A 120,290-nucleotide genomic window follows, 5' to 3' on the forward strand; every position below is an offset into this window, starting at 1 on the left:
TCAAAGAGGAGCTTATCACACAGTTTATTTAAAGAATTGTCCAAAAACAAGTGGCCTTTAGGCGACTGCCATTTTAAAATAGAAATCGAATAAGCAGTACATTCAAAACACTGTATTTCTGATTATAGCGGTATTCAGATTCTTTGGCTGAGCAAAAGCAGCAATGTAACAACAGGCTGACATTTTACTGGTTATTAAATCAATGTTTTGGTAAATAACATTAATGATGGCTCTGTTCAACCCCCTTTTGGCCAAGACACACCAACACCATTACATATATCTAATCACGTAGGTTACGTTAAATTTCAAATCCACTATGTTTACACTTTGGTGAGATTTCACCAGTAGTTCCCAATATGTTTTTGCTTGTTATCAATATAAATTTTTTCATATTAGTTGATTACAATGCTTCCTTATATCTACAGTGGTAATACAGAACATTAACCCATAACAGCATTAGCCTTTATATATGTCTGTCAGGATTTGCTCCAATGCTGGACTTCATGTGACTGTCGGGCCTTGTTTTTGCAATTTCACGGGCTTTGAATTTTCATTTCATTTTGTTGGATTTGTTATTTCATTGAGTTTGAGGGTTTGGATCTTTGGATTTATAGTTCAGTTTGGATTTGTCTGTTCCTGTTCTTCTCTGAAGTTACTTTCCTTATGTGTCGATCTGTTTCTTTACTTCCTGTCTTGTCTGGTTTCCCTCCTGTGTGGTTGTCTGCCCAACCCTCATGTGTTCTACCTGTGTTTAATTATCTTCCCCAACATTGAGCATTACGTGTCTGCGAAGCTCTTCAGTCGTCTTTGTCGGTTTGTATATTTGTTTCCTGTTCAGCTCAGGGGCTCCTTGTCGTTGTTCCCTGGAGTTTCTTTACCTTTCAGTTTATTACACATTCCGGTTATTTGCCCTCTGAGTTTGGATGATTGTTCTTTGGGTTTCCATCTCCCCCCACCCTGCTATGAAACACTAAAAGTAAGTACATTTAATGACATTTCTTCACTGCTATTATCTGGCTCCATTACTACAAACCCCACAGTTGTTGTTCTGGTGCTTTTGCTTAACTAAAGGATCTGAGCACGTTGTGCACCACTGAACAGCTCTGATTAAACCACACCCACACAGTCCTGATAATGTGAAGGTTTTTTTAAGGTTAAATTTAAATTAAAATGTACAGGAATGTAGTTTAACCAACTTAAAAGATGATTGCTGTGTATTAAGTCCGAAACATTTAATCCTTAGAGAAATATGCAATAACTTGTGGACTTGAGCAGAAATTAAAGCGGTTTTCAATTGAAAAGGTTCTGTCAAACGTATTAATTATTAGATATTGTGGATGATACATATATTTTAATGTTGCATGAATAGCATTTGAACCTTACGACAAATTATTAGGGCCATATTGAAGAAAACTTTTTAATTTAACTTGAGAAAACCTCAAGAGTATGAGAATACACTCATGTTTTAATGAGAAAAATAATAATTTACGAGGATGAAATCTTCACTCAATAAGAAACTCAGGGCAAGGATATAGTCATAATTTAACTAGGAAAATGTTATTATAGTCATAATCTCCCCATTAAGTGGCATTAGTACTCCAGAAAATACTATTGTATAACTGTAGTGAAGTTTAAAATCCCAATTCCATTTGAAATCTATTGGATAGAGAATAATATAATTTCATTAACATAATTTTATTGCAAAAATGTTTTCCAGGTAAAATTGCAAATATCCCAAATGTGCCTATATTTGAGATGACAGTAAATCAGATTTTGTTGTTGTTTCATGACTGCATCACAAACTGCATGTTGATGGATGTAATTCTGATTTAACCGCGCAGACTGATTCAGTATTCAGAGCTGTTGCTGGCACCTACGTGTGAAACACTTGATCGAGTGGCATCAATTTGATGAACACGACTCACCTTCGTTCCGCCCCATCTATCCACACTGAAGTGCACCAATACAGCTCAAACAATCAAACCTGTGCTCATTCAGCTCATTCACTGCATCAGTGTGTAAATCATCCGAACACGACAAAACACGAGTGAGTCCTGAAAATTGAAGAAAAACATGTAATCTGAGGTATTTGAAGAAACATGAAATGAACAGCAGCAGGTAAATGACTTCAGTGTTGACATCTAGTGAACGTTTAATTTGATAAGCAGGGATTTTGACCGAGATAAGAGGCATCAAACGCATCACTGAGGCTTATTTAACCATATGAAAGCAGGGACCTCTCTCATCCTCATGTGTCGCTCCGCTGATTGGATTTGAGGGATTGGAAAATGATTGGGCAGGAGAAATGACAGAGTGTTTAATTTCTCCACTGTCTGCTTTGAGGCTGGTCTTTGTAGGCTGGCACTCATGCTGGCATTAGAGCGCCCTGGCTGCCCACGGTGCGGCTGCAGTCAGCTCTACAAACATGTAAAAGCAGACAGTGTGACGGGGAGGGCCATGAGCACTGAATGCTGATCATCTCATTTACAGTCGGGCCACACACCAGCCATGCTGACACATTTCATCACCTGTACTATTGCCTAACTTCTCCTCTACAACCCCCCACTTGAGAAAACGTGTGTGCTCGTCTCATTGCACGATACTTGTTTCAAATTCTGATATAAAAAAAAACACAAACTTCTTGCAAAGGTATTGGGAGAGACGTTTTTCTGAGCAGGATGTCCCCATTGTGACAAGCTTTATGTGCACACCATGATGTCTTTGGGAGAAGTGTTCTCCTGCCAAGTATTGCACTTTGAACATAATACTGTATATGTTGCACTGCAAAAATATTAGCATCAGTATTGTAAAATTTGGTTTAAAAAGTGGGTACTGCATGCATCATAACGCTGGACTCACACGTGCGTTGGGAGTTGTCAACCATAATGCGGCTCATTGACTGAACGCGGTGACGTCATAAGTTGCCGAACTGCATTCTGGTTCAGTTGCATCACGTTGCTCAGTGATACATTTTTCAAATTGGGTTTAAACACATATTCAAGCAGCAGCCAATCAAATCACACAGTGCGGAGGAGGCAGCTGGTGCGTGTTCATCTGATTGTGGGTATTATTTCTTCACGTACTTCGCTTTAGCATTGTGTTGATAGCTAGCATGGCACATTAGCACAGAAACCGGCTAAGTTGTGTGTCCCAAGCATGAAACGTGTGATTGTTGTCATTATGGCGATTCCTGCCAAAATGTCGGACACACAGTCGGGCGTTAACACAACGCACACTTGTGAGTCCAGCGTCAGAGAGGGTTTCAACGGCATTAAATTAAAAGAAAATTTATTTTGTATTTTGTGTTTATTCCCTTTGGTTTACAGTACTGTATATCTTTTGGAAATGATTATCCCCAATTAGAAGTATAACATGTGACATGCAACCATCAGTTCTACAACTACAACTTTCAAATGGAAAATTTTTCTACCAGTTGCAACAAAGACAATAACTTCAGTGACATTATTTCATTTTGCACTTCATGTCAAAATTGAAAGCATTGCAGTCTCTGCCAGGCTCTGTTTTTCTCTTCACCTCAGTTTACTGTCTTTTTCCCCCAACAAATGATAAACAACAAAGGCAAAAATGAATGACAAAAAAAATATATAAACGGCATTTAAAGATTTAAGACACCAAAAGGCAGTCCAAGGCAGAGCTGCTGTGAGACTCACAGACTTGGCAGTTTTCGCAAAGAAACAGCAGAGCGCTTGGATCACACTGAAGCTGAGAGACGGATAGATGCGGGAGACAGATTAATGGTGAGACTGGAAGAGAGAGACATAGGATGTGCAAGAGAGCGTCAAAGGAAATGTTTGATGTAGTCTGTGAGGAATCTCCATCGGCCGCTCTCTCTCTTTTGCCCCTCTCTCTTTGTGGGACCAAAGCTTCACCAGCGGGCCACTTGGCTTGTGTAGTCCTCAGTAGTGGTCGGAATGTCCCCATCAGTCCCTTCCTCAAAACCTCCTCCCGCTCTCTCGCCCCTGTCTCCGCCTCCTCTGTACTTGGGTTGCCACGGCCTGCCCTGCTCCCTTTGCTCCCTCAGCCAACGCCTCTCCTCGCGCCGCTTCAAGCGCACCTCCTGGTGCTCCCTCTGGCGGGTGAATTGGAATCGCTGCAGGAACAAGTCCTTTGCGTACTCGTACAACTGCACGTCCAAGAAGTTGAGCTCCTCGATGTGTCCGCGCACGGGCTCGCTCAGGTCCACGTTGGCGGCTCGCGTGCTGTTGATCTGCGTGAACGCGGAGATGAAACGCAGGCTGAACGTCCGCTCAAACAGGTACTGCGTCTTGCGCTGAAACTCCGTCAGGCCGTAGAATGCCATGTTCTTCAGGTTGCTCATGGCACTGCTCAACAGGATGTGGTTCCGCTGGCTCTCGTTCATCGAGGACAGGTTGTAGCAGCCCACCAGGCTCAGGTCAGCCAGCATGCGGACCTGCCGGTTATTGGCCAGGTTGGACGGGCAGTTCATGAAGTCCGTCAGGGTGACACCGGACCAGTCATCGCCGCTGTAGCAGGTGGGCAGCTCATCCTGGGTGGGGGAGCGTCCATCACACATATGGAGGGCGGTCTTCCATGTGGCGCCACGCTGAACATGCTTCCACTCGCTCAGGTAGCGGGAGACTGGGTCGCGCAGCATGGTGATGTAGTAGAAGTTCCTGCAGCCAAAACAAACAGTTAGAGAGCTGTGAGCACATCATCATCATCATCATCATCACCACAGAGGGCTGCCCCACAATATACTGACAGATGGTGACTTTTGTCTGTGCATGAAACTTCAAGGTTGAACGCTAACTGGCAAACTAAAACTCTGCCTAATGACATTGTTAGGGGTTTCTACATATTACCCTTGCATCAGAGCAACTATTTAAAAAAAATATTGGGCTACTACAGTTTCCATTCTGCAGATGTCCCACCTGCCATCGTTAAGAATAAATTGGAATTTAGCTACGGTAATAACCATTGGACATAGTGAGAGTGAATAAAACTGACGCAACTGAATCCCAAACATGTCACTGCTGCAAAATAATGAGGAAGTACTTTTTGTACCTCGAATATGCGCGACCTTTAACTGGGTAATATACCCATCCTTTGTCAGCAGAGCATTTTTACATTGAAAAAAAAAACCGGTAAACGAGCACTATTATTTCTTTAAAACGTGCTTCTCCAGTGAATATGCCAACGGGAGAAGATGATAATCCAGGCTGGCTATTTCACATCCATTCTAGTCCACCTTTGCAAATGAAACATTTTGATGGATAAAAAATGATAAATTTAGCCATTCTATGTGTTTTTGAGTAACGTGAGATTTGTACTACAAAGCAGGATTTAAGGTTGTTGAGGTGACTTCAGGTTTAATTCAGGTTTGTCAGTGCGATGAAGCTGATTCACTTCTTACCTGGGTAAATCACAATGGGAATTTATGCCGAACCGCTATAACCTGATTTGGAGCAGATTAAGTTTGTGGGTTACGTGACGTCAGATAATGAAATGATATCCTGGGTATGATGAACTTGCTTCGTAGTACAGGCCACTGGTCTCTTACTGGCGGACATGTTGTTTATTTTTACTTAATATGCAGCAAGGGCAATAGGAACCGCAAGACACCCGCAAATCGGACTGTTGGTACATGGTGTCAGACATTAACTCAACACTGAATACAATGTGGAAGCTTAACTTTGATAAATCAGTTTTCTGCAGAGGAGTCTGATAAAGCCCTTTGGCCTAGACATCCAGGAAAGCCGACAGCCCTGACAATAAAATGAAATATAATACATTTTTAAAATCATCAAACCGCATGGGTAGGAATAGTGGATGATTGATGACATTTTGTTGGAGAGTGAAACTATCTGTCCTTGATGCCAAGGTTGAAGACCTTCAAGGACATCTCCTCTGCTGAGACACATCTTCATATGTCAAAGCGCATTCTGATGGAAAACAAAGAATCAGACAGGTGTTGGCCAGGTAAGCCTCTTCGAAGATGAAGTCCTGTGAGTGCCGTGTGAATATTTAATGGCACAAACCCCTCTCTGGAGGACGGTCTGGGCAGATAAAGTGGAATGTGGCGCTGAGCTTTCACAGCGACACCAAGGCTGCTCTCAATGCTGCTTCAGTTGATTCCACACAGAAAGCCTTGAATAGGACTCACCCAGAAGTGGAATATAAAAAAGACGCCTGTGTTTATACTTGCTTGTCCTTCAGTTGGAGCCATTGTGGATGATGTTGCAGTCAGTAGAATATTTTGACCAAACCTTATTCAGGCTGTTGATAGCGGTAAATTTACTTTTTGGTCTGTTTCCTATCTTCTTTTAACGATAACTTGATTAATCATCTAAATGTTCTTTATAATAAAAACTAGATTATATTATGGTATCTTTAGATATCAAGGATAGGAGATAATTTTTAGACCTAAAAAAGCTATTTAAACAACTACTTGATGAAGAGAAATACAATTATTTTGATCTCTTATTAATCATTTTTGCCAGTTTCTAAGCAAAACCTTTAAGATTCTCTGTCTCAAGCATTTTCAATATGAGGATTTGCTGCTTTTGTCTATATCCATATCTGCACATCCATATGTAAGGGTTTGGGATTTGGAGTCTAAATAACATGGATAAAGTGTATCAATCCCCAGCTGGTGGCTGGCCGCAGTTTAGGCCTCATATATGTTGATGGATGGGACATGGACCAAAAATAAAAAGTCAAAGTACACGTCGAATAAAGCCTTCTCAAACACGGTGTCAGTCAGTTTAGGTTATTCTTATGAGTGATGTACATTATGTAGGGACGTTTAGTTTAGTTTAGGTATTTGATGGTTTAAATAAAGGTTAAAATGTCATGATGGACTGCGGAGACTGACACTGCGATTCGTCAAGCGTTTTTTATATAAGAAGCATTGACGGGTATTTTCTTTGATATCACTCAGATATGGTTTTAATGAGCACACACACTATCATACCATTCGGGTGCATTCATGTGCACCAATAGTAACGTTATTTGACATCATTTTGAACGCACCACAAGATTGCCAATAAAACGTCTTGAGAGTATCCAGGAAAGATTTGTCCTAACTTTGCTGCTAGAATGCCTCCACCGTGACAACGTTACCCGAAATGAGTCACTCAAGAAGCCGTGTGATTAGAGCCCTGGTGACAGCAGCTGTATCCTAGCACTTGCTCCTGCAGTTGGCTGGCTGGCAGATACATCCTCATTAGACTGTCTCTGGGACATAAACACATGCAGCAAGTGTTGTTTGAGTGCACTCGACAGCCCAAAGGTCAGTTGTGTGCACCATCAGTGTCACAATGCATCAGGATCAACGGGTCTGCGGAGCTGTCTCGAGGAGGCTTTCCCTGAGTGATGCAGATGGCTGCTGAAGAGGGAGGGGGCGAGCTTTCAGGCTTCTCTTACCCCTGGCCTCTGTTATCATCAATACCACCCCTCCCATCATTTCACACTCACTATCGAAACCACTGTGAGCAGTTTACACTGTGCCGCTGCTTTCCAGTAGATGTTTTTGGCAAAGAGCGCAGGAGGCAGCTTTGATACGTCATTTTAATATCGTACTATTTCGTATGGCAAAGCTGTGACACAGCCGCATCGCTTCAACAGCCCCCTTCGGTGTGTTGAAGTCGAGAACCCAACTAAACTCCTGGTAATCATGGATCAATAATGGATAGGAGGCGCATCGCAACTCATCCTGCCCCCAAATTCTCATCTCTGCAGCAGCAGCAGCAGCGCCATCAGCCCGTCTTCAGTGGAGCAAAAACTAAATAGGGGTCATTAAATAGAGATGGAGGAGGAATTCAAAAGTATGTATTAAATGGAATGATGAGGAGAGCAGATGAAGGAGCCGCTGCAGACAGGAATACTAAAGCATTGTGTAATTTAAATATATGTGGTTAATGGATGTGGAAAGCGTTTGATAAATAAATGCATGAAAGCTGTCTGTTCTGTCTCTGGTTCTACTGCATTTTTTTTTCAATTTTAAGCTCAATGCTGGCAACGAATTATTAAAGAGTTACTTTGAGCAAGAAGGAAACAAGATATTCTCAGGTAGATCACAATCCACACCTATTCTACGCAGGTTATAGTGTGATAACACTGCAAAACTGCCAAAAAGGTACATTCAGCATTCGCAGCAAAAAGCCCTGAATTCTCAAGTGTGCTGTTGATTGACACTATCCTCCAACAAGGCAATGGATGTGTCAAAAGAAAACTGTTCACCTTCTGTCTCTTTGGCAGGTTTAACAGGCAGAAGCTTTCCTCCATCACCATTGCATGTCTTACAAATTGCACATTTACTGTTTGCAGTTTAGTTGGTCGATACCCTGCGCTACCCTAAAGAAAAGTATAGGCCAGTATTTGTATATATACTGTATACAATTGTTGCTACTACAATTAGCATAGACTGGATGACAAGTCTCCATGTCCTCCATTATCCAGAAATGAAGCCGAGGAATCCCGGACAAGAATGCCGCCATCTTTCAGTCTCTGTTCACTAGCAATTGGAGGATGGAGCCTTGAGTGCCAACTGTCAATAATGATGTCTCATCCCATTTCTAAAAGCATCACACAACTAATTAAAACTAAACTTACCACAAGAAGTGGTGTTTGGACAAATTATAACTAATAAAAATAACAAACCATCTCTGAGCAACATATATATGATGTCTACTTTGACTTAGTTTGGCCCATGTCCCATCCACTAACATGGAGGAGGCAGCTTTTATGACACATACTGCAGCCAGCCACCAGGCGCTTTGGCTTCACTTTTGGGGAGCTGTCATGTCCAGCCATGCAAACAGCTCTGTGAGGCACAGCTGTGGTGCTTGGAGCTGAAATTGGCATCCTAACGTGCTAACACGAACCCCGGGATTATTTGGCTATTTATCTGGTATAATGTTGACCAGGTTCACCATCTCAGTGTGTTAGCATGCAACAGATGTGCTTTGGCGACCTGTCCAAGGTGTAACCTGCCTATCGCCCAATATCAGCTCCCCCGCGACCCTCAAAGGATAAGCACCATAGCTGATTGATGATTGACATTCCCTAAAAAACTAAAATCTAAAAATCTACTCAGAGAATCACCAAATTCCTCCTCTGTACGAAATGTCACTGCGACAGGAGAATTTCCATTCCTACAAAGCCACGTCAGTTGCCTAATAAAGCTCCATGTGGCATTTGCTGTGATTTGATTGGAGAGCGAAGTACATAAATAAGCTCAAGTGAACAGTTGGCGCACCACATTTTTATATCAGTGCAACAGGCAACTGGCTTTTAATTGGCCATTATTAGCCTCACTGACATTCAGCCCACTGCCTCAAACTGATTACAGGCTGCTAAAATAAAGGGGACCTCAAGCGTTCAGCCTGGGAACACGCTGTCTGGGAGTGGATGAAGTGAATTGTCTCATTAGGACCTTCATGTGTGGGAGTGGGATGTTGCTGCAGGTGCTCGAGGGTGGGAAAGACAACAGGAAAAAGCAAAACAATACGTCTCTGTGAGCGGGGGGGAATGTAGAATGGAGCAAAGGCTGAAACCCAAAGGGCAGAATATAAGTAAAGAGTACCTGTGTATGACAGCAGGACTCACGGATGTTGTTGATGTAACGTGGTCAATTCTGGTTTTCTAGAGATTATGCAACTAAATGAAGACCATTAAATCTCACATGCATACATCACATTTAACGCCTATTTGCTTATGTTCTGTTATTTCAAAAGTATCAATTACATTTTTATATTCAAAAAAAGTCCCACTCTATATATATAGTTGCTCTTTGTTTCTTTCAAATACCATTTTCTGCTGATGCTAGAGCAGTTTGGATAATTTAAAATGTTTACTCACATCTGGGAATCTTGTCCATCTCAAATATTTTCAGCAACATGTCTAATGTTTTAACATGGATGAGCTGTGCACAATATTGACACTGTCTACAGGTTGGAGTGAATGGATCAGAATTTAACAGGTGGAAAAAAGAAGAGAGACCGTCTTCCTGCACAGCTATCCAGAAAAATATAAAATAATATATATTTTTTCACATTGCTCCGATTAAGTGATAAAGCCACAATGCTACAATACATACTACACACACACACACACACACACACACAAACACACACACACACACACACACACACACACACACACACATATATATTTATACTTTACTATAAGCATGATTCTGCTGTATTGCCCTTTCAAAGATTAGTTTAGAGGGCATATTGTCTTTGTTGCTGTAACACAACACTGAGTCAGTGTTATCCAAATGATATGGGAGAAGGCCAGTGTGTCAGTAATAACATTCAGTGCCATTACCCCTGATGTAAAACACACCACATCATTGAGAGGATGTTTCCTTGAGCACTTTCCTGGTGACACATGCCAGGTTACAGTAAAGCTCCCCATCCACAACAGGGCATTCCTGTAGCTTTGCAGCTCACTTGACTCCTGCCCTTTCATCCACTCCGCTTCTCCTTCATGTCCTACAGACATTAGCGTTCCCCACGGATCCATAACCTTTTCTTAAAGGTTGTCACATTAATCACGCCACTGATTTCACCCGTCAGTCTCCCTGTGTATCTCTGGTGTTTATCTCTTGCTATGCCCAGCATCTTCTCTCTTCACTTGAGGCACTGCATGTAAAACAAGCATCCCTCCCCTCCCCTCCCCTCCCCTCCCCTCCCCTCCCCTCCCCTCCCCTCCCCTCCCCTCTCCTCTCCTCGCGCTTTGTTTTATCGTCCCTTTCATTCAGGTAAATCATGGTAATGATAAGAGTTGATGAGACAGGAAGGCAACATGGTGATAGTTAGATACATTCAATCTCAGCAAATGACTTCAGTCTGCTAGTTCATTCATTTTATTTTAGGATTTGAAATCAACCTGTGGAACGTAAGAACTCTTGCAGTCCGCTTCGGAGGAAATGAGATTTTATGAAAAACCATGGTGACCACGGAGCGCGTTATAAAACAGTTTTTTTCTGAGTGCACAGACTTTTTATATAAGGTTATAAAATCTACTTTAAAGAAACTTAATTTATATGCCAAGAAATATAATGTCCTCGGGAGAAAAATGCAGCCCAGATTATATTTACAATAAAACATGATGACATTTTACATGATGAAAGTCGCAATTATCATAATTAACTTAATTGCAAAAACTGTAATTGTTTTATTCAAATATAACTTCCAATAATCAGTTTTGAACATTAAAAAGATGACTAGGACGTCTCAACAGGTCACATCTGGTCGAGTTGTTCCACAGCCCATCTGATCACACTCAGTTGTCAGCAGTCAGCAGCGGCACTGAATGGGATTGTGGGTACGCCTGTGGCACTGCCTTCAGCTAAACAGGCTCAGCTCTCAGTGAGATGGCCCCGGCAATCCCCCTAAAACCAACAAACAGCAGTACGGTTGCAACACGAGCACTTCCAACACACACAGGTATGCATGGATACACTCTTTCAGTATGTGTAACAGTGCCTGGTTGATGAAAAGCTTGGCTTCATGCAGAGGCTTTAAAAAAACTGTTTGTGTCCTTAATGCAGTTTGAATCATGAGAAAGAAATTTGTTCAGCGGCAGGTGTGACTGCGTGATTTTGCAGTATGACTCATCTGTAGTACCTTTGTGTTAGAAGTACACAACAAAGAAGTAAAGGCTAACAACACGGCTGCAGCTGCAGGGCTTACTTTCCTCTCTACCAGGAGTGGATGTGTACATGAGACACTCTCTATATTGGTGATGAATGCATGTTTTACTTTACTTGTTTTTCTGCCTCACAAATATGAGATGAAATAATCATGCGGTATACGTATGAAATTCCACATAAATGCGGTGAAGACTCTGATGCACGGATTGTCCAAAAGCATTTACAGTCAACCCAGAATGAATTTGTGGAGAGTGAAGAGGGCGTCAAAACCCCAAAGTCAAATGGAAACCAATTACTCGTCAGGAGATTTTTGCGCAGCTGCAAAATATCCACAAAACGTGTGAACATCACCAGTGACTCACAAAATCACGCCCAATTATAAATCATTGTTTCTTTATTCGTAGTTGATAAAAAACAATACTGAGATTAATATCTCTTAAGATATCCCAGTTAGTGTACTCTTGAGTAGATCGATATTAAAAAATTATGGTAGAGTTTTACTAAATACACCACCGATCATAGTCAAATATCCTCTGACACTGATACTTTGACATTTTTACGTGAAAATAGAGTGAAAATCCTAATTTCCACGGGACTGTGTTTATTAATCTACAGGGAAGATAAGAACAGTCAGAATAGAGAGATCAGATTACAGCCGTCAAAAGAAGTCTGAATTAAGCTTAGAAAGAAACACAGATCGAAAGAAAAGACAGGGACAAAAGATGGAACCCTTAAAGTGATGTGTCCTTCCAGAATCTGCTCTTCTTTATTGCATTTTATCAGCGTCTTCCCTCTGTAGTTACAAGGACGAACAATGTCAGACTGAACCGCTTATCTCTTTTGTTCAGTGTAAAAAAAGGATTTTACTTGGCAACAAAGAGACCTTTATTTTACCTGCAAATCCTAATATACAGTGTTTTGTATAAGCAGGAGCGGTTCCCAGGAGTTTTTGGGGTCCCAGGCAAAAGGGACCTTAAGGGGCCCTACATTACAATTTACCAGAGGAAACACATGATAGAGGATACACATTTCGTTGTTCAACCAAACCTCTAAAATTATCAAGCTTTTGGCAGAAAGGAGGTTTTCACAATATTTTTGTTGCTGTGGATAAGCCACTGTCCGGGGGAGGCTCCCTTCTCAGCTGAGGCCCGAGGTAATTGCCTAATGTACTAATCTGTTGAGAGACATCCTCACAATTTTCTAATTTAGGCTGTTAACACAAAGCATAACTAATTGTTTGCCTGTAAATCTGCAAACTAGATTCTCCTCCTCCTCTTGTTTAATAAAGACAACACAGTGACTGGTGTCTCCTGGTTTTCTAGAGCTCCTAATTCATCAGGTAGTGAAAAAAGTCTCACGTCATGAAGTTTATTATAGTTCATTTGGCAGAATGTAATTGAAAGCCGAAATAAACCTTTTGCCAAACTGACCTTGGTTACTTAACAGTTACACATTGACAGAAGTGGCCCCGGCTCACAGGAATAACAGGAAGAGGAGAAAAGAAAACCCTTACGCAGAAAAATATTTCTAATCTAGTTAGCAGGTCATTATGACAGCCTGTTGGAGCTGTTGTTTGTGTGTGTGAGACTGAAGGGCCTCGAAAAACTACCAAACTGATATTTTACGCTTAACTACATGTATCTGGTCAAGAGAAATAAAATGTAACCGGTATTATAGGGTTTTATATCGACATCAAATTGTACACGCTCAAACATTGGCTCACTTAATATGTTTGATTTTTAAATTAAGACACATGCATTATTCCCTGAAGAAATAGCAAAAATATAGAAAAATGCTCAACGTTGCAATTTTAAAGAAAGTGAAAAAATATCCTGGATGGGCTCATTAATCTGCATCCGCTCGACAACTTCATGGGTTCGTCCCAAGCCCCAGCCCTTCAAGTTTAGTGGAAATCAGTTAAGTTGGTTTTAGTTTTCTGATAAAAAAAATAAACCAATACCTAGAACAAACCATTTTGCCATGTTATTGAAATTGGATCAACAAACAAACAGAATTTATCTGGCTCCCAAAAAAATGTCGGGTCATGAACCAACCCTAACATACTACGCCACAGTATAATGATTTAACCTCTTAAAAAGGGTGATTCTTCATATTCAACTCTTTTACCTCTGATACTTGAAGTTCATTCTGCTGACAAACCACATTCTCATACTCATGTTCAGCCAAATGTCAAATACACGACTTTCACATCTGTGAAAAAGGAGCTCGGACAAGAGACTGAGTGACGCCGCAGAGCGTGAGCAGCAGCTGCCCGCGAACATCTGTCATAGAGCGTCAACTGGGAAAAGGTCAAGAGTCATCAACTGGGAGTCGGAGTGAACGTTCAGAGAAATGTCAAGTGGGACATTTGCATGTTCTCAGTGATGGACAGGAGTTATGATCTCCTCCCACACAGGACCACCAAATTGTCATGTGACCCATTTTGCGATGGTATACATCACATGATGACAAGTGAGCCATCTCCATGACAACCTCACTATTCTGCAGACCTTGCTTTAACGTCATTAACACGATAAGGTGAGAACATTTTGTGCTGCTTTTTTTTTTTTTTTAAGCTTCAGTGCTGCTGTAGCTGTCAAACCACAGAAAGAGGAAAGAGTGGAGAGGTGCTTCGCTCTTAGGAGAAAAAGAAAAAGATATTAAAAACGTGATACCCTGCGCTGCTGCTGTCACAGACCTGGCTGCTTCTGAGGATGTTTTAGATATTACTTCCACCAAAGGAATCATCTCCTGCACAAAACCAGGGTCTAGTCACTCTCCATCAAAGGGATACAGCGGGTTGCGCTGTTGCGTGGGAGCCTGGCAGTTTGTGACATGCCCTGTAATGAAACTGTTGTGGCTCTGGTATGAAATCTGCATTTTGTTCATCACTTTTCCTGAAACCTTTCCCAGCAGAGAGCAGAGCACCGCCCGCTTGCTCGTTGGCACGTTTCGTCACGTGGTCGTCAGTGTGAATCCTGCCGCAGCTGCCCGTGGCCCACAAAGTGCCAAGGAACATTTAGCTGTCTGGTTTACATACTCTGCAAAGCTTTCATTTGCACAAAAATCAAAGCGTAAAAAGTCAATTTGGCTCTCTCATTAAAAAGAGATAAACGCCTCTGAGCTTAATGGCATCTCACAGTAAATGAGTGAGCCTTTGGAGTTACGAGATTACATTTTTAAGGATTGTCCCATGAATAGAAAAAGCAAAAGGTTGCAGATAGGCGTTTTACCTTTGCCTATCTGCACCTTCTTTTCTGAGAGCTTTCACACGAGGGATCATGCAAAGCAGTGGAGTTTAGAATTGACATGCACGTGTTCCGTTTCCACGCGGCAGAACAAGAATTTAAAAATGCATTTGAGAATGATTCATCTTGATTAGTGCTATCTTTTACCACTTTAAAAATGTTACAGCTCGTGATGTGCGCTCAACCTTGTGAGGCGGAAAAAAAAAAACAGGCACATCGCTGCACTGTGAGCAAAGACGCTTAAAGAGAAATTACTTCTCTAGGTAATGACTTCCTCCGTCCCTGAGGTCTTTAATTTTGGCAGTCATGAATTGATAATACCAGCAGTGAGGTGATGACGGAGACTGATGGGGACTCCATACTTTATCAGTCCATTTTATGAACTGTACCATTACGAATATTCCCGACTCAGGACAATAAAGATATTCACAGTATGCGTTTCAAGGGAAGGACGCAAATGTGTTTCTGCAGCTTTGTTGCAGTTGTTCATACAGTTGCTAAACGGCTTTCGAGGCGGTTCATATGGAGGGCTGTCTCCCTCGCCACTTCTCTGGTGAGGAGATGTCCTTGGTCTGTAAGAGCGCGGGCGTTCTTCAGCATGCGAGGTCTCTGCGGTGCAGCTGTACATCCCCGCGCTGTCCTGTTTTTTCCCTCAGACAAGACGAGAATGAGAGCGGAGACATGCATTATTTGTAACCGATACCACTCCTTAATGGCGTCTGCGCTCCCCCCTGGCAGCCTATAATGGACCGTTTTTGAGGATCTCGCAACTTGTGTGGCTTTCTGATGGTGACGGAATGGGGACAGTGGGTGTCACTTGGGGAGGAAACAAGAAGAACGATGGGACCCTTCATTTACTTGTCATGAAACTGGCACTTGACATGGTGTGCATACAGAGGAGTGCTCGTTCGACGACTGGCAGATAAAAACAAGGGGGGGGAATTGCCCTTCAAAAGGTGAAACATGTCTTTCTTTATTGTAAAATAAAGAAACAAAGGACAAATGTGACATATCTAAAGGAGGAAATCATGGTTCATTCGTCAAATATCTGTCGCACTAATAACTATAACAGAGCCTTTGTAATGGTTTGTAAGAAAAAAGATTTTCAAGAATTGCAAATCTTTTGATAACATTCTTAATTTATTTTTGCAGCCAAATTCATTTTATCATTACCCCGTTGTCATGGTTTCTTCTGTTTGGGGCTGTGTCTCTAATTCCTCATGCAAATCCATCTACAAAAGAAGACGATATCCTTTGTAGGCTCCAGGCTGCACACCTCACACTGCAACAACCCTGACTGAGGCCTGCTGTCGAGTAGAAAACGTATCCAGCTGTGTGCAGCACAAAATCACAGTCGCAATTATTTTTTGACAGACTTTTAAGCAACGTTAACGCAACGTGGGTTTGTTTGGCGGCGCTATAAACAGAGCTCCCCCTTCTTATGATTGACAAAATAGCTGCTCTGTTGTATTAAACTCAATTTGCAGCTGCCTGCCGGTGATGCTGGGTGTCACTGCGTGGACCAGGGACGGAACACCAGTCTCTAAAACTTTAAACACCTGCTTCTAACCAGCAGATTCCTACATCCGAGTCTCAAACAGTCGGTTTTACGGCACGGCGGCTCGGAATGTAATGTCGACGTAGGTGAAATCCACGTCGACATTACATGAAATACACTGAAAGCTGGGCAATCACACGCCTGCCTGGCTGTAAGCTCTTTGTGATGTCCCTGCACCCCGCAGTCTGGCACAAAGGCGCCTGATTCACACACACAAAACGTAACCTTGCGGGGACCTAAATTACAAGCTGTATACTCGGCTTGTAAGACGAATGAATAGACCTCTGGAGGGATCACCTGAGGCCGCAGCTAAGAGATTTCACCATCTTCTGTAAAACCTGAATGGCTGCAGATCTCCACTGGGATCTGTCATTTCAATTTAGCTCCCGGGACGACACCCATGTGCTCATCAGGCTGCAGATAACACAGGTTGAAGTGGAACAAAGCAGCACTGATACCGGTGTTATTATAATAGTTCCTGATGACTTGTTGTAATGCTTAAATAGACCCATTTACTGCCATGTAAGGACATCGAGGTGGGGTACTCTAGATGGGAAATTAACTTAAGGGGCTTTCAGACAATTCCAGACACTTGAGTAAATATCTTCAGAATTTTTCAAGAAAGTACGTACTCTCTCACAACTTCTGTAGATACCAAGGAAGACATCCACTTGGAAAGACAATGAGATTCAGGAGCTTTAGGTCCGACGCCGCTGTCGATGTGCGGCAAACAAACGGTGGACTTTATGTTCTGTCCTCATACACGACAGCCATTGCCTGAATCTGACATTTTTCTATTGTTGTGAACACGCCTGACGTCCTCATATGAATAAAGGAAATGTCACAGATGTCATGTCTGACAAGGAGAGTAAGAGACAACGAGTCATACATAAAAGACGACACAATAAGGGGACAAGATATGAGATAAAACATACGGGTTGGATAGGAACTCTGACCGTCCCTTTCCATTGGAAAGCTCACTGGCGCTAACTGCTTCACCGATGTTTGAAACCAATTAGAGGCTGTTATATGACGGCTTGGCTTCAATTACCATGATAGTGGCAATCCCTCTGTCTAATTATGCCCTGCTTTTAATCTTTCTCTTTCAAAGATCTCTTGAAGAGACAGCGGGGGAGGAGACAAGGCATGTACTCACATGGTCCCTGAATTAATAATACAGCGGGAGAAGAGGCACAAGTCGACTGGCAGTGGGAACCACAGGACGTGTCACATCACATAATGCAGCACTGAGGAAACTGAGAGCTGCGCCTGCTGACATGAGAGTCTCGGGTGAGATACTCACACAACTTCAGCATTTCATCCTCTCAGTGGCTCAACGTACACAGTTTAATGTCCCAAAATAGAACGCAACCTCAGCAGCAGTGATTAACCTCATCATGGATTTTCATTATCATCTCAGGACCATCCTCATCACCGGGATGGTTTGAGTAATACAGTGAATGCTGAGGCGGCAATCTCTGGGCGTTGAGGAGGGGTTGGGAAATATGAATGATATCAGCAACTATCCACAGGCGCTGACATAAAAATACTGTCTAGTGATACTCCTCTTTAGAAGCTTACTTTTGCTGTATCTCTATACACAGTTCAAGACAAGGATTAGAAGTGGAAATACCCTTCTGTTCTCCACTTTGAGCACAAAAGAAAGATCGCAACGGCTATCAGATGTCTGAAGCTACAGGATCACAGAAGATGAATCCTATCGGGGCACTTCTTCTCTAGCGCCATTATGAGGTTGGCATTTTTCAATTTAAGTGAAATGTAAAGAGGTGAAACTTTAGGATTGTTTAACATGAAATCCATGTGCGAGCTGGCGTGGATTCCAAGCCAAATGCTCTTGCCAGACACAAACTTCGGAAAATGGGTTCCTGAGATTTGAGTCTGCCTTTCACATATGAAGAGAAAATATTCAGAACATTCAGACGAAGGGTGGCAGGACATGACGTTTTTTAATCTTATGTACATCGACAACAACACTACAAGCATTTTTTCTGCTGTATTTCCACTTGGGCTCACTCGGGAAAATGTCACTTGTGGGGCTGGCAGGAAAACTTACAAGTAACTGACTAAGAAATTAACATTCTCAGGCAGACAATCCGGAAAATGTCTGATGTGTTGCCACAGAGCAAGACTCACATGTTATCGCTCTGGTTAATAACACATGATTTCACATCTAGCAGATACAGAGCAACATTAGCATTCCTGCGGAGTTGTGTTTTTGGCCAACCGATAAAAGTCCAACATTGACTCCATTGTAGCTCCTTTTCTAAACTCTTGTTTAAATACTCTACAGCTGGGAACTACTCAGTTATATTTATATTGCAGTCTCTACTTTGGTCCTTCTGATGTTTGGTGCTGAGCAGGTTGAATATAGTGGGTTTATCTAAGGGTTTTCAATGATGACAGCAGCTAAATCAAATGTTTCACAGTTTTAATTAAAAACACAAGTGCAGCTTCAAAGGAATAGTTTGACAGCTTGGGATATTAACTCGTTAGCGTTCTTACCAGGAGTTAGATGAGAAGATGATATGAGCCTAGGGACTGTAGACAGGGTGAAACAGCCTTGCTCAGTCCAGAGCAAATGGAAACTGCCTGCTGGCAAATCTAAGGCTCAGTATGAGTGACATGTCAGAGTCTCACAGCCTCCACCAGTTTACTGGAAAACTCCAGGAAGTCAACCTGCCTGTCCAAGAAATCCTCAGACGACAGGCGTCATTCTATATTTGCACGTATGTATAATTTTTTGGGGTTGAGAGTCTTTAATAATAAGAGAATAAGAACATTACATTGTGAATTAACTTTAAGTTACTCAAATACACTCAAGCTTCTCTAAGTCAACTGTACTGTGTCTACTACTCAGAGTTAATCATCTTTGAATCCCATAAAGTGGACGGGGACAGTCTCCAGATAATTCATACAATAACTTCCTGTCTGAAGTGCTTTTATGGTTCCTGCCCATCGAGCCAGACAAAGTAATGATGAATACATTTAATCAAGAACAGTGGAGCTGACGCTGATTTTATGGCCGTATGATTTTACCGTAACTGACTGGGTGGTTCGCGGCACTTTGGCTTTAGTTGAACTGCATCGGCCGAGAGATGAAATGTGAACGGTGGACTGTAATATTTTATACTATTGTCACTCACTACTTATCATGACACTATGGTCGACATAGCTTGTTCTTATGTTACTTATTTTAGCTTTTCCAAAGTGTGTAGTAGCTGTAATCAGGATATAAGTTTTAATTTAAATGGACTGACTCCTCTGCCAATTCAGCTGTCAGCCCTGCAATCAATAATCACACAAATCTTTAACATAAATTAACGATTTTGGACACTATCACAATAATATAAAAAATCCCACGTTTCACTTTCCCAACACAACCAGAAGTGAATTCAAACACGATTGCATACGACACAATAACCCCGAAAAAGTAAAGCTCAGTAACGCAAACGCCAAGACCTACAGTAGTTTGAATGTGGCGCGGTGCCCAGCTGCCGTCTGTAATGAGTCTGGCCCTGTGTGAGCAGGATGTGCAAGAGGAGACTCTGCTGTGCCAAGCAGCGACCAAACACTTTTATTAACAGACAGCAGACAGAAAAAATAAAAAAAATCCCACTGGCTCCGACAGATCAGCAGGTTAATCAAACAACAGACAGTTTTGGGATCCGAGATTTCGAAGAATAAATTATTCACAACAGTTACAGACTTTCGGAGAGGGGCTGGGGATGGAGTTGCCGATGTGGTGCACGTGTCTGCCTGTGAGATGCAGTGTGTCGCTTCACTGGGTAAAATAGTCTCAGTTTGGAATGTTATATCAGGAACAATCTATTCTTAGAGAGCAATAAAAGAACAGTAGGAAAAAGTTTATGACAAAATATTAAATATGATGAGAACACCCCCAGGACTACCAGATCATTGCAATATGCAAAGTAGTGAATAAAATGAAAGTGTAAGAAGATCCCAAGTGGATATACCTGCCTGTTTTCTAATGAAATATTCAACAGGTTGATTTCAGTGAGGTTCAAGAAGATTAAAGTGTATTCTATGCACTGTAAATAAAAACAGTCCATTTGTGCATGAGGCAGGACTTTGCTTTGGTCGATGATCTGTTTAAGCGATGCTGGTAAAGGCAACCGCTCAACTTGTCTGGAAGACAACGTGTTTGTCAGAGACACGGTTCTGCCACATTAGGCAATTATTCATACAGACTGTGATGTACGGCATCACACTGACAGCCGGGCAGACGAAAAGGATCCTCTTTGCTCCACTTACTCCATCAGCCCCCAAAAAAGAGAAACCACAGAGCTTCAGCGGGCCACCGCTCTGTATGAGTTCACAGCTCAGTCCTGTCAATCTTTCCGCAGACAACAGGCTGAAATCTTGTCCACTTACAGAGCTCTGATGCTTCACTTTCCTCATCACATGGGAAAAAGGCAAGTATCCCCACTTTTTAAGGGTCTGTATGCATGTATCAAAAGAAGTATTGTGTACATGCCTCCACCTGGACTCTTAAAGTGATTACTTTAAGATACGGACACAACATCCAATATCAACAATATTTGATTTATTCATGACAGCAAAAAGTTGTGCAGTTTGTTGAATGCGTTGGCCACATTGGATGAATCCTACTGAGCTTGATAATTCACTAACTTCTCCTATAGCCCCACCATGAGGTTGACATTTTGGCTGATTGTCTCAATAACTGTTCAATGTATTTAATTCCATGTCCCCCTCAGGATGAACTCCGAACACTTTGGAGATAAGCTGTCTTCACATCTACCAATCAGGTCAACATTTTAATTAGCATAATACTTGTTTATGGATAAATACCAAAGGCTGACTGATTTTTTGGGGTTTCCAATACTGACAAATCGATTGGAACTTGCATAAATAAAAATATGGAGATGATTCCAAAGATCTCATCGTCAAACCCTTATGAGCAGGTAATGTAATAGAGGCTTGATATTTTACAGTTTAACCCTAAAATGTATTTTAGATAACTATAATAAAGAAAAAACTAAAATATGACCAAAATGCTAAATTAAGAAAAAAATAATCATAAAATATAAATATTATTGCTTACATTTCTTCATTGTTTATTCTGTAAAATAAAACATATATCAGCATAGACACAGATACCAATATGCCTTGACTTGACTTTGTCTTTAGTGAGTTTGTGAATGGTAGATCTTTGAATAACTAAATAAAGTTCCAAGCCTTTATTGTCTTATATACAGTACTGTATAATTAAATTCTTTCTTTGCCTTCCACTATGAATACAGTTTTTACTACGAATACTAGGTTTTTGGTGAACATTGTAATCACGCCTACTGCCCATCAACATGTCAGTGTTGCTCTTATGCACGCTGACATTGAAGCTGCAGAGGGAAACTACATCAATATAAAGTTAATGTTAAAGTTGGCTTCTGCATGTGTCTTTAAAACAGTAGCAAAGGGAAGAATAGTTTGGCCTGGGGACATTTCTGCATCTTTAATGAGTCTTGTCCCCTGCAGTGCAGCTTGCTTCAATTATGGTGGGAAGAGTGTATTGTTAGAAATGAAACGAACAGTTTCAGACAGTTAAAGCGGCTCTTAAATAAATAACAGCTCCAGCTCCCTGCTAACAGTAATCTGCGACTTTGTAACACGCCCTTCTCCACACTTTCATTCTGCTTCCTTTCTGTTTGCTGGCTTTGGTTTATAATTAATAGTGCACGAATCAACACAGTCTCAATGATCTGTGTTACCAACTTGCTAATACCATTTTCAAACAGAGGCATAATTGAGGATTTTTTTTGGTCGGGGGATTGGATGTGTGATGTGCATGCAAATGTGCATGAAAGTCGATCTAGAGCTCATGTTTTCCTCTTCAGGTATTACCAGCACACAGGTTGATTTAGTAATGTTGGCTGTCACCTTAAGATGGGATTTTCATGATGAAATTAACTGTGACACCAATGTCTTGTTTAGTAAATGGAATTCTATTGATTGTATGGAGAGCATCATCAGGGCTTTAAATGGCTTTGTCTGTTTCTCACTCTGCAAGACACGGCAATTGTGAGAACGAAGCCTCTGAAATCAATATCTGCAGTGGCACATTGTAGTGGCGTCATTAACACTCAAGATCTCTACAAATACGAGCGCCCATCGTGGAGACGAGAGTAAATGAAAGGGAATAGAGTATATCTGTCATGTCGATGTCAGAAGACGTCCCATAATATTCATCTGCAGCAACAGAATTCTTTTATTTCAGATTTGTGAAAAGAGCAGGACCAATAAGGAATTTTAAGGGTTTAAGAGTTTTCATATCGACAAACAAACTCTGATTCTAAAAGGTCCTTGAAAGCCTGATTGGTCAAGCTCTACTTGTAAATATAAACATTCTTTTCTAGGAATCATAAATATGTGAGGCAATAGTTTGACAAACAAACCCCAAATTAGTCCAATCCTATTTTCAAACCTAAAATTGGAAACATAACAAAAACAGAATAATTAAATTTTGAAAATTCTAAAGCAATGTCTTTTCCAAAGAGGAGGCCTCTGCTAATTCACTGAAAATGCTTTCAACAGTTTTAAAAGGAGATGTTTCTTTAGTGAGAAAATGAACAAACTCTGGTTAAAATGAAAGTGTGTAATTTTATAATGTTGTGAGCATTACAAAATAATTCTCTCGGACAGTTCTCTTGTGTTACGGCACAGGCTGTGAAGTCAAGGACACATTTTTTCAAACCTGGAAAAATACAATGGGATGTATCTGCGTGGCCAGACAGACACCAGGAGAGATAAGTGAGAAAATATGTTTTTGTCATTTGGGTGAACAGATGCTTTGAATGCAGATGAGATGGAGCCAGCATGTGTGTATGTTTGAGACTGTTGCAGCACATACACTGTGTGTGCGTATACACACATAGAGTTACACAATCTGTAACCTTGGTAGGTAGCTTTTGACAGACTGCAGATTTTAATGGTCAGGAACTGCAAAGAATTTGAAAACATAGAAAAATAAGCCGTGGGAAATAGTTTGGTCCAGATCCAGACATTTCTTTGTGCAACAAATTAACCTCTGTTAGTAAACAATTGCCACAATTGTTGGAAGTGGATAACATAAACGATTCTCGAGATATGCAGACATATATTTCTGAGTATAGGACAAGATTTTAAATATCCCTTGTACAATTTAGGTTAGCAACTACCAGTAGATAGCCATATGTGGATTTTAGGGACATAACTATGCACCTTACCGTCATCAAGTGTTTTAGCCTTGTAGGCTCAGCCTACAGGTAAATCTGAAATTAGTAGATCACTAAAACTATTTTACCATTTTGTAACATTTTAGAATGTCCTCGACAAAATCCACCCCTGATGTAGCTTCGGAAATAACACGAGAAAAAAAATGTTTTATTGTGTTGGTGGAGTTGGTTTTGATTCAGGCTGTAAAACTCTAAACCTCGGTATCTGGTCTTTCTCCTCATCCTTGTGTTGAGTCTGCCGTCACATCAACAAATCAAAGCCAAGGTTACGACCCCTTGGTCTCGCTGTTTTTTTTTTTACAAGGCTGCCAGCTCAGGTCAGGATGAAGGGGGACAAGGCCGCAGGAGTGGAAAAACCTATCAAACTGCTCCGTCTGTGAGACCTTCAACATCTTGACACAGTGGTCTTGGACCGAAAGCACTACTTTATATGTTATAGGGGAAGCATTCACAAAAAAGCTAGAAGAGATGCTGGCTGCATTGAGAAATATAGATGTAATTGATGATTTGACAGACGATGCAATCTAAAGCTCTGTTAAACAGAATAGCAGCGCAGAGAAGAACAACTCCTGCAAAAAAGAAAACTCTGTATCCAACACAGTAAATTGTGTTGCATCCCATCAAATTACTTTAAAACTTTGAAAACTTTCACGCATGTCGCCCAAATATATCACAGCGGCTTTGGAAAAATAAGACGGAGGGAGGAGCCTTGGTACAAAATTTTCTATTACATCCATGTATCAAAGTTAATGAGTTCAATAAGCCTTTGAGGACCTGTTTCCAGACGTATTACTAATGTTACAAATATAGCCTTGCCATGCTGTCAGTTAACAAGAGATGTGAGCTATCTGTCACAGCACATTTCCCAAAGTTGAATTCAGAAAGCAGAAGATTGATACATATACCCACTGTTTCAATAATGTATGCTCATCATGGCCAGATGAGGACGGTTCTGTCATTACTGAGTTGCAGTGAGACTGATTAGCTTGGGTGAATGTCAGAATGCATATTTAATGTCTGTAGATAATATTTTTCACTCCAGCTTTTTACCTTAAGTCATGTTCAAGGTTATGCTCCCCTCTGCTCCCTATAATGGAATACATCATTAAATAAACAGATGCATTATGGGTAGATTCTTTTATGCTCTTTGGAAACTATTACTCAGCTCATATACTCGACAGGGAACTTGTTTACTGGTAGGTGGCTCTTAGAAGTTGGCCACCAAGAATGGCAAAGTATCCTTGAGCAAGGCACAAAACTACTTCTGGGCAAAGCACAGCCACACTTTGATCTTGTGTTTGTGGACGACATACCCTGGGTATGTTTTTTATAAAACAATACCTTGTGCACCACAGTATTGTTGTACTTCACACATTGTTAAAGCCCTATGAGACAAATTGTGATTTGTGAATAAGGGCTACGCAAATAAAATTAGATTTTTTACACACCCTTAACACTAGGCCTCTTTTAAACTGAGTGATCTGTAGAAAATGCTCTCGAGCTTTAACCAAATGAAAAGAAACAAACACCTCATCTTCTGTGTCAGCTCATTGAAGGTGTGAAAATATACAGAGGTAGCAAACATTTGACTCTGAAACATGTGAAGTCACACGTGAAGAGACACACCTGGAGTGCAACCTGCGATGTGCCGAATTAGAAGCAAGAAATACAGCTGTAATGTACATGTGTGAATGTGAGGTGGGAAAGTCTGCGAAGGCAACAATTACCAAACCTTGTTCAAGGAGATTTTTCTGTTTTCTCTTTCCTCATGTGTGTTGTTGGGTCTGTATATAAAAAGTCTGCAGCGTTTGGTCTGTGGTGAAACGAGATCCTGTCCCCTACAGAAAACACTGCTACTAGCAGCTGGTCCGAGACGCCACCTGACAAAGCAACGGAACGCGAGAGCAGAGGACGAGAGAGTTCCTACAAGCACTGGAATTGGTTGACCAATCATGACAGAACTGGTCAGCAGACCAATCAGGGCTTTAACAGGAGGGGGGTCTTAAAGAGACAGGAGCTAAAATCAAGTGTTTCAGACACTGGCTGATCATTTGATATTACATCACTTTAGATAATTAAGTGGTTATGAACCAAACTAAAGAAATAGGCAGGCTGGTCATATATCAGGATCTATATTAATATCCACATACTCTATCTTGTCGGACATCAAAGATAAAAGAAAAAGCTTTGTTTGACAAATTCAGCAACCTCTTTATCCTCGGTGAGTTTCATCTAGACATGTTTCTACACCTCTCTTCATCCCCACTTATATGAATGGAAAGATAGAAATTAGATTTTCTTGGATGAGTGTCTCATGAACCTGCTGCCGATTGTATACTGAAACCTCATATTCTTTCCCCCCAGATATAACACATATACAACTTAATTTTGAAGCTGTTGCCCTCAATGCATTTTTCCAACCTCATATTAACACGTGCCCACACTTCACAGCTGCATCTCTTCTCTCTCTCTGCTTATATTTTGTGATATAGCGATGCCAGCCGTGTGTGTCCGTTCACATGTGACTTCATCCTGATTAAAGAGTCTCCTGCCTATTTTTGCACAGTGAACGAGCAGGAGCACATTTCTTTTCATTAGGAACAAGAGCAAGAACAGCAGATGAAATCTTCAACTGTCGTACAGTAAATGTTTTCCACATTGAGTGCAGAACACCAGAAATCATTAAAAGTGGAGGGAGAGATTCACTGCTTTACAGCTTAAAGGAGAGTCGCCATGAGAACATATTTGAATTCATTACTAATTTAAAAGAAGTTCTTAATTGAGCTTGTCAGTTTATTCTTGAAAGAGTAGTTCCACAGCCACCAGAGAACTATTGACAGTTCCCATTAAAAGAAGCCAAAGCATGATTTTAGTATTAAAACAGGTAAAGTTTTAATTTAGCTGCATTATGGAATCAATTAGCGAGGAATTCTGGTCGACAGTCATATTTTCAGATGTTAGCTTGTTGATTTATTTAGTTTGACTTTTAACATGTTGAAGTCATAAGACTGGAGGAGAATGAGATTGTAATGACAGCTCTGGCTTATTACCAGATTCGTCTCTCTCCTCACCTCAGCCCGCCCCTGCAGTGACTATAGGCTCTTCAGCCAATTACTAATTGTGCCGCCGCCATCACTTTTAGGATGTGAGGCCCCAGCCAGCAGCAGGATGACAAGGTTTTCTTGTATAAGCGAACATCTAGCTAATCCATCTCCTCATGCCTCATCTTCCGCTCAGACTACGTGCAGGTTCAAAGAGGCGAATGCTCGGGCCTATTAGAGCAATCCTCCAAGGACCCGATGCAAAATGAGACAAATTCAGTTGGATCCCTATTTGATGTATGTGCTGCACACTGTATCTCAACACATCTTTCCTGGTGAAAGAAGTTGTCGCCGGATTCATTAAAATGCATGAATTTCTTCACATTAATCTTACACTATCTCGCTTGGTTTTTCTGTGTTCTGCCTCAAAAGCCATCTCAGCATGTGCTTTGAATATGTATATAGAGCAAAATGGGATCCAAGGAGGACTGTGGTGAAGGATGAAATGTCCTCGGCTACTGCAATGTATCACTTATTTCCTCCGTGCTGCAGTGGAGACAGATCCAGTGCGGACTGGATGGAGCGTTCAGATAAAAATCTAAGAATGAAGCTCCATTTCACATCACCGTCCCCCCCAAGGTATTGTTCATGGAGAGCAACACGAGGGGTTTGCAAAAGGTGCAGAGGCAAGTTGGTTGCACTGTGAGCGCAGTGTCCTTGAGCTACGCTGGGTTAGTAGCCCTCCATCGCTAATTACCACACAGACACCATGCTGCTTAGTTTGACACCTCACTCTACACAATGCTGAGATCTCCACATGAACACTGACACATGAACACCACTATAAACAGAAGATCCTGGAAGAACAAAACACAAAAATATATACTTACAATGTAGTATAGGACCATGTTGAAGAAAAAACAACATTTCCTTTGGAATTAAGCAGTGAGGAAAAGCAGTGCTTGCTGGAGCTCCACTATTTGCGGATCTAAAATCTTGAATCTAATCAATCGCATTGGAGAATCAGGAAGCAAAACCCCTTGTCTGCTGTCAATGTCTTGTACTTTGTATGCATGTTAAAATGAACTAATAATTAGCAAAAAATATGTATTTACATTTAAATGAGACTGTTGAGACTGATGGTAATGCCACTTTAATTGTATAGATACATAATTTGTAGGAGACAGAGCATCAATTTCACTTATTTGTGAAGTATTCTGTCTCTTTTACCGACATTTGCTCTATAAAGGGAAACAGTAACACTGTCGAAGTGTGAAACTACTTTTTGCTCTGGCATAGAGTCTAAAACCCCAGAGCCCAGTGGGATGAGTGGCACAGAAGGCCGGATATCTCTGATTCAGTCTCTCTCTGTATCAGCTGAACCCCACAGCTTTCCTAAAGCTCCACTTTGCCACGAATTAAGCCTTAATGCGGCTCCTCTGTCTACTGATTTGTTAGCCATGCATTTCCTGTCCTGCTTTGATGTCATTGTGGTGTCAGTGTATGGAAGATCCCAGATAAAAATTATGGAGGGTTTTAGCTTTTAAGCTTGTTATTTCAGGGGATTATTCGGCCGCAGAAGAATTAACATTTTTTATTCATTTTGGTTTTTTTTTTGGCCACAAACTGGATTATTCAACTCTTTTCTGCAGAGGCGATATCGAATGCCCATCATTGATACGCTGCTGCCATGAACCCCCTCCGTGGCAGAGGAGGCCAGTGCTGATTGGATCTGGGGAGAGCGATGTGTAGAGGATTTTAGCAGCTTGGCCTACAAGCTCTGCAGCACAGTAAAGAGTGAAACTGGGCCGTAGAGTCAGGGATCTGAGCGAAATAAAACACATTCACCAAATGTAGCACAAAGAGATCATTATGTATTACAGTGGAATTATTTACTGCTCCCGCGGCTCTGTTGTTATATTATTATTTAACCCAAAGTGTCCTGCTGTTGTGGTTCAACGTTAGTGAAATTGAAAAAAAAATCATTCTAGCTTCCTGTTGACCCGCAGGGACCCTATCACAACTACGCTGGGAAAGAGTTGAACTTCTGCAGGAAAAAATAACCCCCGCCTGTGCTCAGCAGACTGGACCTGGTCCACTGGTCCCTCCGCAGAGCCCAAATGCACTCTGCATGGGAACAGAGGCGAGCAACAGTGCAAAGCACCAAAAAACAATACAAACAAAAGGCAGATTAATGGCCAGGATAATCACAACCCAGAGATTTGTCCCCGTTTGTGTTTGTATTTTCTGACTCAACAGTTTCTGCCCAGAATAGGACTGAAACTCAGAAACGCAGACCCAGCTGGGCTTCAGAGTCTCGTCCATGTCCTTATGTGATGCAGCCGATGCAACTAATGTAGCCGTTAAAGCACCACTGAGCTGCAAAAATGGAATTCACCACCAATCTCATCAGGAGAAATTTGCATTCTTTACCGGCAACACAGAAGGGAGTATATGGAAGTTATTGGAGTAAGAGAGGGGATCAGAAGAAAGGGGAAGGCTACTGTCATTCTTCTCTTGGCTGAGATAATCTTCTGCAGAAAATGGAAGTGTCTTTTTTTCCCCTCACCCTAAAATGTAATTTATTTTAACATTTCGTTGCAAGATAGTTAATAATCACACAGGAAGAGTTTGTGTCTGTGCTGGGGTTTCATTAACATTTATTAACAAAAAATGCAAACTATTCACTTCCCAGATATCCAAACAATGCCTGAGAAAAAATCAGGCATCAAAGACGAACTCAGCCATGCAAGCAATAATATGGAAAATGAATTGAGGTCATTTTTAAGTAATTAATCTTAAAGAGAGGTAGTGAAAATGAAAACAAGAACTTAATATTTTCAAAAATCGAATTACTTGAGGAAGGAATGGAATACTGAATGATTTATTTGAAATCCACACATACACATGTTCCACTAACATATTAAGGTTTAATGATACATTATTTATTTATTTTCTGCCCACTGGGGATTAGTGGAAACAAGTTGTGTATTGATTATTGACATGCAGTAACAGCATGGACTGCCAGTAACATGTTACAGGCAATCAACCTAAAGAGAGAGAGTCAATATTTAGTCTTTTTAAGTTTTTTTGGTCTCTACCAACCCTAAGATGATGAATGCTCTACTTTCCAACAGCTCGTATCTGTCTGCTGTCCGGACCAGAGAATGTCTACACTGACTTTTCCTTATTTTTCACTCTAAACTGCTTCCTGCTGCTCCTGAAAGGCTACGAGAGGCAAGAGACCAGCACAATAAAGTTGTCTGGTCAGACGTCAAAACAATGAGCTGAAACTCCCAATAACTCTCTGTGTGATATCTTGACTTTTATTTATAATACATTATTGTTATGGTGAAGGTTTTACTGTTTTGTATTCTTAAAAAAATCCCAGGGAACTTGTGTGCTTACAGTGCAACAGATTTAATTGTACTAAACCACAGCGGACCACGCACATATTTGATTACTGAAAGAACACGGAGAGAACACTTTTTATGGCAGCACAATTATGTTTAATTCCATTTCTTACCTTTTATAAATTAAAATAATTATTAGCAGTTTCCCCATTATAAGCACAATGGTTCTTGGCAGCATGTCACACCTTAATAACAGCTAATTATCTGCTGTAAATGCCTATTTATAAAAAACAGCGTTTTTATATTTTGCGGCTGTTGACTGGTTTTACCAGATGTGTTTTTATTAACATCATGAGTTATTGGGTTTGGGTCTGTGAAGGGAGGTGAGCGAGAAGCTGGATCAACAAACAGTATAAAGGTGTTAGGTCTATATAGCTGGATATCAATAGACCTTTACTCCACTTTAAGGAGTCAATGAGCTGCCATGAATGTGTTATAGCCTTATAAAAAGCTAATTTCCCCTTCATTACAGCAACAGAAAGCACCATTACTGATATAACTCCTTATGGCCTATGATGCTAAATGGGTAGAGTTATCAAAGTGAAGTACCTGGCAACGTGATGCTCAATAATAATTTATAACTTCTGATAAGAGATGAATTATTACTCACATAGACTCAAAGTCACACTCGACTGTACACGGCCATGGACTGAACCAAGGTTTCTGTCTTTGTTACATTGTTTTACATTCGATCCAGTTAGTCTTGGTTCCACTTTGCTATTCTGGGAGCACACTAAACACTGTTTGATTAACATTCTTAACATTCAACTATACACCTATAGGTGTCTAAAGTAGGTATTAAAGCGCCATTAAATAAAGTTTCTTTTACGCTTTGGAACATAATAAATAATCGATTTTCACTATGATTAAAATTCAATGGATGCTTCTTGTCTGCAGGTCTCCAATTAAATCCATTTTGTCTTAAAGAAGCATTCAAATAAATGAATACAGTCATACAGCGTGACTGCTGAGTCATCCCCAGCAATCTCCTGAGAACCTTCCATGGAGGGTTTGATTCGGGTTGAAATCACTTTGAATTGGATATTGCTTTTGTGTAGCAGCTATTTTTCTCATTTCTTCATTCACGTCTATGCAAATTAGGTCTTTTTTCACCACGAGATGAATGAATAAAAGTTTAATAATGAAAAAAAACACAAAAGGGAGAAAATGAAATGTAATGGGATCAGGGGAAATGAAAAGCATTGATGAATATGAAAATAATTTCCTTGGGGCAGTGAATAGAGTTCCTGCCGTCACCTATAAAACAGACTTATACTTAGATGCAATGAGACTGTAAGATGTGATTTTTTATTACACAGGTAAACTGGTCATGGGTAACAGATTTAATGTGTGTGAAAAGTCACATGTGGGATTGATAAATGTGCTGTCAAGGCCTTAGAGGCAATTAAATAAAATTACATAAAAAACACTTAAAATCATATTTTATCGAGTACAATCCTAAATGATGATAACTCAAATTTGGTGGGAGATAAATGTTGTTTTGTTCTGTTATGTAGAGGATTTTATTTATCACCCTCGCATCAGTCTGTCGGTCCACCTCTTTGGTCCAGACTGAAATATCTCAACAGAGTATTTAGGATTCTCCTGAAGTTTACCATACTTGTTTTTTTTAACTTGTAAGCAGTATTTTTAGATTACCTGAATGGATAGGGTCATACTCGGAATAAGCATTAATCAAATGAAGACAGGTGCAGTATTCCAACCTAAGTCCCATTACGAAGACATGTTTACGTCTTATATTACATTATAACGTCTTAGTGGAGTTTGCACAAAATCAAAATATTACTATCTCTGCACATATGATATATATATATATATATATATGTATATATGTAAAGGGCAGGTTTTATTGATAAGAGTGACACTAAATCCAATCCAACTAAATGAACCCCTAAAGAGTAATGGATATTGTTTCCTGCATCTTTCCTCCAACACAACATCTGCCTCTGTCCTGTGAAAAAATCCAGCATCAAGCCAGGACCCAAATGTAATAAGACAAAACAGGTTTGAGACCAAAAAAAAGGCAAAGGAATCCAGAGAACAGAGGCAGGACGAAAAGGTCAAAAAACATAGATTGGTAATAAACAAACCAGGAATAACACAAGGAAAAGGTTGGAACTCTCACACTAACATGACGAACTGGCGATGAGGTCAAAGAAACACAAGATTAAAAACACGAGCCAGCGAGACACAGGTGAAACTAATAAGGGCGGAGCAGGTCATCAGCTAAGAAGGGAAACAGGAAACAGGAAATAACGAACTCAAGCTGCAAATAACACAACAGAGACACAAATCCTCCCCAAAAACCAAACGCAATGGAAACGACAAGGCAGGTGTCCAGAAACGAAGACAACAATTTAAACAAAAGATCCACAAAGAAATCAGACCAAACAAGTTCTAAAGTCGGAAAGTTTCACCAAAAGCTGAACAGACCATTGAATGTGTGTCTCTGTGCTGTATTTATCAAAAAATAAAGACAAAATGACAAAATTTGAAATTTTGATAAAGGTTTCAAAAAAGTGTTAATTTTGTTGTATGAAAAGCATGACAGATCACACCTGGTCTCTAGACACCTGATGTTTGGTTCCTCATGTCTGTGTTAGAGGTGAGGTGACCTTTGCTCCTTTAACACTTTTAATTTTGTGCTTGTCCACGCTTAGATCCAACCAATAAAAACTGCTGCTTTAACATCTCGTGTTGTTATCACTGCGGCGTCGTCTGATACCCACAACCATCAGTTCCTAGCCTCGGACTTGAACGAGATCGTCATTATGTTCTCGCCCTGGCTGCTCAACAATTTGTTCTCCGGCTCGTGCGCCACACTGTGCGAGGGGATTCAGTAAAAATATGAAACTGTCGAAATGACCTTTTCCCAGGACTCACAGGGACTGCTCTAATTGGCACATTTTAATGTATTCAACAGAGGCAAACAACCAAAAACAACTTCTCTCTGCAAAGCTAGGCTGCCGTTTCACAAAAGATGAAAAAAGGAAATTCAGAAACGTCTGGTTTAAAATGAAATATAATATCGTACGCGGGTATTTATCGATCATTGTAATGTCTCACAGATAAAAATCCTTACGGCGGTTTATTTCCCTGCTATGCCTCAAAATGGTACAAGATCAATACCAGAGGAGGAAAATAAACGGTGTGCTTCATGGATATAATGTGTATAGCTATAATCGATCTCATCATGCAACACTATAGGAAAGGTCATACCTCAAAAACAGTAAGGCTTCTCCGCAATCGGTCAATCAATACTGACATTTTATCCACAGAAATAGAGTTGGGAGACGTTTGGCTGCGGTGGGACACTGTAGTTAGCCGGGCGTTTAACCTTTAACTGGACACATGCTGAGACACATACAGAAACCACCACCGTCCAAAGACGCCCCCTCACAAATTCGAAGCACACACGATCGCAAAGTCGGACTCTGACCTTCCCTCTGTTCATCCCAGAGACTAGCTTGCTTCCTCCGCCCTCGAAATGCTGCCTGTCACATTTCCAGCGTGGCAACTCAATCGTGTGCCTCTCTGCGTTGTCTCATGTTGGGTCGTGTCGTGAGCATCATCTTGATTTGGGGTTCGGCGTCCTCAATTAGACAGCCGCTCTCAGCGCTGCGTTCCCTTCACATCGCACCAGATGGACCCACAGATGGACACAGCGACGCTCTATTCCATCGGCTGAGTCGGCGGCCAGCGCGTCATAATTCGGTCTATCATATCTCTGGGTCCAAATCCCTGAATTAGATTTTTCATTTGCCTGTAAATCACAGAGCCAAACAATGAAAGGGGAAAGAGGCAGAATGTGTTGGGACACTCAGCAGACGTCTGACACCTCCGGCACGGCACCCGCCAGCAGCAAATGGATTCCCGTTTTGTTTTGAGGGCAATGCTTCAGATGCTTGTTAGTGTAGTGGAGCTGTGGAGTATGTCAGGGGCTCTGACAAGGTCAGGTGAAACTCCGGCTCGTAGTGTTTGGAGAGATGCTGGTGTCAGAACCCGCTCCTGCCTCCCACACTGCTTTGCACAGTTGGCGACCGCCGAGAACGGCTGGAGAGATAGGAGTTTCTGACCATCATTATCAGACAAATATAGCAAGCGCTCAGTCTTGCATTGCGGGATTTGAGAGCTTCTCTCGCTTGGTGCTCAATAGCAGTAATAGCTATCAGCTTGGGGGATCTCTGAAGAGCAGAGCGATTCAACTTCCCCGATCACCTACAGAGCAAAAGGGCACGAGCGTGGCCCCCGGATCTTAACCTGATAACATCCATGATTTATCTTCTTCATGTCCTGCTGCTGTAACACAGTCTGGTGGGAGACAGCAGCCGGGCCCTGGGCTGAGAGGCCTCATAGCTCCTTGGGCTTTTGTTGCAGCCCGATCAGCTCAGATAACAGGATGAGGCTCAAGATGGATCCCAGACATGTAACTTAAACTACCCTTCTGTCAAAAAGAGAGGATTGCAGGAAGGGTGATGATCGGGGGAAGTTACATGTAAATCTGAAACAATCCATAGTTAAATCTCAGAGATAAAGAGAAATACGCATGCTTGTACCAGAGGCGGGGTGCTCCCTCGACAGGTCGCTAGCGTATCGCAGAGCTTACTCAAATCTTCTGACATCTGGCTTTTGTCTGGACTGGGAATGGAAACTATCAACATTAACTCCCCGGTCAGATGACACTGCAGTAGAATCTAATTTTAACGTCTGGAAAAACCCGGGAGAACAGCGAGGTGAGAGCGCTTCTCGAGTTTTGGTGCATTTGTGACATCGAGCATGAAGCACATGGGGCAATAACAGAGAGGCAAACTCCTCTAGTGGCAATTAGAAAGGAGTTAATCGCTTTTTTTAACGAGTTTACCCACATTTGAAAAAAACAGCATGTACCGATGAACTTTGTTGTAAAAGAAGTTAGACAGAAACAGACATCCACACTTACATTCCCAACTACAGACAATTTAAAGTCCCCAGTAAACTTAACACCAATCTGCATGTTTTTAAGGACGCTGGGGAACGCAGATAAAACTCACAGGAAGAGAACATGCAGACTCCTCGCAGAAATGATTAATATTATAAAAATCAATATATTTAGCTGACCATTAGTTTTATGCCGATCCGAGATGTAGTAGTGCCTATAGACTGATGTGCAACAATGTCCTTGCCGCAGGGGTAGCTGAAAGAAAAGCCTCATTCTGCACTCCTAACATAGGGACAATGCAAACATTAAGATGTAGGAGGCATAATACAGCCGTTAGCTGAGGCTGATGGTGTCAGTAGGATTCATCCTGTGGGGATGACTGCTATCTGAACCAAATTGAAATAATCCATCGACTTGATGTTGAGATACTTCAATCCAAAATAAAGTGGTGGAACCCTTTCTCTTTGACGTGTATTTCATTTCTGCTCATACCCATCGGACCGCAGTTTAACCTGCATTTTAATTTGATCTTATTCCTTGATATCTGCTACTTCAGTGCTGCTTCACTTTTTTCTACTTACATCAATATCAGTTATAGTAATAACCAAATCCCTGCTGCATTTCCAGTTCAATAACGCCGCTGCAGACGAAAGAAAAAGAACAACTTCATCCGTGAGCATATATTATCAACATGGCTGGTTCAATCACAGTCCAGGTCAAAATGCAATATGTATTGCTCCACCTGCTAAATAGACATCAAATATTTCTCAATGAATTACTCTTGACTTGTAGCGAAGGCAGCTGAGGAAGAGGATCCTTCTGCAGCCTCGCTATTATCAGAAGGCAGAGCGTAACTGCTGTGTCTGACAGATGAGTGGGACTCTGAGTGCTTAACTGGTTCGCAGACACAAAGTTTCATTGACAATCCGAGTACCACGGCTCGCTCAGCGAACAAGGCTTCGGCGGGGCTGACAGGCTGATCAAGGGCTGCGGGGAGAAGCAAAAGACAGGCAGAGGCGCGGGGAGAACGAGACAAAAAGAGGGAGAGAGTGAGGGACAGAAAGAAAGAGGAGACTTTTTGGGTAATATCTTTGTTGCTCTCTTGGCTTCTGATCCCGTCGCCCCGGCTTCGCAGATGATGAAACTTCGTCGGCGTCATCAACACAAGTTACTGCAGCACTCGGAGCAACAGGGGAACACTGACACGTCTGGTTACAGCCCTATGAGGAAAACCCTCCCCTCCATCACGCCAGCGTCTCAACGATACCGCACGCGCCACCTCTGAAAACCTTCAGTTCTCATGGAGCAGAAGCCGCTCGAAGTCTGCTGTGTGCCGAGTCGTAACGGTTCAAGAGGGCTGAACAAACAGCCGGGCTGATAGATATAACGCTGTGAAGGGTGCATGAAATAATCTTTGTGGCTGTTCTCGTGACGCTGCACGCCATGGAAGTGACTCAGAGGTTGAGCTCCTATGAGAAACCATAAGTCAGGAGCTGTTTCCTCAACATTACTCCTTGTTTATGTCTCCTATAGAGAGAGCTCTGTTCTGGGGGTTGATTAACTTTGGCTTCCAACTGTAGAAAAGCTTTGGAATACACTCACACTTCATCGACTCTGCACCTTTATGGCTCCCATTGGGTCCTATGAAGTTGTGTTTTGCAGCTCGGCAGAAACTTTCCTACATTTTACTGCCAGCTATATGCCTTTAATCCATAGGTACCGGGGATGTGTCAGCGAAATACTGATACACTCAGGTTATACTCAAGCAGCATTTTTTTTAATAAGATTATAAAGATTGGTGAAAGTACAATAAATCCACAACAATTTTGCTCATCACATTATTGTATTTTTTTAAGCAAAAACTGCAAACACTCTTCAATTCCATTATCTCCTCTATGAGAATGTACTGCTCTTGTTGTTTTGTATGAACAGAATATCCCTGGGTTTTGGACGGATACCCGTCAATATTGAAATATGCCCATCACAACTTCTTTAATCCTAAAATGATGTTACCAAACAGACTAATTTACCTAACCCAAAATGATATGAGATATGAGATATTCAGTTAATTATGATGAAAGTAAGGTATGATCATACGAATAAGTCAACACACATTTGACAGGCTGGAACAACAGAATCTTTTGACTAAAAATTACAAATAAGCAATGGATCGCCAAATATGTTTTGATTATTTTTGTGATTTGTAATTCTATATTAAAATGTTTCGCCAATCATTGTAGCTCTAAATGAAGACAATCATTAGATGGAGTCGACTTTTCTCATAATAGGTTGAGAAAATATTGCACACAGCCTTATCCTATGTGTGTTCACATTGATTAAAATGAATCAGAGAGCTAAGAACCTGCATCCACGCATGCCATCATCATCAGAAAATGCTATGGCCCTCCTCTCGGTCTAATACTTTGAAATTCTCTTATATTTCTTTGTCTGGTTTGTGCTTCCTGTGCCAGAGGTTCACCTGCAAAGCTGCAGCACCTGCTTCCACCCGCCTCTCTCTATTGGAAGCCCTTTAGTTTGGATACCGATCTGCTCCGTCGATTTGGGCCTGGATGAGAAACCCTGACAATCGGAAAACTCTCTTGCCCTGCAACCTGCCCTTCCACTTACATGTTCACGTTCCATTTCCTGCTGCAAGTTTTATAATCAATCCTCTAAAACTGAGTTTGTGTCTGACCTCGTGCTCCGAGCGAAGCCAATTCTCTAACCTCTCACAGAACGGTGAAATCTCACAGCTGGCACAAACAGCTGTGTTTCCATGTACCGTTTAATTTCATTGTTAATTGTATTAAAGTGAGACTAAGTGAACTGATTTGCTGCATCACTGTTGACTGACCACAACACATCCTGCAGGCTATCCTAATAAGAGATATTTATATGCTTGAAACCATCCGAAGGAGAACACAAATTACTCTGTAATATTGGTGCACATGAGCTCTGCAAACATACAGAAGCCACGCTGCAGGGACAATAGGCCAGAATAAAGCAGCGCCAAAATGTTTGTCTAAACTGATTTCTGGAGGTTAACAAAAAAAAGGAAAAAAGCTGTTACTTTCTGACCTCGAGTTAAAATAGGGAAAAAGGTCTTGCCAATTAAGTGGCCCTGGCAAATGAGGATTTGAGAACAATGTCCTTAAAGTTTCTCCCCCGTTGGCGTACCGCACGAAACACACTTCCAGCCACATTGATCTCGCCTCGCAGGGGAGACTTTACAGTACCTGCTTCCCAATTACTTGCATAGGCTTATTCCTCCGACACATTCTCTGGGACAAACACAGTGGATTGGCTGCTCGTCATGTCAGAGAAGCTTAGTGGAGGTAAATTTGCGGGCAGGGTGGGAGCGCTGCCAGCCTCCGACGCCACGACCGCACCGCGCTGCACTCTGAGAGGCAGATTTACCGACTGCCGGCCTCTGTGTGTTTGTCCTGTCTCCAGCGGCTGACTGAGGACCTTGCTCGCTCAACAAAAACACTGTCAGAGATAGCTCAGCCAGGCATGAAATTGATTTTGTATTAACAAACAAGGGGATCTGTTTCTCCTATGCTGTTAATCAAATCATTTCGAGGAATGAGGGGAAGATGAGAGTAAAATCATTAACTTCCAACAGTAAATCAGGTTCACTGCCAACCTGTTGTCCCATTAACCCTGAAACCTGTTCAATAGCTAATTAAGGCAATTACTTCAGGCATGACACGCCAGTTAATCATGAGCGACTAGCCCATTTATAGTGGTGGCTTCATTACCATTGGCAGCGCTAACTTATGGCCCCCCTCATTCGCCACACACGGAGAAAATACTCAGGATAAACTTGACTGCTGGTCCTTCTGCCACCCAGTCCCCATTTGCAGGGCTATTACTAAAACGGATGGAGGAATGAAAGGAGCGTGCTTGGCGAGTTGTGCGCTAAAGATTCGAGAAGCCATCAATATCCATCTTTGCTACTGAGCTTCAAGGTTTTTAAATGTCGATTTTTTTATGTTTGTGGATATTTTATGTTTTCAGTTGTCAGTAAGAAAGGAAAGGAATGGAGAGAATGATAATATGTGAAACCAAGGTCTCTGTGTAGACAGGAATTGAGGGCAATGACGTTTATGGATTAAAGAAAAACTTTCTTTCTGAAATTAATAAATTTAGACTTTTTAAACATTTTAATATTTAGCTAAATAATTCTAACTATAAATAAATATGTACACTTGATACTGTAGATGTAGTTTAAACTAAAATCCAATAACTTAAAGTCCAATATTGGCTCATGATGGTGTTAAAATTAGTAATTGCCTGCCACACACACACACACACACACACACACACACAAAGGTTTGCGCATCGAAATTTGCATCGACTCCGTGCATTACCAACCCTAAACTTTATCCACCAACGTTAACCATGACAAATTCATGACTAACCCTTAACTTTACCCAAACCACAATTCACATCTTACTCCAAACCTTAACTAGGAGCTCAGAAATGACATTTTGCCCCATTAGGATCCAGCTTCGTCCCCATGAGGTCTGCTGGTTCTGACAAGGTAAGAGTTTATGCTGAAAAGGGTCCTAAATGAGTACACGTACACACACACACACACACACACACACACACACACACACACACACACACACACACACACACACACACACACACACACACACACACACACACACACACACACACACACACACACACACACACACACACACACACACACACACACACACACACACACACACACACACACACACACGTACACACACTAATTTCATGCTCCTAGAAACCTAATGAGAAAATATATGTGATGCAAAAAAGGGGGCAGATAAGCTTTGGGGCGAACAGAGTCCTGTGTCTCCGGTGTTCCGGATCTGTCCGTGAACAAGTCTTTACTTGTGTGATCAGTGCGCTCTGACACCTACTGTGTCAGCAGTTCCTTCCCATCTCGCTCGAGGGACTGACTCTGACAGACAGGGGCGCTGAGGGAGGCCCTTGTAGTGAACTGTCCTGAGTGGGAGTATTGATTTTCCTGTTTGTCTCCCGTGACTGGAGGCAAGGTGGCGGCTGGCTGAAATAACTCCCTCAGCTCGGTGGACCATTCCTCTCAGCCCCCCTGAGCGCCCTGTAAAGACCAGCTGAACACTGTAAGTAGCGCTGGTTTTTATAGGGTCATGCACCTTGTATATGTGCGAGGGTGTTTGCTGCATTCAAGCCAGTCAGGGGCTCTTCCTCCCCACCGCTGCACATCAGTGAGTGGTACTGCAGGACACCCCGTGTGCTTGCTCCATTTCTATTTGCAGCCATGAATACAAATTTCTGAATGACCTACCGCTCTTGTAGAGACAGTGAGATTTTCCTTTCTCCTGTTCCATTGAGCTGAGGACTCAAAATGTTCGCGGACATAAAAAAAGCTGCATATTTCCATAGCGGCTCTCATATATATATATATATATATATAAGGGAGACAATCTAAGACAGCCAAAAGCTCACCTCCGCTGCACAGTGCTGGGATGTCTTTGACTTTCTACCTCCACCACACGACACGGCAGACGCGTTTATTGCTGTGATTGTGAGTGCGGTGCGTTAATTAAAAACAGCAGTGGGTGAGCCCTCGCTTTGAGGTTGTTTGTCTTCCTAACGCGACAAAACATGGCCGCTCGACAAAGCCGGGGGCATCTGTTTGCTCGAAGTCATCGAGCATCACTGCGAGGGTCCCGCAGGACTGCGCCTTGTGCCTTCACTTTAAAATAATTACACCAGGAGTCGGACAAGTAGCCACGCTCGGTCACACTTTACATTTCAGTGTAAATGTCAGACTGATACATCTTGTGCTATAAGACTCCCCCCCCCCCCCCCCCCCCGGGACAAACTTGTTGTCTCCGGTTCAGCTTTTGAACACAATAGCAACAGATTACTCGCAAAGAGAGTTGGTGATATGTCATTGTAACTCATAGCCTACAGAGATAATTGATTAACTATCTAATGGCTCCATCCGAGAGGAGACGGACGCATCAATTCCAAATTACACAAAGGTGCAGTCAAGGATGAAACTGTAAGTCAATGTCAACCACAACAAAAAAAAATTTTTAAATGTGTTTTTACTATTACTGCCAAGTACACACATCCCGTAAGCCGCAGACTATAAAATAAATGATCATAATAACCTTTTTTTTAATATTCTCTCCTCTTTTTAAATCGTTTTTCTTTATGTAAAGCACTAACTGCCTCTGTGTATGAGATGTACAGTATAAAAAAAATTGCTCTGCCTTACAACAACAATTATAGACAGAACATGTGTCCCGATGGAGGAGTTAACATCACCTCTGCAGTTGTAGCTTTTAAAGGGATAGTTCCCAGAAAAATGAAAATTCACTCATTATAAGCTCCCCACTGTGCCGATGGAGGGAGGGGGGGGGGGGTGCAGTGTTTGAGTCCTGAAAAGACTTTAGGAGTCTCAGGGGTAAACAGCGTTGCAGCCAAGGTGACCCTCTCTTCAGACATAGAAAAGAAAAACACAACATGCCTCCATACCGCTCATGTGGTGTCATCCGAGTGACCGTGAGAACATGGACTTGCCTCTGAGAATGACGCCATTTCAATTGAATATGAATGTGGGGGCTTGCTGACACTTGGATGACACAACAGGCGCAGTATGGAGGCATGTTACGTTTATTTTCTGTTGTGTCCTATGTCTGAAGAAGAGGTCTCATTTACTTCAATTGTATTGGACTTGGTTCCAATACTTTTATCCCAGAGACTCCAAAAGTGATTTGTGGACTCAGACACTTCACCCAGCCCTCCATCGGCATAGTGGTGAGTAGATAATGAGAGAAATTGAATTTTTGGGTTAACTATCCTCTTAAGGTGTAATAACAGAAGGTTGAAAAGACCCTCCAAATTTGTTGTTTGGTTCAATTGGTCGTTTTTTTTAATTGCATTCTAGTTGTAATACTGAGATGAAAAATTAGTTGTGAAGTGAACTCAACAGTTTTTGCTGTATCATGGTTCTGTTATCATGTCTTGTTATTCGAGGTTGTGGACATTTATATTGCGGTTACAGTCGTGGTTGAGGAACGGGTTGCACTTCTAGCTGTTGTAGTTCTTAACATCAAAGCACTTCCTCCGGGGACAACACCACCAGAGAGCCGTGACATTGGTCCAGGTAAAAAAAATAATAAATACTACTGAGGATATTCCAAGGACTTATCCGAAAGTCTCTTTAAACCACTGTTCTTTGCTTCTTACTTTTTCTCTGGAGCATCCCCCTCTTACACAGAAAATGAATGTGGTAGCGCTCTGCACGGCTGCCTTTTCGTGGACCTGGATGGATTGCATGCAAGCGATGAGATTGGTTTCAGTGTTCCCCGTGGACTCAAGCCTTTGGTGTTTGGTGATAAATGCCTCCTGTGTGGTAATACAGTGTGATTAACGGACACAGCCCGAAGCCTGATTCCTCCTCTCCCTCCTCGCAGCACCTGAATCAATCATCTACATGGAAAGACCCCGGTCTTGTGCGGGAACAGCTGCTCGGAGCGCCGCTCTCCCCTCTCTCACTTTGGTAGAGCAGGGATGGCTGCAGGACTCACTCTGAGATGGAGTAGATACCGATAGATCAAGCACACACAGCCTGTTTGCTCGTGCTTGTTTTGCATGCATTTTTAAAATGACACATTCAATCCATAGTCCGATAATCACGAATAAAGATGTTTATGTTCAGCTGAATGTATTTTTTTTTACCAGAGCCCTGTTATAATCACATGATTCCCTTGCACCCAAGCCCTGGATAAGTATTTTAAATCTCTTTTCATTATGCATGTCATGAAGAAGTCCTATGAAAACCAGAATAAACCTGTGATATTTAAAAAGAAAATAATTAATGTTGTCACAGCGAAACAGCTTGGAACATTGCATACCTGCTTTTCTCTGGCCTTTATTTTTTTTCCTGGCTTTAATCTAAACTAGTGCAGCACCCTGCTTGTTTGGAATGGGCTGTTTGTTTGGTTTGTGGTGATGGTTGCTTCTTTCTTTCTGAAACTGTAAAAGTGACCTGCAGGTAAAGAACGGCTGAGGGACTCGGTCCACAGAACCCTGAACCAGCACCACCGCTGCTGCACAAAGAGCCGTTCACCTGTTTATTCAAACTTCAGTCAAGCTGGTTCAGTATGCAGAACCCCGACCTGGAGAATCGTTGCCTTTGTCGTAACTTGCCTCTATGAGTCACAGATGCTACAGAGCCCTGGTGACCTGTTTATTCAAAAATGATTTATAGTGAATGTATTACGTGTTCAAATCGCACCTAAATCGACACAACGCCTCGTTGGGCCGTTAACAATACGTATACTTCTGAAATTATAAGGCAGATGTTTTGCAATATATGATATTTGAAATGCATACTTTGTAAATTGCAACAAAAAATTATCTTCAACCCTTCCTGTCACCTACTGTAAACGTTCACATAATGGATACATCCACATTCTTTTGATGCAGCAGTGACACACGGTGGGTGGAATTGAATAGAGTAACTCCTCACATGGCTCCTCCCTGAGCAGCAAGCGTGATCAAATTTGAGATTTCAAGTGACATTAAAAAAAAGGCTGCAGCAGCAGTTTTACAAATAGCCATGAAACCACATCATTGGATGGGAGATTATGGCAGCGGCATAAGCAGTCAAATCAATCCCTGATAGGGGATCCAGGTTTGGCCCATTAGTCATGTTGGCACCCTGCATTGCATTCCCGGGCCTGATACAACCCTGCAACTTCTCCGCACAATGGTGCTGCTGAAGGCTCCAATATAATATAACGCACTGACTTTTATCGGTGTGTGAGAACTGGAATCAATGCTAATTTATGTCATGAGGCATTAATATGTATGGGTTTGTTCTCCATCTTGAAATATTTAACAAAGGCGTAATCAGCGTCTTTATGGCACTGGGCAGGAATGAGCCATTTGCTGAAAATTCACGTGTATTGCTCGAAATGAGGCACTCAAAGACACTTAATACTGTTCCTCCCTCTGTACGTTATTATTATTCACAGACATGCCTGGCATCACAAGTGGAGCAAATGCCTCCAGTGTTAAGACAATTTCCTTTCACCACACTCGAAGAGAAAGTAAATAAATTCACAGCTCAGTTTCCAAACATGAGAACGGAGGCTCGTGCAGAATGACGAATGAAGCAAAGTTCACCCTCGGCTGCAGAATGAGGCCTGATGAGAAGTTAACTGATCCCCGGATTTGTGAGGTGGGATTTACAGCTCTGTTCTGTAGCCGCTCATCCGGCTCCTCGAGAGGACCGCCTCACATTGAGGCACATCGTATTCCTATGATGAGGTTGATGTGCTGTATCACAACATGTGCTGCGACATAATGCTATTTGTTCCACACCAGCACTCTGCGATTCCGCAAGATGTTCCTCGAACTCTCCAGTGCCGTAGTGTTGTTAGGACAGATTTTCAATCCATACTTATTATACTGTGGCCTGGGATCCAATTTAAGCTGCAATATCGTTGGGGGGTCTGAACAGAAATTGATCAAAAAGGTGGAAATTCTTCTCCTGTGGGATATAAACTACTGATAAGTCACCATTACATACAACAAAAAAAACACCACATCTGAAGCTGCTATATAGAAAACACTACACTTGCATTAATCTCAAATCAGACAATTACAGATAGTTGGGAATTTCTAGATTATAAAAACTTGTTTTAATATGTAGAGCGCTTACCTCAGCCAAGGCCTAACAGACCCATCGAATTCAATGAAGCTGGACCAAACTCACTCATTGATTTCAGTTCTATAAACAGCATTTTTTTATCAAGATCCAGGAAATCCTGAAAAATTGCCTCTCTCCTAATGATGAAGAAAGTGAAAAACAATTTCTGGATCCACCCCCTGATCCAGATCCACACCAAAGTGTCATGAAATTCTGTAAACAAACCAACCCACAAACAAATGGACAGGGGTGAAAACATAATCACATAACCTCCTTGGTTAATGTGATTTAAAGGTGCTGGCATTATATTAAATTCTAAATTGAACATTAATGACGACAAGTATCTGTCTTTAACTATGTGCACCGCCGCTCAAATATCCATAATCACTTTCCAAAAACAAACAAGGAACAAGCACCTATTTATAAATGCAGGAATTTAGGAGGCAATCTGGACTGCAATCTGTTCAGTGAGATTATTCCAATCTCTTTCGCGGCACGGCTGACTGATGCAGCAGCTCAAGGGTGATGCAGGAGACATCAGCGGTAAACATGTTATACAGTCAACATCTTTTATTGTTTACTATTTTATTGCATATGTGCCAGAAGAGGCTGGTTCGCCAGCACAATGTAAAGGTGACTCTACCTGTGCTCACACTTTGAATGTGCTAGGTGCTCAGTAGACCACTGAATCCAAATTGGGGGAGCAGTCAGAGCGAAGCAGGCAGCCTGAGCTAACCTCCCCACAGTATAACTTACCTGTCACCGGCTTGGCCCACATAAGGACAGATGACTTCTCCCCGGGTTGTTATAATAAATCAACTACAGAGGTGGTTATTCCTGGCACTGCCCCCTCGTCAGCTCTTACAGGTATCAGTCAGGAAACAACACCGCTCTGCTGGAGTTCTCCCGTGTCCCTGTTCACTGGTATGTCAATGTGTCAAGTAAACAACATACACGTCCAGTCGCCCACACACAGGCGAGAAAAATGCCTCTGTGAATTAAAAAGGAAGCTCACCAGGTCTGCCTTCTTTATGTGATTGCAGAACATTTTTCTTCCTTCTGCTTCGTTTCCGGGCTTCTTGGAATTAATCTTACCGAAAATACAAACTGAGCGCTAATTAAAACACAAGGTTTCCCTCTTTAGACTCTTGAGTCTAAAAGTGGTGACAGTGAAAGCACGACCGGTGGAAAACTGAGTCTGAGGCCAAATATTTGTAGAGCACAGCATAAAAAAAGCCCCAGCCAATTGTCTTCAAAGCTATTTTCTTGAACCTGCTGATCAGGCAGCTCCTGATCAACAAACACTTAAGAATTTATGGGAGACAAAATCTTCAAGTTTCTCACAATTTCTTTTTTATGGACTGTTGAAAGCACAGCAGTAGAATGTTCTTTTCTCAATTAAAGGGAAAACAGAGCCAAAGTTAATTGCCCCTCTGATAACAGGAGCACTTGCGCGGCACAGCCACCAAACAGGCCTCATGGGGACATTAAACACAGGATCTTTGAATTGCTGCACCAGCTGACTCATTCTCATCACACTGATGACTGCATTTAACTAGATCAGTATGAGGTGCTTTGCTTCTCTTCTTTTTTACTCCAGTCTAGGGGGTGATCACAGCCTGATCACAAGCTGACTGGGAAGTGGGAGTTAGGATCCATGACAGCACATCTGGGATCCGAGCGTCGGGATGTCACACGGTTCAGAATTAGCACAGGGTATTTATCACGTGTAATGATAAAGATCAAAACGAGAAAACAACTGAGTCTTCACAGTGTCACTTGTTGAAGAGAAAAAACTGAGGCACAAAGACTTCTCTACATTAGGGTTCCTGATACGACAATGCCAGTTCTTACAAGATGTAAAGGCTCATTTATGCTTTCTTTATGCATGAAAAGATGAAATAATGGAACTTCACTTTCAAACATAAATGAATCCGTTTCATTGGCATGGTTGAGAAGCAATACATAAACTAGAGGGCGCACGGCTAAGAGTGTGTGATTTAAAAAACATGGGAGCATTGGAGGAGGTTATGATTATGTATATCTTAAGAAAGAGGCAAGAGTGGACATGTTGTAAACAATGATCCAACCACAGTCTCTCATGAAACATCTTCCATTGTGGACATTTATTTCCCATGTCATATGGTCTTCTTGCTTAAGCTATGAGATACACTGCCCCCAGATTTTCCGGTGGTACTGCTCCATTTGGTCAGTTTCATCCGTTCCTGGGAGACTTCACAAGATGTGCACAGATACCTACATCCGTGAATGGACAAAATGAAAGTATAAAAGTGAGTACGGACAGAAAGCTCCGTTCATTTCCCTAAACGTATCTCAAGTATAAAACAAGCTTCAAGTCTCCCCAAGTCAGCCTCCAGAAAACTGTGGATCGGAGTCAACCTCTTGACCAAATGTCACACTTTAATCACACTATAAAAGCTGAATCAGGCAATTGGAGACTCATATTTGCCAGACCAGCAAGTATTTGATAGTGGCAGCAAAACTACAAGAATGCTCTGGCGAGCTGCACGGCTTTCATTAACTAGAGTGGCTTTTAGAGGAGGACACTAACTTCCATCCATACTACATCTCAAACAGTCCCGAGCCAAATGGTCAGAGACAAATATTCGTTATAGCTCATACACATGCAAAGCTTATTCATCTTTCCCAAATGGTAATACTGCAATGGCCTTTAAGGGCTTACAGTTATTCAATCAATGTGCCCTGAGCAGTAATGCGTGAAGACAACTCAGGACTCCCTGTTTGGTGCATCATTCATCAAGCAGCAGATTTCTGTTTGGAACTGGGGCAGCAACGAACGACAGACATTACATGGCAATAAAATAAATCTTCCTGATTTAAATTTCTGAAAACTGGGTACAGACTCACATAGAGTAATACACACCTTTACTCAGCGAAGCATTGTGAGAGAAAACAAGGATTACCCTGGAGATTTTAATAAGGGGAGAAGATTATTCTGACTCATAGCTCTTAAAGTTTGTTCCATCATCTGAGCACAATCTCATCCAGTTTTCCTGCAGTATGAAACTATTGTATTACTTCCTATTTTTAAGTGCTCTGACAATGTTTATGGAAACTTGCACGCGTCAGGATTCATCTGGAGTGCGCCTGATAATTGTAAATCCAATAATCACTTTGTTCAAACAATCACTCTGTTTTTGGTCTCTACCACCTCTTCAATTAAATAATCTAGTCTTTCAGCTTCTGAATGCTCCACTGTCTGCACGGCTGCGCTGGGCAGGTCTTGGGTTTTTTAGACCTTTTTTGAATGTGTCTGGAAACAAGGTTAAGAAGCACAGAGTGAAATAAAACACAAGTTGTGTGCTGAGCAGAACTGAGGAGAGCTGCAAAGCTGGGTGATAAATCCATTTATTCATTACCACAAGCAGTTCCATTTCCATTATACTAAATCATCGAATCCATTATTGTCAAAAATATGAATTAGAGCAGCTCTACCATATGTTTTTAACATAAATAAATTAATCTGCCCCATTTAACCCAGGCAATATAGCCTTTCTTGTAAAGTTGACTTTAAATGTGAAACACGTAAGTAGTGTATGTTTAAACAGCCAATGTGATGGAGGGAAGATGGTTGAAGCAAAGAGATACAGGAACCACTTTAGGAATTTCATTTCATTGTTCTTACCCCTGAGAGTCCATCTGTTTGATATAGTATCAAACCTCTTATCAAATATTAATGTCTGAGCCCAAACCAACAGTCTGACAAGGTTAAGTTGAGCATGAGATCTTCTTACCCTCCGCTGGAATATCTGCTTCAAACTATTCTCTCTCTGCAAGCAAATTCTGCTCCTCTTGAAAAATGAAAAATAGCACTCCACCTTTTCTCTACCATTGTCTAATTTGGACCACTTCGACTTCCTTGACAGCTTCATTTTCTGTTTAACAATGGTGAACAAATGACTGGTATATGCTGTCGCTCTCTCTCTAGAGGTAACACTTACAGTAATTATCAAACCAACTGCGACTACCGCTCAGGCCTGCCAGCGATGACGACTTGAATTAATGACACATGAAAAGCAATATCTGCGCCCTGGAAGTTCAAGGCCTGCAAGGGCACTCTCAGCCTCCACACATAATAAACATCCCATCATTGTGGTGAGCACTTTGCCTCCCACATCTAAGAATATGACCAGAACTGTAAATCTGCTCAACTTTCCTTCCTCGGGTTCATCTGCGCCTGTGGGGGCTTCCATTACCCTTCTGCCTCACTATGTCTCTTTGAGGTCTTTCAGTGTCACCCTCAGACGAAGGAAGAGAAGAAAAGGTCCATAAAATGTAACGAGAGAACCTATCAACTTACTGATCTTAATGTTTTTAATTAAATGATCAAATATTTGCTTTTCTTTCCTGCCTTACACATCTAACCGATATTCGGTGTCTGTCCGCCTGCAGATATTTTTCTAAAGGCGGAAGGGAAGATGCACAATTCAACTTAATATACAGTCTATGTTCCCAATACAGGTTTGATATTTTAAGTAAGCTATGAATTAATATTTATTTTACATTTATATATTGAGGAACTCAGAGGAAAATGGAAATATTACACTGTTGAGTTGAATGACACCAAGGCAAACTCAGTCTGATGAGCATCCCACCATGTAATAATAGAACAGTTAGAATGAACATTTTTCAGAACTGATATTTCCAAGACAAGAGATATATAAGATGTATAAAGTCAAATATACAAACAGGATATTGACTGCGTATTTACCAAAGAGTCTATTTGGGAGTCGGCAAAATGTACAGCTCTCAGCATTCAAGTTCATTTGGGTCAGCTTGGTAATGAGTCCCTCCCACAAGCTGGTTCAGGGAGAAGCGCAGCAGTGGTACATGTCATGCACAGGTAGCAGACAGAGTGAGAGAAGCATGGTTTAGTGCTAAGAGCTGTAAGTATTAATGACCACACAGTAATTGTAGCGCTCTCTGCATCACTTGTTATGAATAAAATATGATGCAAAGTGTTTTTCAGCCAAGGATCAGGCCATGTCATCAGTACGCCATGTAAATAATAATAATGTATTACTGCTCCTGCTGGACCGTTGGAGGAAAGATAGAGAATATGAATAGGATATTGTGGTGACTGCAGGGGGGGAACCTTACTTCATAGATTTGCATTTCTACTAAATAAGCAGATGAGATACACATAGTTTCACATACTTATAAAGCTGCATAATTAAAGCAAAGAAACATAATTAATAAAGCATGATCTCAGCCAAGCAGATAATTCCTTTAAAGTAATGCTATCCATCATTCAAACTCTAAGCTGGAGTAACTATTAACACCCTGCTTAGAGACCTGCACTGAACTCCGGATATTCTCCAGAAATTATCTGGAGGGGCCGTATATGATAATAAAAATGTCGGAGTCGGCTGCCAAGGAAATTGTATGCAGAATTTTTCCGGCCAGCTCCCCAGTAAAGACTTTGGCGGATACAGCAAAATGTTGTCCTGAGAATTAACAGGGAGTGAGTGGGCATGTTGATGACGTTTCTAACACACAAACCATGAAAAAAGAAAAAAAGAGTCACACACACTGACACCAACTCAGCTGACGTCTCTGAGAAGCTTCAGTTTAAACGTCCATTTGTTTGAACCAATAAAAGCATTTTTTTTTATCTGAAAAGGAATTGAGATAAGAACAAAACCAGAATCAATGTAATCTTCATAATAAAGAGTGATACTTATATGTCCTATTTTCTAAATCTTCTGTCTTGTTATTCTGATTCACAGTGCAGACACCCTTGGCAACACCTTTCTCCCAGTCTACGGAACATAAACCTTAGAAGAGACTGTGATGCAAACATCCAGAAACACAGCGCACAACATCTTCCTCTGCCGTTGCTTAATAGGCACATCTCTCGCTCTCTGTGCTTAATCAAAGAGGGGCATTGAGTGTCTGTATTTTACCCGTGTTCTAGCTTGGGTCTCTTTGTACTTCTAAACCGAGCATTCATTATGCATAAGCAACAAGAAAGTTGCTAATGAAGATTTTTTTAATTGATAAAAACTGCAACATCAGCATGTGCAGGGAATTACCATGAGGCCACAGTTAAAAGGGAGGGAACTTAGACGAACTGAAAAGGGGGGCAAAGGCAGACTGTCCAATGAGGGCTGACTCTCAAACGTATGTATATTGATGCAGCTGCAATGAATATTGTCCACATCCTCCGTGTGGATGTTTATGGTCTAAACAAATCATAAATTGATGCACCTGCCAAACAGGTAGGAAATGGATGAAGCAGGATAAAATAAGACAGACCGGTTTGCTTCTGAAAAGCAAACAACTATAAAAACAAATCAATTGTTAATTCGGTGTCTCTTCATTTATTGAAGTTTCTCTTGATTGTATTTTCAAACCAAGCTAGCATTTTCAAAGACACGTAGTGACAGCAATGTCTTTATGAATTGAAATGTAGGCAGGAGATAATTTACTTGTTTGTAATTACTAGTTTGACAATTAAAAGGTGTGCACTGTGCAAACACTGCTGCACACCACTGATTATATTAGTTACAGAAAATATACCTCCTTAATATCCTAAATTTTCCATGTGAGCCTCTTTTAATCTTAATGGGGGTGATTGGGAGTATGTAGCTGTGTTTGTCAAAATACATTTATAATAATATAATAATACAGGATGGTTTGATAAGCATCTAATTGTGCATGAAGACACAGAGAGAGAATACTATGTACAAGAATAAGTCATATATATCTGTCTGCGTGTGACAGCTTTATCTACTTTAATGTCTACCTACATTTGTAACTATTATTTGTTTCTGTTTATTTTTAACATTTCTCTACGCAACCTGTTGTACAAATGTTTATATGAGAAGGAAAGAGAATCCAGCATAAGCTTCCGAAAACACGTATATTCCTACATTTTAATATGGTTATTCAACGTGTTTTTGACCTAAAAGTATTGATACTGAATGGAGAATAAATATTTACCACAGAACGACGTTGTTGTTTTACGTCATAATCCTGCGACAGTCTTATTATTATGGACACAAAGAAAATTCACCGCGCCTTTTTTCTTTTCTTCATGATCTCACTACTCCTCTACATAGTAGAGTAGGGGTTAGTAGTTAGGAAGCGTGTTCCTGTTACCTTACCTGCTACCTGCTTCAAGGTACCTGTTACTTGTCTGCCTATACACCTGTTCATCTTCATTTATTTGTACTAAAGTAGCTTCAGTGAATCTGTGAACAACCTGTTTGACAGCACAGGGCTCCTCCTTGGCTGAGCTCCTACCACCCGCTGGGACTTCTGTATGAATGGTGTTGTCATGCATGAATGTTTTTGTGTTCTAGTCCAATGACCTTGGCACTACGCAGAAGCTGCCTCTTCCCAGTGTCTCTGATTCATGTGTCTCTTCCACCATTAATGACATGACTGCTGCAGAAATATCTTAAATTGTTTGTTTTTTCTAAATCCTGAGCTTGACAGAAATGTGAGATAAACAATTTGTACTATTATTGCCTGTCATCTACAGGGGACATTTAAAATGAATGTGGCTGATATTTGCTCATTTACAATTCTGTGGACATTAAACTTAGATGATAATAAAGATATTTATACATGGAAGATTGGGCAGCCCTAAGTCTTATACAGCTGATTTATTCAAGGTGTATATTGTAAGCTTCACTGGAGACTTCTGGCTGTATGTTTGATAATCACATTTCGTCACCTCAGACCTGCAGCTGTAACAATAAAAGTGTGGTGCTGTTGTTGTTTTTTTCTAATCTCAATGACATAGTCTGACGGTACAAAGATGGAACCGAGGGTAAAATATTGCAGAAACTGAATAAGGATGATGTTGTCAATAGAAGACAACATCAAATGTTTCTCTGATATTGACCTGCAACCTTTTACTATACATGCAAAAACCCTTCACAAGACATGGTTTACTCAGACCTTACTTTATGTAGTGGTATATATTGGTAGAAAATCCTTGTTTTGTGATCTGGTGTCATACTGAATAAAGTGCATTTGGAAACTATGCAGACCCCTTTACTCTTTTTTGAATTCCAGCCTTAAAGCAAAATCGATTTTTTGACATTTCATAATTTAAAACAGGAAAACAATTTTTGTATATGGACACAATATTCCAATATTAACCCAATAATACAAGAGCATGATAAATTACACCATTTAAAATTTGGGTTGGAAAACTGGCGGAATATCGCCGGACGTATTAACACAGTGCAAGTAATGAGGATATGATGAATCATAATCGGACTATGGTTTGTAACATGTTAACAGGAATATGAATGGAATATTCCATTACCAAATCATGTAAACACTATGACCAAAATAATGTCCTATTCAAAATAAGATCAATGGTTGGATTATTGGTTCCATTCAGAACCTATGCTATGACAAGCACTTGACTGGAGTCCACCTGTGTTAGGGTCAATTGATTGGGTATGATTTAAATAGTCCCACATGTCTGTCTCACATCTCACAGATGATCATGCATGTCAGAGCCAGCTATTATGTTGAATGAATGGCTGCAGAGCTCAGAGACAGGAATGTGTCAATGGGGTAATGAATGTAAATTGGTGAGGGATTATTTTTAGGGCAGCAACAAAACAATATGAAAAAAGTGAATGGATCTGAAAACTTAGAAATGAAAACACCAGAGGAACTTCAAGCCGAGCAGTTGGATAATGAACATGAAACAATCAGAAATGATTTCAGCTCTCCACAATGCCGGCCTTTGAAATAACATGGTAGGAAGACAATCTACTCAACAAGCCTGCTTCATTCAGATGAACATGGCTGAAACCATGATTCACTCTCCACGCAGAGAGCAACCTCAGACGACATCACTTTTATGTTTCTCCAGAAAACACTCCTGAAGAGACCCAGCCTGTACCTGATCCACTTCTGCTGCTCACTGACTGACAGCGCACTCCAGAAGGAATCACACTGCAGGACACACACACACTGATCGGGGCTGACGCGGCTGACCTTTCTGCGCGGCTGGTTCGCTGTGCTGCACTCCCTAGCCCGGCTGAAAAGGCCATACAGTGCCATGCAGGCAGAGCCCTCGCAGCCTGCCACGCCCCACCTCCACCTCTCGGTGCCACCTCAGGAGCTGGCAAGGTGAATGGCTGAGACTGCAGAAAAGACAGCCACTCAATCTGAGAACCTTTCAACCAGATAACAAGGGCATGCCATCTGAATTTGGCAGTGATGTGTGATTGGTATTCCCCATTGCACCCTTAGGTGGCATAAAGATTTTTCTAGAAGTGGATTATTTTAGTTGTCATTAAAAAGTATGTTTTTTTTTGCAAAGCAAAGGAGTCATTTTTGTATTACTTTGGCCTTATATCATTTAGTATATTTTAATTAAGGCAAGCGCTTATACACAAAATGATGATGAAGATGAAATTTGCATAATGCTTTTAGTCATCCCTCTTAGGAAATGTGCCGCGTGCAGTGGATGCTTAGCGAGGGGTCCAACGGGTGCGTCTGCCAACAGTCATGGTCGAGGCAGAATCATCTCAGAATAGATGCAGCGGGAGCCCACTAAAGAACAAGGGGCGAGGGGACAGTAAGTGCAGAATAGATGCTGCAGCTGTGAAATGAAGAGCTGTCACATCCAGTGAGCACTTTCCAGAGGAAAGGAAATACTTGGCCCAGCAGAAATAAATCATGTGCTGTTGTACTTCAGTGTACGATTGTATTTTTCCAAACAGAGAAGGAAATTGTTCGATGTTCTAAAATGCAGCGTGTGCCCCAAGAGATATTCAGTTTGCTTGTGAGAGAATCTTTCAGGATTTATAACCGACTGAAAGGTGTTTAACATTTGGATTTATGGACAGATGTGATGCTTTTAAAAGTTAGTGACTCCCAAAAAAATGACTGCAAAGTACATACATCCACTCTGCTGAGTGAGGACATGCACGAACTGTATATAATGCATGCAATGAAATGTATTTCCAACTGAAATTATTGCTGAAAACAGCTAATGCATTACACATGAAGTGGTTCTTTGCTTTTCCTCTCTGATAACTTCATCATCTTGCAATAATTCAAACTCCTGAGATGATGCAGCATCAAATATCAAGTCTGAATGTGGTGCGATGGTAGTGACAAAAATGTTTTCTGGCCATTTTCAATAGCTGCAATCGGAGCTTTGATCCAGCGACAATGAAATCACCACAGGGTTGTGGAACATTTGAACCGTGTAATTTCTTCCATGAAAGGTGAGTTCTGTAGACGGCTCTGAACTATTGGTAAATGACACAGTCAGGGGGAATAACAGCAGCAGCTGGGCAGGAACAAGTTCACTGTGTGTGAAGGGCTGATGTGAGCACAAAGGACAAACATGGGTGATTTATATGATTGTCGAGCAAAGGAAAAGGTTATCCGGAATGCTGTTTTGGTGTTTTCTAACACTGTGTGATGCACAGTGCAATGCAAATGAAAAGAACCCGATGCTGGGTGGTTGGTGTTGTTTTACAGCATCTGTTTATGGAAACTTACAGTAGTCCCTGATATAGACTGCTGATAGAAAGTAACGGCTCTCTTGTTCCACACCTCCTGACTTAAATACAATATATCTCTTCCGGTGGAGACTATGAGTGAGCACCCATTGCATCCTGGGTCATGTTCTATCGCCGCTCACAGAAGTCTGGATTAGAGGTTAAGGACGCATTTTAACACCAGGTGTGAACAGAGTCAAAGTTATGTGTGGAATCAAGTAAGGGGCCCCTGCATGAGTATTACAGATCTGTGACCTGGGAGTACAGTGTGGGGACCACAGTGACTTTAGAGGACATTACCATGACCTGCATTGATTTCCTGTAGACCTACTCAAACCTTAACTATAGTTACGGAAGCCTAACCCTATAATGTGACTGGGAAACTACTTGGACCACACAAACACACACACATAATTGTGTATCCATTACTTTGGAGGACGTTATATTTACTCAAATTGATTTCCTGGAGACTTAACCATAGTTGCTATTTGTCTAAACCCTAACCTAACCCTACCCATATCCTTGCTCTTTGCAGTAAACTTCACTTACCCCTAAAACCCTTTGCATTTAATGGTTTACATTATGGGGACTCTCTTTTTTTTCCCATAGGGAAGACAGGTCCCAACAATGTTGTTGTTTAAACAGATTTACTCAACATGAATCATACCTGGACACGACACACACAGACACACAAACTCACACACATACAGACCTACCGACTCATCATGACTTTGAAGGACGTTATATTTACTTACAGTGATTTCCTGGAAACCTACTCTAACCTTACGTCTTGTCAAAAACTCTTCATGATGTGTCTTCATTTAAATATTTAATCGTTTAATCACATTTACTCAACATGACTAATACCTGGACCACACACACACACACACACACACACACACACTCACACACTCGGTACCTCTTGTTCCTCTGGGCCTCCTTCTTGTCCATAATGACGGGCACACAGTTCGTCAGCTCGGTCCAGTCTGCGTGCAGCCCGCAGCTCCAGCCCGTGGAGAAGCGGGAGAAGAGCCAGGACTCGTCTCTGCCCGGCCGGTGACATGTGCACTTCTTCTGGCCCGGCTGGCAGTCGCACGGCTGCTCCAGGCGAATATTCCTCACCAGGTGCCTCCCGAAAGTGGTGCCCCCGGTCTTCTGGATGTGCAGGAACGCGATCACGTCGTCCCCTTTGATGTTGAACTCCACGTGTCTGTCCAGGTCCCGCTCGGAGAAGTTGAATTTGGAGGGCAGCTTGGCGGGGCTGTCGTCCTCCAGGTCCTGGTCCCTGTAGAAATCATCCGTGTCCTGGTCCGGGCTGGAGAGAAGGCTCACCCCCTTCAGCTTCTCCCCGGGCTTGAAGTGGCACGAATTGCTGCCTGCGGGACATATGTACTGGTAACCAATCATAACAAACAGCACCGCCAGGATAGGAACCAACATGAGCTTACTGGATCTATCATCCATTGTATCGAGGAGAGTGTCTTCATTCCATTACTGTGAATCAGAAGCGTGCATTTCTCCTCTGGATCAATACCCCTCCATGCCTCAAGGCACATTAAAGGTGCATTTTATGTAAGTGCATCATGTTCATGGAATATCCAGAGACACATAATCTGCGCATAAAAGCAACGGGTCCGCCTATTTGCTCTGTTCTTCTGCACTGCGCTGTAAAGCTTGTCCAAAGTCCACATTCATGGCATTGACAATGTTTGTCTGTCCAACTTCTGCAGCCGGTGTCGACGCGCGTCCGTGCAGACGACTCCCATGCTCCGGTGTCAAGTTGAAATTGATGCAATAAAGAGGAGTTTTTCTCACGAATAGTTTTGTTTTAAATCGCAGCGGCAGCAGGACTCCGACTCATTCCTGCTGAGACATCGCACGGCTCGTCTCGCAGTGACGGGCGGGATCCGGCAGCATCCTGCACATCAGCATCCTCTGACCGCCGGGGCAGACTGAAGCAGGGACTGTGAGAGGATGCTGCATCCCATTTAACAAACCAGGCTGTATGCGTTACATGCTCTCGTCGTGCTGCTGGTGGTTGCGAAAAGCCCCCCCACACATCCCGTATCCCGTCTAGCTCGTAATCTCGTTTAACACGCAGCAAAGCCAGCAAGTGACACTGAACTGAGACAACACAGAGATTTAAGCACTGATAAATACTAAATCCGGCTGCAACTTTTTCCCGTTCAGGCGCATTCGTTCGAGTGTGACCTCTGGTGATTAAAGAGAAAGCACTGCCCTCTGATTACAGCCGGCACGGCTGCCAGTTTTAAGAGTACAGACTTATTTAATAGTCCAATAATGTCCAGTATCTGCTGAAAACGCAGTAGTGTTAAGAAAAGCAATTAAAAGTGAATCAGCCGCTACTTCTGCAGCATGAAGTTGTAATAAAAGAATAATCTATCTATCTATCTATCTATCTATCTATCTATCTATCTATCTATCTATCTATCTATCTATCTATCTATCTATCAATCTATCTATCTATCTATCTATCTATCTCTCCATCTATCAACCTACCTATCATCTATCTATCCGTCAATCCAAATATTAGATAGAGATAGAATTATGTGTAATTTAGTATCCTAATTAGTATTCTTCTTTCATTAAGTCTCCTAATCTTGGATTTAATTAAGCAATACGGCAACTGCTGCCTGTGCTATGAGTTCATTAGTATTTAAAATGTCACCAGTGGCCAACTGCCAAAACATGAAATGGAGAAAGGTAGCAGAACCCTCAAACCTTTGAAATTATGCCAAAATTGGGATTAAATGGACAGCCCACCCATTATATGCAGGAGTGTTAGTTCACTGGGGGAAGAACAGCTTAAGCCACAGAAATGCCATCTGCAGATGGGAGGAACTATGCAGAAAAATAACCTGAGAATGTCATCAAGGATTATTTAGTTATTGAAACTGTCATTTTTCTTTTAACAGAAAAGCTTTAAAGGCAGTTGCTTGCAGTCACAAACAAGTGAATATTTGCTACGATTGCCAGGTAGTTATACAAAATAGAGTTGTTATCCCTGCATCTTCTGCAATAGTTGATTTAGATAATGCTTTTCAAAATTGTTTTCGCATAGATTCAACAACTTTATGAAAGTCAAGCCCAATATCACAAATCATAAAATTTACTATAAGGAACTTTTCCAAGTCAAAAGCACATGACTTCCCTTATCCTTGACTCTCACGTTGGAATAAGGAAAAAACTCCCCCCTCCATGGCAGATGTACAATAAATGTAGTGTCTTATAAAACTCTTAAAACTCATATGCAGACGTAATGGTCTACGTCTTGACATTAGCTCATAGTAACACAGATGTTACCTTATCTGTGACTGCATGATACCTGAGAACAAGCAAAGAGTGGAGTAAAATCATGCAAAACTTTCACAAGTTAGTGGAGTGAGTATAGTGAATATTATATCTTCCATAATATTCAAAACAGGCCTACTGGAAGTCTTTAAGGTGAAATGTTTGAGATCAGAAAGATTAAATGATGAAAGCAGAGGTTCAAACCAGTTCGTTAGAGATTCATGGATGTGAAATTCACCATCATTGATCAAAGACGGGACTAGGTATGAAATCTCAGCACAAATTCATCACAGCAAAACCAATCTACACATTCATTCTCATTTTAGTACAAATAATGTTTTTCCCCTGAAATAAATCTGAATTAAAAGGCGCCTGATAAAATGTATACTGAAAACTTGTAAGATACTTTTTAAAACCACATTTCTATTGTATGTTGAAAAAAAGAGGAAGACTTTTCTCCCTGTATATCACCCATAATAGCTGACCAGTCTTTTACTGAGGCTCATACTTTTTAATGCACATGAGATGAAAATAATTGTCTGAAATAACATCGACCAGTGGAAACCACCCAAAAAAGTATTTTTGTATTTTAGTGGCATAACACATTTTTGAAGGGATTCTGAATTAATTTAAACAACCAAAACCATTAGTAATGACACTGATTTTATTTTTAATATAATGTGATCCATATTACAGATAAATGATGTGTGAAAACTAAATTGTGTTAATACTAATTTGCAGTTTGTTAAAAAAGTTGAGCAACTAAACATTTCATTCTTTGAGACAGTCACTAACATAGGGCACTACAAGCTTCAGCGTCTGTCTCCTTAGCTGTCTGCCGCTTTGCCTGATTAAAATACCACTAAGCATCATGTTTATTAAATTTGACACACGTTTATAGTAACTCTGAACGTAAAAGTTGCATTGAAAATTGTGCCTGAAAACAATTACACACAATGCGTTGTTTTTCACTGTGAGTTTCTTTCAGATGTGAGCAGCGGCCAGCCTCAGCCACCCTGATACCCTGGCAGCTTGCTAGCTGCACCGGTTAGCCCGTTAGCTTTCCCAAAATACCTACCTGGAGCTTTTGCTTTGTATGGAAGCGCCTAGCATCATTTTGTGGTGAGGGATATTCTTGGAAACTTTGTATGTGCTACTACTCACATTGTTATTTAACACAAGCGGTATTTGTTCGGGTTAAATCCCGCTAGCTTGTCGTAACGTTTTCATTCACGGATAAAGTTAACTTTGATCTGAACGCTACTCAACGTTAATCGCGTCTGTCTTCTCACCTCGACGTGTTTTTCTCGCGCAGCTTCCTCTGCAACGTTGAATTTGTGAGGTTTCTAAATAGTTGTACGTTGTTTTCTTTACACACGTTGTGACCCGTGCGACATTGTGCAGCAGTGTTGTGTTTTTTCTGACAATAAGTCCCAGTAACTACGTGGCATTGGCTCTTAAAGGGCACAGAGGAGCCGTGCTGACCCCCCAGTGTGCCGCTTCTTTCCGCAGGCTCATGACACGTCGCCCCGGACATCATGAGGACTGTTATTGTGCTGTCACTGCTGCTGCTGAACATACATCATGTCACCGGGGCACCCAAAGGAGTCACTGCCAGCCTGAGAGCCAAATGGACCATGACACCTTTCCTCTTGGAGACAAGGTAACATCCCTGTCCCCTGGACCCGCTTTCAAACACATCCGCACTGAACAGGACGGAGTGGGGGCCCGTGTTCAATTTAGCTCCGACGGAAACTTTAGATCTTAGTAATTGGATGGGGAATATCCAGAGAATATTCTGGATAGAGGTGCTGCTGTTTCAGTTAAAAGTTATTATATCATAATTTACTAATCAGTGTTTCTAGTATTATACATTTCAACTCATCAACATATGATATGCACAAGGTTTCTGCCGGGTCTTAAAAAGTCTAAAATAGAGTCTGAATTTTTAAGTTTACATAGATATGTTTACATTTATTTCACCTAGATTTGTTGTGTCTTTGTTTATGTAATTTTGTCTGTTTCCATGTTGATGCAGCACTTTATAAACTTGTTTTTGAAAAGTGCAGTGTAGATAAAGTTGCATTATTATTACATATTTTTTACTAGGTCTTCAATACATTCAGGTAACAATAATGTTAAAGTTCATTTAACATTTCTTCTGTTGTGCTTTAGAGTGAATTTTGTTTTTACAAGAAATGTGTCCGTGCCGTGCACATTTTGTTATTGTACTTTCTCAATGGAACAGATATTATCATACAACTTCAAATAAGATTAACATGGAGCTGATTATTTACCACCACCTCGGTCAGCATCCATCTCGGTACGGTCAGCTTGACTGTGGGATAGATGGATGCCTGTTGTCTCTGTCTGTAGTGTGTGAGATAATGTGGACGTTTCAAGGGTTATTCTCTAGTAGGCTACTTCAGCATAACTTCAATTAAGGGCAATTGTAAGTAATTACGGGATTCTGATCTCCCTTCCAACTAGTTGTACTTGGCCCACGTCCTCAATTTCATTCATTATGGTCTTTAAAAAAGTCTATAATTATTCTTGATGACACCTTCAGAAACCCTGTTGTAAGGTCAGTGTGGTACTTCACATAGACCCTATGGAGCCGACAACATTGGAGACAAGATGGGCCGAATAATTGCTAGAAAATCGAATATGATTATGTGGTCAGGCAGTCAGTTACTTTCTTATGCTGACTAACACATCATTTTCTCAATTGCAGCGAATTTATTGCAGAAGACGGGAATGAGAAATTCTGGCAGTTTGTCGACACTGTGAAAGAACTCACCGTCTACAAGCAAGGAGGTATGTTTTCTGAAACCAAGACTTCAGAAGTATGGCTACAAATTATATATAATTTTGCAACACAAGTGGTGTTCTTCTCTTCTAAAAAGCCTCACTATTACAAATGTTGATGTGCCTTGCAGAGTCTGTGCGCTCCTACTATAACTTGGTCATAAAGAAGGCTGGCCAGTTCCTCACGGACCTTCAAGTGAATCTTCTCAAATTTGCCGTGGCTCTACGGTCTTACTCACCAGCTGTTCACGCTTCCCAGCAGGTATGTTATGATCAAATTCTTCTTACAAGCAGCTTCATAATACAGGAGACGAGCAATTCTCCATCTCTTGTTTCGGATGATTATATTGTCTCAAGCCAGGTTGCTCCGCAGGCCTTACTTTAGGTTTTCTCTCGACCACTTTGGGGCACAGCCGTTAATGACAATAATTATAGTCGGACCACTGTGTTGAATGTGCCGCATCAATAACCTATTTTCTCATAACAATGCTTGGGTGTCTCAGTGGTTTCTTTCGGAATGTGTAATGATAATTATCTATAATTTATTCAGTGACAGGCAGAGTCATCCATGGCTCCCTTTGGATTACTCTCAGATGCCTTCATTTACATGCTCATTATTTAAAACGAATGAATGTGACTTTCAGCCTTTTTAGTTTAGCTTATTTCAAGTTGTCATATGTAGCTTACAGGTTTCTCAAAATCCTTCATACTGCAGTTTTAGGTACCACAATTCTAGAATATGGACCCTATAGATATAGGAGAGGACGACATCCTGCTCATACCAGGGAGAGAGTGGTCTTAAAAACACAGGATGGTTTGAAGGCAGGGAGAGGTGGACAGAGAATCAATGCTTATTTTCAATCCACAACCTCAGGGGCCCACTGTTTCCCACAGAGGACAAATATGAGATGTAAAAATCTGTGTTGTTAGGAAAACCATGGTTGTGGAAGTTACTTACATCCTGGATTTTTGTAATACTTCCTGATTTGCTAAACATTAATATATTGTGCTGAGACATTTATCTTTACTGTATATTTTATATTACTGTTAAAGGCATAATTTCAGAACGGTAATACATACAAGTACATGCTGAGAAAACCTTTAAAAATGAATTAAAGCTTTTTATTTGACATGAAATTGTTCTTGGTTTTCTCTTGACTAAATTTGACTTTATGTTTAGTTGCTTCATATAATTTATGTGCTTCCTGTCCACGACTTCTGAGTCTTTTGATTGTGTCGGTTTCAGCGGTGATAAGGAGAAACCTCATTTTAGTGACAGTGATGCACTGCTATGATGAATTTCCCTCATTTCAAAATGTGTTAAGTTTGAGTGAGTTATGGCTTTTTTGCGGGTGAAATTAAGTTTTGTGCCACACAATGTAAATCGGTGTGATGATTGCTGGAGAGTACTGAGAATAAATCAATCAGGTTTCAGATTTAACTGATGGGGGAGGGTGGCAGTGCTGGACTTTTGTAATTAAAGACTTGCCATGATGCATTTTTCTTTTATGCAAACTGAATCGCATCTCTGTGGTCACATGCATTTTAATGTGTGTAGCCCTTTATGAGAACAAAACCACCAGGTCCTGGCAGCATAAGCATCATGTGTGTAGGCAGTGTGTTAGAAAACAAATTTCTCTCCCTGCCCTGAACAGATAGCCAGTGATGAACCTCCACCTGAGGCTTGTCCTGCCTTTGTCTCCATTCATGGACAACTTAGCTGCAGCACCAAGGACATCAAGAAGCTCCTGAAGGCAGCTGCAGGCAGGTAACATATACAGTCTTGCTTTTTAGACATCTGAACATTTAATTTGCATAATTAACTTGTTATAAATCTATTTCACTAATTGCATTAACCTGCAGGGATGTTTTTTTACATTTCTAAATATTTTCAGGCCAAAACCATTTTTGTATAAGAGTGATCACACATATCCCGGACTCAATAAAACAGATGTGCCAGTTGTGATCCTCTATGCTGAGATTGGAACCAAGAAGTTCATGTCTTTTCATAATGCGCTCTCCGAGAAAGCCCAAGAGGGCACACTCATGTATGTGCTGCGGCATTTTGTAGGGGTGAGTAGCAATGGTATTACAGCCATTTTGAAATGGTGTCCCAAAGATTACACTGACCGACATTTCAGTGGATACGCTATTTATTGATATGACCTCATGAATATTTGTATCCCTCTGAGAAGTAAAGCCTAATATCAGTAATATTAATATTTAATATTTAAATTTAGACCTCCATGGTTAGTTTGATCTTTTTATAGATCAGGGTTTTGGAACCTCTGACCTCCAGGTCATGTATGACCCATCAGAAAGTTACCCTCTTTGACAGAGTTAGTCTGCCTGACAAGCAGCTTTTATGAAATCATATTCCAACAGATACAATGTTATGGTGGAAGGTTTCGTGGTGATCGAGATTTGTAAAAACTTGTAGGTTGAATTTATGTGTCAAACTTTTTGACTCGTTCACATGGTTGTCAGTGAAAACTGTCTGTTTTCATGAGTTTGAGCTTGTTAGTAATGGGTGCGTCTGAAAAAGTTGAACCCCCTAATTAGTGACCTATAATTTTGGCCATGTAGTATATATAAATATTGACGGAAAACCTCCCCTCTTGAGTGGATCTCAGTTGATAATTGTTTGTAATTGACATCTGGTACATGTAAATAAACTTCGTCTTTGTTTGCATTTAATCAATCCCTCTGCTTCTCACTGCTGCAGGATCCTAAACCTCAAAAGATGCTTTTATCAGGCTACAGTGTTGAGCTGGCTATCAAAAGCACAGAATACAAAGCTGTGGATGACACCAAAGTAGAAGGTCAGTAGTTGACTAATCGAATGTTGGCTGGACCTCACTTTGTCCAAAGAAATTAAACACACATCTTTTGCTTTATAGATCCAAAGACATCTTTAAATACAGAGGAGGATGAAAACGATGTACAGGGGTTCTTTTTTGGATCATTAAAGTAAGTAGCTTAACCATAACATGCACATTTTTGGTGTTCCTGGTTTTGCTGCAGTGCATCCTGTCCTTCGTGAGACTTCATTAAGAATTAATTTGCCTTAGAATCGAAATGTAATGTCTTCTTTAACCTCTTCTAAGGAAATCTCATCCAGAACTGCAGGAAGAACTCGTTGAGCTTCGCAAACATCTTCTGGAGAGCACCAATGACATGGCCCCTCTCAAAGTGTGGGAGATGCAAGGTATCAATTATAAATTGCATATAATCAGTGATTGTAAGAAAAACAGTTCATCAATATACATGGTTATTATATTATCACCCTATTGTGGCATCTCATTTAATATAGTTCCCTTTGTTGCCTATGTAGATTCAGGTTGTGTGAACAATATCTATATATGTGTATTCACATATATGTACATTTGATTCTGTTTCATGATCTCTACAGATCTAAGTTTCCAAGCAGCTGACAGAATCATGTCTGTGCCAAAGCATGATGCTTTGAAGCTCCTGCGAGACCTCAGTCAGAATTTTCCAAGCAAAGCAAGGTAAGTAAATCCATCTTTTTTTCTCTCGATCTGCATTCGGTGCTGTTTTTTGGCGCTACTCTGTGTTTAAATTTGGGAACCATCCCCAGCAAATGCTATTATTTAATTGCACAGGAAATATGCTTTTTAAAAACCCATGTGTTTGAGCATTATAACTTTCCCTGTGACACCTATTACTTCCACAATAAATACTTCTATTGCACAGATCTAATGAGCCGTTTTTGATGCCCGCTTATTTTGGCTCAGGCAGCTTGTAATAACACCAGAAAGCGCTGAGTAAGAGTTGTGTGTATACAGGGAATTGACTGCAAATGTACCATCTTGAAGCCCACAGGTTTTTGGAGATTAAAACTGGCATTTTACAGCCGGCTGGGGATATGGTAAAAGCTGATGGTGACTGACCATGTTTTACTGTTCCCACAGATCACTGACAAGAGTGGCTGTAAAGCAGGAAATGAGAAAAGAAATTGAGGAGAACCAAAAGGTAAGATATCATAAGCAGCATTCCCACATGAAAATGCTGGAGGTTTTCTTTGATAACATCCCTTAACCACTGCACGAGTTTTGTATTAGAGAACGGGTTTGTTATCTATATCTGAAATAAAACCACTAACAACATCAAACGCAACATTTTATTCTGGCTTTTCTCTTATTCTCCACACTTTGTGTTTTATGCTTCCTGCTGCAGTGTCCGTGCAAATTCTTTCTTGTAGAGAGATCAGACATAAAAGGGCTTTGGCATTCGATTAACACTTTGAGTTTGTTCTTTCAGCATCTCAGTGAGACCGTTGGTGTTCACCCGGGAGATGGGGAGCTCTTCATCAATGGACTGCACATTGATCTGGACGTCCACAACCCTTTCAGGTAGAATCCCAGCAGGAGGGGCCAGCCGTCTGCCTCCCAGCCCCCCCCCCCCCAAAAAAAACAGACCTTCATCAGCTCAGTAATCCCTTTGCAGGAAGATCAGAGGTGGCTGCATTTCAAAGCCACAGCCGCACGGCTTATATTTGTTTAGGAAATAACCTGTGGTCTTAATTTTACAGCATTTTGGACATCCTCAGAGGAGAGGCCAGGGTCTTGGAGGGGCTTCATAACCTTGGCATAAAGGGGGAACATCAGGGCAAGCTTTTGAAGTTACCTGTGAATGCTGTGGATGACAACTACGCCTTAGATATCAGACATCCAGCCATAATGGTGAGTTATGTCCAGAAGTATTATTCATCTGGCCCAGATCAATACTGAAGATGTTTTTTCTTCATTGTGTACTTGCACCAGGACGTGAATTAGTGAATCAGTCATCAGGCTATTGCCACCATCTCGAGCCTACCAGAAACACCAGTTATTAACTTGGAAGTTAAGCAATCAAATTAAAAACTGGCAAGTTTTCATTTTAGCCTTTGGCCATTTTAAAATTAATGTAATTTCAACTTTCAGCTCTCCCTCCAGAGACGATGTACTATTTATAATATGTAAAATACAAGTGTCTGAGAGAGAGAGAGAGACAATGAAGGAGGGAGATGACAATGTATAATAGCTTTATAACAACTGAAAATGTGAAATGTATACACTACAGCTTGCAATATATGTCTCTCCATACCATTGTACAGTGATACAACATCATACTGATTTCTACTGAAAATATATGTAAGTTAATTCCATACACCTTCTACTTTCTGCCATCCATCATCTATACCGCTTATCCTTTGATGCTTGAGAGGTGTACACCCTGAACAGGCCTCCAGCATATCACCTAGGCAGAGAGACATACCATTCAATCTCACAGTTCACACCTTCGGTCAATCTTGATGTCTCCAATCAACCTAAGGCTCCTGTCAAGCTGGGTTTCGAACTGGAAACCTTCTTTCTCTGAGGCGACAGTGCTAACTACTGCACCTATAGCTTTAAAAGACTTCCTACTCAACTGACCTCAGTTTCATCATGAACCAAATATATTTTTCTTCTTCTCAGTGTTTCCCATTAATTAATTTATATACCACAATATCAACGTGTACCACCATTAATTGATTTTCTTCTTTTTTATCATTTCAAATGGCAAAAATGTCAATTCATCGTAGAGCTGTTGACTAATACACTTTTTCTTTACTTTCCAGTGGATAAATGACATAGAGAATGACCCAATGTACCGCAGCTGGCCAACAGGTATACAGGAACTGCTCAGAGCCACCTTTCCTGGCGTGATCCGGCAGATCCGACGCAATTTCTTCAATCTGGTGAGTTGACAGCAGGAGATGTAGGAATTAAGGACGGTGCTCATTGTAGTGGAGTTGTTACTTGAATCAGCGCAGCCCTTTGAAACTCTTTGGATATGTCTGACTCTATTAGATACCTTTTGTCAGGTTTTGGTTAATTTACCATCATAACATCTCATACATGACATAAATGAGCATACAGAGTTCATTTTTAATGCTTCAGATTGGGTTTGATTATCAAGGCTGTCTGAGACGGGGTGTCCTGTTCTGTCGTCTCTCTGATTATATCGTTGTTGTTAGGTGCTGTTCCTGGATCCCATACAAGAAGAAAGTGTCGAACTGGTGAAACTAGCCGAGCTTTTCTACAAGCATAAGATCCCCCTGAGGTCGGTGCTGTTATTTCTCACACCTCCACAGCTGTTTATGTGATCAACTCTCTGTATTTATATCTTTACCAGGTAGTGATTCTCATTTCACCTGCAAATTGAATACTTGCTTTTGTCCCCCTTTCTTACAGAATTGGATTTGTGTTTGTTGTCAACACCAAGGACGAGATTGATGGCTTCTCAGATGCAGGGGTTGGATTCTACCGACTGCTGAATTACATTGCAGACGAGTATGATTTATCCCAGGCTCTGATGTCCATGGTCTCTGTAAGTAAATCACATATATAAATCTGTTTTTTTAGCGAGCACTTATTGAAGAATAACGAAAGCTGTTTTCTCATTTTAACTCTTGAGAATCAGGTCCAGATATCGACCGGAGTTGGCCTTTCACACAGACAGGAGACTGTTTGTGTTGAATACTTGTTTGGTTCTGGGGGGAGGGGGAATAGAGCATGTAGGGGTCAGATATTGATGAAAAAGGCTGCTGCGTTGACCCTTCTTCTTTACTCTGAGTGCTTGAATTTTTTCCAGTTACACTCCAGTGACGTGATGACAATTAATCGACACAACATACATCTCCTCCACTCAATGTCCAGATAAGATTAGCATTGCAGAACATGTTTGAAAGCATGATGACCCCATGATGCTCATATCTCCTTGTGCCTCAGAAGTCAGTTGTTAAATTGTACCCTGTGTCATCCTATTATTGGACTACATGAGTCAGTGGGATTTTTCTCCTGGGATCAGCTCTTGGAACAGAACTTATAAATGGTTAAATCTCATTCCACTCTCCGATCTCTTGCAGATGTACAACCAAGTAGATGTTGGGAAGTCGCTATCTGTTGATACTATCACTTCCTACATGAAGAGGAAATTTCCTAGCGCCAATGCTGAGAAGATTCTAGGCTTAGAATCTGAGTATGATTACAAAAGAAACGTAAGTAATTTAAACTGTTCATTCTTTTGTCTTTGTTTTCATTGGAATTGATGATTGGGACTTAATGTGTGATGCAATGTTTTTTTTGCTTCAGGAGGGTGCCCTCTTCTACAAAAAGAGCGGCCTGGGTGCTATACCTCTGGCTTTATTTAACGGAGTCCCTCTGAGTTCTGATGAGATGGACCCAGATGAGCTGGAGACTATCCTCCTGCAGCGCATAATGGACACGACCACCGCTTTCCAGAGAGCTGCCTTTATGGTACGACACACCTTTATGCTTAGGGAGACACTCATCTTCTCCCTTCCAGAGTTTGTTTTTGTACAATGAAGAAACATGTTTATAAAACACATGCATTAGTCTGGGTAAACAAACTTAAGAACTCTACCAGTTTGTTTGGTCTGGACAGCATGCAAACAAGAAATATTTCACATACTAGCCGGGGGTTCCTGTTCAGTGGATTAGAAAGTAGTTACCATTGACGCTCTTTGATAAATAAAGAAGCATATGCGGTGTGTTACATGGCTGTGTTCCGTGGAGTATCAAATGTAGATTTTGATGAAATTTTAATGATCTCTGGTTCATTGCAGCAGCCGAGTATAGGATATAGGCTCAGCTGATACCATGTGTGGTAATGTGGTAAATAATTTAAAGCATAATAAGTAATTGATCAATAGCCAACTTTTCTTTCTGCTAGATTTGCAAGATAGCAGGACAGTAAGCACTCAAATATCCCTCCACATTATTGTTTTCATAGATACGATTACAATGTTGACTGTTTAGATATAAGGCATTCACGAAATCAAATTCATCCTGGTGGATTGATGTCCTAAGCATTGTTACTCTATTCCTTTTTCTCCCTCGCCTACAGGGTCAGTTATCTGAGGGCTCAGATGTGGTGGACTATGTAATGGAGCAGGCCAATGTGGTTCCGAGGATGAACCCTCTCATTCTGAGCACCGACCGAAAGTACCTCGACTTCACTTCCACGCCAGGTGACCTGCAGTAGTCGTCGTACACCATCTAGCTTGGTTTTACTGTATGCCTTGCACGTTTTTAACTTCTCCTCTCTTGCTTTGTAGTTGTGGACGATTGGGAGGACACAACTATGTTTTCATTCCTGGAAGGCAGAGACAAAACAGCTGTGGTGGCTAAGAGAATGAAGTACTTTAGAAATAACGGTAAGCTATTACCTCAAATTTCATGCCCCTTTTTTTCCAATGAACACCATTACAGAGGAATGCTCACCGTGTCATTTCCAGTTACACGTGACTTGCAACAGTTTAAATAACTCGGTCAAGCATTTGCATCCTGTCCTCTAAGTGGAACAGCTATTGTACATTTGCTTGTTGGGATGAATAAAACAAGGAAAATGAATCCTGCATTGCTTTACTGATCTATTAAAGTATGAAATTGACCTTTGTTAAGGCAGACAGGTTCTGCCTCCAACAAGATATTTACTGGGCCTGCGGTCGGGCGTTCAGCCAGCAGTTAAAATGGCCATAAGAGCTGCATTTCACAGCTCAGGCCCAGAGTGTAGGTGTCTCATTGTGGCCGAGGTGGCTGATTGCCATCCCTCCTCAGTGGACTAGCTGGCCAGCAGCTATTCTGACTGTTTAAGAGAAGGTATTATAACAATGACTGGTGGAAAAGCTCTCCTCTAATATCCTCATCCCTTTTCTGCCAGATGTCGAATTCTCTTTTACCTCTTAAATTCAAACTGAACATTCACTGTAACGTCTGTGCCTCGTTTTGCTTCCTACTTTCATCTGATTGCCAGTGTGTAACCAGGATGAGGACTCTCCAAAATCTACATGAGGATTAAAGTTGACATTGGAGCTCAAAAATACAATTGCCCTCCACTCTTGGTTCGATTATATATTCAGTATTGAGTTTACCTTAATATCAAGGAAGCCTCAACCATCTGCAGGGTAGTAGCTTTTTTTAACCATAATCTTCCAGTCACTGGTTGTTATAGGATGCTTAAATTTAAAGCAGTGTGATTTGTACTGTATGTAATTGATGTTTTAAAGAGTTTTTGCTCTTCTGCTTAGATGAGGATGGGATGAGTACTGTGACCATATGGATAGCTGGAGATTTTGAAACGGTCTCAGGAAAAAAGCTGTTACTCAATGCTCTGAAACATGTGGTGAGTTTTGTCACCACTTCTCCCCATCTCATGACTTAGCTTGTGTAATCTTGTAATTACATAACAAGCCATACAAATTTAGAAGGATTGGTAAAGTTACCCTGAAAAGGGTATTTTTCTGTTCCTTTTTGCTTTCCTAGAAATCATCCATACAGATATCTTTCAAAGTGAATATTCTCTGTAAATACAGATTACTTGGTTGTAACACAGAAAGCAAATATCTTCTGTTTGCGATGGAGGAAAACATTTATTTTTTGGTATATTAAGTGAAATTCGAGAAACTATGACTATGAAGCACTCAACACGCTTTCGTCTCTGCTTCAGTCAAACCTGCATTTTCTTGAAATATGAGAATATGTGATATATGTGTGTGAATTATATCACTGCTGTTTGTGTGTGTGTGTGTCTGTGCAAGCAGAAGGCCAGCCGTGGAGTGCGAGTGGGGGTGATAGATAACCCCAGCGGAAAGCCCACTGAAGATAACACTGTGCTGTACAGGGCTATCTGGGCCTCCTTCCTCACCCAAAAGAATAAGGCTACAGCCGAGTTTGTGCAAAAGCTCCTGAAAGAGGAAAGCAGCCGGCTCCTCCAGCAGGGGAGCAAGATGAAGGAATTACTGATGCAGGTAAAGAAGGGATTAAGAAATGCTGTTCTGTATTTTTTATTTTGTTGGTCATGTCAGATTCCAAACCTTTTATTTGCATTTCTTTTATGTTTCAATAATAAATGGGACCCTTTTATATCTCTTGCCATCACCAGCTACTGTAGAGCTGAGATTCAGAAACAGCTTGGCAATTAATGATATTTAGATATTTTTATATGATATTTACAAAGTAAAATAGTACATATGTACAAGTGGGGAATATCTTCTGTCTGCTGAAGTGTGTTTAGATTAGCTGTAAACATATAAATCTTGTGATGCTGTCAGTCGATACTTATTTATTAAAATGTATTATCTGCTGAATGCGTTTGAGCTGAAGTGGCAAAAATCATATTTCTCTCTTCCTTTTGACATGACAAGAATTTGTCAGAAGATCAATGCTAGGAAGCATGGAATCAATGCGAGATATCAAAATATATCAATATATATCACAAAATATATCAAATAAGCAAGTGATGCACCAGCACAAAAATACACAATGAATGTGTTTAGCAGTCTCAGTGAAAGTAAAACATAATAATAAATAATCAAGATAAAAATGAATCATGGAATTTAAATCCTAGATTTATTCTAAATTCAGTCAGTTAATTCAGCAGCCCACCACTGTCATTGTGTTGTTTTCGTTTCTACATTAGAAATTACATATTTTTTGGAAAGTTCCTCCGAACACTAAAGTAGAAGCTCCCACAAATGAGTTGCCTTTTTAGTTTGCTTTGCTTTCGCCATCCGTCCAGTCTATGCTGAACCAGCTCTGTGGGATTTAAGTCTGGAGCCTGTTCTGCTCCTCTATCATTTGAAGCCCCCGTCTGGTTCTTCTCTTCTAATGGTTTGGATCGTTATCCTGCTGTAGGATGAACCCCTGACCAACCAGTCTGTCTTCTTTTCGTTACTTTTTCTCAGGTGTTTCCTTTCCATTCTGATAGTTATATATAGTACCACTTCCTGCAGTGCAGTGTTGTCCTAATACTGCATCAGAGGGTGTAATGACACAGTTTGTTCCAACACTGCCTGAAGACACACAGGGGCTTTGAAAGTAATTAACAAAAGTTGGGACAACTTCAGGAATTGTTTGTATTAACTTCTATTTAATTCCATTGTTGCAGGAAAGATACAAGTTTACCAATTTAAGAATTCTCTTATAAAATTAACATGATTTTCTTTATTAACTTTGTACCATTTAAGGTCATTCACTGGACTCTGAACTGATTACCTTTTTATACAAATTAGGAGTAAAAAGAAGGCTTTCCAAAACTCTGAATCAATAGTGTACCAAGGCCCTGACAAATAAAGTACTTCATCTTTTTTATGCATAATCGTATAAATTCAAAACTGCCATTAAACAGTCAGGCTGATTGATTTGCAACACTTCATGCGATAGACTAATACCAGTAGAGATGCTTAAGAAATACCTGGATGAATATAAATAGTGTAACTTAAGCTCCCAGAGCTGATAGATTTATAAAGTCTTGTGGTACTGTGTCATATATTCCATACCCTGAAAGTTACACAGGTCTACAGTGGGAGAGTTAGTGCTTTAAAAAAGTAAGTAAATTGTTTTTTGACTTATTATTTGATTTTAGCTTGGTCGGCGTGATTAAAAGGTGTCTCTTTGAGAAAGGGATAATGAGCACAATGGTAAAAAGTAGGAAAATGAAGGTTGTCTATAACCACTTGCAGAGATTTGTCTGCCCCTGCTTTCTTGATTTAAGTGCACAGTCGGGGAAAATGGTGATTGATGAGCCCAACTTCTCGTTCCCCTCATGCATGATGCTCCGCACTCTGTGGATACCAAGGCAAGCAGTCTACTCACTTAAGGTTCCACCTGATCTGTCACAGGGACCAACACAAGCAGGCTTCACACTGAATCTTTAAGTTAAAAGGCACTGGGGGAAATCTGGTCTATAGGACCTGATGAATAGTTCCCGCGGACTATTTGTGATTGTGTGAGCGACGTGTGTTCAGCCAAGCCTGACTATCACTGTGCTGCTGTAAGCAGTCTACAACCGCTCGTGTTCTCTGCACTGCAGCGTGCAGAATCCACCCACGCAGCGTTGCACATAAGAAAACAAATTCGCAGGCACTAATCAGCTGACGGGAGAGCTTGTTTCTCCCCCGTCAGGATAGGTCATATAGCACAGGTTACATACGGGACCATCCATAACAAACCGGCCTGCAGGTATACCAGCCTTAACAATGAGGAGACAATGGGTTGGAAATAGCAGTGGAACAAGAGGAAAGATGTGGCTGTGTGAGTTGAGACCCAGAGTCGAGGGATATGAGTTTATTATTGGCTGCCAGGCAGACTTGCTGACTGGATTGTGCTGACATTATTGGTATTTCACCTGTTCTCCCGAGGAGTGAAATGTTAGAGAAACTAATAACTTGACTCTGCAAACCTCCAAACTCACACCCCCTAATTTGTTATAGACAAAAATGGCAGAGGCTTAATTAAGAGTTTGTTGTATTAATTACAAATTGATTAATCTCATTTTCACACATGTGCATTTCTGACAGCTTGCTCCTCTGGTTGAAATATTTTATGCTTGAAAACTGCAGTGATTACACTGATGAAAGGCATCGATGATATTGTGAATAATTGTTTTTGCCTCATACATCATTCCTCATGCCAATACATCACTCAGATTTTGTTTTGGACAGACTGTAAAGGCAGAAAGGTCCTTGAGCTAGTCTACTGGATCGTTCAGTACATCAGAATTTTTTGGGCGAATGTTTGTGTTAACAGAGCAATTGATGTATATAACACCCTGAACAAACTTTTGTTTTTCTGCTATAGGGCATGGACGCAGATGCCTTCGAGAAAAAGTTCAACACACTGGAAGTGGATTTCATCCTCAGTCAGCAGCTGTTCTGTAGAGAGGTCTTGAAACTGAGGCCTGGAGAGCGTGCAGTGATAAGCAACGGCAGGGTGAGTGGACTTCACCTGTGTTAGAAGAGACAAATTTATATAGTAGGCGAGACAAATAATCTGTCAAATGTTGTTGTTATTGTTTGCTACAGAGAAGCAGGATCCTTTAAGATGCTGCACTTAGGAAGTTTTTCCCTCCAGTGACTTCAGAGCACTTCCTTAGTACTGTCAAATCAGCACGATGTCTGTTTCTTAAAGGTCACAGGTGGCACCAACAGCAAATCGCGTGCGTGTTAGTGTGAGTGTCTCTGTATCTGCTGACTGTAGGTGTGCACTGTCTCAGCAGCAGCAGCAGCGATGCTGACAGTAATGGATGAAGAGGCCAGCCTCTGAGATGGCAGTAACAATTAATATCATTTCACATTCCTCTGCTGCAGTGGCAGGGCTCTTCTCCAAAAATAGAAAGGAGGCAAACACATCACTGAATTCCATGACTTTAAATGGCTAAAACACTATGTTACATTCACATTATATTTAACACGCCCCCGGTTGAGAAGTAAATAATACATGCTGGGATATGAATTAGAAAAGTTTTGTTCTGACCGACTTATTGTCTCCATGTTAGATCCTTGGCCCGTTTGAGGAGCAGGAGGAATTCACTGTGGAAGATTTCCAATTGCTGGAGAAGATTACATTGAGTGGTTCTGCAGAGAAAGTCAAAGCCAAAGTTAAACAGATGCAGATGAAGCCAAAGCAGTAAGTTTGGGTTTAGTTTCAAACTCATTATGTGAATTAAAATTATTATTATTAAATTTTTTTGACCTTTTTGTGTCCTTATTATCTATTTCCCTATCTAGATCTAAAAACAAAGGGGTCATCTTACTTAAAGCGGTTTTAGAAAGTATTCACACTCTGTCACCGTTTCCACACTTTATTTTGTAAATTGATCTAATTGCCATTTTCCCCATCAGTCTAATCGGAATAATTCCTACAATAAAATTAAAAATGCACTTTTAGAAAGTTTTGCATATTTGGTTATATTGAAAAAGAATATTCTCTCATTTATAAAAGTATTTGGACTGTTTGCTCTGACACTTATAATTATTATCTTTCATTTTCTTTGAGATGTGACAAAGATAACACAATTTTAAAAATACAGAATAGTGTATTTAAGGTCCCAAACTGCATGTCAAAACAAAAACCAAGCCATGAAGTTCAGAGGAACTCTGTAGACCTCTGATCAAATTGTTCTGAGGTACAGTTCAGGGCGAGGGTGTAAAACCATCTCTGAAGTTTTGAGTGTTTCCAGTAGCTCAGTGACCTCAATAATTGTCAAATAAAAGAAGTTTTGAAGAATTAGTCGCGTGGCCAAACTGAGCAATAGGGCAAGGAGGGCCTTGGTGAGGGTGGTGACATGAAAACCCAACAATCCCTTTAACAGAGCTTCAGAAGTCCTCTGCAAATATCAGAGACAGAAATGGAACTCTTTGGCATGTCTGGCGAAAACCAGGCACAGCTTGTTACTTGGCTAAATGCATATCTATGGAGAAGAATGGGGATGCTAGCGTCATACTATTGGGGGGGGGGGGGGTTCTCTGCAATACAGGGAAGAGTTGGGAGAATGAATGAAGCCAAGTACTTCAAAGTACTGAGAGTTCCTTGAATAAGAACCTGCCCCAGAGAGCACTCAACGTCAGACTGACAAGCCAGGTCACCTTTCAGTTCAGCAATAGCCCCAAGCAAACAGCACTGGAGTGGCTTCGGGACAAGTCTCTGACTGTCCTTGAGTGACCCAACCAGGAGAGACCTAAGTATGGCAGCTCACAGATGCTCTCCTTCCAATCTGACAGATGTTGAGATGATATGTCAGGAAGAATGAGATAACCTGCTCAAATTTCAGGTGTTTCAAAACTTCTTCGAGGGTTAACCCAAGAGGACTTAGAGCTTCTAGTGCTGCCAAAGAGACTTCTAGCAAAGAGTGCTGATTGAAAGGTGTGAATACTTCAGTTTACTCCAGATTGCACATTTTGGATTTAAAAAAATGTCTTACAAATATCTTGTAACACATTTTTATTGAAGGTAGATATGGCAAAAACTCTAGTTTCATCTGTTTCATGTGGAAAAGGTCAGTGTCACTGAATACTTTGCTATTTAAAAACCAAGCATTCTGAAATTAAGACAATTTCCTCTGTTTGAAGTTAGGCTTCACTGATTTATGAAGCTACCTTGTTAACAGCTTGACATCACAGTACATGAACTGTGTTTGACATCTCCGCTAACATGTACCATTAATAAATGATGGAGTGACCCTGCTACACCTCTTTTCCCTCAGCGCCAGCGACTTAGTCATGAAAGTTGATGCCCTCCTAAGTGCAGCCCCGAAAGGAGAGGTCAGGAGGGATGTTCACTTTATCAAAGACAGCCACAGGTGGGCAATGTTTTTCTTTTCTCCTGTTTACTGTCCTGTTGGCACTGCAGTTTCATTCTCTTTTGTTATATTACATCTGAAAGTCGCCACACCATCATTTCAAGCAGCCCAGAAAGGCAAATCTTTTGATTTCCAGTTCTGCTGAATAAGTGTTGTTCAACCTTTTGTTGCTGAATTCACTTTGATGTGCTTTTTCCTCCTCCTCAGTATTCTCAGTCTCTCACCGCGGGAAAACGAGGTGTTCTACGATGTGGTTGCCATCGTTGACCCCCTCACGAGGGAGGCACAGAAGATGTCCTCTCTGCTGATGGTAAGCTGCATTCTTCTCCCTATTGGTTCTCTTCTTTTCTGCCTCGATTCCTTACAAAGCAAGGATTCCCTGAAATAACTACAAGTGAGAACACAGAAGCAAAAAGTTCAGATTTGTTTATCATCATCAAAAGTTTTATTGTCATATCCCTTTTTAAGGACTTTATTTTACTTCGTAGAAGGTAGGGCTTTATGTGCTAAAACAAGTCTGCTTATTTTTCATTTGACCTGATGAGGTCATTTTGAGGATTTTTTCTTTAGTGACTTAGTTTCACTGAATCCCACTTGCTGTCTGCAGCTGTCTTGCTGGAGGCTTGCTGTCTTGGAGAATTCGACTTGGGGAGGATATAAAAATATGACTCACCACGTCTTTACAAAGCAGCCACCTTCAGTAGCCGTTGTTTGCGGTGTACGCTTTTCAGGAGGCTACTGCTGCATACAGTAGAAAGTATGATGCCTGCATATCAACATCATAGCTGGTCGTGAGGGAGGCAGCTCACTGTGCCTGTATCCACTTGCTCATTATTTTTTTGACTGCTGTTATGTTAAAAAGATGTAACGTTAGAATGTCTGTGCTCGGCTATTTGAAAACCCTGTTAAACTGAGTATAATAACAATAATGTGAAATTACTAGCTTGTTTCTCATCTGTTGGTCTGTTATCTGCTTTTCTCCTGATTTCTGGCCGGGTCTCGTCTTCTGTCTCTCCTGCAGGTGCTCAGTCAAGTGGTCAATGTGAGAATGCAGGTGTTTATGAATTGCAGGGCCAAGTTGTCCGAGATGCCCCTCAAGAGGTAAGCTTGAGCTCCAACAGTAATTAAATGTTCCTGTTTGGCTTGTTTGTGTATCCTCTGTCCGCTGCAGACTTAGCATCTCTGCCTCGCTCCTTCCCTTTGTTAAATTATACTGCACAGATGCAATCTGCTTAATAACACCACCTTATTGCTTTGGGCCTCCCCTTGCATCTCTGGTAAAGTGCTTACAGCTTGCACCTTTGCAGCTCAAGTCATGCAGTAAAAACAACCACATAAAAAAAACAAACACCAACAACAAATAAAAGGTTAAAATTGTCCATTATAAGCACTCCACCTCACAAATGTTAGTCATTATGTAATTTGAGGTGTTTTCTCTTTTAATTTGTCCCACAATGGGTTGAGTCATGTGTAGTGCAAATAAAGTGAAAAAGCTAAAATCTTATTGTTTAAGCATGAGATGGCAGGACATGTCAAGGAAGTTTATGCTCACCTTGAATGAACAATATACATCATAACCTTTACTAAACTCTGTGAAAGATCAGCTGGAAATAAACCTCCCCCCTACAAATGACTCACATGCTCCACCCACCCATCATTCTTCTCGTCCCCTTGAGGGATAATTGCATATAATTAACGCAGATGGCTATATTATATTTTCACATGAGACATAACTCAGCTGGAAGTCTGCAATCAAGCTGCTACTAGTAGCCATTCCAGTATATCACAGTGCAGACACGTCTCTGTTATTTCCCTTTGTTAATCAAATGTCTTGTGTTGCTGGGCGATTTCCTGAAGCCCCTTATTCGTCTTCAGCCATTGACAACTTGATAACCTGAGAACAAAACAGTTAATAGAAAAAATGCGAACACCTTGGCAGCCCTATGAAATTTCTGTTTGAAGAAATTAAAAGGCCCAACAGTCTGCTTTAATTAAATCAAGCTGCACCCAATTCCTCACATCCTTAGATATCGGTTCTCTAAATGTGCCCACTTTTTTTCTTCACGATCCATGAATTATTCCCTAAAATCTCACTAAGTAAAAGAAAGTGGAAAAAATATGACCCCAAATTGAATGGGCTCTTGACTGAACTACTCTGCATCCTTCCACTAAGGTTTATAGCATCCGTCCAGTTGTCATCTTCCATACTTGCTAACAAACAAACCTACAAATCAACCTAGAAAACAATCAGATGCGGGTGAAAACATAACCTCAATGGCGGAGTTCAACATTTTAACTCAAAACTAAGGCAATGGAGCTTTATTCAGTTTCTTAGCTTTCATCATTAAAATCCTGAGAATAACGATGTCTAGTTTAAAACGGAAGACGAGTTTTGCAATGACAAAGTGGCTTCTGCTTCATGTCCCTTTTAGAGTCGTATTTTAACCTTGGTAATCTTATAGCCCACCCTTAGCTATACGGCTGTCAGCGGGTGCACATGAATCCTGTTCTGAGTCAGTGGGTTCATTTTGTTAACTGTTATACGTCTCATAGTGGACGTGAGGCCGCGGGGCTGCTCATCTCCTTGTTCTCACTTTTATTCTCGCTGTGAATTGTATTTCTCCACCTTAACTACACCCTCCCCCTCACGCTTTCCTGTGCGATGGAAGTAGCTCCCTCACCCCACGGTTCATCAGACACTATTTGAGTGCCCTGCTCTGGCCCTCAGAAACACGTCTGCTGTGGAGGGAATTCAGTTTGAGGAAAATTTCCCTGTGAATAGAGAATGTATTGATGCACATTTGAGGGTGAGAAGGCATTATAAACAAAACGGATTAGCATTGGTAATGTTTATCATCTTCCATGTTATCTTCACTCATTATGGCTCCTCCGTGTCAGAGGGCGCGCTGAGTAAAAGTGATTAGCATAAACATTAGCCCAAAGCTGGCCTCTGTGAAAACTCCAGGTAATAAAACGGAAAGAGAACAATTCTGTTGCACATATCTCTGTTGCTGGCTGAGCAGGAACACTGGCAGTAATAGTATTAGATCCCTCACTTTTAAGAGATTGTATATACCCAACTGTCACAATAGAGCACATCTCTCCTGTCCTAGAAAGGAGAGTGTTGCACAACATGTCAACATTTTAGTGCTTGCTGAGGAGCACAGAGCATCTGTTTGATGCAATTGTTGTTTCTAGCCGGTGACAAAACGTCCTGCAACATATCCCCCATGTTCAGGCTCACTACGCTGTTGTTGGATATTATGTGAATTTGCAGTTAATTGTAAAGCACCTAAACTATTGATCATTTCTTTTTATTTGTCTTTGCAGCTTTTACCGCTTTGTCTTGGAGTCTGATGTGGCTTTCTTGGCCAATGACACAGTGTCACCAGGACCAGTGGCCCTCTTCATGGAGCTCCCAGAATCTCCACTCCTCACCCTCAATATGATCACACCAGAGAGCTGGATGGTGGAGGCAGTGCGCAGCCCCCATGACTTGGATAACATCCACCTGCAGGAGGTATCCCGCACCATAATCGCTTCTCCCCAGCAATCTTCTCACTCTCACCCTCTTGGTAGGATTGAGATATTTCCATGAATCACTGCCCCATGATTTGTAATCTCTTCTTTGCTCCAGGTTAATGGGATAGTGAGGGCAGAGTATGAACTTGAGCACCTCTTGCTGGAGGGCCACTGCTTTGACCTGTCAACTGGCCAGCCTCCCCGCGGACTCCAGTTTACCCTCGGCACGAATCGGGACCCGCTCATTCATGACACTATTGTCATGGCTAACCTGGTCAGCAGTCTTTCTCTTCATACTAGAGTTACCGAGACAGTTTCCTTGCACTGATGATATCATGGTAATCAATTGACTTGTATTCTTACCATTGATACTTGAGACGCTCCCTTTTTTTAACCACAACAGGGTTATTTCCAGCTGAAAGCCAATCCCGGTGCCTGGATCCTAAGATTACGTAAAGGGAGATCAGAGGATATCTATCAGGTCCTCACGTGAGTATTAATCAGTAGATATAGACTTTTTTTGGGGGCCACTGTAGTCTATCCTATTCTGTCCTGGCCTTCCCTATAACTCCTTACCTTCCCTAACCTTTCCTGCCCTGTAATGTCCTACTTTTCTCTATTCCATCCCACCCCATCCTATCCTATACTATCCTATCCTATATTCAATCCCTTCCCCTGTTGATATTGGGGTAAAAGTTAGATAATGATGCTAATTAGAAGACTTCATCAGTAGCTCAGCATCAAGGTTGTTCACAGCCACCTCTCTCTTTCCTACTGGTATCTGTGAAAATCATCACTATGGTAACATGGAGAGCTGCTGACACTAGCAGCTCAAGGTTTTGATGAATGCAGGGAGTTCTGCTCAGCGCAGAGGGGTGAGAGACAGGTAGGAGGAAAGGGATGCTATTAAAGAGAAGACAGAGTGTTGGGATGATTCAGCTGGTCACCTTCCATTCCATCCACCTCAGACTGCAGAATACCAGCAGCAGCATGTGTTTTAGTTAGGATGCCTTATGTGTCAAAGGCTGCATGTACTAGACTGATTGAGTTGGGGTTATTTAATTTCCCTGGATGAATAGAAACAGTATTGTGCTTTGGTTGGTTTGATTCATTTTCTTAAAAGATGCAATATCCTTTTTTGTGTTTTTGCATTTTACCTTTATTTGACAGTCAGTACAGGCAGACAGGAAACAATTAGAAATAAAGGGGATATAACATGCAACAGTTTTACTGTGGTTACAATGTACTCTGACACGTCAAATTCCTATTTTTCAAAGGATCTTTTCCCTGTATATTCCCAATAACTTCTATGTGACATAACAGTGAACAATAATCCCTCACATTCAATTTGCAATAATCCCAACCATGTACGTGAGTCTGCACAGGCAGCTGTGAAAACCTACGCAACAGTACCATACTAGATGTCCCTACAATCACAGATATTGTCCTCTCTAGCTATCCATAAGATTTAGGACATATACAGCCCTGGTTCCCCTGAAATCATATCAGACAACCAAGATTTATTCCCCAATCCTCCAGGTGAAGCTAAGAGGTGATGTCATTTTTCACCTTGGCAGTGTCATTATTCTTGTGGTTAGCGGCACTCTGCTCTGGTTAGGTGGCCGATCAGAGCCTAGTGGGAGTGTCTGTGCTCTCCGGTCCCCGAGCCTGCATTTTCCTCACGCACCCTGTGCCACTGCGCCTCGGCCTGACAGCGATGAATGAGATGGCCTGCTCTCCTCTCCTCAGAGCAGGGATACAGATTGATCTCTGGCGCTTTCTAACACAAGCCCTACAGGCTGAGTTGCACTAGTGACAGCATAGCGGACAAAGCACGAGCAACACTTGAGCAAAGGGGGATGCAGTTATGGCCAAATGAGGAGGGGGCATTTATCATAGTGATAAGGTTACTTTTTTAGCCTTTAGTAAGCATTGTGGTCGTAATGGCTAGCAGTGCATCATGGTCTATTGCTCATCTCTGGCTGAAGTTTGCTCTCTGGTGTTTTACCATCAGACCCCTGCAGATCCTGGCTGCCAAAACAAATTCACAACCGGACAAATCAGTCCTAAAACAATTACAGTGAAAGGCCAGTGTTATGCAGTCAATACCGTACAGACTTTCTCATTAAATCTACCACTATATACGGCATGCCTGGGAACTAGTGATGGATAAAATAATGGTAAGGTGATTTCTAATGTTGATGGAGGGTAATGAATATGGTCAGACTCTGGCCGCTTTCCCAGTTTCTGCTTTTATGTGTGTGCTGCGGTTGTCTCCCTCATAGTGCAGACTGTACTGTGTATGCTGTGTGTTTTTTGTTTATTTTTGCTCCTTCTATAGCTAAAACATGTCAGCCAGACACAAAAAATGTAATTCATTAAAATGTGGACTGAATGACCCTATTAGCATTTAAATCATAGTCAACTTGATTATTTGAGTTGTTCTTTGAATGCTAATATATACATACATTATACAGATATACATTTAGTGGCCAAACACAACATTGTCTTATTTAGATGGTAAATATTCTGGCCCTTATTCTTTAAATCCACTGATACATTTTAGTTTTAAGACCAAGCTGCAGTTACTAGCGTTTGTTTTCATTGAATCTCTGCCCCCTGCCTTCTCCTCAACTGCCAAACAAACCTTTATGCTAAAAATGTTTTTAAAGGAGTATTTCCTGTAAATCACCAGAGATATATATTTTTTACAGTGTTTATATTGCTGCAACAACAATTTTTTTAAGAGGATGTTTGGGCATGCACTCTATCGAGTGACATTTAAGTTTGTTTCCTTTTTTAAATAAAAATAATTTATATCAGTAAATGCATTGATTGCAAAATGCGATCAATGCATTTTTCCATTTTTAAAAATGTCATACAGCTGCTGATCCATTGCTGAGAGTTCATAATAATTGATTTTTACTCAGCGATGGTAACCAATGTCTCCCTCTTTATCCACTTTTTCAGGCACGATGGAACCGACTCCCCTGCAGATGCTGGTGATGTTGTTGTTATGCTGAACAGTTTCCACAGTAAGATTATCAAAGTCAGAGTGAGTGTGTTTCATATTTACGTTAAACGCTTTATAGCTCTGAACATTATTGAACTTACAGTAAAATGTTCAACAGTTTTTATGACGTGCATGTCTTTCACAGGTCGTAAATTAATTATTTCACATTGTCACACATAATATCAGAAAAAAACATCCTCGCCTTGTGTCTCTTTTGTTGTTTTAGGTGCAGAAAAGGGCTGAGAAAATTAACGAAGATCTTCTTAGTGAAGCAAGTGAAAGCAAAGGCATATGGGACTCCATAGCAAGGTTCGTAATCTATTCTCACAAACAGCTAAGATTTCGATGTTTTCAGTTGGTTTAAAATATTCACGCAGCAGCCACAACTGTTTGCTCATTGACTGGTGGGTTTGTTGAAGTGCCTTATGTTTGTCAATTATACATTGCGGTTCCAGGAGATCTTATTCCTCCCCTGGATCCCGACTCCGATATTATGCTGTAAGATCTAGTCTTGCAAAAAATATGTGCTTCTGTAGGTATGTGTGTGTGTGCGTCTGTGTGTGTTTTTCCCCCAACTCTTCCTAACTGTGTGATCCTGTCTCCTCACTTAATGCTTGCTGTATGAAGTGTTTGGAGCACTTTTGAGAAAAGGTAGGCAGTGTTGCTGCAACCCATTTAACACTTATAACTTCTTTATCATACTCATTAGCATGCAGTGTTTATTGATGGCTTTCAACTGCTTTGCTAGTCTTGTGTTTTGTAACGAATCCAAATGACTTATTACTTTCAAACACAATATAGTAACATTGTAAAGCTATGTTTATATAAGATATTCACATTTTCATGTTTTGGTCATAATTTTTTATTTGTTTATTCATCAATGTGGTCCTTTTACAACATTACAGGATTTGTCGTATACATGTTTGTATTCATGCAAAAGTGCTTAATCCTTAATGCACAGTTACATACAACCATACATCTACAGAGTTTTTGATGCAATGTGAATTCCTATTCATCATCAACTAAGGGGTCCCTGGTCAGATCTGAGTTTGGTTTGTCACCAGTCAGGTGGAGAAAGAGCCTTAAGAAGTGAAAATATCAAACATTATCATTAAATACAACTTTAGTCATCTTAATACAAAGTAGAAGCTCCAAAACCACAATCTTGGGTAGGGGCTGGACTTTTCTTTCTGGAGTTGAATATGGTGCGATGGGTCACATTGATGCAGAGATGCTTTGGGGCCGCTGGCTGAAACAACTCAGTGTAGGCGTTTTCCCAAGAGAAAAGGATGACCAGTTGTGTGAGGTCTGTGCCTCTGCGCTGAATAACAATTCAGAGCACTTTGCCTTATTGGAGTATTTATTTGTGACCCTGGTGAAGGCACCACATAGGAACTCCAAAGTTCTGCAGACCTTTGTGCTCATATGGATAACCCCCGGACAGGGTTTGAATAGGAAACACAGCCGATATATATAAAGAGAAATCTTTGACCATATATGAATGATTAACTCTGTAGTTTAATTGTTAGCGGTTGCCATATGTCTTGGACACTAAAATGAGTAGAGGACACCAGTAGTGCAGGAAGCCTTGACATGACGTTAAAGGAGACAGATTGAACCTCAAATTCAGTTTGATCAGTCATGGAAAAATGGATCAGCTTCTAACTCTCCTAAAACCTAACCCCAATCTGCATTTCTTTCGGAGGAAGCTGGAGTACCCAGAGAAACTCTATGCAGAAAGAGAGAATGTGCAGAGTCCACAAAAAAGGGTCTGAACCAGGATTTGAACCGAGGACCTTCCTGCTGGGGGGTAACAGTATTACCCACTACAATTGGAAGGGATATGCTCATGTAAATTAGGAGTGTCTGGCTGTATTATGAAATGAAGCCCGAACTCAAAGTTCAATCACTGCCCTTTATGTTGAAAAAAGCTAATTCAGGTGGTTGGGCTCCCTGATCTGGACACGTCCTGTAGAAGTATTCTTGTCCTCTCCAACTGGAAGCATACGCCAGGCCCCACCCAGAACAAGCCGAGCAGATTACAAATCCCTGCTGGTCTTGGCATCTGTTAATTAGGTGCCTGTGTTTGACACTGGGGAAAACAAAACTTGGGTTACCCTCAGTAGCCTAATCCTGCCTCGACCAGGAGAAGATTAAAAGAGGAAAGTGGCCGGAAAGAAAGACCAATACGTTTAAGTTGAATGCAATTTTTAGACCATTTCCCATGGTATGCTTACATTTGAATGATGCAAGTACTCAACATTAAGAGGTTAAAAAAAAGAGATCAAATAAGATGAATAAGCTTTAACACAATTGCTCCGTAAGTGCTAGAGATGAACTGATCTAAAATTAACTGCATTTGGAGAGAGGAGAGTACTTTCATCTGGCAGGATTCTAATTTATCTTCCTTTACGAAATGAGAGTTCATAAATCTTAAGATGTAGAAGCCACTCATCACATTAGGCAGAAAATCTAACCATATATGCTACATTTTGCTTGTAGCTGCTATCCAGAACTAATAATGATGGTCTGTATAGTCTAACCTCAGAATCCTATGTTGTTACAATCCATTTAAGTAACAAATGAGACAAAATGCTGAGACAATATTAAATAGTTTGACAGTTAAACCCTCACAAGAAAATATGTTTCTCTAAAAGAACGGAATGTCAGTCATAGAGAAATAAACATTGGAATAAAATTTCAAATGTGCAGACCTTGACCCTCAAAATATTCTTGTATGAAAAGTTAAGATATTTTGCCGCACCTTGCTTCGTTTTTTGAAACACTGAATGCTTTGAGAGCTTCGTCGTTGAGGGGCGGGACTGAAGGCCACGCATTGATCTAACACCTCCATAGAATTAGTGAGGTGGATCCATCCATTAGCAAGCATCAGTAAGTCAGACCTTCGGTGGAGTGAGGTGGGGTCTTGGCCAATCATGTTCTTTGGTTTCCCAAACTTAATCTGGAGAATAGAAAGAGATGTGCCCTATCTTTGAATTCCAAGGTTTTTAATGTCTGAGATTTGTGTAAAGAATCAAGTGGTTTTGTCTGAGGCTTGTTAAATGTGCTGGGCTAAAGCAAAAAGTGTTTGCAAACCATATAACTCAACGGATAAAGTGAACCACAGCATTAGGTTGTTGTGATGAGGATGCTGCCCATGGTTGTGGTTTTATCCGTCATGGTTGAAATATTTCGCCATCACATTCCATTACTGCTTACTCTCGGGGGAGAGACGCTCATTTATGACCTGTTCTTACAATTTATTTTTGTACTACTTTACAAATGTAGCTGGATGTCAAGACCACACTTTGTTCTCTAATAGTGTTTTCACTCTTCCTTTGTTATGGATTTTGACGTTTTTACAGGACACAATTTTTAGACCAATCATTACTTAGCATGAGAAATAGCTCCTATCATTATGCCCATGGTGCCTCATGCTTGATGTCACAAATAAACCAACAACTATGGCGCTCTCTCGCCTCACAGTCTTGCTAAATAAGGATGTTCACCCATATCTAATTTCCACCACATCTGATTGGAGCCCATTTAGACCCATGTCTACTACAGAGTTGTTTGACCTGGGAGTGAATTCCGATTTATCCACTCCCATTGCAGACAAAAGCCAGATATTAGTGTGGTTTTTGGACGCTTCAGTGTCACGGTTTCCATTACACACATATATTTACTGCACGTGGACAATCTGCCTTTTGGTCTTTCTGCTAACTACAGTTTTGTCTGGTTAGTGCTGCTAACTGTAGCCTTGTGGATCCTTCCAGAGGTCCAGGTTATTATGGGGGCATCAGCCAAGTGGGGTCTCACCTGACCCTCGAAAAGCTGCTTTATCTGAGCTGGGCCCCACTGTGGAGCTGGAGGCCCTTCAAAAGGCTGACTAAGTGCTGGCAGACAGGAGTTATTCACAGACCCCCTGAAGCAAATTAAAAAATGTGTTAAGTGCAGGTAGAGAAATTAATTAAATGTCGTCTTAATGATAATATGATGTTTGATAAGCCCGAGAGTTTGTGTCGATGGTTGCAACTTGCTCGCTAGTCAGACCATTGCATGTGTGTGTGAGTGTGTGTGTGAGAGCATGCATGCGTGTGTGTGTGTGAGTCGGTTTTAGAGGACGTGTTGAGAAAAACATTATGCTCCCTCACCTCCCTCTCAATCACTGGTGTCCTCCTGGAGCCTCGGGCCGTGGCAGTGCTTGTGATTGAATGTGGGAGAGAGAGTCTTTCCTCATCAGCAGTCCGTTTTAGACAAGGACACACAGTTTGACTGCAGACACATGTACCCCGCAGCACAAGTCCTGATTTCCGTCCGCTAAATGTGCCGCGCATCATGAGCCACTGCTCTTTAATAGCGGTCGGGGGGGGGGGGTAGCGGTGCTTTCACAAATGAGGGGATTGTCCTTTTATTCTGATACATTTTCTGACTTACTCTATAACTCAGTCTGAAAAGTAAAAGACTGACCTAATGGGCTCTATCTTTGTGCCAAAAGAGATGTTTTGCACCGTTTTTTTTTGAAGGCACTAAGAGTTTATTTTGTTTGGTAAATATTTCGCTCAGCATACATCACATTGGACTTTCATGCATCTGCCACGTACAGGATGGACTCTTCAAAATCCCACAACAGCACAACATGGCAGAAATTATGAGCAACAACTTTCAGCCTTTTGTTTGAAAAATATGCTAACTTAAACTTAAAACTTTTAAGACATTGTCTGAAGATATGCTAATCACTTAAATGGCTGCTAACACCACTACTTTATGCAGTGTAAATGAGCTGTGTGAACAGGAAGTGTTACTTCTCTCGCTTCTCATCACTAAACTCCATCAGGACCATCCATTATTTAGCTTCATTCCCATCCCAACTCCATAATGTGTCTCTATCTATCCGAAGACATTAAGAAGAAACATCCGCCCTCTGCAGAATCGGCTGCCGTACATTTATTTACGTTCCACAGCAGGATAATGTGACTTCTCAGGTTTCTCACTACTTTTAAAGGGGAGATATTGTTGGGCTTGGTTTTTACAGACCATTGACCCAAGTACATATAACATATCGTATGGATCTGTCTCTTGCAGCAAAATTGAATGGGTTCTGTCTTGGGTCAAGTCCCTCCTCTCCACAAAGTTGCATGTGAATCGGTTGAGTCATTTTTGCGTAATCCTGCTATCAAACAAACAAATGCAGATGACAACAGAACCTCCTTGGCTGAGGTTTATTATACTGGTCACTGCTGCAGGGATAGAGGCATCCAATTAGGAATGCAACACAATGATATATAAAAAATGTTCCTGTTGCTTTTACTAAAACATTTAGATCCCATTACATTCGTCTCCAATTTAAAACTTAAAAGACCATATTTGTCTCTTATTCTCTACCTCATGCAGTGAGTTGTTTTCATTTCACAGCTGCCTTCACCGCGTCTGTTAGGATGTTGATTATTTCCACTGAGAGTGTCGGCACATGAACTGAACCTCTGTCTAAACCATCCGAGTTCTAATCTTTTCCAGAGCGTCGTCATCGCCTATATCACGGCAACATTTAAATAAAACACCTCCAGTTTGCTGCACAGTGATGCATGGTTTGTTTGAAAATGTTTTCTGCTGGGAGGTGTAACTATTATTACCCCCCTGCTTTACGAAAGGCATGGTGGCAACTGGCTTAGTCCTGATTTACTGTCACTGTGTGAAAAAACAGGCATCAATCACTACACAACAACCTCATGTATTATGGTGTCGTTTACAGCATCACAGGTGGCGGCTCCAAGAAGGATGATGGAGAGAAGAAGAAAGAGGATGTTCTAAACATATTTTCTGTTGCCTCAGGCCACCTGTATGAACGCTTTCTCAGGTCGGTCTTTATTTCACACCAACACACACACACAAACACACACTCTGAAGTAGTTATTTTTTCAGGTCCGACACGGATTACATTCCTTTCAGCCCTGATCCTGAGACTCACCTCTCAATCTTTCTATCTCCATCTCAGAATAATGATGCTGTCCGTCCTTCGGCATACCAAAACCCCTGTCAAGTTCTGGTTCCTCAAGAATTACCTCTCTCCGTCTTTCAAGGTACTGCCCTGACTTCACGATTCCTTTATTTACATTATTTCCACTGCTTTTTCGAAAACAACGTGACCCGCAGTTCTGCAGACATTCAATTCCTCTCAATGGAGAAAATACCAGTGGATGGCTCGTTCCTCTGTGATGGCATGTGCTTAATCTCAAGGTTTTCGCAAATGAAATTGCCTAAAGGAGTTGCATTTTTTATTTTAATGGCATCTTTAGTGAATTCATCTTCATTTATCCAGTATTTTGAAATGGCTTACACAATATACTATTCCACTGTTAATGAAATAAAGCTCATGATTTGTCTAAGCAGCATTTCCTATGTCAAAAGATTGCTAATGACTCAGAATACAGTCTGAATACAGAATAATTTGAGCCTAACTGATAAATTGCTTGGACTTTAATATTTGCCGATATGAGCCTTTTCACAGACATATCCGTTTTCGTTTCTGCTGATATGAACCCCCATGACAATATTTATTTTACAGAATAAACTCTTTAGAAAGTATGTGCATTTATGATACATTTTACATGACATTTTAAAAGGTAACTTTATTTTTATTTTCTTAGTTGAAGTACTTTATAATTGTTTTCTTTTTTTCATTTATAAAATAGTTCATAGTTAAACTGTAAAGTATGAATTAGAGTTCTTGGTCATAAGGGATGGTCGGACCATAAATTGTAGTGAAAACAAATATTCCACTGTATAGTTCTCGGTTGCATGTGAATAAATGTATGTGTGGTGAAGTGGAATAGATTTAGTTAAGAAAACACGCTCTTGTACTTGATTGACTCTGACCTTTTGTGTTTTGTTCCCGGTGCGGTCAGGAGACCATCTCCTTCATGGCCGAGTCGTACGGCTTTCAGTATGAATTAGTTCAGTACAAGTGGCCGCGGTGGCTCCACCAGCAGACCGAGAAGCAGCGTATCATCTGGGGACACAAGATCCTGTTCCTGGATGTTCTGTTCCCCTTGGCGGTAGACAAGATCATCTTTGTGGACGCTGACCAGGTGAGGCTCCAATTGCACTGAGAGGAAGGAGAAAAGTGTGCAGCTGGAAGTGAGAGACTCCTCTGGAACTGTTTCAGAGCTGTGTGTGAGATTGCGATCACCCCTGCAGAGTCGTCAGTCCTTCTCAGTCCTCACAGATGTTCTCTCTTTCTCTCACAGATCGTCCGGGCTGATCTGAAGGACCTGAGGGATTTAGACCTGGAGGGCGCTCCCTATGGCTACACACCGTTCTGTGAAAGCCGCAGAGAGATGGATGGCTATCGCTTCTGGAAAACCGGCTATTGGGCCTCACATCTGGGACACAGAAAATACCATATCAGGTATATTTCAACAGCAAAGTGTTGGAGATTAAAGCCACATTAAGCAATGCCGAAGCACGGAATTCTGACATTTAAAAAATTAAACATTAACACAATAATCACTCCCTGTAACATATGCAGCAGAATTAATCCATGCATTTTTAAATAGTAACATTCAGAACACTGTGTTTCTACAGACATGTTTTTCCCTGTAGGCTATTCGGCCAGTTTATTTAGTCCGGGACATTCATGATTTGCTTTTGCACTTTGCAGAGCTGAATGAAAAGAGTCCTAAAACATTTCTGTCACTATTACATTTATTATCCATTACATTAGCTTGGATTCAGTAATTTATCAGGAAGCCTTTATTATTCTGTAAGAGTTTTCTTTAGTTCTACTTAACTCAAAAATAAGAAAAAAATAACTAAATAATAATGTAGTTTTATATGTAGAGGCTCAAGATACTATTGCTGTTTTTGTTCATCTTTCAATTTAATTGTCAAATTTAGGGGAAAGCTAAAACTGTCGTTAGATTTCCAAACATGACTTTACTTAGGCAATTCTTTTCATTCAAACAATCCACCAGAGATGGGCTATATAAGAAATGTGCTTGATTGTTAGAGAATTAAAATAATTTCACCCAGATTCCTTTGCACAAGCTGAAATCAACAAATCCATATAGGATTTAAACTAATTTAAGTTTTCTTGAAAATAAAAAATAAGCATGATACAGATTAAATTAATCCTGATATTAAAAAATGTAAAATAGTTCAGCTCCCTGCTGGACTTAAGGAGATGTACTTCTGTCAGTGTGATGAATGATCAGGCGGCAGCTAGTAGGAGAACACAGCTGCCATGATGGCGTCTCTCTTTTCGGCCGATGAAGACTGAATAGAGTTTGAATCTATAGTGACTTGATGGGATGTCGGCGTGCCGCTCACTCTGTGGTATGACCTCCGGGAAGCGGAGAGATGATCCATATCATGAGCCCAGGGAAACATAAGGTGGTGAATTCCTCTGGCAGTCTTACATCTAATAAGTGAGAAGGGAAAATGCAGAGTCCACACTTTCAGGTTTATTAATATGCCAAGTTGGGTACAATTATCCAAATGTGCCTGGGGTATTTATCTTGAGTCATTTTTATGAAGTCCCTCCCCTGGGCTTCTTCCTTTAGGAAATGGTTTTGTCACACCTCTCTCTCTCTCTCTCTCTTTCTCTCCCTTTTCTCTCTCTCCTCTCCCATATTTCACCCAGTGCTCTGTATGTCGTCGATTTAAAGAAGTTTCGTAAGATTGCAGCCGGGGACCGATTACGAGGCCAGTACCAGGCCCTGAGCCAAGACCCTAACAGCCTGTCCAACCTGGACCAGGTACATATATCAGAGAACAACACAATTACTTTATATGATACAGAGTTTCTTCTTGTAGCACGACTACTACTCTTACTATAACTTTGTTCATGTATCATATTTTGAATACACCTTTAATATTTTGTTTCTAGGACCTTCCTAACAACATGATCCACCAGGTGGCCATCAAGTCTCTTCCTCAGGAGTGGCTGTGGTGTGAGACGTGGTGCGATAACGCCTCCAAGGTCACAGCGAAGACGATAGACCTGGTGAGTCCCGGAGCCGTCACCTCAGCCTACAGCCGTTTTAAGACATGAACTCTGGAAAACATCCGTAAAATTGGGTCAGGAGATTTTCTGGAGTTCGTCTTTCTTATGTAGCAGGAGATTGTGAGGGCTAGACGCGTTCACAGCAACAGGAAAATGTCCAGAACGTTTGGGCGAGAGGCGGCGTCTGGGTAGAGAAAGCAGTAGGAATGACATGATGTATAAATTCTGCTGCAGAAATCAAGTTATTGTTCACAGCACATCGACACCGACGTCGGTCCTTATCTCTAAAAGCTCTCGAATCTAGTTTTCTTTCCAAGATGACAACTTCATCTGTGTCTTCTGCATGTAGGACTTTTTCCTGTGTCACCAATGTCATCAACATGCTTGCTGGGATTTTCTTGAAATTTTCCTGTTGTCTTCTCACATTGTACATTTACTGGACATATTATTTTCGGGGCTGTAAGAATTCTTTTTTCTCTTCTGGAGCAGCTGAGTGAGTCCTCAGATACAGCCCCACTGGAACATTTCACAAGGATTTTAGTGCAGGTCTAAAAGCAGCTTGTGTAATATGTGGAATGACACCAGATCATTAACCAGAATTACTGAATAATTCATCGTCAAATCGAATTATTCTGTTTTGATAGTGCAGTCCTTCCGTATTCTTTATTCAGATCATTATTTTGATTCTGTAAAGACGCTGATAAGTGGAATAATATTGTTGCTATGTATTTTTTACCAGAGCATATTTCCAGTCACTAATGTCCATGAGACACTTTGCATTTAGGAGGCAACTGAGGAGCAATCCCGTAGCCTCCTAAACTAATTTAGAGAATTACAGTTCAGGCTCCATTCCACTGAATTAGGAAGCATTGTCTCATTGTGGTATAGGACACCACTTGGTAACTCAGACAGTAGACATGGCCTAACATCCTTTTAACGGAATTGGAAATCAAATTAGGTTCAAATGCTGCCACAGACTGTGCTGCCAATGACCATCTGACTTGTGGGGAGAAAGTGGCTCTGGTGGCGTGAGTGATGCTTTGTCTGCTTTTCTGCCGCAGTGTAATAACCCCAAGACCAAGGAGCCCAAGCTGACGGCCGCGGCCAGGATTGTGCCTGAGTGGGTCGAGTATGACAACGAGATAAAACGGCTGCTGAGACGAGTCGAGGAACAGGGAGACGCAGAGAAAGAAGAACACAGTCCCTCTGCCTCACAGCACAAAAAAGGTTGATAGAGGAAAAAAAAAGAATATTCCCTGTGCTTATTTTTAGCCGACTGAGAATTCAAACTGTAACACCTACCTGTTCAACCTTGTGATCCAATTTCTTTTTCCCACCGTGCTCGCTTTCCTAATTTCCGTCATATGTCTCTTCCCCCTGCACAGACGACAACCTGCGTGATGAACTTTAGTGTCTGCCAGCGCCCTGCTGGAGAGGAGGGAGGCAGCACCTTCTGCACGCAGGCCACCCGCTGAAGCCTGAAGACAGACCGTTCCATCTAAACATAGCCATGCAGGACAAGGATGTTGTAGAGATCTCAGAGATGCCATAACTGCTGCTGCTGCAGTCGATACGTTGTGATGTAAGTGTGAGCCGCCAGCTGTGAACTCCTGGTGCACCCCCAGCACCAGTCAGGCCTCGGCTGGTACGGTGTCACTGGAAAACGAATTTTCAATTCAGCGTGAGTGAGGGAGAAATAGTTGGCGTTTGTGGCACTGTTGATAAATGCAAAGAATCTTAAAAGGCACATCTCTCAGCCTACGTCCACATTGTTATGTTTTAGTTTTTTATTGTTACTACGTTTACCCCCGCTGTCCAAATTACTCCAGTTTATGAGTGACTCAGGCTGAAGTTTGGAAACGCTGGGCCTGCGTTTTAGTCGGAAACAGGCAGAAACTGAGATGTTTGAAAACGAGGATGCAGTCATCCGCCTTTACTTCCTCATTCTTACAGTTCCATCTCATTGTTGGTCCAACTAAAGAAATCTCTCGTCTTACTTTTCATCATCGCTGTTCCTTCTTTCATTGTTTTTTCTATAACCAAGCAACCAACCACAGAGTAGACAATGTGCTTCCTGATTATGATGTTCAAATGATTTCTGCTGTGTGAGTATGGACGGGTATTATTATCATGCGGAGGTCTTAAAATGAAAGTGTACTGGTGTGGATGTAGCCTGAGAACCTAATCTTCAATCAAATTTGTATGTTCTTTGTTCAAAGCTTTTTCAGGGGCATTCTATTTACATTATTCTTCATTTGACTTTGCAACTTGGACTTTGATCACATTTTGACTGGAATGCCAAAACCAAAATTGTAACATGACTTATTTTGAAATTTTACTTTAATGAAATGCAAAGTTGTTCCATTTGAGCAGCAGTTGGCACTCTCAGCTTAACAGTGCTAAGTCCCGCCCCCATGAGTTGTGATAACATGCATAACATTTATTGTTTTGTGGTGCAAAACACCAGGAATACTTGAGCAGAGCTTCTCCATTTCATATGGATCATCCACTGGTGACCATGCAAATGTTGCATCAGAATACTATTTCACTGCTCATAGAGCCATCATGTCCACACGTCAGACACGTTGCTGGTAGAGAAGCCTGCATTGCCTTTTTACAAGCTCATAAGCGATATGTTCAGGGGGCGGGGCCTAGCGTACAGTCTGTTTACCTTTGGCTCAGCAGACCAGGCTGAGCTGCTTTTGTTGCCAAGATGTGGGTGAAGAATCCTCATTTGCACTCTACAGGTCATGGTTTATGTGAAGAATACAGGATCTTAAATTATTTCACTGTTTATTTCTTATGTGCGTTCATCTTTCACATGTTAAGAAAGAACCTTTCAATATTTAAATTCCCCAGTGACCCAGTGTTTTGTCTCAGGAATAAGACGAGTGCTGCTGCTCGATGAAGCCAGGAGCAGTTGTTTTTTTTCTTCTGTGTCATGAATGAAAATGGGTGTAGGACGTCTGGGCAACCATCTGTCAATGCGCTGTGTCACAGAAACGTTTATACTATGTGATGGAAAAAATAAATAAACCTTTGATACAAAACTGTAGCTACAAAAAGCAGTTTGTGGATTTTCTTCACCTGTGGATGTGAAGGGATTTGTTCTCCACTCTGAACCACTTCATTGTGTGGAAATACACATGAAGAAGAAGCTGTTAGGATATATGCGTCAGGGGGAAGTTTAGATGTAATGATGATGAGTGTCATTTCTCAAACTGTTGCTTCAGTCTGTCAATGTAGTAAATTACTCCACATTTTAACTTCCCCGTTTTAATGTACATAAATAGCTCTTTATTTACACTTCAGAAAAACTCCATATAAAAATAGCACTGTACCTATGTACAAACTGAAAGGATGTGAATTGTACAGTGTCCAATACATGGAGAGGATGGAGAATGATCAGTTGGTCTTGACAGATAAAAGCTGCTTTGCACTGGGCAGTGATTTGTTAGCATAGCAACAGTCCGTCCCCAAACGGAATCTGAAGTTGTATTATTCAACAACGAAGATGTGTCTTAAATTAATGTCGCTGAATTTAAGTGATGATTGGCTCCACATTGGAATGCGCTGGCACGCCTCCTGTCAGCGATCTCCCTTTTGAATAGGGAGGAAAATACAAACAATCCCCTCAGTGCTGGATTGGAGCCTCCTCAGTTGAAGTTGAATTTAAAGTTAAAGGGTCCAGAACCGAAGGGATTGAAACCGGAGTGACCTCCATGGAAGTTCTGATGGTGACTCTGCTGGCTCTCTGGATCCATGGGGTCCTCTCCGTGGTCGAACTTGGTTCTCATCTCTGCAAAACACAAATTAACATGTTTTTATGCAATGCTTTGTAAAGACTAAAGTGGAAGCCTGTCAACAGTTGACATGGAGGAGTTGTGCATGTGGATCATAAAGGGTTGAGTTAATTTCACCTTATAGTAAATTTCATGCATTTTTGCAGGAAAATGTTTTTAATTAATCATTTCAGTGCACTTCTCTAATCGCGTTTGTTCAGTTAAGTTTATAGATCTTACCAAACTAGAGAGGATTGTGTCGCAATACTGGAATGCATTAATACAAAGTCATGGATGAAACGCTGTGTCTACTGCAGACCCTAAAAATCGGTGTGATATCGGTAATGTTTGCTGACATGAAAGTTTATTTTACAGAATAAACACTGAAGAAGAGATTTTTGTTTACATATTTATAAAAAGTAGACAGGACTCCTCGTTACCTGGGTCAGTGAGAACCTCTTTGGCCTGAGCGATGTCTATGAACTTCTTCTCCGCCTTCTTCTTTTCCTCTGGATTTTGGAAGTTGTCCGGATGCCACTGTTGTGCCATTTTCCTATAGGCTTTGATGATCTCCTTTTTCTGGGCATTTCTGTGACCATGGTGGAGACGATGATCAGCACATTTAGCTGGAGATAAGATCAAGATGCTATTCCCTTGTTCTCTACATGAGCCCACTCTAATGATACCAGTCTCAGAGCACTGGCCCCTATAAATGAAACCATTACTTTTTATAACCACGAGCACTTCTGTTGCTGTACATTAGGTTTTCATCTTGTCAGTAGAGCTTTTGAATGCAACAAAATTCTTAAAAATCAACAACTATAACATTCAAAAGCATTAGGGCTTAATTTGTGGTTATTCAGCACTTAAAACTGATATCAAAACATAAATAGAATCCCGATGCAATCATATAAAAGCTCCCTACCTAGAAAAGAAATGCAAATCTCCTTTTACCCAGAGTTTTTAAGAGATTCCAATGATCAGTGCTCACCTCTTCACGCCCAGGATCTTATAATAATCCCTCCGCTGCGACTGCTTGAGGAGTCGCTGAGCTTTGTCCAAGCCTTCTTTAATCTGACGGTCGTTCTCACTGTGTTTAGCCGCCGTCTCGTAGTCACGGATAGCTGCAAAAACAAAAAGCAACAAGGGCGGGCTAGGATCAGCATTGCTTATTCATACAAAACAGCCATGGGGGTGAATTACAGTATCAACAGTATTCAACTGACAAAGATGGCTATAAGTCCATCGGTTTATGACCTATACTGCAGCCAGTCACCAGGGGGCGACCAGAAGAATTTGGCTTCACTTTGTGCTATCAAAACAGCGTCTGGCTAAAAGTAAAACCCACATGAGCCAACATCTGAAAGTGACTGATCTTGTACTTTATCCAGAAAGCCCCATCACATCCGGATAATGTTGCAGCAGCTCCAGGCCATGTGTGTCTGTGTGATTGAGTGAGGTTGTGTGTGTGTGTGTGTGTGTGTGTGCGCTCAGAGGCTTGTTTACCCTGTTTAAATGTACTGAGGTGAATTTAAAACCTATGAGTTCTGACAGTTTAAAAGCCCACATGAGGTCGGCTGCTCCCACCTGCTGATGTGCTCGCGGTCAGACAGCGTCTCCTGCGGTTGCAGAACTGATGAGCTCTTGGTAAACGGTGTTATTACTCTGGCTCTGACTGCCTGCAGGGTCGCCGCTGTTAATTGTGGATTTAATTGGATTTACATGCGTGTGTGCGTTTGTGTGAGAGAGATAGTGAATGTTCTTTTCTCTTTTGGAATTTGACATGACTTGTTTTGTCCTCTCGCCGTAAAATAGAAGTTAAATTCATATTTGTGGAAGTGACACTATAGATGTTCAATATAGGAACTGACCGGGCTTTAATCTGACGGATTTCTTACCTCTATTAAACCACTTGGATGATTATTATTGTACACGCATCTAATTCTTACCACCCACCCACAGCCTGTACCATCCAGCGCTGTGTAACTCCAGCCTCTGCCTGTCCAGCTCCCTGAGAGGGTCAGGTGTGAGGAAGGTTGTCTTTTATGTAAATGACGTACAATATCCAACAGATCCAATGTAGTTCTGAGTTCGTTTCAGGTGGCAACCTACAGCCGACTGTTCTAAAAAATACACTCCTCCTGAATGTATCATCCTGCTTGGTTATGAGTCATTACTTTAGGTTTTATTTTAGTCTATGCAGCTCAAATCAATAGGAGTGTTGGAGACAGACGCACTGGAATCAGCTGAAAACGTCATAAATATTGTTAAAATAGAAAATGAGAGTGCTGGCTCAGTTCTGCACGTCAACACTGAATAACTGCCAATACTGATACCAATCCTGTACTTACTTATCGTATAATGCACACTGCACCACTATGTCGAACTTTCAGCGGATATTTGTAATTGTGTGTATTTACATCTTGAATAAAAAGAAGAAAAAATCACTTCCAAAACATCTCTGGCACCCGTAGTGACAATAAGAGAGTTTCAAGTTCTTATACGAAAAACAGCTGATGTAAAAACCAGGGTTGGGATGTTGCACTGAAAATCTACACAATCCCACTGAATGGAGATGAATGGTTGAGAATTTGATTTCAAACTTAATTGTAAGATAAATGGAAGGGATTCTGACGATCTCTGAACCAATCGGTTAACTTCTGACCACGAATTAGCCTCTGGGGGTAGCGACCAATATTTTGTCAGCAATTGGAACCCAAACTCTGTTCGGCGAACTCGTTTATATTCCGATGGGTCCACACCAATCGAACGTTTCTCCACACAAACAGCAATCCTTTTTGTTGGTGTTTTAGGTCCAGACAACACTGTGTCTAATCTCTATTAGCAGCTATCAGCATATGAATACAGATAAATGAAAACTGCTCTCCATACACACAATGTACCTGGGGACAAGCAAACCCTGCTCAAATGTGATCGGCCTAGCTAGAAAACAGAAAGCCTCCTGTGGTCCCCTGCCTATTCACAAGGAGAACTTGTTCATAAAGAATAGCATGGTAGCGGCACACCACCAGGTGACAGGGCGGCTGGGAGGTGATTTAACAACACATCGAGGAAAGTGTTGTTTCGTGCTAATCCTGCCTCTGCTCCACGGGCTTAATGAGGACAGTCAAAGCTGCAACTTCTGCATGATGTCAGCTCTTCATCTTGTAGACGACACTTTCTTCTAACACACTGATGATGAGGATCTTTGAAATTGTTCGGGCTTTAGAAATAGTTAAGTGCTCGTTGTGTTTATTGACAGTTAGGCTTTGAATTTCTTTTTTTAAAATTCACAGTCACAAGAGATTTACTTCAGAGCGACTGTGTTAAATGAGACAGAATTTAATGATCAGGTGGAAGGAGCTGATGAGCCATTACTTTACTTCACTGGGCATAGTGTTACAGGGACCCCTTGTGGTAAGCTATTGCCATGACATCCAATAGTTAGGCCTCTCAAGTGAAGTAGAGAGGTTATTACAACATACTGTACACTCAGTGATATGGACTGCATTCAAATAAATGGGTGTATCTACTAAAGTGGTCAGACACTTCCGAGCCACTCAAGCTGCTTTCAGACATTTACTGAACTCCATTTGTGTTCACAGTGAACACAAATGTCCAACTCAGATTCTGCGGATATTCTCTTAAGTTTCTCCTGCCAGCCCATTAGTAAAAACTCTGGATAGTGTCTGAATGAGCCCATATGAGAAAACAGCAGGAGATTATCTTGAGTAAGTTTATGACATTTCTAACATGCAACAGATGCAAAAACGATCTGATGTCTGTGTTGTTGTGAGCGCGTCTGAGCAGCAACATCTCCTGCTGTGTTCTTTATTTGTGAAAGGCAAACACCGGAGAATGGTGTGGACATTTTCCGGAGTTTGTGTCTAAAAAGTCTTTAAAAGGCAGATAAATTGTGTGAAGTGAGCCCATTTAATTGTGGTTGTTAAGTAAAGTTACAACAATCTGTCCAAGGACGTTCTCTACTCAAATCAAGAATTCACAGCAGAGTGTGAGACCGACTCCACTAAAAATAAGACACAGCCACATCTGACAGTCTTACCTTCCTCATACTGCTCGTCCTGGATAAAGGCCTCAGCTCTGTCCTTCAGCACGTTTACATTCTCTGGGTCCGACTCCAGGACTTCACTACACACCGAGATAGCCTTGCTACCATGCTGGCCCTGGTCACAGCACGTACAAAATGCGATGGTCAGACACAGAGTATCACGGGTGAGTTACTACATAACGTGGCAGGAGGGAGAGGTCTTACCTGAGCCAGTGCATGGCAGATACGCCCCTTGGCAAGGAGAGAGAACTGGGGAACTTCGGGCTCAGTCTTCATCACCGTCTCATATTTACTCACAGCGTCATCATATCTAAGAGAACAAGAGGCAGTCAGTCATTCTCTTGATTAAAAAAAAACACAGCTTGGGTGTGTCAAATATAATGTGGCAACCATTCACATATATATGTGTTTTCCATGCCTGTCTGTAAGGGCGGAAAAATGACGGTGGATAAGGACACAGTCATTCTACAGCTAACACAATCCATGGTATTCAGAGGGGATGTTATTTTGATTATTTACACAGATACACAACTGCCTGAAGACATACAGACATACACCCACACACACCTCTGCTCTTGGATGAGTTCCTCTGCAGACCGGATCTGTTTGTTGAGCTTCTTGACCTGCTTGTAATGGCTGTAGCACTGCTTGTGATCAGGATCCAGCTTCAGGCACTCGCGCACTTCACTGCAGATCAGAGGAGGAAGAAAAGTGAGTGGTGACACCAGGCTTATGGTTGATGTTACTGCATGTGCTTTACAAACGTACACACAACATTCCAGCAGTAACAACAGTTTGGGTGAAGCTCAAGCTGATTTTTATTTTGGCTTTTGATTTTAGCTGTTGTGCTCCAGATGTTTTCTCATCTCACTTTGTTTGCTTCACATCACATAATGAAATATAGATTTACAACGATTGAGAGATGTAATTTAATATTTGAGAAAGTTTAGTATATAGGAAGGTCTCTCTTAGTGACACTGTTTTTCCCTGGTCCCGTAAAATATTGTAGTCTGCAAGTTGTTCTTACTTGAGGGACATCTCATGGTCTCCCAGGTTATAGTAGATGGTGCTTAGTTTGTAGAAGGCCTGGGTGTTGTCATTCTTTAACTTCGACGCAGCTTTGAGGTCGCTGACGGCCTTCCCCATCTCTCCCATGTGGATAAAGCACTCGGCTCGCATCTCCCGAGAAGTCACATCCCAAACGCAAGTCTGTCACAAGAGGACGGGGACTCTTACAAACTGCAGGACTCATTATAACGACTACACCAATGCTTGCAGGAAGAAATCAGGCAATGCTGACGAGGCACGTCGCTCACCTCGATGATTGCGTCGAGCTGGACAGAGGCTGTCATGTAATCCTGGCTGCTGTAGCTGCTGTGTGCCTGAGCCACCAGCCGCTGAATTTCATCCGACTTTGTCAGCTGACTCTGGGCTTCTCTCTCGTCTTTGTCGTTGGGGTGGGACTTCAGCTGGAAGATTGCAAGGTAAGACATTATATCAGCTACTTATAAACAAAATTAACTGTGTGCTTAAGAGAATGTTGTTATCTCCCTCCCAAATGGGTTCCAATATGAGCTCTTATATTTCTGAAAAGATCTCTGTGCCAATTACAGCAGTGCTTACCATACCTGACACCCATTACATTACAATCATCCCCATCAAAGAGGTCATCATATTCACAAAAGGGCAATCTCAGCTAATGACACATCCTTTACGAGGAGACCTGGCTATCCCATGAGTGTTTCCTGCTGGCTCAGCTAAAGAAAGAGTGTAGAGCATAAATGTGAAGCATTACACCAGGTCGGTGTGGTGGACTGCTGAAGCAGGAGGACAACATGCAGCTCAGTATACCAGCAGAGTATTGTCCATATAAATCTTTACAAGCTCAGATGCCAATAGGCCTCAACAAGGAATCAAAGTCCTTGCTATCTTGAAGCAGGAAGTATTAAAGCTGACTGCCAGTGTAAAACTTCCCAGGCTTTGCACCGTGACTGTTTAACCTCTGACTGTTTAACTTATTGTAGATATAAAAAGGAAATTTGTGTCTTCTGGGGTCTAACATGGTAAATCCAATGAAAAATGCATTAGCGAGTCTTAATCCTTAATAAGCACCTACAAATGGTCCCTGAAGACCCGAAAGAAAGCCCACTCAATTTAATCTTGTAAGATGGCTTATGGATGCAGCATGTTTCATATTGTATTATGTGTATTTTGTGTATCACTTAACTCCCAACTGGAGTTTTGTTAAAGGTTGAGTAAGCAAGTCTAATCCAATAAACATTAATTGCAAATCAGTTGAAGGAGAGGGACCGTTCAACCTTTCCATCACTGAAAGACCATGTGTCTGCAGACAAGAGACCGCAAGAATGCAAGTGAAGGGAAGGAGTGTTTACCAGTGATGCCGGGATGGCAAGCTTTGACGGTGTACTGTTGGAGCAGCTCACTTGATTTCTTTTTTTACTCCATAGAGTTTTGGATGCAGTGTTTTTCTGCATGCAATTTGCTTGACAAAGTTTAATATTACAAAGTTTGTTTTGCGACAGCTTTCAGAAAGTAATCAAATCCGCACAGACGTAAGACGCTCTGGATTCTGTCATTGTGTTGTTGTCTTAGCGATGTACATATATGAACGTGGGAGGTGGCACTTCTAAAGGAGCAGAGAAGACATGGAATATTTCTTCTGAGTTGCTTACTCCACCTCCTAAATCTAACGGTGAATTTTGAATCATATTGATACCACACTAGTCTAGATCTGAGAAACGCTGACATCTCCTGGTGAACTCTGTTTATCATGACTTCTTCTCAGTCAAATTAAACTGGATGTTACTCACCACTTTCTTGAAGTCACTCTCTGCTTCGTCGAGTCTCCCCTGCTTCAGAAGGAGATTTCCTCTCTGTAGTCGTGCCTGTTGGGAGAGGGAGAGAGCAAGCAGAGTCAGGACAGACTGAATGAATGATTGTACAGCTCTCTTATGAAGAAAGATTTCATCAGTTAAAGTTTCATTGTAAAGAGCTCAGGGTTGATATTGTGGTGGTGGCTACAAACAAATCAATGTAATATCACTGAGAACCATAAAGATACTTCTGATTCATGTGAAACTTGGTCAGCTGGACGTCAGCTGTGTTAGTGAGCCTTCATATGTGAAACAGGATGCATTAGTGTTCACACGGTGAAAAGAGTGAGGGCTTATGCATCCCACAACCTCTTCAGATTTGGTCTGAGTGATCGGATCTCGGGACACATCGAGGACACATTGAGAGTGCATTCAGACAGATGTTGACACCATGTCTGAACTAGGTCACAGGTTATATCTTTGGTGAGGGTGCAATACGACACGTGAAAAATAAGATTCAAGACAAATTGGTGAACAGCAGAAATGTACCGATGTGAAGTCCGGTTTGAGCTCTATGACTCTGCTCAAATCTGGCAGCGCAGACTTGGACTTCCCCATGGCAAGAAACACTGTCGCTCTCCTGTAGAAGGCCATGTAGTTCTTGGGATCTCCGTCTGACGACACACAATGGACACAAATGAGTGCAAAAACTTTTGCACTGCAATTTCTAATGTCACCAAAAAATGGAAACACCGCTAACTCTGCATGTTGATGACACTTACCCACAGCAGCGTGGAAATGAGAGAGGGCATCAGCTAACTGTCCAGCAGCCAGCAGCTTCTTCCCCATCTCCATGTGATTGTCCACACTCCCATCCCGACCACAGGTCACCCCTGAAACACACACACACACGAACACACACACACATTAACACTACCGAGCATATACTGCAACAGTACAGTGACGTGTTCTCGTTTGACAGACAGCTCTGACAGACGGCACTGACAGACCACTGACACGCTGGACATGACTTTGACATGTAGCTAGCTTGACGTTGTGAAGTTAACAACTAGTTAGCTTACACCTAAGGGTAGCTAGCGTTAGCATGGTGGCAGTTGTGCTAGTTTTGAAATCTCCCGTGGGCAAAAACAAATTGAACACTTTAACTAACAATGGGCAGATACAGGGTTACTTAAAAAAAAAAAATGGTTAGCTAGCTTAGCGTTAGCCGACACTCTAGTGGAGATGTTGACATTAGCATTAAAGCTAATAACAGGCAGTTTCGACTAGGCTAACAATGTTGTACCGATAACTTAACTTACAGTTATTTTGTCTAGTAAAGTTCGGTTTTGTTAACTCAGCCTCTTACCTTCGTATCTCATGTCAACCAGGACAAGAACATATGGGATGTAAGTCAGTATTTTGTGAGCTACATGCTCAATGGACACCATGGTTCAGTTCGTGTCCGACGAGTCCTCGTGCTCCCGATGTCCCACAGAAACGAGCCCGCGTGGTTTCAGCTGTAGTTTGTCTCGTTGAGTGTCCGCAGTCCCATCACAGGAGAGTCCCGCAGCATGGTCTCTGTGTCTGTCTCCGTCCCACTCAGGACAGCAACCCACCGGATCGTGGGGGACACTGATTGGCTGGATGCGCCGGACAGCCCCGCCCACCTCCGCTGGTTCAACTGAGAGGAGCCACGGCAGCATTTAAGAGAGAGGGACAGGGAGGGGGGGAGAGAAAGGGGGAGAGGGAGCGAGAGAAGGGGAGAGGTTGGTTATAATTTGTTTAATATTTTTTTAATTTTAAATTTTTCAACGGATTTTTTCCCCACAAATTTAGATGTCTTTAGATTCACATTAACATGAATCCGACATATTGTAGCAAATGGATAAATGGAGGTAGAAGACGTGGAAACTGTGTGTCCACAGATTGCTTGAGGATTCCCTGTCCCTTCTACATGTATATATATATTATATATATATTTGAAATAAAAATATGAATCTGTGAATTATTTGAATAGCTCAGTGTTGTATGCTAGATTTATGTTTAAAAATGGCAGTTGCACGGCCACCCTGCACCTTGCACATGTATAAAATAAAACATGAATATATGAACCTGTGTAATATTTGAATAGCTTATGATTCAATGCACAATATCGGGGTAGCTATGTTTACACATGGCACCAGGCCCAGTTTAATATAAAACACAATTTTATATAAAAATTCATCAGTTTCGGGTCCTGGGCCTGAAAAACTTTGACGGACCCTGATCCAAAGGAAGTAAAACTTGTAACAAAGTTTCTGAAGGTGAACCTGTGGAGGAATCATTACAGGCCGACCAACCTCCGGACGCTTGTCTCGCACATGAAAAATCTATTAAAGTACAGTAACAAAATATTTGGATTTGTAGAGGAGGACGTTTCACTGGTCCTTCATTTTGAAATTCCATGTGTGTATTTGAGACTTGTAGTTTTTTTTTGTAAACTATTATCAGATTGAAGTGTTATTTATTACTTTTTGCTGGTGTCATTATTGGAAAGATCTTGAAATGATCTGAATAAAGGCTCTCTCTCGCTCTCTCTCTCTTTCTCTCTCTCTCTCTCTCACAGCTGCCATCTGCAAAACACACACATATACACAGTTCATTTTCACGCTTAACTGAGTTTAATAACCAAACATGAATAGATACTTTCTGACAGCCTGTGTGTGTGAAAATGATGCAGCATGAATCCTTTACACAGTAATTGTCATATATAAAGTCTTTGGATTAGAATCAGGTTTTCATGATTAGATTCATGAGCCTTTAATTCAAAATCAACATCGTAAAATGAACATTATGATTCAAAACAGTGTGCAACAGATTGTTTCAACAAACTGCTCTCTGTGAAAACTTTATTTGTGTGTGAGTGGATTTTATATGAGACGAACTGGACTGAACTGGATCCCCTGGGATTAACAGCTGTCAAAGTGGAACTACTGCTAAAATAGTTCCTTAAAAAGTTTCTCTCCATTATTCAGCAAGGAAACTATTCAAATATGAAGAATCCTAAACAGAGTTTGGTGAATTTGAAACAACAGCAGCTCTTCTAGTTGAGGAAGCTGTGAATCTACCGTTCAGTTGTGTTTCATTACAGTAAGTGGGAGTCACAGTCAGAGCTCCAGTCAACATGTTCATAATTTAGTTTTTTCTTTTCAGGGGACAAACTTACCGAATGAATCACCACATGAGGCTGCAGAGGGCGCTGTTGCTCAGTAAAAGTGACAGTGTCGCTTTGAATGAGAGAGAACGACTACAGTTCCCCACACTGGTGTGTTCATGTTGTTATTCGAAGATTAAGAGACAAATAATCTTCACAAAATAATTGTGCACATACAAGGACACCGTTTTATCAACTTAGTCCATCAGCTTCATTGATGTGATTGTGTTTCATGTTCTTTAGTCCCAAATGTATCTTTCAAAGCAGTAATATGACTTTAAACCTTATTTGATGCAGCCCTGAATTAACTTTAATGTTTCTTTAGAAGATGGGTTCAGTTAATGATTGATTACAGGTTACACTTTTCCAAACAGCATCTTACTATGAAACATTTTTAATGTGTTTTTGTCTGTGCTCCGCTCACTCTGACGAATACTTTAATAATTTGATGGCACATGATCCCATTCAACATTAGGTTTTACAAAACAATATATATCATGGCAGACCCTAAAGGTTGTTGTGGGATGTTTCCATCTGCTAATGAAGGTTGTACCAGATGTGGCCAAAGCAAACATTCACACTGATTCTGAGACAACTGATCAGCCAAACAGTTGATTGACATAAAACTACACTGCCAGTTATGTGATAATCGATTATTAATGTGTGCTTTTATGCTGAAATACCAAACATTTGTTGGTTCCACCTTCTCATATGTGGATCTGACGCTTTTCTTTGTTACTAATTATTAACTAATAATCTTTGATTGATTGATTTATTCATCTTACTTATTGATGCAGTGAAATAGTCAAACAACAACTCACAAAGCAGACTCCATAGGCTCGGGGTGTTGACTTAACAAATAACTTAAAGGTTAGGTGTGTAGAATTTAGTGAATTCTCGTGGTGAAGTTATATTTTGCAGCTGAATACTTCTCACCTCACCCTCCCCTTCCAAACATGAAAGAGAACCTGAGGTAACCTTCAGTTGTCATAAACAACTCAAAGGTGTATAGTTTGTCCAATTTGGGCTACTGTATAATAACATGACCAGCTCCTGATGCAAATATAAAGTATTTAAATATAAAGGGCCAATTCTAGGGTAAAGAAAATGTGGGACTTGACCCAGGACTCTCCTTTTGCAGAACAATCACTCTACTGACTAGGCCACACAGCCTGCTGATTTTTACAGGGAACTAAGGACTCTAAGTCAATGCACAAATTATTTTGTGTGTGTGTCCCTGTCATTCTATGCTTCATTTGATAAACACTTCAGAGAAAATATTTTCTACTTTACTACGTATATTTGACCGCCTTATTTTTATATTTTTTGGATTTTAGATACTGGATGATTTAACATGCTTTAAAAACCTATCGTTAGAGAATAACTGTTGCTTGTTTCCATGTGCTGCCCCCTGCTGGCTGCTGGGCACCTCTGCTGCTCTTGTTTGGTTTGTGCAGCTTGTGATTAACTAAAGTTGTCCATTAAAGAAAATCGTTATTATCCTTCAAGGGCAATTTGATGTACAACCAGCAACCAGTGCTGATGAACCTATACGACTCTGTTGAGCTCTAATGATTTTTCCTCTCATACGATGAAAGTTACTCTATCTCTTCAGTTACTAATAAAGCTCTGTTCAGTTAGACACACAAAGGGACATAAGAACTGGGATTAATGAAAATACAAGAGAATTCAAAACCAACACTAATTAGTCCTCCTCAAGTTTTACTCAACCTGCGTCTCTGAAATTCAAATATGTGTCCCTTCTGTATTTCCAAAAACACTTTTAGCATTTTGACACAAAACACTGGAATGAAAATTGACACAACATGGACACTACAGGGTTTTATCAGGTAGTCCATACCCAACATACTATATTGCCATCTTTCTGCGGCACGAACCTGAGAAACGAGAATACAGAACACATCAGTACCATTACTCAGGTTTCCATGGCTGTGACCAAACAGCTGCACTCCACCTGATGTCCTAAATGATTTTTGCTAATGAAAGAATACTGCATAGTCACATGCAGTATGCGTTGAGAGCACAGCATCATGGTTTAAATATTACTATCAACACATCTTCTTTGGAACTCTGTGTCCAACAAGCATACTGTGTCAGGGTGAAAATTTAAATTAATAACACTGCATACAGTACAAGCAAAACAAACGTTTTGTACTAACAGGAGAAAACTTCCTTCAAAGTCGTACACAACACTATATGGATTATGGGTACACAGTTGTAGCGATGGTGGATACTTATTCAAAACAAATGAGCTGTTAAAAGACCTACCTCGTACATAACTAACCGTCAAGTAGATAAACTACAGGTCTATTAGAAGAATTTAGATAAACCATTAATATTAGAAGAAGAGAATTTCCTTCTCTAACAGAGAAACTGTCTCTGTTTACACCTTAATCCTAATATAGCTTAAAAACCCAAAGCAAAGAATTAAATCATTTAAACATGCATCAGTAGACATTCAATTATCTGAAATAGTTTTAATAAAACATGCACTTGTCAAATTATAGGTGTGCCATGTCTTGAAAAACAGCCTCGGATTCCTTTCACTTGTCTGTGCATATGTACTAACTTTCTGGAGGCCAAGTATGAATTACGAAATGTGAGAATGGATTTTAAAAAAAGAACTGAAGCAGGACAGTTTGCGTTTGTATGGTGGAGGGCGCCAATTTGAAATCTCGCCTAGGGCGCCAACATTGCCAGGACCGGCCCTGATTATACCTGCTGATTACCAAACTTTTGTTGCTGGGAAATTAAAGTAAGCAGTAACACTGGAGTGTATATTTCACAATGAAGTGGTTTATGTATGAAGTAGAAAAATGCAAATCCTTAAATCCCTCAAAAGATCACTGAAGTAGTGAATAAACCTTCCATGGCACTGATGCTTTGAACCCTTTATAGCATGTGTATGATGAACTTCTGCTCTTTTAGGCCATTTACAAATCGAAAACATTTTTTTTAAGTAGCACAACTTTATTATTTCCCCATAAGTGTCTGTAAAATACGCTGACTTAGAACCAAACTTTAAAAAGTCCTGTTATAATAATTTTATCTTAAATATTAAGATAATTGTCCGAATTATTTTAAATCTAAATCCTGAACCGATTTGAGCTCCTCTACATCCTGTTAGATTATCAGATCTCAAACTACACCTTGTATTCTATTTGTTGATCATTTTTCATTCTACCACATAACTAAGCTGGGAAATGTAAGTAAGCAGCAGGAACGGAGTGAAATAATAAAGGAAATACTTCCCAGTCAAGAGAAGAGCAGTTTAAAAAAGGAACATTTTCAAGTAAGCGTCCTTAAAATATATATTTTAAGGATTATTAAACTTATTATCCTCAAAGCTAAAAAGGCTGACATTCTGCCTAATAATAGTGTTACTACTTGGAAAAAAACTTTCATTTTATCTGTGCCACACATCCACCATTTGAAAATAATATACCTACAAAAGTTACTACTAGTATATTCATAGTAAAATCCAGTTACTTCCAAGTCTTCCGGCTGCAGCTGTCTGGAGACGCCTCAAGCCGACTGTGACTCCGTCCAACTCCCCGCTGGATTAAAGCCCAGCGCAGGTGTCATGTCTGTTTGCAGGACGTCTGACAAGACTGGTTAAAGGAATGGCTCGGAGATCAAACACGATGCACCACACAGAACTTTGCATTTTGTGTAAGTATTTTTTTTACAGTATACTGTGCAGGACACACACGCAGGACACACACAGTGTTTGTTCTTTCACATCGCATAATCGCCTTTATTGCAGCTCATACAGATACAGTGTCACAGGAGAAGAGAAAGCGAGCGAACACCAAAAAGAACGTTTTATATGTACATAATAGCACAAGTGATTTTCTATATTTGTGCTTTAGTTATGCCTCAGGAGCTCAGCCCATCGCTTGGCAAAAAACTCTTTCATGGATATTCCTGCTTGTCCGATTGTCGAATCGTCCTCATTGCATTTCTCACAGTTTTCAAAAACCAGGTTGACTTCCATGACGAATGTCTCGAAATTTAGGTACCTGCAAAGATTGGAAATGGTTTAATTTGAATTCAGAGGCAGCATTCAAATCAGAAAAGTAACTGAAATAAAGGATTTATGAATGTATGTATAACACAAACGTACTGGTTGTTGCTGAGTTTCTTTCCTATGGTAGAGAAGTCCATGGGCTTCTTAATGATCCTCTTGTACCAGGGTTTGGCTTTGAGGTTGACTGGAGTGAGAAAGGACCGCGCATCCTGATGAGCCTCCAGCTCAGCCAGCAGAACTCTGGAGGAAAACGAGCAGTTGACAAAGCTGAGCTTTTAATATAGTTTCAGATATTTGTTAAAAAAGTTTGAAACAGATTTTAAAGTGAACAAGGAGGATTGGACATGTCCCCTGACAAAACCACAGTTAGATTCTTTACATCTGGAGTTTTATTTGGATCTGCACACGCTCATAAATAACAGTCCCATTTTTTTCACGAAGATCCATAAATCCTTCTCAGAGAAATTAGCAAAAATGTTGGGAAACATCCCCTCTTGCAAAAAATCCACAACTAAATCTAATCTGATGGGTTCCGCCTTGGGTCACGTCCCACTCCCCCAATGTTTGCGCTAATAACAGTGAGATGAAATAAATGCGGTTTTCTATCCATGCCGTAACAATGCGTTCATTCTTACCGGCACATTTCCAGCCAATATCTGTCCTCTTTGGCCAGTTTGGCTTTTTTGGTAGAGGACCCACTGCTACCAAGCTGGTCCCTGCCTCGCTTCCCTCCTCCCAATGCTCGGCGTTTTTGCTTCCTACTCCGGAGTAATTCAGCGTTCTCCTGAAAGACGGGACATAGAAACGACGGGTGAGGAGCCACGCGCAACATATACTGTGCAGATTTATTAAATGGATATTGACATGTGGAACAATGTTTTTATCTGATATTGTTGTTTCCTGGTGATGGTGCATTATAAATAAATGCTATTTTATTTTTCTTCTTATCCTCTGCAGCCTGTATAATTGCCTTTTCCTTAAATGTCCCTGATAACCAGTTAATTAAACTGAAATAAGCTCACAGCTTCAGTTACTCTTCCTGAGCTACGGTGCTGAAATATGGCCAGAAGAACATTAGGATACCGCAGTGAAATTGACCTTTGACCTTTTGGATAAAACTCTACAAAATGGGTCACAAACAACACATAACTTCTTGATTTGTGGCAGAAAAGAATGGGACGGACGGATAATGCGCAATGATAACGCCTGCAGTTCATGGCTGTCGCTGGCATGGAAATAATAAAAACAAATATTTGATAGCGAGTGAAAAGAGGCATCACTGACCACTTTCTTGACGGGGCGGTCCCAGTCGATGGATTTCTGCAGCTGCTGAATACAGAGCGACAGCTGAGCCGAGCTGCGGACTTCTCCGAGGGCTTGGTGCCACAGGCTCATCCCAGGAGTCACCTCCTCCTCACTGCTTTGAAGGTTACAGAGAGTGAGACGGCAGCATTACTGGGCAGCATCACATACACAAGCAGTGACTTCAGGGAAATCAGTGAGTAAAGATAAAGTGTACATTGCACATTGTCGATGTCGGTACTTCTTCGACTGGGAGGCATCATGCAGAGGAAAAAACGACTTATCATACAGACACAGGCACAGTGGTATTATTCTATCTGATCTGAGGGTTCATTTCTCTGTAGCTACCTTCGATCAATGCCCCTCTCCAGCTCTGCCAGCCTCATGACAGCTATATCAAGAGGATTGTTGGGCCGCCGCACCGCATTGTCCTCTTGATAGACCAGATCCTCCCTCTCTGACTGGGGCTCAGGGTGCATCCAGCCCTGAGGGACACAGAGTTGGAAATATGGTGTTTGGTGACAAAGTAAGGACCTGTAATCCTATCTGAGCACATACTGGACAAATAGTCTTGAAATTAATCTGGGATATTTGTATTAGTATGAGCTGTAAGTAGACAAACGTTCAGGATACTTTACCTTGATCTGCAGACCGGCAGAGACGACTCTCCTCTCCAGTGCCTCCACCTGCTGCAGTTGGTGGATGTCCACCTCCATCGCCTGCTTCTCCACACACCAACTCGCCACGGTTTTCTCCCTCACTTGGTGTTTCTCCAGCTTCGCCACATCAAACGCTACATACAAACAAAACAGCAAATGACTGTCTATGAAAAGCAACGTATTCATACATATTAATTTGGGAGCAGGTGACATGAAAATATAAAATAACGGTATGTTTTGTATTAAAGAGAGTTAAAGTGAGCAGAGGAGTTGTGGACACACCATCTTTGCTGTTGGCATAGAGCTGGGTCAAATACTCCATATGTTCTTGGAACTGCTTCTTGAGGACCTTCTCTCTGATGCCTCGACTGTGGAGCGCCTCCACCAGACTGTGGAGCTCCTGCATGTCTGACACTCGCCACCAACCGTGCAGCATCTCTGCCAACAAAAGAGAGAAGTATTGTCAATAAGCAGCACAAGGCAGTTGTAAAGCTGAGTGACAGTCATCACAGCATGTATTCCATGACCCTCTGGGCAGTGATGATCTTTAGTCCAGCATATTTCACTTGTGCTTACTGGCAGTGAGCCATTCTTACCCTTAGGGACAGGCTGAGGACTGGGATAGTCCTGGGTCTTGGCTGCCTCCACAGCAGGGACCAAGGCACAAGGTGGCTTGTCACACAGGGCCTCTGGGGTCTCAAGCCTGTTGAAAGTGTTGTTAGTCTGTGTCTTGAGCTGATCGTCCTGAACGATGATCAGCTGCCTTATGAAGGGGCTGCGTTTGAGCTTGGGGGAACACAGCGGATATGGCCCTGAAGTATCTGTTTCATCTGCAGGTCCCTGCAGAGTGGTTGCAGGCAGGGGGGCATATGGGCTGGACACCCACTCCACCTCACTCGCTTCCACCTCCTTTATTCTGATCACCTGAGCCGTTTCCTGTATCTCCTTCATCTCTTCATAACCTGAGTACCATTTAAAAACTCCGCTCAAAGTGCATAACAAACATAACAATTCAAATGTATACTTCAGTATGAGTTTTCACCTTCGCTGCTCTCCATGCCCTCAACGAAGATGCCGCCAAGTTCTGGGAGGAGCCAGTAACGCCTCTTGTAGCGGTCCTGTCCAATCATCATGGAGCGCTGTGAGTGAGAGCATTGTAGCAGCTTCTGTTTGATCTGAATCTGGTACTAAAGAGACAGAAAACAGAGGTAGAATGGGATTTGTTTAATTCATCAACTAGCTCATCCTGAGATAATAATTGAGTGTGAAATTTACCATGCATAATTTCTCGATCTGCTTCTCGAGCTCCTCCACACTGTCGTCCTAGATGAAAAGATTTCATTAGTGTGAGGCCAATGGACTGACTGACATCAACTAAAACAAATGCTGATTGAGCCGCTGGCAACAGTAAAAAAAAGCATCATGCTGGTACTGACCTCCTCCTCACGGATCTCTGCTTTCGGCCCTTCAGAATCTTCCTCCTCCTCGTCATGGTCTTCTGCTTGGACCTTGCTGTCCTCATCAAAGGGGAGTTTGTCATGTCCGCCCACACTGCTGTCTCCCTTCTCAGTCTTCTCGGTGTGGAGGCTTCTCAGTCTTTGAACGCAGAAATGTACAAAGGAAAAAATATATATATTAATTTATTCACAAAAAGATTTTAAAAACTTTGCACAGAACCTTCCGGTAACAACTCGAGTAAGCATGTTCTCACTTGCGGAGCATTCCCACTACAGTCAACTCATCCGTCTGCAGGCGAGTCATGTGATCCATCTTCTTGTTGATCTCACTGCAAAGTAACATTGAAAATCCTGCTTCAATTCTTAGATTGATATGTTTGCAGCACACTGCAGCGGGCAGGAGATGCCTTCCAAAGTGTGGCTGGTACTAATGATAGATTAATGAAACATAGTGTGATGCAACCTTTTTAAACTATCCATCAGACCATGATTTGTCATATTCCTTTTATTACACCCGTTGTTTCTTCACAATTTGAGCCCTCATGAATAAAACAAGTGACTATTTTCTGCTCTCAGGCAAAGAGATTAACATAAGCTCCAGGCACATAATAAACACTTGTTTAAATTGTGCAAGCAATCAACTTTACAAAATAAAGATGGCTCATTCAACACAAATTTTGCAACACTTTGAAAAAAAACTTAATTTTGTTATATGTGAATATAAGCAAAAATAAATGAGAAGTGAGATAGGTGTGTATTAGAAGGAAATGGATCCCTCACCTGATCACAGCTTTACTGCAGCAGAGCACATCGATAAGCACAGACAACATGGCTGCCTTCTGAGACGGACTGTGGGCCTGAAAAGCTTTAGTCCTGAGACTGAGGGACAGAACACCTGACTCTGTCTTATCACAGTGAGCCTCCATGTAGATCTGGAGGAACTCAGACACATTGTCTCTGTTGATGGCCACATTAGTTACGTTTTCCCCTAGTAGGGTAATGCTCTGAAAGAAAAAATATTTATAAGTTAGGTCAGTGTGTTTAATAAATGTTTCTTCACCTACTTAGCGTGAAGAGTGCGTCTTTTGTATGCTACAATGTCAAACAGAACAGGAACAGAAACCAGTGTGTTCTGACTGGTTAGCAGGGAAGAGGCAGTCTGCTAGTAATAAACAAAACACTGTCAGCTCAGCTGTTATGCTATTGCCAACATGTACTTATACAAAATGTTTTAAACTAAGGTATCCCTGCTATCAGGTCTTCTTTAAATATATATGAATAAAAATACAACTCTACTTTTGAACTACTGCAGTGGTTCTGCATCAGCTACAGAAATGGTGGGGGAGAGCGTGGCCTAGGGGATAGAGCGGTTGCTCTGCAACAAGAAGGTTGCTGGTTTGAATCTCACTCTATCCCATCTGCATGCCTAAGTGTCCTTGGCAAGATACTGAACCCCTAGATGGCCCCTCATAAAATGATAAGTGTTCTAAAAAATGTAAGTTGCTTTGGATAAAAGCGTCAGCTAAATGACATGTAATACAATGTAATGTGAAAGTCAATGTCTAAAGCAATTAAATGTGAAACCTGTAAAAAGTTACCTCTGATCAGTATGAATATGTGTGTGCATAAATACATGATTAACAAATCCTTTACAATTCAACAACTGTATAAATACTACACTGACAAGGACAGACTCACCCTGTGACCTGCAGGTATCCCTGGATCCTTTATGGCTGAGGAAATCATGCTGACCAGCAGGTCTTGGACTTTCTCCATACTGCCCCCAGTGTTGCGTAAACCCTCTAGGAGGACACTTAAATCCAGGTCATTTAAATATTTTAATCCCAGGACCTTTCCATAGGTGTGGAAAAACTGCAGCACCTTCAGGCAGTTAAATAAGGTGTTTCCTTCCAAGACCAGCCCAGGGATTTTTGAGAGCTCTGGAAGACACTGAAGGAAAAAAATATGTAAAAAAAACAATGAAACCATAAATTTGTCAATACATCTAATCTCCATGCCTATAGCTCCTACAGTGATTATACTGATTTATTTCCGATGTAAAAAAACAACAACACATGCCTGATTGAATTCTCTCCACATACATGTATGATGTATATTCCACAGATGGAGACTATCTGTGGTAATATGTACGCACTCTGATGTATGGACTCTCTCTGTCTGAATACCTTAAGATCTGCTAAGCACATATCTTCTTTGGGCTTCTTTGCCAAGGCCAATTCTCTGAGCTTGAGTTGCCTCTCCTTCCTTAGCTGCTTCAGATGCTGTATCTCCTGCAGCCAAGAGATCGTGTTATTCCCGATGATATTGATGTTGGTATAAAAACATAAACTAGGAACTAAATTACCACAGTGTTGACTCATCAAAATAAAAAAAAATTCCCAGGGATCTAAAACTACGATTCTCCTCAGCCTTGATAAGCATCATGGCCTGCTTGTGTTTTTTCCGCCTCCTATCCGAGCACAAACACATTATTTTCTTTCCTAAACACAGTTTCTATTATACTATGAAGACAAGGGTCACAGATAGAACACAATATGGAACTCTTGACCTGCACAGAAGAAGCGTCTGCATAGGTCACACTGTCACAATGATGTCATAATCAACACGTTGCATATTGCACAGTAGTTTAAGTACAAGACATACACTAACCACTGACATACACAAGACATTTAAGCAAATGGAACATAGTGATTCATAAAAATCAGAAAGGTTGGTGATGCACACAGAAAGCATAAGTTCTAAGTTACAAACAGCAGACTGAAAGCTGGTATATGCCAAGAGTTTCAGAACAGCAAATAGAAGAATGAGTGCGTATCAAATCAACAATGATAGAATTTAAAGGATTAAATTGTATATCTGATTTATGAATAATACTACCTCACTCATAGCTGCTTAACTCTCCCCACAAACTAGATACATCACTGTATAGTGACTTTTCCAAATGAGACGATAGATAAGTCATGCTCACATGCTGTTGTGAGAAAGGTATTTCATCCAAAACAGAATTTAACAAGTAGTCAGTATTCATTAGGTGTATAATTAATCTTCTCATCCTTGTGTAAATTCTGTGCAGTCCAGCCTTTTTCGATCATATCATGGACTTAATGGATGTGTTTTCCCTGAGTGACAATTAGCTGTATGCAGTGCCCTGATTTGAAAAGCCATGCAGAGGGATGTAGTATGACTTCATCCAAACAGTACACACAACATAATGCTGGGATGGCAACCAATTACAACAACACAATCACAATATGTTGTTGAATGTACAAAAACTAACATCCCCACACCATATCTAGTCTATGCCTCTCCTACTCCTGGTAGGAAGTGTTGGCAAAGTATTAGGAGATAGAAAAATCACAGGAGAAAATCAATGCAGGAAAAATCCAACCTATAGTTAAAAATGTACCAAAGAACCCCAAATTAATAAATACTATTTTTAAATGATATATTGTACATTAATTAGTTAGAGACCATCTTCAAGTTATTCAAATCATTTGAGGTAAAAACACCCAGCCGGCTTTTTCAGCATAACAGTTTGCATTCTTTGCATCTCCTTCTCCTTTTGGAAAAAGAACAGATCATTTAGAAACCAAAATATGTTTCACACTAATTCTTATATTATATACATAATTCTAAAAGCATTCCATCCAGCAGCAGCCTGAAAATGTTTGAGGTTTCTTGGCTGGTTGAGCTAATCTGAAAATAAAAACTCCCTAAATAAAAGGAGGTGGTCTTTCAATCACAGTGATAAACCAAGGTAAGGAAAATCTGCTTTGCACTAACAAATAGAACAAAAGTTCACGTTCAGGTAACTTTAGTTGCCTGAAGCTAGATTTGATTTGCAGTCTAAGAAAGATGCATCCGGTTGACAGACATCTTACAAACCACACGGACAGGACACAACAAAGCATAATAAAACATAACAATAAAACATTATAAATATTAAAATAAACTATAGTTAAAAACAGAATTTGCTAATAAACTTCAGTTATTGACCTTGTTGTGCTTCTCAGCTGCCATTTTTTGGCCATTGGCTGCTTCTTGCTGCTTCTGCCTTTTTCTCTGTGAAAGCAAAAAGTTCAAGAAACAGAGTTGGCTGATACACTCATTCAATAAGTACAGTATGACCGGAACAGAAAGGAGAAATTAACATTTTACCGGAGCAAAAATGTTTGATTAATGAATCACCGATCTTTTCCTTGATTAGCGGTATTATTAAAATTAACTGTTAAGTCATGCATGTTATAGAGAGGAAGAGGGGAGCAGGGTGTGGGTTGAGGAAGCACAGAGGGTCTATGCAAATCAGGAAGCTGCAGCATTTTGAAGGATAGCAACTTCCTTGTGGAATTTCAGAGCAGTTCAACTGTTTTCAATTTAAAACATTGAGAGTGCTCAAATTCTGAAAACGCCACAGCTGATTGTTGGGAAGATCTGCACGGAAAATTAAACAGAGCATGCAAAGAAAGATCCTTACCTGTTGGTCATCAATCTTCATCTGTTCTTTCTTCACACTTTTTAACTCAGCAGCACTTAATGCTAGAATACACAAACATGTTAGGTTCACACACACAATCTGATCCAATGTTAGGGAAGAGTCTGACGAGACTGTGGCTGTTTACCTTCCTGCTGCCTTGCTTTTTTGGCTGCCTGAGCCATGGCCTGCTTCTCCAGTTTTTTCATAATATTGATCTCATCTAACTGTCGAGCCATTTCTGAAACATGATGGGATATAAATTATGAAATCACACGTCAAAGAGAAGTGAAATGATTCATACATTTTGACCTGCAGACAACTCCAAAGTCCTGATCTCCAGAGAAAAAGCCTGAAGCATTTAACGACGTTGTTTTTATTTACATGGGTGATAAACCTTGCTCTATGTGCTTAATGTTGAAGGGCGCCTCTTTTAAGGTGGCTCTTACAAGGTAGGCAACTCTTACAACTTGATTTTGTGGTGCTGACACCGAAACATCCACCACTGATATTGTTTGAAAAAATGGTTTTGGAAATAAACCCTATTGTAGCTGAGCTGGGAAAATCTTAGAGTGATCTCACATATATGTTCAGGTGGCCAGATATCCTCATGAAAAAACAAAAGTGAAAATTTCAGGTTCAGCTGGTTTTACCTATTTTACAGGTGACACTGAAACATTTCAAAGATGTACACTGACCATAAGCCGCCGGTTTGCCACTCAGCTTGGCATTGCTGTCGTCGTGGACGTTATTTTTTCCAACATTCAGAAGATGATTCTTCAATCGTTGGCCCCCTGATGGCTGCTTCTTAGACTTCAAGGGGCGGTTGAGGTGGCCATCCATCGCTGTGATAATGGGTGGGATCTCCTCCTCAGCCAGTAAAAAAATAACTCAGCACCCTGAGAAATTTTATGAAGACGAAGGTGGGTTTAAGAAAATGGATGGAAAAGATAGTCAGACTGACTTGCATCTACCGCTTTCAAGCTTAAGATTCATCATAAATGAACTTATAGATAGATATGTCTCAATAAATTAATTCTTATGCTGAAGAACTCTTAGCTATATAACTGGTACACAGGAACAGCCGAATCTATTTGAAGCCATCAAAGGACAAGTATCCTAAGATCCTCCTATAATTCTCCCTTGATGTCCAGAGAGAAAAGTGAATGCAGCAACCTACCTTTTTTTTGCAACCAAATGTAATTTGGTGCAGTTTCCTCATAGGCCTTGCAAAGTTTCCGTTTTGTGTTGTGTTAATGGGGCAGAACCAAGAATAATATGCCAATAAACTAAAGACTGGTCACTTTTACGTTTGATGAACTTTATGTTGGTCTTCTGGAGAGAGTTTTGGTTATTTAATAAATCTGATTTTGTTTGAGACCTCTTTTTGACTACTTTGCACTTCTGTGACGCACTGCCCTACACCCTGCTTGGTGGTTAAACCTCTGGTGATACCACAACACATATACTGAAAATTACAAATCTGAAATTATAAAATTGTTAACCCAATTAATTTAACTCAGATAATTTATTTGAAATATGATAATACACTAATGTGTTAATTCGAATGGCATATGAAGAACTTTCTCTTCCCTAACTCCATTGCATTGAAGGGCTACTGAAATAACAATAATAACAAGTGTATATCAAGTCCCAGCCATGAATTAATGGTTACAGTTAGCATTGTGTCATGTTAACTTATTATAGGTATGTTTGTTTTGCATGTGTTGTATCCAGTGGCGATTTTAGCCTGAAATTTCTGGTGGGGTAATTTTGTATGACGTCATGTCACCATCACAAAATAAGAGGTAGCTGATCGTGTCGGTTCATGTCGGGTCAATAACTCCGTACGGTCCCGTTAGCATCGCCTGCAGGCTAGCGGAGCTAAACAAGCCATGTACAGGTACCTGCTTATCAACAATAACACATCAATACAACACTAAACTTGACTTAACACAGAATCGGGGCCGCAGACGTCTTTAGCTTCTCTGTCAGGAGAACAAACCAAACATCAAACCGTATTATTCATTCAATATGTGAGTGAAACCTGTCCACAGACTCAGGTCGTGTTAGCCTGTAAGCCTGTTAGCTCAGGTGGAGCCGAGCAGGCAGCAGACTAGTAGCTGGGTTTCACATCTGAAAGTGCCCCCCCACCCAATGTTAACTTTGACCTGTGTGGTTCACGCTCATTGGTGTTTCCATGGCGACAGTCTTAAGCTTGGGCCGTTGCCCCCCAGAGCAGAGAGGGACGGCAAGAGAGAAGCTCATTTCACAGAGC

The 120,290-nt window shown here is 41.1% G+C and overlaps 3 protein-coding genes across 4 annotated transcripts; 1 reads left to right on the forward strand and 2 right to left on the reverse strand.

The window, feature by feature from the left end:
* Positions 1-2,061: 2,061 nt before the first annotated feature.
* On the reverse strand, positions 2,062-57,274 carry hs6st3b (heparan sulfate 6-O-sulfotransferase 3b). Its single transcript, XM_062403289.1, has 2 exons — positions 56,284-57,274; positions 2,062-4,655 (listed from the first exon to the last, which is right to left on the reverse strand). The coding sequence occupies exons 1-2, from the start codon at positions 56,826-56,828 to the stop codon at positions 3,887-3,889; spliced, it is 1,314 nt and encodes a 437-aa protein (XP_062259273.1). The 5' UTR covers positions 56,829-57,274; the 3' UTR covers positions 2,062-3,886.
* A 2,433-nt stretch (positions 57,275-59,707) lies between these two features.
* uggt2 (UDP-glucose glycoprotein glucosyltransferase 2) lies at positions 59,708-95,225 on the forward strand. 2 transcript variants are annotated; one of them, XM_062401970.1, is made up of 42 exons: positions 59,708-59,798; positions 60,189-60,339; positions 61,411-61,493; positions 61,616-61,746; positions 63,140-63,252; positions 63,380-63,557; positions 64,210-64,306; positions 64,385-64,454; positions 64,592-64,692; positions 64,897-64,996; positions 65,420-65,480; positions 65,769-65,860; positions 66,040-66,190; positions 67,108-67,227; positions 67,507-67,592; positions 67,724-67,859; positions 68,398-68,529; positions 68,624-68,788; positions 69,399-69,522; positions 69,610-69,708; positions 70,582-70,676; positions 71,095-71,301; positions 74,132-74,263; positions 74,829-74,959; positions 76,536-76,631; positions 76,839-76,941; positions 77,653-77,732; positions 79,962-80,151; positions 80,269-80,427; positions 80,557-80,642; positions 83,124-83,208; positions 83,393-83,475; positions 83,622-83,708; positions 83,794-83,817; positions 88,919-89,023; positions 89,162-89,246; positions 90,072-90,254; positions 90,414-90,574; positions 91,808-91,922; positions 92,054-92,170; positions 93,232-93,397; positions 93,556-95,225. In XM_062401970.1, the coding sequence occupies exons 2-42, from the start codon at positions 60,215-60,217 to the stop codon at positions 93,579-93,581; spliced, it is 4,680 nt and encodes a 1,559-aa protein (XP_062257954.1). In that variant the 5' UTR covers positions 59,708-59,798; positions 60,189-60,214; the 3' UTR covers positions 93,582-95,225. The 2 variants fall into 2 exon arrangements, with proteins under 2 accessions (XP_062257954.1, XP_062257953.1); XM_062401969.1 differs by lacking the exons at positions 83,622-83,708; positions 83,794-83,817.
* Positions 95,226-95,430: 205 nt separating this feature from the next.
* Positions 95,431-104,459, reverse strand: dnajc3a (DnaJ (Hsp40) homolog, subfamily C, member 3a). Its single transcript, XM_062401971.1, has 12 exons — positions 104,225-104,459; positions 103,638-103,748; positions 103,405-103,529; positions 102,853-102,927; positions 101,338-101,490; positions 101,049-101,230; positions 100,589-100,708; positions 100,226-100,331; positions 100,016-100,136; positions 96,944-97,076; positions 96,393-96,541; positions 95,431-95,969 (listed from the first exon to the last, which is right to left on the reverse strand). The coding sequence occupies exons 1-12, from the start codon at positions 104,304-104,306 to the stop codon at positions 95,827-95,829; spliced, it is 1,500 nt and encodes a 499-aa protein (XP_062257955.1). The 5' UTR covers positions 104,307-104,459; the 3' UTR covers positions 95,431-95,826.
* Between the last annotated feature and the right edge of the window lie 15,831 nt (positions 104,460-120,290).

This window comes from Platichthys flesus, chromosome 13 (genome assembly GCF_949316205.1).
Source record: "Platichthys flesus chromosome 13, fPlaFle2.1, whole genome shotgun sequence".
NCBI lineage: Eukaryota > Metazoa > Chordata > Actinopteri > Pleuronectiformes > Pleuronectidae > Platichthys > Platichthys flesus.

What these genes read in the sequence shown, in the direction of transcription:
- hs6st3b (XM_062403289.1), bottom strand. Translation starts at nt 56,828, where the DNA reads ATGGATGATAGATCCAGTAAGCTCATGTTGGTTCCTATCCTGGCGGTG. An exon ending in GAGGCCCAGAGGAACAAGAG is followed by an intron (nt 4,656 to 56,283) that starts GTACCGAGTGTG and finishes TTTTGGCTGCAG; the next exon opens with GAACTTCTACTACATCACCA.
- uggt2 (XM_062401970.1), top strand. Translation starts at nt 60,215, where the DNA reads ATGAGGACTGTTATTGTGCTGTCACTGCTGCTGCTGAACATACATCAT. An exon ending in AGTATGATTACAAAAGAAAC is followed by an intron (nt 68,530 to 68,623) that starts GTAAGTAATTTA and finishes TTTTTGCTTCAG; the next exon opens with GAGGGTGCCCTCTTCTACAA. An exon ending in GAAGTACTTTAGAAATAACG is followed by an intron (nt 69,709 to 70,581) that starts GTAAGCTATTAC and finishes TCTTCTGCTTAG; the next exon opens with ATGAGGATGGGATGAGTACT.
- dnajc3a (XM_062401971.1), bottom strand. Translation starts at nt 104,306, where the DNA reads ATGGTGTCCATTGAGCATGTAGCTCACAAAATACTGACTTACATCCCA. An exon ending in AGAGTGACTTCAAGAAAGTG is followed by an intron (nt 101,491 to 102,852) that starts GTGAGTAACATC and finishes GCAATCTTCCAG; the next exon opens with CTGAAGTCCCACCCCAACGA. An exon ending in AGAGGTTCTCACTGACCCAG is followed by an intron (nt 95,970 to 96,392) that starts GTAACGAGGAGT and finishes TGTGTTTTGCAG; the next exon opens with AGATGAGAACCAAGTTCGAC.